The 144,179-nt window shown below is 43.4% G+C and overlaps 2 protein-coding genes across 2 annotated transcripts; both read left to right on the top strand.

The window, feature by feature from the left end:
* The first annotated feature begins 25,812 nt into the window (after positions 1 to 25,812).
* On the top strand, positions 25,813 to 32,125 carry ccn2b (cellular communication network factor 2b). Its single transcript, XM_070846376.1, has 5 exons — positions 25,813 to 25,893; positions 28,070 to 28,286; positions 29,313 to 29,564; positions 30,278 to 30,534; positions 31,650 to 32,125. Exons 1-5 carry the CDS (start codon positions 25,840 to 25,842, stop codon positions 31,953 to 31,955), a joined length of 1,086 nt encoding a protein of 361 aa, XP_070702477.1. The 5' UTR covers positions 25,813 to 25,839; the 3' UTR covers positions 31,956 to 32,125.
* A 36,559-nt stretch (positions 32,126 to 68,684) lies between these two features.
* On the top strand, positions 68,685 to 113,760 carry epb41a (erythrocyte membrane protein band 4.1a). Its single transcript, XM_070846099.1, has 19 exons — positions 68,685 to 68,996; positions 74,501 to 74,785; positions 75,843 to 75,947; positions 76,039 to 76,081; positions 76,163 to 76,238; positions 77,878 to 78,096; positions 78,601 to 78,688; positions 81,774 to 81,926; positions 82,067 to 82,164; positions 82,301 to 82,476; positions 89,425 to 89,672; positions 91,145 to 91,219; positions 91,958 to 92,005; positions 93,842 to 93,904; positions 97,316 to 97,486; positions 111,733 to 111,861; positions 112,681 to 112,782; positions 113,427 to 113,507; positions 113,662 to 113,760. Exons 1-19 carry the CDS (start codon positions 68,685 to 68,687, stop codon positions 113,758 to 113,760), a joined length of 2,571 nt encoding a protein of 856 aa, XP_070702200.1.
* The last annotated feature ends 30,419 nt before the right edge of the window (positions 113,761 to 144,179 follow it).

Below are 144,179 nucleotides of genomic sequence, written 5' to 3'. Positions count from 1 at the left end.
AATAAAGTGTTCCAGTCTCTGTAATAGAATGTGATGGTCAATGGTACCAAATGCAGCACTCAGATCTAACAAGACCAGTACAGAGAGAAGTCCTCTGTCTGATGCCATAAGGAGGTCGTTTGTAACCTTCACCAGTGTATTTGACCAATAATCAAAAGTCCACATTTAATTCTCCTATTCTGTTTGACTTTGCAAGTGGTTGTATTAATTTTGATTAGATTTTTCTGTATAACTCCTCTTCTGTTAGACTTTATAGATTTAAATCATTTGAATGGTCGGGGGACGGACACAGTCTCTATGGGATGTTGGGCGGGTGACCGTTCTAATGGAGGAGCAGAGAAGTGTGTATTCTCAACTCTGGATTGGTCAAGTTTTTGGACTAATAAACTCATATTTCCAGATAAGAGAGCAGCTCCTTCCAAAGTAGGATGGATGCCGTCTCTTCTAATCAGACCAGGTCTTCCCCAGGAAGACTGCCAATTGTCTATGAAGCTCACATTGTTTGCAGGGCACCACCTCAACAGCCAGCGGTAGAATGATGACATGCAGCTGTACATGTCATCACTGATCAGATTGGGCAGGGGACCAGAGAAAACTACAGAGTCCGACATTAATTTTAGTGACCTCCGATTGGTGTAATCGGGTGTCATTCCCGCTGACATGAATCAAAATCTCACCAAATCTACATTTAGCCTTAACTAGCAGTTTTAAACTGGATTTTATGTCGCCTGCTCTGGCCCCTGGGATGTATTTGACTGTGGTCGCTGGCTTTGCTAGCTTCACGTTTCTGACTATGGAGCTGCCGATGACCAGAGTTGGCGTGTCGCTGAAAAGGGAGAATGGATTAAAGAAGTGGGTGATGGTGCACCGTGGGCTTCTCCTTAGGGTTATGCTTCCTCCGGACAGTCATCCAGCCGCCCTGGCTTCCCGGCTGCTCGGGAACTGCCGGGGGAGTAGGAACTACGCTTGGTCAGCCTGGACTGACTAATTACAGTGGCTATTGATTTGTGTTCCATGGTGCAGAGCCATGTTTCCAATTCACTCAAATTCGCCTCAAGCACAGCAAATAAACTACATTTATTACAGCTACCACTTTCGCTAAAGGAGGCAGAGAAATAACTAAACATATGACACACTGAGTAAGATGATGAATGGAGTGAAATAAATTCAAGTACTATATAACAAAACCAAACAAAGGAAAATTAGGTGTAAGGAGGAAAGGCAGCAATAGAGTGAGAAAGAGGAAGAATGACCTTATGATAAATTAATTCTGGATGGACTGGCAACCCCTCAAACTAAGATTTGAAAAGTTGAAAATAAGTTTAGATACTGTAGGCCACAGGTTTAACACTGCAAAATAGGTGCCATACATTTGGAAATCATTTTTGAGTCTAATTTCTGAAATAATTTCTCTGATTTCATTAACCAACCGTAAAAGACTGTAAGGGAAGTAGAATCAGACATTCTCCAAAAGGGGGCAGTGCACTTCCAGGTCTTCTATCCCCAAATGTAGTCTTCACAGTGAGCCCCACTTTCTCATCACAGCATCTCACAGGTATCAGAATTTTGAATATCTTTTCATATCTTTTGAATGAGGATCTGATCATCTTGCAGATGCAGAAACATAACGGACCCTCACCTCAGCATTGTCCAAACTCAGTGGGATGTTACAGACTTGTTGATTCCAGTCTCCTACTTTTTGTCCCCATTGTTCAACTCTTGCACACACACATGCACACACACTTACTGCAGGCTTGCTTGTTGTCCTTAAATGTATTTTAGTAATTCATTCTGACAGCTGCTTTGTAGTTTAATTGAATAACATAACATTTATTGGCTGTAGTATTATTGATTGCCAATCAGTGTAGCTAAGCTTATTATACCTCTAAATAAACTCTATTATATATAAACACTGTGACAGTAAGTGATCGGATTTAAGCCTCCCTGTTCTCTCTATAAATGTAAAATAGTGTCTAAATTTCAACAATTTTAAGTGACCTCCTTTGAGACTGAATTCCTAGTTTGGGTTTTGGTCCCTGATTCCAGGGTGGTTATTATTAATTTCTATGGATTTATTAAATATTAATCATTTCATTGGTCTTGATAATCATCTTCAAATTGTTGTTAATAACCAAACCTGCTCCTACCAGAGCCTGACAGCTTACCTTGACTCTTTGTCAGACACAGAGGTTGAAACCAGAATCACAATCCTCCTTATTGGCGAACTATGTATACATACAAGGAATCTGACTCTGTTTCTTCATTGCTACATAATGTTGGGACCTCAACATGTGGGAGAATAAATAGAAGCCCACATATAAACGGGCGTCAAAACCCCATCAGGTCTTCCAAATCTCAGCCGAGTGTGAGATTTTATTTGATTTAAATCCTGGTACCTCACTGGACAAGATCCACCAGAGGTTAGGAGGAATTCTGTGATGTGACTTCAGCAGGAATTCAAAGCCTTATTTCGAGTGCTTTCATCTTTCCTCTCTCTCTTCACTAACCCACACACCTTCATCTACTACTCTGCTAGCCGTAGTTGGGGATAGGTCACATAGAATATCAGTCCATCCATCCATTGTCTATACTGCTTATCCTTAAGGGTCGCTGGGTGCGCTGGAGCCAATCCCAGCTGACTTTGGGAGAGAGGTAGGGTACACTCTGGACTGGTCACCAGTCAGTTACGGACAGACTGACACATGAGGGCAGACAACCACTCACATGCCCCATATATTAGTTCCCATTTACTGTCTTACATCACACCCTACCAACAAAGAAATGTCTTCGTTTCCAGTAACAGTTAGCTTGAACAAACTTCAAAAGCCATAAACATTATATTAAGTCAGAGAGCAAAATGCACCCATAAGGACAAGAGCTGTGTAGCTGTGGCCAAACACATCAAGTCATCAGTCAGTCAGCAAAATGTCTTATTAGACACCTCACTTGAAGCAGCTAAGTAGGTAACAGAGTTGGTCCATGGCCCCCAGGACCAAATGGAACCAACAAGAGGCTCTGGCAACTCAATGTCACCACATGGGCTATAGACTGTTGAGGCATTCTCCTGGTCCAGTGAGGAAAAGGCCAGAGGAAGAGGAGGAGACAGGAATCCTGCCAATGCAATTAATGGTGGGACCACCAGGGTAGCGGTTGCTGGGGCTTGCACTAGAAGCATGGATGGTTCCTCCCCATGTTGGGTGAATGAGGCAGGCGCACTGTACCATTTGAGATGGTTGTGGGTCTGAATGGTCCTCTACCTCAAAGGTCACAGAGGGATGCCCTCCCTAGGCACGTCATGGATGCAAAACTCTATAAGGGCCAACCCAAAGTAGGGTCTTATTGCTGTTGGCAGGGTTACTAATCCAAACTAAATTCCCATCCTTATAAAACCAGTATTTCATAAGTAAACTGTTTTTGTGACTCTTGATACAGTCACCTCCTAGAAAACCGCAGAGAGCCTCTTTTTCACTGAGCCAGCATACTATGATAGCTGTGGTGGTGTAGGGCAGCCATCAAGCAGGATATCCACTGAAAGGTTAGTCTCTTGCCCATGTACCAGGAAGAATTTTGTGACTCCAGATACAGCATGGGTTGTGGTATCATACGCCCATTCCACTTAATGAAGGTGCTCATCCTAGTCACTCCCCTTTTCAAAAAGCAGCTTTACTAGTTGGTTTTTCATAGTGAGGTTGAACCACTCCACGGCTCTGTCACACTGTGGATAGTATGTTGTTGTCAGAGAAGATGTTCTTGTGGGTCAGGCACTGTAGGGCCTCAGCAACGTGGGCATAGTCCTTAATAAACCTTCAATAATATGATGGCAGCCTGTAATAGCCAGCCAGTTGCATACTGTACACAATTGTAGTGTTAACAGGGTCAGGTTTAACACCATCCTGGGAAATGAGATGACCAAAAAATGTAACTGAGGGCTGGGCCAAGTGGAAGGCTGAGTCAGAAATCTGAGCTGTAGACAATGATGTCATCAAGATAAACCCACAATAGTGGCGATGTTATCATTCATATAATAAATATTATCATGTTTTTCAATGTTAGCATATTGCTAATTATTAGTCATATTCTTATTGAATATGACAAATAAAAGCAGGCAAGTTGTGCAGCAATTATGGCGCACACAGGGAAATGCTAATGTCTCAACCGGACAGAAATCTAGTAAAACAAACTAAAACACAAATGTTAACAGATTCTCCAGTCAGTGTTTGTTTGACTGACAGGCCTGCAGACACACAAAATAGTTGAGACTTTGAATGTGTGCATGCCAGCTCCTCTGTTCACCAAAACTTTTCTCTGCATTCCTACATTTAACCGAATCTTCACAAAAACTTGTTTAAGCTGTGACTTGCACTGTGATTCTGAATGTCTTGCCGAGTTCAATTCCTCCAAGTTCCATTCCATGAAGTGACCAGGACATGGACCTATACTGGCTTTTCACCTGAGGCTACTGAAAATAGCCTGCACCAAAAGAAAGACCAATGGGTAATGAAGAACACTAATAAAACCATAAATCAAAGCAATAAGAGGGGATGGAATCAGCATAATATAATCTATTTCCACAACATGTCATGTCACTCTCACTCCTTGGCTGCTCTGAGTTTATTGTTCTTAACACAAATACTGTTTCTTACTAAGAGATTATAACTGTATGTCAAATCATAAAGCAAATATAATATACGAGAGCCAATCTGTATATCACAGAGAGTTGCAGTTTTCCTGGTATGAGCATCATCCAGAAATGTGAGGATGTTCAAGTTTTTCTTGACCTCAAGATTCAAGACCTTCATTTGTCACACATACACACCTTAATAGGAATGTTGGTATTTTACAACTGTAATGTGTTTCCAGAACAGGAACTGCCAACTTCTCGTCCAGTTTCAACTCAAACCAATCCACCAAATCTGAATGAGAGTGAATCTGTCATATTGAGGAGCTGAGGATAGCTACAAACAAGTAAAGGGCTAAGCCATGGACAACATGCTTGAGATGAACACAAGAATGATGGTGTGATATAGAGGGAAATAAAAGAGGAGGAATGGTGTTACAGGGGGAAAGAACTAAGAGTACGCGTAGATAGCGTGGGTCTCAATTACTGAGGGAAAATTGGTCAGACCACCCCCTCCACCTTTTTTCATTCTTTGATTATTTCCATATGGGCCAAATGTTGAAGCTGGAAGGCCTTCAAGGGCCGCTCCTGTCTGGTGGTGTGTGAATGCACTCAGATGAAATAGAGAAGAGGGGTGGGCTGGAGGGCAATGTGATATGTCACCCCAGACTCTACAAAGGATGTAGATTGCTTTCAGAAAAGTCCCCTCTCTGATCCTCAAGGGTTGTAAGGGTTACAGGTACTTGCTGTCGACCACCACCTCCTCCCCACTCTGTGTTCTCAGCCTGCAGTGGTGCTGAAGTGTTTTATCCAGACTGTTAGAGGTGAGGCATGCCTGCCATCACTCTACGCCAGTGGTATTTCCTCTCAGACCTACTCCAGTTGAAATCCAAGGGGACATGCCTACCTCTGCCAGCTCCTAGCAGTCAAAACAGCCATCAGCTCCTGCCAGTGGTTCCTTTCTGCTGTCAGCTCCATGCAGATGTATACATATATACTTCAATGTACATACAACAAATTGGCAAGAAGAGCAGTAACTGTGTATGTCCACACAATAGCTGGAGATGCAGCAAAGAAGTACTAGGAAGATGAATTAACTGTTTTAGGACACCACCTCTAGGACTGGAGCAAAATAAAGAATATCAAATTAATCAATCTCACAATCAGAAGTAGTAAAGTCTTTGTACAGGCAGCTCTTCTGACTTCTGCCTTAAAGACAACACACAGAGACTGATCTTTTAAATAAATGCTACGCTATACTTATTGACAGCTAAAAGCTTATTAAAAATGGATGAAATGACAATTAATAGATTACACAGACGGAGACAGAAAATTGCTACTAAATGAAGGAAAAGGAAAACCATTTAATATGAAAGGAAATGAACGAAAAAAGATCTGAAATAGTACATTCTGAAGTGTGAAATTTAAAACTATCAGAACCAACCCAGTCTCACAGAAGTTGCTGAAATAGTCTCAAAAGTTGATCTACTACTTTGTGTCTGCGGACTCAAACTTTTCTTTTTTTCTGTGTCTCTCAGCATGACCTTCAAACTTATGTATTTCAAAAGGATTGCCTACAATAAAGTTTTTTCTTCTGTCAGTCTTCTGGCCAGCAGCAACCGGTGCCCTCTATAACTGGTCACGAATCAATGTTTAAAGTTACACAATTTTAACTTGTACTCCTTTTTATTTTTGTTCCCCAGCCACTCCAGTCATAATCCATGTCTCCTCTCACCTCTCCACCCGGCTGTGTCAGCTGTGCCTGTGGATAAGATCATGGAGCTAGAAGGAAGAATTTCAACACTCTACCAAATCCAGGAGGCTGAAAAGTTCATGGATACTATCAACTTCAGACCAGCACATGCCAATTTATCCAATTTATATTTATTTATACTGCCAATGATCTCTGTCCTGTGGCTGAGTCTCCTCCTGATGTCTCCTCAATGTCCCTGACAAATTGTGGATCCGGCTTGGGGCTAGACCCAAAGTCCTGGTCAACTCCACTCCATCTCACAACGAGCCCTGGTCCCTGGCCAGCACTCGAAGTAGGAAATGGGTGGAGTTCCCCTCCTACACCTCAAACCCATAACATCGAGCTGGAGAACAGATTTGACCTCCTCAACCAGCATGACTTTCCCTTGCTGCTGGGGGAATCCCAGCCTCCTCCTCCATCTCCCCTGCTGTTGCGCAGGTCCCACGGCTCACTAGCGATGCCACCTCCTGCCATATCTGGGTGCTCCTCCCGCCGCAGTTCCCGCCGCTCTATTCCGCACTTCACACCGGCGCCACGGAGGGCCCCTGCCTCCCCCTCTGACTATCCTTTCCCATCCATTCAGTCTTCACAGGCACAACTACCAACCACTTCCCCACCAACCACAGTCATTATTGGAGACTCAATCAGGAATGTAAAGAAAAAGTCTGTGGCGATTTTCTGCTTTCCTGGCACTAAAGTTGCTAATATCATGGGAAAGATTCCCACCATCCTGGATTGGCACCATGAAGCCCAAAACTTTGTCCTTTACAGAGGATGTAATGACATTCCAAGTCAGACCTCTGAACTTCTAAAAAGAGACTTCATCAAACTCCTGGACTCTAACGGTTAAAAGGATTTTTATTTTCCGGTCCCATTCCTCCTCTCAAACGGCATGGGTCATTTTAGCCACACTCTCAGCGTCCACACATTATGGTAAATGGTCAATGGCCTGTATTTGTATCGTGCCTTTCTAGTTATTTCAACTGCTCAAAGCGCTTTCGCACCATTCACACATCATTCATACCTGAGGAATGTAATTTGGAGGAGACTGTTCTTTCACACACACATTCACACACTGAAGCTGCTTCAGGAGCAGGTTGGGGTTCAGTGTCCAAGGACACTTCAACATGCTGACCCATAGGATCGAACCCCCGACCTTCTGATTGAGGGACGACCCACTCAACCACTGAGCCACAGCCGCCCACATGGCTGCAGTCCACCTGTATGATACAAAACGTGGCGTTTATTGACTCCACTCCAGCTGAGATTCTCCTGTCACATAATACTGATGACCATTTACAGACCCTCAAGATATAGTGCACACTTCTTTGAGGATTTTACAAAACTGTTGTTGGCAGTTTGTGTTGATTTTAACTGGATTGTTTAAGTAGGTGATTTTGATAATCACACTGATAATCTCAAAGATGGCAGTGCAAAAGAACTTCTGTACATCCTTCACAACTTTGGACTTTCTCCGCATGTATCGACTACCCAATAAGGGACATACATTAGACCTAATTATGTCCTAATTATGGCCTGCTCATCTCCAAGGTTGTAGTGACTGATGTTTCCCTCTCTGATCACTTTCTTTGAAATGATCATTCCTGACAACATCAGCAGAAGCAGAAGCACTTTATCGACAAAAAAAAAACTGTATGTTATTCACCCAGGCCTTTACACCAACACCAGCTCTACCTTCATTTTCCGTCAGTGACTGTTCGAAGGTTTTTCTCATGTAACATGATGCTGTAGGAACTTGTGTCATACATGGTATATATGTTACTCTCAAGTCAGCATTCTACTCTCCCGACTCCGCTTTGTCTGGACAACTGGTTGTTCTAAGGAAAGATCAAGTCCATCTTGGGACATGCTCTCATGTACCTGAAACCAGATATAGCTTGTAGAATCCTATATATGTGGTTGCTTTACCCTGTATTCCTTAGTCTCATCTATGCCTGTGATGTTGGACTCCGAGCTCGTGAACTTACACAAACTTCTTGAATTAATCTTGGTATCCTCTCTTCATTACTACAAACCACAGAAAAAGCATCTCTACAGTGACTTTATTGACTGGGCTGTGACACTGAAAGCTCTTCCCCGAAGGCGCTAAGATGGGTGTTAGGGATGGAGAGCAGGCCAGGGTCTGAGGACGGGAGGTTCCAGGACAGCGTGAATGATTGAAGGAGGTCAGAGGGGCACTGAGGAATGAGGAGTTATGCCCAGCTACCAGGAACAAAATGGTATGGTGGAAGTGTGAAGTGTGGAACAGGTAAGGAGAGGAAACTGGGAGTATTTGGATGGTTGAGCATATCCTTGTGCAGCACAGCTGGATACTGATAAGACATCTTTTTGATCGTCGGGAAATGATTGATGCAGCTCCAGCAATCACATCACTGTTGGGCAAAGGGTCCTAAAACAACATGTTCATGTCATTAGTACTGTGTTATACAAAGTAGACTGCACACAGTTACTACTATAGGCTTCAGGCTTTCGCACTAAAAGCTCATCCACTGGTTCTGGAGAGATGTGCTGGCAAACATACATTTTGCACTAGATTGTAATCTCTGCAACTGTCATGGACTTGAATATGAATTTCATTGGAAAATTATCTAAATTAAAACTGTAAAAAGAATACCTTTTTGTGCAGGGCCTGTACCAGACCTGCTATTTGATTGGGCAAGGCAAGAGCAGGTGGAACATTTTTGGTACCCGGTGTACTAAAATGAGCACAAACTTCTTCCAGCAGCACATGAACATGTATATGCTATAATCTCCAGACTCCTACATTTTGAATTGTTGTATTGTTGGGTCTTAGAGAGTTTGCTTTTCAGCTGCTCTATATCAAAAGTGTCTTGAGATAACATTTTGATTGTTTGTGCTTGATTGATCTCCAGTGGTGTATTCGTAGTTTCAAAAGATCTGAAGAAAATGATGAAAAAGTAAAAAAAGATTTAAGATTTTAATGAAGTTGTGATATATGTGAATCATTTATATAGAAGAACATTAAACTCAGATGTCAGTTTAGTGATAGGCACAATAACGATGCATTTGGAAGCATAATAGTGTGGGTGTGTAGTAAGCCTCACATTAAAATGGCAACTATAGATCTATGAAGCCTAGTATTAAATGAGTTGTTTTTAATACACATTATAATATGTGCTACGACGACTGTATAGCTACTGTTGTGGTGGACACTGAGGAAATACCTTTTGAACTGTAGGTAGGAAATGAGAATCATCTTTTTAACAGCAACTGTGTAACATTTCATGATTTCTATTTACATGTATTTACCTCAAGCTGATGTGGTTCCTCTCTCTTTCTTGGTGATCTAGAAGCATCTGTCCATAATAACACATTTCCCTGCAATAATATTTGTGACTGAACACATGGACAAAGACACACAAAGGCACATTTGACAAGAAAAGAATGACCATCAGTGCTGAATGGTAGCTGAGACATTTCAGCCTTGCCTGCTAGCTGCTTAACATAGAAGACAACTGAGCCAAGTTAGCTCATGTTGGAATGACCTACATTTAATTAGCGATCATTACGCCAATGTTTTAAGAGGTGACAGTCCATGTGGCTGGTTAATATGACATGTTGGTTGCCATTTGTATAGTCTTACAAATATATTTGATATAAGTATACTTACATTTGGATGCAATACCTGTTCTACCACTTGCTCCTGTCTTAAACGGACCTCCATGTTTTTTTTTTTCTGTTCTGACCCAGAGGCTGTTACTCAAAATTTGGAAATCCCTATGTGGTCATATAAAGCGCCGTTATCCAACCTGCCAGTGTTTTGAAATGCTTGGCCAAACTCAGTGAGATCATTTTGACCTTTGACTGAGATAAAGTAGATTTGATTATGTGACTCGTTCATTCACTCAATACTGTGAAACTGTTGTACATTTATTAAAGCTATGATTTTTTTTTAGAACCTTTGATATAATAAACTACAGATTTACCTTCATATTCTCTGCTCCTGGAGTTTGGCAAGATGCCATTCTCATGCTAATTTCTTGAAAAGCCCATTAACTACACAGTCTTGTTTATCACATTATTCTTATATTGTTATATTGACATTTATCATTATGGTCACACTAGCAAGCACTCCACAAGTGCAAAAGGTTTTCTCTGGTTTCTGAACTCTTCACTGGAGAAATTTGATTATGAAGTTTGTGGTGGTCAGCGCCTTTAAGAATGCACCCCCTGCATCACGCACACACACCCAACACACTGACGAATGACGGAGAATACACCAGAATGGTGCCTATATTAAATGCTCTCATTAGCACCAGGAAGGGGGACGGTTCAAACGAGGGTTAGTCTGCCTACCTCTGGCATTGCAAACTGGCACTGAACCCACAATGCAGACAAGGACACAGGTTGGGTAGGTTGGGAGACAGGTAGGTTTATTTACAACAATGAACCAAAGCAGGGCTGGGGAAGAGACCAGGGGAAGCAGGCTGGTGGAGTGGGGAGCAGGACCTGGACGGAGACCAGGCTGGTGGAGAGGGAGACCAGACTAGGGCGGAGACGAGGAACAAATACGAGCAAACTCGACAAGAAGTCTAGTAACAGGGAGCCTGAAGTATACCATGTGGAAACAGACAATCTGGCAACGAGTGAGGAACTGAGCTGGGCTTATAAAGGCTGGGGAGGAGTAGGTGGCTTGATTGGTGATCAGGAACAGGTGTGTGGAGATAGCAGGTGTGTGGGTTGATGACCGGGAGTAACCTCCCTGACTCCGCTCCAGCGACAGACAGGGGGAGACAAACACACATGAGGGAGAGAGACAGGGGGAACAGGGAAAAGACACCAGGATCCTAACACTTTTCAGTGAAATCTGTCAGGCTCACAGGGAAATGGTTTCAATCCCGTCACTCCATTATAACCCACTTTTATTGGGAAACCAAAAATCACAAATCAAAAACTCGATAAGTAAATCTCACAAAGGATAGGTAGCATTTCATTTTCTTTATTACTTTATTAAATTGATCCACCTAACAAACCAAAACACTTCACTGACAGAACTGGAGCAGACAGATTATAAAAACATCTTGAGCTATTGTCCCAATTAAACAACATAACTATTTTCAAAAAGAAAATATTAAAATATTATTATCTGGTGGCTCGATGAGATACTGCAAGACACTATCAAACAGTCCACATCACACCCTCTACATGTTTTATGTGCAGCACTACTGGAATAGTGTACCTTGTGTGAAGGGGGCAGTTTTTGTAGGTGGGATAGACTCATTGGTTGCCCTGGAGGTACTTACCAGTCAGCAAAATGTTCGTATATTTAATCTTGACTTGTCAGGTCCTCTTTAGTCCAGTCATGTTTGCTCTGTATGAACACTCACTGAGAACAGAAATAACACAGCTGCCAGCCTAACACAACATGTTACATTGTAATACCACTTATTCTGAATGTATGGACAGACTAGAGAGAGAGAGAGAGAGAGAGTTGTACATAATACAGTCTAGTCATATTGTGGATTAGTGGTTGTTAGTGGTTGATTTCCTGCTCACTTTCAGTGTACAACAGCAATGTGCAACTGTTGTTGATGTTGTGCAAAGGACAACTAAATTTAATTGAATTTATATATACAATTTATAGTATAGTATATTTATAGGCTACTCATGCATTCAGTCAGCCCACTATCATACACCACACTTTCTCCCCATTATGTTTTCAATAATATCATACTGCTAATCTGTTACTCACACTCCTATTGTTAGTGCTATAGTCACTGCTAGTACGTTGGTTGCTGTTTGTGTTGTCTCTCTCTCTCTCTCTCTCTCTCTGTCTCTCTCTCTCTCTCTGTCCAACCTCCACCCAACATGGACCCCTACAGAAGCCGCCCACATTGAGCCTGGGTCTGTTCGAGGTTTCTTCCCGTTAAAGGGGAGTTCTTCCTCCACTGTTTCCTAATATAATATCTGATGCTGCTCATGTGGGAATTCTTGAATCCTTAATGTTGAATTCCTGTGTCATGATCCTGTATTTTGTCTAGTTCCGTTTTTGTCTCGTCTCATGTTGTCTTGTCATTTCCTGTTTTATTTTGTAGTATCATGTGTTTCCTCGTTTCAGTTACAGTTACTTCCTTTCGTCTGATTGTCTGGCTCCTCCCTGATTGTTTCCACCTGTTCCCCATTACCCTGTGTATTTATTGTCTGCGTCTCCCTCTGTCCTGTGCCAGTTCGTCATGTCCATTGTCTTGCCATTCTGCGCTATCTTATCTGTGAAATCCCATTGTTGGAGAACTATTCTTGAGGTTTGGTCGTTTTCAGTTGTATACTTTGTGTCAAGCTCTGCCTTGCTCCTTTTGTTGTTCACTTTAAGATTAGTCTAGCTTAGTTTGTTTTCAGTTGTTACTTTGTATCGTGTTTCTAGTTTTGAGTGCCATTTGCCTGAGTATTTCTGTTCTTAGTGTTTTGATTTTGTTTTGTTTGATCGCTCCTGTTTTTTCACGGAGTCGCCTTTAGTTAGTTTTAGGGTTTTTGTCTTGGTTCCTGTTTTTGCCTTTGATTAAAGTTTCTTTGTATCTTTAATTGAGTCGAGCATGTGGGTTCCTCAATCTTGTCTGTCCGGTCCATGTCATCCTGAATCGTTGGGTCTCTCTCTAATTAAAGAGTTTGGTCTAGACCTTCTCTTTATGGAAAGCGTCTTGAGATAACGCTGTTGTGAATTGGCGCTATATAAATAAAGATTGATTGAAATATGGCCGCTGTACTGTATTATGCTTTACTTCCTTATAAGATCCCATCAGTAGCTCTTGCTCAGTGGGTGTACAGTACAAGTCCAATTCAGAATTAATAAGTCTGTTGTCAACCTTATGGGCTTTTGAGGACAGCCGTTACAGTGCATTTATCAAAGTTAATTACACCAAGTTGCATCTCTTCAGCCATGACACATACAAACCAGGATGCACTGACTAGAACAGGACAAGCCTCACTTTTTCATAGCCATAGCAGCAGGTGCCTCTGCTGCTCACACCCACACCCACACCTACGGGCAATTTAGAGTTACCAATTAACCTAGCTTGCATGACTTTTGGATTGTGGGAGGAAGCCGGAGTGCCCATGCTAGCATGGGGAGAACATGCAAACTCCACACAGAAAGACCCCAGGTTCAAACCAGGATTCGAACCTGGAACCTTCTTGCTGCTTGGGAAGGGTGCTCAGGACAGCATTGCGGCCAATAGATGGTGTCGTAGGCCACCTCCTCTGTTTAGCGAAGGACACTCCAGTTTGACAAAGATGGCTTCTTTGACTCCTCTTTCAAACCACTTGTCTTCTCTGGCCAAAACCTGTACATTGCTGTCCTCAAAGGAGTGCCCTTTGCCAAATGCAGATGGACTGCTGAGTCCTGACCTGAGGACTTGGCTCTCCTGTGTTGGGCCATGCGCTTGTGGAGCGGTTGTTTTGTTTCTCCAATGTACAGGTCTGGGCATTCCTCACTGCACTGCATACACCACATTGTTCAGTTTCTGTCGGGGGGTTTTGTCTTTGGGGTGGACCAGCTTCTGTCTCAGGGTGTTAACCGGCTTGAAATGTACAGGAATGTTTTTCTGATATGCCTGAAACGTAGGGGGTGACAATGTTGTTGTGTTTATTGTCCTTCTTTTCTCCGTCCATTGTGTTTTTCTTTGCTGTTTTAACAAAGGCCCGGTTTGGGTAGCCACAGGTTTTAAATGCATCCCTGACATGTTTTTGCCCATTCTCCTTTCCCTCTGCCCTTGTGGGCACTCATTGAGCCCGATGGTGCAGGGATCTGATCACCCCCAGCTTGTGTTGTATCTAAAATCTATTGTGCATTAACATAGATCAAACCTGCCAAACGAAAGCATAAGCGGTAAGTGTGGGTGTAAACTATCTGAGCCCTGTCCTCTCATAGATACACATCTACAGGGTTTGTTTCAGGGTTTAACCAGTGCGAAAGCTACAAATACAAATGGTAAGCTGTTAACAAAGGAGCACACACACACACCTGCAGCAACTGCCAGCTCCAGCTCTTTTAAAAGGGCCTGTGTTGATTGGAGCTCCCCGATTGGTTCCTTTGTGAGAGATGCAACCCAGTGGCAGCAGGTGAAGGAGACAACCAATCCGCAGCGGTAGACAAGGAGGAGGGCAGACAAAGAACACACCCCCGATCCCCAGGCGATGCTCGCACACACCATCATAACTATCACAGGGGAAGAGCCAAAAACAAAAGAAACAGCAAGGCCAAGGGCCGTAACACTACCCTGCATGAATTGCTCAGCAAGTTGACACACTTGTAGTCGTACCACTTCACTGCAATGACTCCCTCGGATGAATAGAAATCGATGGCACCTCTCTCTTGGCTCACCAACTCCTTGTCACTCAGCAGTATTGTACCACCTGAAAGATACAGTGTAAGCCTCATTTGTTTGTGTATGTCTCCAGATAGCACTACATACAGTACAATAAAACTGTTTTAAAAAAACACGACAATGTGGAATATATATACAAGAGAAAATTTACAGTATTTGCAAGGTGTGTATGTGTGTGAGCACACCTGCATGGTGCGTGCCTGTGTGCATGCATATTGAGTGTGTGTGTGTGTGTGTGTGTGTGTGTGTGTGTGTGTGTGTATGTATGTGGTGCATGGTGTGTGTATGGAGTGTGCATGTGAAAGTGCATTATCTCTGCGGTTTGCTCTGACGGTACAGACACTTCTGACTCCCAGGTTGGTGTGCAGCGTCTTCACCAAGTTGAAGCTGGTAAAGAAGCTATCTTAGGACACCACAGTTGCCTCTTTGTTGGTGATGGTGTTGCAGAGTATCGAGATGATCTTGCCGCCTAGGAGGAGGTATTCCAAGCCTTGATGTGCAACTTCTTCCTCTTGAATGTTGCAGAAGGTTGCATACTATACGCTGAAGGCCTCCAAGCTCGAACTCCAAGACGCACACCAGTACTGACCCAAAACCACAATATGCTCAAACCCATGTAAATATGCTAGTTTGGGGATTCTGTTCTGTGGAGTGATGAAACAAAACTTTTCGGGTCTATGGATCAGAGTTATGTCTGGAGGAGGAAGAATGAGGCATACACTGAAAAGAACGCCTTGCCTACATTGAAGCATGGCAGTGGCTCGGTGAGGCTCTGGGGCTGCTCTAAAGGTATGGGAAACCTGCAGCGTTCGGAGGACAAGATGGTCAGGCTCCATCATATCTTAAAGAACTCATAGTACCGTACTACCCCACTAGAGCACTGTGCTCCCAGAATGCAGGCCTACTGGTGGTTCCTAAAGTCCTCTAAAGTAGTGATGGAGCCAGAGCTTTCAGCTATCAGGCTCCTCTCCTGTGGAATCTCCTTCCAGTTTGGGTTGGGGGGGGCAGACACCCTCTCTACATTTAAGAGTAGACTAAAAACCTTCCTTTGTGATAAAGCCTATAGTTTAGGGCTGGCTCAGGCCTTGGACCAGCCCCTAGTTATGCTGCTATAGTCTTAGACTGCCGGGGGACTCCCATGATGCACTGGGCTCCTCTATCCTCCTCTTCCTCTCCATCATTATGACTCATGTCCGCTTAATGTCTGCTACTAACTTGGTATCTTCCCCGGAGCCTTTCTGTGCTTCTCTTGCAACACCGGACTGTTCCGAATAAGACCTGGGACCACTTTTATAGTATTAAAATCAATCTGAGGAGTTCATCCCACAAGAAGAGTTCATTTTTTCTTGAAATGTCTTAGTTTAGTTACCTATTACATCTAATTGTTAGTCTCACAATTGTAGTCGTAGTATCTGACAATTAAATGACTGCTACATGAATATTATTTCTTACAGTTTCAGTGTGTCAGTGTTACTCTCATCCTGCTATACCACAATAATGTTTTTGTATTGTCTTAATCTCATGACCATCTTTCTTTAAAATGTAATCTAAACATGTAAATGTGAAGTTCTTTGTTACAGTAGGTCAAGAAAAATGTTATTATAGCTTGATACCTTGAAGTTCACAGGGATATTGAATGTCGGCACGCATATGCAAGGCAATCTACGTAACAGTTGTCAGGAAATTTCACTGCCAAACACAAATGTCAAACTCATGGAGGTGTGATGAAAAGTCAGGGGATATGACTCATCCAGTGGAGACCATGTATATACTTGGTTAAGCTTAGGGATAGATGATTCATCATCAAAAGAAACGAACATTGACTGCTGTTAGGCCAGGCTAGATTGAAGTCAAAGCTTGTATCTTGTATTTTCTTCCACCCCAACCTTCTAGCTCCAAAGGTCTCAGACTCTATGTTGCAGATGTTACAGATCAAACAGTCACCAGAGGCCCTTCAGGTAAATGGAAATGCAGGTTGTTTTTAGGCATTTGAACAAACAGCTGACACTAATGATGCTCTTTCATTGCACAACACTGATTGGTGTTTCCTAATACTTTGTCCACCTCACACAAATTATTAGGGAAAGAGGCAGAGAGAGTCATCCATCAGTTGGAAGATCGGAAGATCTGTGATTCGATTCCCAGCTCTTGCAAGTCTGCATGTCTAAGCAAGACACTGAACCCCAACTTGCTTCTGCTTCGGTGTGTGAATGTGTGTGAAAGAATAGCTTCCTCCAACTTAGATTCCTCCTGTATGAATGATGTGTGGATGGGTGAATGAGGATGTGATGTAAAAGCGCTTTAAGTGGCTGAAATGACTAGAAAGGCAAATACAAATACAGACCATTTACCAACATGACTTGGGGCACAATAATAGTAATATATCAGAAACACCTCTCACTATTACACAATACAGTTTAATTGAATCACAAACTATAGTACATAGTATTCATGAGGGGAGGAGGTTTTGCAGGACGTGATTAACTATATTAGTTGTAGTTCGAGGTGTACCCAGTAAACTGGTAACTGAGCGAAGATACTTGTCTGTGACAAAACTGTGTTTCTTAACATTGTCAGACGATGTTTCACAGCACCGTCTGACCACAGCCGGTACAAAGTGTTCCAGGGCCATGAGGAGGTAGATGGAAGAAAACAGAGAGAGGGGAAAGAGGCAAATATGCAGGCTGGCCAAGCGTGTAAGGAATGTACCAGACTTAAACAACATCCTGAGTGAACGGAGGAGGAAGGTAGCATGGTGCTTCAGTCCAGGAGTGCAGGCTATTTTTAGCCCCCCACCTCACCTCATTAAAGACAAGTTGTTTTTGTAACCCCAGCAGGTGTCCCAGAGGCCAGACTATTGCGCAAAATAACCCAAGCTGTATCATACTAAGAGGACTGAAACTCATCTTCATTTCTCGACAGCCTAAATCTTTGCTGACATAAATTATGCAATACAGGCATAGGTATTAATCTCTCAGGAAAAGATGGACTTTTTCCATTAACCCTTTATTGGTAGCTTAATTTCCATTTTTTAGGTGCTGCACAATATGTGGAGTCAAATAATGGCATCACCTTTCATCATAATTCTTAATATCTTATCGAAGTCTACAGGGTACATACTGTGTCCAGAGAATCCCAGTAAACCCAATCTAATTCTATCAAAACCAGGCCTCATTCCCTGTTATCTCACCCAAACACAAAAAATACAACATTTCTCATTTAATCTTTACTTGTGATCCACACATCTTCCCAAAACTGTGCATTTGAGCAGGTACTTTATGAGATAGCTTATCAGATTTAGAGGTATATAACACAACTTCACTAAAAAGAGTTTCTGGTGACATTAGCTTCAACCCCCTCACACCCCCGTGAGTATACACGGTATAGGTAATGGATGAATGAACTTATATGGCACACAGACCCTAACCTTAACCCTTGGTTTTACATTGAAATTACAAATTTCCATGCCAACTATGTAAACCTGTAAACCTGCTAGCTAAAATGGTCTGTAAATGGTCTGTATCTGTACAGCTCCTTTCTAGTCATTTTGACTACTCAAAGCTCTTTTCCATCCTCTTTTCCTTAGTCAAGACACTGAACCCCATCTTGCTCCTGAAGCAGCTTCAGTGTGTGAATGTGTGTGAAAGAACAGTCTCCTACAACTTATGTTCCTCCTGTATGAATGTGTGATGAATGTGTAAAAGCACTTTGAGTGGTCTAAATTACTAGAAAGGCGCTATACAAATACAGACCACTGATCATTTACCATGATATAATGGTCTTCATCTTCACATTAAAAGTTGGACATCTGGGAAACACTGTCCATCAACTTAGACTGCATTTGTGCACCAAGCATCCCTGATGTTGTGACACTTCAGGGCGGATAAGATACTCAAATGCAGAGATCACAGGACACAAGGTAAAATTCAAAATGCAAAGCGTTTACTGAGCATCCAGACAGTCATACACAGATGGTCAGTCAGAGAGTTGGCAATCCCAAACCCAGAGCATTAGGCAAAGTGGAATCCGATCAGAATGAGGGCTGGGTCTCAAATGTAGCAGTGCACAGAATGATGTCACACAGGCTCAATCTGATGCTGCACATTTAAAGAAAATGTCCTGCAAAATGCAACAATACCGGTTAATGATCACTATCCAGCGTTTACATCACATCCACATTCACCCATTCACGCATCATTCAAGCAGGATGAATCTAAACTGGAGGTTTTTTCACACACATTCACACACTGAAGCTGCTTCAGGAACCACCAACCTTCCAATTGATGGATGACCCGCTCTACCTCTGAGCCACAGCTGCCCCAGAGTAAAATATGTTTGTCTGCTGCCTCTGTCCACAGCAGGACTCCTGCCTACGCCTGTAAACTGGGAGAGTCTGGCATCTACTACTACATCACTGCTACTGTCTTGCAAGCCCACCTCAAATAAGACAAGCTATCTCTTTATTATTTCATATGCTAATTTTAAAAATAAAAAAAAGTTCATTCATTCACTGAAGGAGCACACAGAAGCAGAATAAAACATGTGTCTCGTGTACAATGAATAGATTAGATTAGCATAGCTGTGGAAGAAATGCTGTCACAAGAACACAAAGCAAAAGAATATGTTTGTGTTTGTATACATTTTCTTCTGTTTCGTGTTCTTCTTCTTCTGCTCATGTCACACTCTTCAATCAAGCTCCAGTCCTCCACCAGGGGATGAATTACAGTATTGCAGCATAATAAATAGATTAAAATGGTGAATTTAGACATTTTCCATTTTTTTCCTCTGCCAATTCAGTTACAGTTCAGAACAATTCACGTCATGCGCTCTACCTCATGTGCAGCAGTGGCTCAGAAAAAGATGTGCATGTATGTACATATTGGAATTGTGTGTCCGATAAAGACAAAGTCCCACGTGCCCCATAAGTGTGATATGGGAACGGGCGCTTACATCAGCACCATCATCAGAGGCATTCCCAGCAGAGGATCAGCTCTCTGGGGACACACCTCTGGAAGTGCTATTTTCATTATTTCCTTATGTTATACAAAAACAGGAGCAAAGCCTCTTGCCAGGACTCAGACTTTGATGTATAATGATACAAAATGAAAACAGAGCTGTGGGGGATCTGGGAGCACAGGGGGTTAACAGCCCAACGGTCCTGTGTTACAGGCTGGAAAATAACAAATATTAGGATATAATGAAAGACTAAAGTGTTGAAACCATGTCTCCTCAGCACAAACTAAATCCCTGTGCGCCAATTTTTGCACTTTCTTTACACATTTTTCCCCATGTCCAGTTTTGCAGTCTTTTTGATTCATGATCAAGTGAATAATATTGACATAAATTTGCACTGGAGGTTCAAAGAGCTGGTCCTAGTCTTGAGTGAGGCCTGATCCACGGTAAATGAGATGTTTTCTTCTGCTGAGTGGTAGAGGGTGGGACTGAGACATGCCGAGGGTCAGGGCCAAACACGGCCCACCCCACAACCGTTCCAACGGGTCCACATTTAAATGTGCGAGCATGAATCAATACTGCTGGTAAATGAAACGCCATTGGAGGAGAGAGAGAAAGCTGTGTGCTGCATTATAAAACATAAGAAAGGCAGACAGCTTTGTAGTAAAAGACCCATCCCGAGTAATGAAGAACACGTGCTGGATTCATTAACGGATCCTATCAGTAATCCTGACTGGAAACAGCCACAACCAACACATTTCTTCCATTCATCAGTAAAATTAGTCAAAGTGTGAGGCTGACCAGCTGCTCTTCAGTTCAGGGCACGGCAGAAAAATAGAGGTTTCTTTTCAAGGCAACGGGCGTTAAGGTCCAGCCTTCATTTTGTGATATTTCAGCAGGAAAGTTACCCAATGTAATCACTTCGTCCGATCCAATCACAACCAGCCCAGCACTCCACCCTCCTCTGCCACGGGCTAATCTAGCTCTAATAACACCAGTCAGTGCATTAACAGGTGAGGTAATTGCACAGCAAATACAAGTCAGCTGAGATAAAAGAGTGATGTAAGGTTGTGACCTGGACTCTGTCTCATTGCTCAGCAGGAGGTTCAGGAAGTAGATGATAAGCCTGGCGGCCCTCACACATAGTCTGGGACATGAGAGCAGGGAGGGAGTTGACGGTATGTTGACTTCTGCCAGAAAAACAAGACGAGTCTGAGAACAGTGCGGCTCTGGGCCCGGCTCTTCCTACATGGATAATCGAGGTATTCAGAGTAGAATGTTGGCAAATTGATACATCTGGATTTTTTTTGTTTCTTCTAAGACGGTTTAAATCCATCTGGAACTGATGTCAAAACAAGATGTTTCCCAGTGAACCACGAACATGAACTCATTTATAGATACAAATGGCTCGATTTCTTAGATTAGATTAGATTAAAACACGCATGTCACTGAGACGTCGATGTGATCCTTTGATGGAATTACAAAAAAATAGAGTAGACATAAAACCAACTAACCAGACAGTTAAACAGTTAAAGAACCAATAGAGCCTGAAACATGTGGCACACTCATTTGACATTTAAATGGCATTTAATTTGACATTTGAACACAAAAATGTCGTAAACAATTGACTGCAGAACTCACTTTGCTGAAAATAGTTTTTTAGCAATTTTAGAAAGGTAGGATTTTCACAGCAGGCTTTATGACATCACTTAAATTGCAACCATGTTCACTGGCAATGCCTGGCTGTTAAACAGAAATCCAAAGGTGGAAACAATAGAAACATTGTGGAGCACAATGCAAAACAAGATGGAACCTGTAACGCTGCAGGAACACACACTGAAGGACTCTTGGGTCCATGAATCTATTGCCTTAGTGCTGCGGTCTGATGATCACAGCCAATGATAGAAACACCCATCATGGCTTCAACTCTATGTGCCTTCCACCTTTCTTTCAAAATAAGAGCATACAAGATAACGTGAATTCTTCAAACTGTCTTCAAAGAATCAGTTTAGCTCAATGTGAATGAACAGGATGATTGAGCCTGATGACAACATGTTAGCCTGGACTCTGGCTATGGTTGGTTCAAAACTTCAAACCTACGTCATTCATAAGAAAGTCTACCTCAACAACAACACACGTAACATTTTGCAACATGAATGAGTCACTTCACTATGACCAGACTCACCAGTGTGAGTGTCGGTAATTCGGCTGGACTGAGTCATCTGGCTCCGGCTGCAGCCAAAAGCACCAAGCTGAGAACTCATTCCAGTCAAACACCTCCACTCACTTCAGCTGTTGTACCGTAACACAGGATGTAATTAACTCTGCATATCCTGCTGTGGCTAATAAGCTGTGGAGTCAGGTGGCGTATTTTCACTCCGAGTGCTTATGAACATTAAGGGGACTGAGGTCAAGGAATGACTGATCACCAAGACAAGTTATACAACAAAGTTCTCCAGGACCCGACAATGGAAGGAGAGTGTTCTTGGGTGCAGCCTGAAGATGGAAAAGGATTAATGTTCCACTGCAGTGGTGAGGGGGATAAACAACCCAACAAACTCCACATCAGGGGGATCCTGTCTTCAGGGAGTACCAGCAGAGATGTTGTAGAGCGGTTTGTGGTAAATGCTGACTCCTTGTGACCTGAGGATTCTGGCCAGGTGTTACAGCTACATGAGGAAGGGAGGCCTGTGGTGGTCCCACTGAGTTTGTTTTGGTCTGAAGTCAAGGTAGGGTTCTCTTCAACCCCTCCATGTGCACGTGTACTCAGAGTGCCCCCGACCTGAGGCACCTGTCTCTGTCCGTCCTCTTCCTCACTCTTCAGCTCTTTAAAGAGGTTATTGAGAATTTTTTATTGAGTTATTGAGTATATTTCTATATTTTTTTCTTGTTAATAAGACCAACCAATAATGAATGTATCCCGCTAACAGCCGTTATGTGTCTATCCAGCACCCGGTGCTGTATATCTTCTTCCTCTGTACCACAGAGCTTGATTCTTGTCCAAAAACATAACCCAAAGCTCATCGATTAGCGCCACTGGTGCACTGGATGGTTCCTCCATTAGTTTTCAGTTTCTTATATAAAGAAGTTATTATCTTGGCCTCAACGTGGTGTCAGAGTCCATCCTTTAAGGAGCATGAATATGCTCCGTACATTTTAAAACAGCAGTAGGTGACTTTTATGAAAATATCTTTTTGGCATATTTGCTGAAGCTGTCACTGCATCCTCACAGCAGAACACGAGACAGGTCCGTCTTCTTCTGACTCATCCCGGTGCTCCTAACGTAAGAATCCACAGAGCCTGAATGAAAACAACCAATCAGAGTGGAGTCTAATGTAGTGTCACTCACATGCTGCACAGCCCCCGGCTGTGTGTGTGTGTGTTTGTGTGTGTGTGTGTGTGTGTGTGTGTGTGTGTGTGTGTGTGTGTGTGTGTGTTCTCCACTGTCTGTTTAGAGACAACAATATGTGGATATATGTGGATATAAGTTTGTACTTTCCAAACCACAGTCACAAACAGCAGTGATCCTGGTCTGTCTCTGGCCTTTGAAGCTTAGCACGTGTGGGGAAAAACCTCAGGAGACCAGCAGGCATCATACCACCTGTCTGGCCATGGAGACTCAGAGGCTACAGTCAGTGCAGAACTGTGACCTTACATTTGTGACAACACAATAGAGGCCAATAAGTTTGAATGATGTGCTTGCTGCTGAAGGGCAGCACAGAGCCAATGCACATAACAAGGACTCGCTGTTTCCTTCCGTATTTTTCTGAAAATATTTGCAGCCTTTTCAGTGGTGGAAGTGTTCAGATTGTTTCCTGGGTGCGTTTAGTGCAGGTGAGGAAACAGGACTTCACTGCTCCATCCGTTAGGATGTCATCTCAGACAGGAGGAGGAGGAGATTATCTTCCTGGAGATATGATGTTCCCTCAGCAGCTCCCTGATACTTGTGCCTCACTTTCTGTTGTGGATGAGGATCAACACTCCTGGCCGCTAACCGATGCTAACATTATTATATCCTGACATGATAGCAAACTTTACAGTGTAGTGATGTGAACACAGCGTTAGCTGTAGCCCACAGATATATACCTGTAGTGTTATAGATCAGTGTACTGATCTATAAGCTGATGCTGATCACTCACCCTGCTCAGTTCAACCCTCGTCTGTTCCTGATCTCTCGGATGCCAAAGACGCTCATGATTATATGGCTGTGGTCCATCATAGTTGTTTGAATAAACATTTACAACCTCATCAGTATCAAAATTAGCTTCAGATCCATTTCTAAGGTTTAAATCTGCCGCCCTCCCTTATGTTACGTCACTTCTGGTTTGGCTTTTCCACATGCAGAAGTCACATTCTCTCACAAAAATGACTGCAAGAGTCCCTGTAGAGCAGGGGTGCTCCAATTTTCATTGGCCCGCAGGAAATTCTAAAAATGTATTGGAATACGGCCCACACATGGAACTTGCGCTGGACTGTATTGTATTACTTAGTCTCACCGCTAGGTGGAGTAACGGTCTTGAATGAGGCAGCTTCTCTATAAAATGAGTAATCGAAGAAGAAATTTGCTACGGGTGACCCATAATGGCTGAATTAAGAAAACATAAGAGAACAAGTGAGTGTAGAAAGTTTCGCCGAGGGGCAAGAAAGTGGAGGTAAGGCTGTTAATTCGAGCACCAGGGCTCTAGCCCAGACTATTTCAAGCTTCCCTCTCTGATGCTGATGCTGGTGCTGGGGGGGCTGCTCTACCATTCTCTTATGCGCTGGCTATGTCATGGCAGCTGTTTTATTCCCTGAGATCAGAAATGGACCAGGTTTGAAGAGAGAAGGACCTCTTCATGAGCTCAGTGACCCTCTCTGGTTGGCATGTTTAGTGTATCTCACTGATCACCTGAACACACTGAACAAGAGCCTACAAGGCAAAGACCAGCTTGTACCACAACTAATAAATGAAAGCCCACTAATGGGAAGGCTGTTTTTTTTTTCTTGAATCATATTCAGTTATCAAGCAGAATTTACCTACATTTGATTGATTTTGCCAACTTTAATCCACTAGAGGTGAGGCTATATACATCACCTCTAGTGGATTAAAGTTAGCAGCATAGCTCACTTCTAGTGAGTGGCCCAGCCCTTTGGATGTTTTTCTGTATGTGGCCCTCTGTGAAAAAAGTTTGGACACCCCTGCTGTAGAGGATATATGAGTCCATTTGAATGAAATTCTAGTTCCTAGTTCATTTTCCTTCAGATTGAGTGGATGGTGTCTCTAACCTGCAAACTGCTCCTTAAAGCACCTTATTTTCAATTATCTAAAGTCCTCTGGCTATTATTTCTACAGTCTACAGACTGTTTCTACAGTCAGTCAGCCAGTCAATCAGTCAGTCAGCCAGTCTGAGTCGGTTAGTCAGTCAGACAGCTAGTCAGCCAGCCAGTGTCAGCCAGTCAGTCAGTCAGTCAGTCATCAGTCAGTTAGTCAGTGTCATTCAGTCAGTCAGCCAGCCAGTCAGTCAGTCAGTGTCGGTCAGTCAGTCAGTGTCAATCAGTCAGCCAGAGTCAGTCAGCCACTGTCAGCCAGTCAGTCAGTCAGTCAATCAGTCAGTCAGCCAGTCTGAGTCGGTCAGTCAGACAGCTAGTCAATCAGCCAGTCAGTCAGGCAGCCAGTCAGTCAGTCAGTTAGTCAGTCAGCCAGACAGCTAGTCAATCAGCCAGTCAGTCAGTGTCAATCAGCCAGCCAGAGTCAGTCAGTCAGTCAGCCAGTCATTCAGTCAGCCAGTGTCAGCCAGTCAGTCAGACAGCTAGTCAATCAGCAAGTCAGTCAGTGTCAATCAGTCAGCCAGAGTCAGCCAGTCAGTCAGCCAGTCAGTCAGTCAGTCAGTCAATCAGTCAGCCAGTATCAACCAGTCAGCCAGCCAGTCAGTCGTGGGTGTGTGGACTGATGCTGTGTCTGAGGAGGCTGTCCTGAGGCTGTCTGCTCTCTGCTGTTTTCTTTGGACTGGTTCCACCTCTCGGGGCAGAGCAGCGTGGCTCTGGTTTCTGCAGCTACACCCACTGGGCCGCTATTTAAGTGCCGCTCTCCTCACAGGCTTCATCAGTCTGCTGCAGGACAATAACAAGCCTCAGGACCCAGGACTACTAGAGGACTGCAGCGTGACAGAAGCATGTCTGTGGACACGGCAACCACATTTCCTCTTCTCCTGCTTATTATCTCATCGGTAAGCTTTCTTTGAACAAATCTTCTGTGTCCAAATGAAAAGGAATGGTGGGTATTAAGATAGAGGGACTGTGCTGCTTTGGAGATTAGCAAGGAAATGTGCATGTGAGTCAGCTGATCAGGGTGCAGTGAGACATCGTGGAGACCTGAACTTGTGATGATAAAGTTCGTGCTGCTGCACTCAGGGAGAAATGGATGGAGGTGCTGCTTGTTTCAGCACCAGCACATTTAGATTGTTCTCCACCATTGGACATGTGTTGCAGTCATGTTTTCCTCCTGTAACGCTGCTCCCTCTCTGCTGGGCTCATGCTGTGGGAAGGAAAGGAAACTAAACATGGAAAATATTTTCTGGCCCACGTCATCACAGTCTGGTGTCTCCATCTTGTGGCACTGTGTGCCGTCATTAAACCAGACCAAAACAATAAGAGCCTTTTAGCTCAACACCTTCTTCTGTTTGCTGTAACAGAGGTGACTCTATGTGAGGAGGATTCTCATTTTACCTCTCACACTATATGTGGCAAAGATATTCTTATATTTTTACTATGAATGTGTCAGTAAGCTTTGCATCAGCTCTTAAGGCTGGACAGTGTGGAGCTGTGCAGGTCTGACAAAGCCACTGCCCACCTGATGAGTGGCAGCGTCTGATGGGTGGTGGGGGGTAGTCACTGTCCTTTAGCTTTGGTTTGGTCTCCACCAGCTCCTGAGGGAGATACCGTGCTCATCAGGTTGTCTCCACCCTCGTCTGTTGGTGGTTTGTTGGGGCACAGGAGGGTGGGGTGGCTTTATCAGAGCTTTCTCACAGAACAGCTGCCTGCTGCTGCTGCTGGATGAGAGGGAACTAGACAGGCTGTGAAACTACAACAGTGAGCGAGGAGAGGAACAGCTTTGTGGAGCTGGGGTGAAGTGAAGAGCTGGCGATGATCCTCAGGGGCTTCATCACCATCAGTGATACCTTTCACATTCCATAAAGCCATCTGATCTATTGCTTATCAATACAAACTGATAAGTGCAGCCTTATGGTTAAGACAGAGCTGGCCCTGACCTCTGATACGCTCCAGAGCTCAGCCTCGTCCTCTTTGGTTTTGTCCACTGAACCAGGAAGTTGCTTCAGGTGAGTCCTCGTTGCTGCTCAGTCTTCCGAGCTCCCTTACCAGCCTGTCTAATGTGTGTAACCATGGGCTACATGCTCAGGTCCTCGCTGTACATGTCTCGGTTTTGACTTGAAGGGAAGGGAATGTGAACTGTGCTGTCTGGGTCACAGTCTCTATCCACTTGGAAGAGATCTGAAGCAGCAGAGCATCATTTAATCAATCAATCGATCTTTATTTATATAGTGCCAATTCATCTCAAGAAGCTTTCCATAAAGAGCAGGCCTAGACCAAGCGGGGGGGCTTTATCACAAAAGAAGGTTTTTAGTCTACTCTTAAATGTAGAGAGGGTGTCTGCCCCCCCGAACCCAAACTGGAAGGAGGTTCCACAGGAGAGGAGCCTGATAGCTGAAAGCTCTGGCTCCATCACTACTTTAGAGGACTTTAGGAACCACCAGTAGGCCTGCATTCTGGGAGCACAGTGCTCTAGTGGGGTAGTACGGTACTATGAGCTCTTTAAGATATGATGGAGCCTGACCATTAAGAACCTTGTAGGTGAGGAGAAGGATTTTAAAGTCTATTCTAGATTTTACTGGAAGCCAATGAAGAGAAGCCAGTACAGGAGAAATATGATCTCTTCTCTTAGTTCTCGTCAGAACACGAGCAGCAGGGTTCTGGACCAGCTGGAGAGTCTTTAAGGACTTATTGGGGCAGCCTGATAGTAAGGAGTTACAATAGTCCAACCTAGAAGTGACAAATGTGTGGACTAATTTTTCTGCATTACAGTACTTTTGTCTTTGCTTGTCAGACACAACAGTCACTGCACAGCGACAACAGGCCACTTGTGTTTTTTTCTCGTGAGTACAGTCTGGAATATTGTGGTCATAAAAGGGTGTGGAAAATCTGTGGTCTCCCGAGGTGTATTAGACCTCAACAGCTACTTAGGTTCATTCTGGCTGATTCATTTTGTGCTCAGAGGAATGTGGCATTTTCAAATGTTGCTGTGTGCCCATGCGTGCTTCCTTCCAGTGACATCCTGTTGCTGCTTGTTTCATGTGATCTAAGCTGTGGTTTGTGTGCTTGTTGCAGACGGTGGCCCAGCACTGCACCCTGCCCTGTGCCTGCCCAGCAGGGCCCCCGCCCTGCCCGCTGGGGACCAGCCTGGTCCTGGACGGCTGTGGCTGCTGTAAGGTGTGTGCCAGGCAGCTGGGGGAGCCCTGCTCCTTGCTGGAGCCCTGCGACCATCACAAGGAGCTGTACTGTGACTACACTCTGCTGAGTGACACTGAGACAGGCATCTGCATGGGTAATATGTTCCCCCCAGTGCACACCCCCACATGCTGTCTTTATGCCCCCACGCTGGTGAAACATAGAACGCTCAAAAAGTTCTTCCTCGTGGTATTAACAGTGCCTAAGCATCTAAATAGCCTGCAGCTATTTAGATGCTTGAATGCCAAGCAACAAGAACCAAGAGTCTCAAAGAGTTCAGCCCCTTTCTCTCACCAAGGCTACACACTGTCATCACCTATCTACCTCTCATGTCATCTGATGCTGCCCATACAGTCACCGGGCCATGCTGTCAGCTGATCAGGGAGCACACAAGTAAAAACTGGGGGCTGAACACTGGGTTTCAAAACCTTTTTCTATAAGCCAATGCGATGGTATGTCTCCCTCAGACCTATCCATTATTCATGTATTTTATCATATTTACATGTCTTCTTTTTTCTAATACATAATCACATTATGTCCATTTTCCCACTCATTAAAATGTGTATTGTGAAAATGGTTATTCCATAGATCCATATGTTCCAAAGCCGTTTTGTGGCAGTTTGGATGATGTATCGTGTTCCCTCCTAATCAGAAGCACAGCTCTCTCACAGGCCATTTTTTCTTCAGATGGATGTTTGCCTAATGGTGAAATGTTCTATAATTCCTTTTCCTTTGTATGCTCCTTCTGTCCTGGGCCTGAACCTAACTGGGCTGGATGTGTTCAACACTCACCATTTGTTCTTCTATCTGATCTTTTGGCTTCTTCCTTTTTTTGGACAAAGTTTAGTCTGTCCTTGCACATTCTCAATCTTTCATTTATTCTTAATTTTCCTTTCAGTATTTTGAATATTCATTTTGTCTTCTATGCTAATAAGGCAGGTTTTTAAACATGAGCATTGTGTCTGTAAGAAATTTCTGCCAATCAAACAAGTTTTGTTTGGTTAGTTAGTTAGTACCATATGTACTATCTATCTTTGACTCCTTTGGTATTCCATTCATAACAGCTGTATGTGTTACTCTTTGCCGTGAGTGACTGTGCTGCATGCTCTCTGCCTGTGTACAGCTCAGGAGGGTCAGACGTGTGACCTCGGGGGGGTGATCTACCGCAGCGGAGAGTACTTCCAGCCCAGCTGTAAGCACCACTGTGTATGCATGAATGGAGAGATCGGCTGCGTGCCTATGTGTGCCCCTGACGTCCGACTGCCCTCCCCTGACTGCCCGTACCCCCGGCGCATCCACATCCCTGGGAAGTGCTGTGAGGAGTGGGTGTGTGACCAGACACCTCAGGAGGAGCACTACGAGTCGGTGATGGCCGGTCAGTGTGGTCTCAGCAGCTGTTTCAGTCCGTGTGTTCCCCACAGTCACAATTCAGCCCGTGTTTTTCACTGATTGACTGCATGTATGTAACATAACTAAAAGCCTCACACCCAGACAAGTGCCATTGTTCACTACAGCCACAAAACAACTAAATGGTAAATGGTCTGTATTTGTATTTGCCTTTCTAGTCATTTCGACTACTCAAAGCGCGTTTACATCACATCCTCATTCACCTGTTCACACATCACACATGCCTTACACACTACAGAAACCAAACTGTAAGAAGATGTGATTTAAAGTACATTTAAGCTAAACCACTGGTGCAGTTTAAACCGTCTGAGGACATAGCAATGAGCTCTAAGCTCTCATGCGACTCTGACCCAGACAACGCAGGCTTAAACTCGTCTTAAACCTTAAACTACAGCTCAGCTAGTGACAGAGCATCATCCCCATGCAGTTTCTTCGAAGCTGTCATAGGTTTAGTTTGGTTCGGTTGACCTCTTTTATGGACACCACAGCTTGTGTTCCATATGTTGTACATTGCATCTTTCTCTTTGGGGTAAATGAATGCTCTTTTTTGAAATCACACATTCACACTTTTCACTCAGCTTTTTGAAAACAACATAAAGTAAAATCTCAAACCACTTTTCACTTTTTTGTTTTATCGCTTGTCACACGTCTCTTTCTCCACCCTCCTTCCTCTTCTTGCAGGAGCCTCTCAGATTCACCCCTTGCCCTCTTCAAATCCTGCCTCAGTCTTCAGACAAGCGCCTCCTCACGTACCACTGGCTGAGAGTCCCAGGGAGAACTGTATAGTCCAGACTACAGAGTGGAGTGAGTGTTCGGCCACTTGCGACATGGCCGTTTCATCTCGCATAACCAATGACAACCAGCGCTGTCAGCTGGAGAGGCAGACCAGGATGTGCATGGTCCGACCCTGCAACAGCCAGCAGGAGAAAGAAATCAGGGTAAGACTGGGCTTAGAAAAGGAAAAAAAACTGTTTAAACATTAAAACGCTGTTTTCGTATATGTCCTGATTTCTTTTGGGGGATTATAGTTGTGAAAGAAGCAAAAAATCCTGCACATGGCCCGTCACTTTAACTTATTTCCACTGCTTCACTGTTTTCTGTCCTCTGGCCTTCATAGAGAAAAATGTATGAACTCAGTTTAACTGACTCTGCCTGAGTCTTCCACAGGCAGAGCTTGTGATCTGACCTGCCTGTTTGGACTACTGTTGTTCAAAAGCTTTAAATAAGCAAATGTTTCCTGCTGTTCATTAAAAGTTAAAGGGCAGACTATCAGAACATAATAGGGGTGGACTGCGGCACAGTTACTTTGGGGTCAATAAGTTCTCCTCAAAGAAAAGACAAATGCATATTTTTTTTCCATAGTTTTAATGGAGAGAAATGATCGATCTTCTAAATCTGTCAATCTGTCTTAACTAAGATTTACTGCAGTGGTGGGTTATATGGAGAGAACAGTGAGCAAAGTATTCGAAATCTGGGTTTTCACTCCATCAGGAACAATAATTAGGATCTGTTTTGTTTTTATTTAACAGTGGGATTTTTTTTACCATTGAATGTCTGAAAAATAATTCAAGGATGTGTTCATTTCCTTGACACTATTAACATGGTCAAAGCTAAGATATATCAGAGTATAGTCTGTAAAGAAATAGAAATATCATGTCTCCGTGTGGGGATGTCCCAGTGGCAGCATATAAATATAAAAAGAAATCGGCCCAAGCACTGAACCTTGAGGAGCTCCACCACACAGACTAGAAATGGCTCATCTTGAGTTACCAATACCTAAATAGAGGGTCCTATCTTTTAAGTAGGACTTAAACCACTGTAGAGTTACGCCATTAATACCCACCCAGAAATTAAGATGGCCAATTAAGATGCCATGGTCAGTCATGTCAAATGTTGCCCTGTGATATATGAACACAGGTTTTGATTAATCATTGGTATCTTTGGGATTCCAGCATTATATTGTACCATACATCACTACAGCCACAGCTAATATGACTGCATGGAGTCCATGATGATGACATACCATTCTTTGATTATCATCTCTGTCCTGCAGAAGGGGAAGAAATGTGTCCGGACACCAAAGGCCCAGCAAGGGATGCGCTTCGAGCTGTCGGGCTGCTACAGCACGAGGCTGTACAAACCGAAGTTCTGTGGCGTCTGCACAGATAGTCGCTGCTGCACGCCGCACACCACTGTCACAGTACAGGTGGAGTTCCGCTGTCCAGAGGGAGACGTCTTCATGAAAAAGATGATGTTCATCAAGACCTGCTCCTGCCATCACGACTGTCCACAAGATAATGACATCTTCCTGGCATCCAATACACGGAGGATGATTGGGGACTATGACAGCAACATGTGACGGGAGGGTTGTGCCTCACATATTCACACATACAAATCAGGACGGCACCATTCTATCACCCAGCTCTACCCTGAACCCTGATAACTACAACCCAAACCTTCAGTGTGGTACAGCCATGGAGCAATGACTCACTAATTCATTCATTCACCTTTTCTGAGAGAGACAATATTTTCGAGAAAGTTAAAAAGATGAGTAGTCATCAAGCTAATGTTGCCATGAGATTTTGGTTTGGAAAACATCCACCAATTCAACTGGAAGATGGGTATTTAGAATGAACCCTAATTTAACCTAGCTAACAGTCAAGTCAAGTGAAGCCAGTCAAGCCAAGCTTTACACACATTGGAGTCTGGAGTACATACATTCTTGGCAAAAACAGTGGTCTCACAAACACAGCCACAAAACTAGAAAACCAAGAGAAATGTATTGGCAGCTGGGCTCTTTGGCCCCAGGTAGCAATTATGGGATAACGATGAATGCTGAAGAGTAGTAGTGGATCAGTAGTGCCTTCTTTGAGTTTGCTACCATTGGCTATTATTAGCCACCCTCCCAGCCTCAGCTACTGATGTCACGAGAAAAAATAGCCTGGAACAGCTAAAGTATTGAGTGCATTGAAATAATGTTTTTATTACTTACTTACTATACATTTTTTCATTTGTGAGGTGAACATTAGATTATTAATTCTTTCAAATGTTATGTAGCTGCCCTATAAGTCAGGATAAGCAAACAAGGCCACTCCTTGCCTGCCAGCAGACATCTTGTTTGGGTGGCTATATTAACACATGTCAATGACAAGAGAGGTTGGGACAAAAAACACCTCCTGTAATGTGCAGAAGACAACAGACTAGTTCCCTGACAGCCACAGGAATGCCAGCGAACAAAGTGGCCACACTGAGGTACACAGGGGAAGCAACACATTTGTAACTACATATATATTTATTACATATTCCTGAAAGTACAATAAAATACTTGGGATGAGTATTTTAAAGCCTAACTGAAAACACATTTAGTCATTCCTTTTCGTAGTTTAAAATTATTTGTTTTTTAAATGTATTGTTAATCCTTTTTTATTTTCAAGAGGAAGAAGGGTCTTTGGTAAATATCAGAGATACTTTGTTTTGTCTAAGCTCGATGGGGGGGCTGTATTATTGTCTGTCTTTGATCGACAGCAGCTAGCAGGCTGCAGAATGTTAACGTTACACTGTAGACAAGAGGGTACTGTGGTTACCGTCTGGAATCAGACAGTGTCAGTGTTACACCACATGGAGTGAGAGCGTGCTGGTGTTTCACTGTACAGCATCAAAGTGTGCCGGTGTTACACCGCAGGGAATCAGAGTGTGCTGGGGTTGAACCTTCAGGATCAGAGCATGCTGATGTTGAACCTTCAGGATCAGAGCATGCTGAGGTTGAACCTTCAGGATCAGAGCATGCTGGGGTTGAACCTTCAGGATCAGAGCATGCTGGGGTTGAACCTGCAGGATCAGAGCACACTGGGGTTGAACCTTCAGGATCAGAGCATGCTGGGGTTGAACCTTCAGGATCAGAGCATGCTGGGGTTGAACCTTCAGGATCAGAGCATGCTGGGGTTGAACCTTCAGAATCAAAGCATGCTGGGGTTGAACCTTCAGGATAAGAGCATGCTGGGGTTGAACCTTCAAAATCAAAGCATGCTGGGGTTGAACCTTCAGAATGAAAGCATGCTGGGGTTGAACCTTCAGAATGAAAGCATGCTGGGGTTGAACCTTCAGGATAAGAGCATGCTGGGGTTGAACCTTCAGGATAAGAGCATGCTGGGGTTGAACCTTCAGAATGAAAGCATGCTGGGGTTGAACCTTCAGAATCAGAGCATGCTGGTGTTACGCCGTATGGAATGTGAGAGTGCTGGTTTTATATGGTTTGTTTGGTGGTCCGTTCAACAAGCTGAGGTGCAGGACAGAATGTTTGGTCAAGTCTAATATGAGGAGACTTAAGCTGGAAAACTCATGTGTTTTTGCACAGAGTGATCGTCTGCTTTACCCATGATAGAACACTGACATTACTACTTTATAGAAGAGTTGATTGGCTGTATCAAAATAAAGTAGTGCAAATGATTACCTAATGGAATTCTGTCAAAACTCATGGATTCGAAAATAGAAATCTGTTTCAGATCTTTTTTCCCACAGGCCAAGTACTGCTCCTACTGAGCAGAAATATGTGCTGAGCAGACAAAAGAATGCAGCTGGACCTTAATATGATATCATGTATTTAGTCTTTTATTCTGACGTTGATTTGCTTCCTCGGAGGCAGGAGGTGGGTTGCTGACTGCTGCTCAGTCTATTTTTAAGTATCCTTCATCATTTTTGACATTTAAGACTCCACTTAGTTCTTTGATAGAGGCAAGAAAAATGACTAAAGAATTATTGTTGCTTCTATCACCTTTTATTTAAAAAGAAAAGAAAGATGGACAAAGTAGGTACATATATCTTGTGTAAATACTGTAAGACTGTGTACAGTTTTGTACTATAATTTATGCAACTTGTTTAAGACAGTACAGTTCTGACACTGTATCATATTGTTTTCTGTTTGTCTGTTCTTTACTGTAGCCACCCTGACTAATACACAAGTGACTTATTGTTCGTTGCACTTTTGCTGCTTTTCCAATAAACAAATTATATTTTTTATAAATATGCTGCATTTTCATCTTGTTCCTGTATAGACAGCACAGAGTCAGCTGTGAAACAGCACAGAGGCACTGATATGTTATGTAGGACCAACGGTAAATTAGAGGTGCAGACGTGGACACAGAGACCAGGCTCCAGTCTGGCTGCTCTGACACACAGAGGGAAAAGATTCTATTGGTATGGGTGGATTTCAGAAGACAAAATTACCAACCAGTTAGCTACCCAGCTGGGCCCTGCATCTCAAACATCCTGGGTGCACTGCAGATACAATATCCACTTATTACACCCAAAAAAGTTTATTTTAAAGTCACACATTTCTATTATTTAAGAACACCACATTTGAACCAGAACCTCATCCACTGATACCTTTGTCAGGTCTACTATTAACAAAAAGACACATACACCAATGGAAAGCTGAAGATCTTGCTGTTCTATACATGTTATTGTTGTCTCATCTTGCTTGTCATTCTAGCTCCATCCTGTCCATGACTGATGCAGAAAAATGAGTGTGTGACTGAAGGAGAGTCTGTGACTGAGTAAGATTTAGTTACAGAGCGAGGTCCAGATTGAGGTTTAGGACTCTACTGCCTTCATATGCACCCTGTCCACTGTGTGAGAGAACACTCTTTTGTTCTACTTCTATGTGAGGAGGTGTGGTCATCCACATACATTGTAGGTGGTCATGGCCAATCACATCCGCTTCTTTAACCCCCGTTAAACACAGAGCTCTACCTTTTGTGTTGCTCCTATTACCTGGTACTTTAGGAGGAGACATCAGGTGAGGATTAGTAGAAAAGGGCAGTCCTGATCTTTCCCTGATCTTCCTCCTTCTCTCATCAAGCAATGCTCCATGCTGTAGCCTCCATTGGAAAGTAGTCTCAGTGTTTTATTTTACTATCATGTTTTCAGCCAGACTAAGCTTGAAAAGGAGACATCCATGTTAGAGCTTCTTTTGCCTTTTCATTCATTATTTTGACATTAAGTGCTCACAGTTGATTCCTTTGCTCTAATGTGTTTGGCAGCCTCTCAGCTCTTCTTAGTCTTCAGTAGTCTAAAACAAACAAACCTGCTGGATACATCCAGGATGGTGAGGATGTGTGGCTTTGGAATCTAGCTTTATTCTGTTGGGAGTGCTTTGCTTCCAGGATGACATCGTACCTGTGCTTTCATACAGCATACACAGTGAAGACTGAGAGCATACATACATACGAGGAACTAATCCCACTCATGGTTTTTGTCATAGACATGGACACACAGGACATTGGTGGGGGTTTAGTGGTGCAGCAGAGGCTGCTGTGGCTGTGTTTGTTGGGAAGGGTGGATGCTGTTGAAGTATGCCAGCTCTGCTGCAGTACTGCTCCCCTCAGCTGCACTGGGTTATAGACTGGCAGGCAGCCAGATCATCTACAGAATAGGTATGTGTCTGAGTGCTCCTCACTAGCCTGCCCAGTGAGTGTGTCCGGCCATTCCAGGCAGCACATGGTCATTATATTTATATATTATATATTATATTTCTCCTAAGGCTTCTTGTGTGTATCATACACACTGTGGTGTGTAGGTGTGTCAAGTTAAAATGTCAAGTAATATATTGTGAATATAGGTTCAATACAATTAAACTTCAAATATTACAGACCAATAATGAAATTATATATGTGTGTGTGTGTGTGTGTGTGTATCAATCAACCAATCAACCAATCAATCAATCAATCAGTCTTTATTTATAGAGCGCCAATTCATAACAGCATTATCTCAAGACTCTTTCCATAAAGAGCAGCTCAGACCAAGCTCTTTAATGAGAGAGAGACCCAACGATTCAGGAATTCAACATTAAGGATTCAAGAATTCCCACATGAGCAGCATCAGATATTAGATTAGGAAACAGTGGAGGAAGAACTCCTCTTTAACGGGAAGAAACCTCGAACAGAACCAGGCTCAGGGGGGGGGGGGGCTTTCTGTCAGTCTAAGCCTATAGCAGCATAACTAGGGGCTGGTCCAAGGCCTGATCCAGCCCTAAATTATAAGCTTTATCAAAAAGGAAGGTTTTTAGTCTACTCTTAAATGTAGAGAGGGTGTCTGCCCCCCGAACCCAAACTGGAAGGAGGTTCCACAGGAGAGGAGCCTGATAGCTGAAAGCTCTGGCTCCATCACTACTTTAGAGGACTTTAGGAACCACCAGTAGGCCTGCATTCTGGGAGCGCAGTGCTCTAGTGGGGTAGTACGGTACTATGAGTTCTTTAAGATATGATGGAGCCTGAACATTAAGAACCTTGTAGGTGAGGAGAAGGATTTTAAACTCTATTCTAGATTTTACTGGAAGCCAATGAAAAGAAGCCAGTACAGGAGAAATATGATCTCTTCTCTTAGTTCTCATCAGAACACGAGCAGCAGCGTTCTGGACCAGCTGGAGAGTCTTTAAGGACTTATTGGGGCAGCCTGATAATAAGGAGTTACAATAGTCCAACCTAGAAGTGACAAATGTGTGGACTAATTTTTGTGCATCATCTATAGATATGATGGGCCTGATTTTAGCAATATTACGTAGATGGAAAAAGGCAGTCCTGGAAATATGTTTAATGTGGGAGTTAAAGGACAAATCCTGATCAAAGATAACTCCCAGATTCCTCACAGTGGAGCTGGAGGCCAGAGTAATGTCATCCAGAGCAGTTATGTTGTTAGAAAATGTGTCCTTAAGGTGTTTAGGGCCGAGCAGAATAACTTGAGTTTATCTGAGTTTAGCAGCAGAAAGTTGCTGCTCATCCAGGACTTTATGTCCTTAAGGCAGACTTGGAGTTTAGTCAACTGATTGGATTCATCAGGCGTTATTGACAAATATAATCATCTGCATAACAGTGGAAATTAATGGAGTGCTTCCTGATAATGTACCTTGTGGAACTCCATGTCTAACTTTAGTGTGGACGGAGGAACATGTACAAACTGAAATCGATCTGATAAATAGGACTTAAACCAGCTTAATTCCTTTTATGCCAATGAACTGTTCCAGTCTCTGTAATAAGATGTGATGGTCAATGGTATCAAATCCACATACATACATATATATATATATACATACATACGTGTGTATATACGTGTGTGTGTGTGTGTGTGTGTGTGTATATATACATACACATATAGGCCTATAGGTATACTGGCTCTTATTATTCGCAGGCTTTTGAAGGCTGCGTTCATGTTCCGTTCTCACTGTGGCAGCTTGACGCAGCATTTCCGAGCCCGAGGCGGCCACTCCTCCGCGGCTCCGCGGTGCGTGGCGGACCGGGGGCGGACCGGGGGAGGACCGGGGGAGGACAGATGAGCCGCTGGTGGTATTAGAACAAATCCAACGAGCTTAGGCGAATGGAACAGCCGGACGTCTGTGAGCGGAGCAGAGGAGCAGAACCGCTGTCCAGCTGTCAGGTGCTGTAACTGTGTGCCGGAGTGTTGGTGATGTGCTGCTGCGTCTGTCTGCAAATGTGCAACTGTTTAAAGGGAGCCACTCTGTTCGGACGGTCTGGATGTGGATGCAGTGGGAATGTTCTAGATTTTACAGGAGTAAATTCTAGGTCTTTGTCGCCATAGTGTGTTTACAGTCTCTGACAGAGCATACACATGTAGTGAATGCATATTTCATTAATCTAACTGATGTGCAGGATTTGGTCCTAAAACCTTCGCTAAACTCCGTTAAAAAAATCTGCCCAAATCCTTATTTCTACCAATCAGCAAAGAGCACTTCATGACACAGTTTGAAATCCTCATGACTGTGAATCATTCGGTTGGTCTGCTAAATTCGGCATATAGTTATTCTGAAAAAAAACATTGTGTTATTGAAGCAGATACAGTCATGTGAAAGACATGTAGGAATTGCAATATGTTTTGCTGGTTTCATGTTTCTCAACAACAAGTAAGAAGAGATTGCGTTGTGTAGATAGGAGGTGTGTGTGGAGCTGGACAGCACACGAGGAACGCCTTAAGTTCTTCTCTGTGGACAGAATGTATGGGAGCTTCTGCAGCCAGTCGCCCACACAGCTCTGACAGGACCAGCAGGCAGACGCTCCCACAGCACATCCCTGACAAATATCTGCACAGAGACAGAGCCGAGGCTTCCCTCTGTTTGTGTAGACGTAAGCACCACACGCAGCAGAATGGGAGTCCTGTGACTCACGCTGAGCGCAAATATGATTTATTGCTGGTGATTGTGCCGAAAGCCCAGGGCCGATGATGATCCAGTGCTGTGTGTGTGTTTTCTGCAGCCAGAGGCTAGAGCTCAGGTAACTTTACCACCATACCGATGTGTGAATAAGCCGTGTCCCCTGACCGCCTGTCTTAAATGTTGGTCCTCAGATGACCCGATGGCCACGCTCAACCTGCTCCTCCTCCCAGAATGAGAAGCTGTAGCCTCCCACAGACCAAGTGAAGGCTGCATTGTGGTTCTCCCCTCAACTTATTATGTAGAATAACATTTCAGGGAAATTTCACTTGAACTCGAACTGTAGTTCCAAATATAGTCAGTACATAAAACAGACAGCAAAAAGTTACACGCACTGACTGCACAGACTCCTACGGGCCAGTGTTTATATCCATATATATATATATATACACATATATCCAAAGGGTAGAAGTCAAAGAAAAGTGCTCTTACACTGCAGACAAAGTGAAGGAACCCGAGGAACGTTCCATGACACTGACTTTACAGAAGAGGTGTTCAGCATATGAACAAACTGATGGAGACAACAATCACGTGTGCTGACCCACAGCAGCAGTGTGTTAGTCTCTCTTCCTTCTTTGTCCGTGATCTGATCCCAGAGTCCATGCATCTGTTAAAATAACTCGCCTTCCTCTCCTTTTACCAAAAGGCTCAGGAGTTTCCTAAAACAGCTAGCCACTGTAATTAAATGTTAAATGTTAATCAAACAGAAAGAGATGCATTTGTAAGGGGCTTAAATGTGGATTAATCCACATTTGGTGCTCTGCCGAGTTTGAGTCAAAATAAACTACAGAAGGTGTGTTCATGGTAATGATGTTAGCGAGCTCGTCAGTGTAGCTCATTCATGTGATTTTGGACAACAGTGGAGCTCTATGGCACAGAGCAATAAGATATATTGCTGGTCCACAAGCAGTGCTTGCTGATAGGATCAACCTATTGTTGGTTTGGCTCTGCACACTGGATTCCATGACACTGAGAAAGCTATTGATTATGACCAGACTCATCTTTTAGATGGCAGACAGAGTGCACCATTAGGAAGCTGGAACACTTTCTGGGACATTGACTACCAACACACAAGCATCAGCGTCAGCTCGGCTGCCTTTTACTGGATGTTCTCTCCTATCAATCAATCAATCAATCAACAAATCAATCAATTGAAAATAACAGTCCTTTTTTGTGGGAGCAGTGCTGTCAGTGTTGCTGATGTGAGGCGTGGAGAGAGGGTCCTGTTATATAGCTATAGCTATGTAACTTAACGTTACAGCATACTCACTGAGGATCGTTGTACAAATAGGAGGAGAGCGTGCTATGGGTTGTTGACAGTGGTCACGTCACTGGCGTTCACTATTTGCACGAGCCAAGACTGAAAACCTACGATAACATTAAACATGATTTGATTGGAAGTCAAGACGGGACAAAGACCAGTGTGCCAGTCTGAGTTTTCCTACCACCTTACACCAAATGATTGACATGATGGGAGAGAACCCAAACTCTACCAACACTCGTGATTTTATTCTGACATTAGAATATTGTCTGCAACAACATGCAAAATCGTTTGGTGTAAAGCCAGCGTAAGCTGCCGACACAGCTGCAGCCATCCTTTTTCCCCACACATGAAGTAGTATTTATAAAGGAAGACTATACTGTATGTTAAGTCCACACCTCAGGCAGACTCAGTGTATCAAATATCTGACATGGAAGCGTGATTAGATGGATGGTAGTCAGGTGTTGAAGCGGTGAAGGGAGTGTAAGTTTTTATAATATTTTGTTTGCGGTGAAAATGGGCTGTCATAGACCTGAGAAAATAATTATAAGTAGCAGTGCCAGAATCCAGTAGTGAGCTCAATGCAACTGTTAGCTGATAACACACAAGGCACAACTTAGCTCTTGTCCCACAGTGTGTGATGACTTGCATGTGATCAAGTTAGTTTCAATATCACCAGTATTTGTATTCACATGCTCCTAATTGATGCCTACCATGTGAGTGGGATGGCCGACAAGTTACTGTTAACACTATCCATCACACGAGTTGCCTGTGAGAGAAGCTTCTCAACAGTGAAACTCATAAAAAACAGACTCAGGATGGAAGATTGTAACGTGTAAATCTTCATTTATTTATGTATTTTTTCTCTCTTTGTGTTCGAAGTGTCTGGCCTGGCAGTGGGTGGGGGGTGGGGGGAAGAGGGATGACAGTCAGATGTGCCAATCCACGTTTATTCTGTATTTTTGTTTCTTGTGCTGTGCATCACACTGTCTGTCTAAGATGTTCAAAATGTTCTATAAATAAAGTTGGGAAAAAAAAAAAAAAAACAGACTCAGGAGCACTTTAACGCAGAAGCATCATGTGCACTGAGAAAGAGATTCTCATGTCTTTGGACAATGATAGCCTAATAAACAAAGTTGCAGAGACTAGTGCATTTCTCAGATTTACATGAATGTTCTAGGGTTGGCTGGGGTTTTTGGAAGTTACACTTATGCATAAGGAAAAACAGATTGTGGCATCAACATAAATCTGTACTTTGGATAACAGAGTCGCAGATAAAAGGGCAATACTTTTATTTATTCATATTTTTATGAATGTTTGAAGGTTGGATCTCTGAGGGTTGGACAAATGCACCTTAACTCTTTATGTTCTCATGTTTGCTAAAAATAAATGTCAGTTGGCAACTTAAGAGTGTCAATTTGAAAATTAGAACAGCATGAATGATTATGTTGTAGAGAAAAGAGCACTATTTCCTACTTATATACTCCTGAGGCTAAAGTTATATATCACCAGTAAAGCGTTTTGAATTAAAATGGGCTGGTTTGAGCCATGAAACTCAAGGGCTGAAAATGAGTCCAGCTCCGCCCCTGTTCGGCTGGACTCGATAGTTATATCTTAAAGAATAAGTGACGATTGTTTTAGGTCCACCATAAAATGAATCCAAACACCCCTGTATCTTTTTAAAAAAAAGCTTTTTATAGCCTGTGGCTGTGCAATGTGAAGTAGCTCCTTTAATTTTATGAGGGCTTTTAAGATGAAATTAATTTCCTTAAAACAATAAAGCACTGTGTGCGTGTGTGTGTGTGTGTGCATCAAATTTTGTACAATGGCCATATAAACGGGATGAAGATGGTGTTATCAAAATGGATTTTACACTTCACATCCCTCATTTAATCCCTGCACTTGTCACTTTATTAGTTTTCATCAAACTGGACTTTAGACTGTAAAATGCATCCAACCTGCACTGTTACACAATTTAATTATTTATCCACATGTCACATATTTAATTTTTGCTTTTTCCACCTTCGTATACTTCAGAGACCTATTTGTTTATCCATAGGACAGTCCATATTTCCTCTGTACACTCAATATTTCATTTCAAGTTTTTAATCTCATAACTATTAGCCTATTATCTACTCTGCAAATGAATTTGACATTTTCTATTTAATTTTAATAATGGGCTTATTTATTTATTTCATACATATTCATATTCTATAAAGTGGGTCTTCAAAGTGAGTGTTTGAAACTAGACCTGGGATACCTCCATGAAATTGAAAAATTAAAACTTTGTCATAGAGCTAAACCCAAATACATTGTTGGAAAGGTCTCGACCGGGTGAGTAACACAGATCAGCAAGATTCTACATGGCTCCTGCTGTGTAATTCTAACCAGTGAACCTTGTTAATAATAAACCAAATTAGTAATAACACTGCATCAGGATGATCTATGATTTAATTCAGTAATGTAAACGATATAATAGTATAATAATAATAATAGTAATAATAAAAATTTTGTTGCGTAATGCAAGGACATGGGTCATGGATAATGACTATTCAAAACAGACAAAAAAAACTTGATTGCTTTCAGAATCAAGGAGGAAATAAATCTTTCTGATGACCTTATCAATAGTCCACTGTATTGAGCTATCAAGGATACTGTCATGTTTTTATGTTGAGAAATGTTTAACAGGAAGTGACGGCAGTGAGGAAAAGCGGAGCGTCTTCAGCTTCATAGAAACAGTAGAGCCACTTTTGCATAATACATATTATAATGGATGGTCATAGCATAAACCATTCGTATTGGTCTACTGATCAAACACATGTTTTTGACCAGCAGCGGGCGCTCTTGGCCACCGCGGACTGATGTGGACTGATGAAATAAGGAGAGGAAAACAAGGATGAAATGTTGCTCCCAAGTCCTTCAGAAGTCCTACTGACAGAAAAAAGACAAGATATAGACACGAAAAGATAACCCCATAGAAATACATTGGTTTGAAATTGGTGCTCAGGGACATGAATTCATAGATTACATTTTGTGATTATTTCCCAAACTTCTGTGAGACTAGGCTTGGTGAGCGATAGGACTCATGAACATGCATGGAAAGCTTTGAAGCAGTTCCATCCAGTCAGGTAGGATGAGAGTATACAGGTAGTGATGCTGTTGATGATGGCATCTTGCGAAACAGTATCCAATCGATCCAGCTGTGCTGTCAGTTGAAGATCTGGTGGCTGAAAATGGTTGGAATGGAGTCAGAGGAAGGTTTGCAACTGGTCCCAATTGTTTGAATTTCTGGAATGAGAACCTAAATAATGAATCAGCGAGTTTTTGTAACCTGGGATGTGGAAGGCTCGGATAATGAACTGGTGCTAGGCGGAAAACAAGGTGAGCCTCTGCACCATCCACTCTGTCAGAGTGCTCTTTTTTACCCATTCATGTCCCTAAAGAATGGGTGCTATGCCAACTGGGTACATTTTGTAGATGGCAGAGGAGGGAGTAAGAGCAGAGTACTCAGCAGACCACTGGGATGAGAGAACCACCTGCCGCAGTAGTAGCTGCCAAAACCTAGCGTCAGAGAGGGCTACGTCTGTGAACAGCTGGATGTGTTCTGGTTTAGTGATAAGGTCCTTATATGATTTATCTAGCAAAACATGGCCATGGAGAGATGGAACTGAGGTGGCTATAGAGAAGAGGTGTGACAAGAAGGCTGAACCTTGGGGTATTATGGGAATGGCACAATTCAGGTGGCCTAGCTGCGAGAGTAATTGGCACTTAGTGAATCTTTGAGCCAGGGGGAAATTTGAAATGAGTAGAGTAGTGTAGGTGATTTTAATATTCACAATGATAATCCCAAAGATGGCAGTGCAAAATAACTTCTGTACATCCTTGACAACTGTCAACACACAATGAGGGACATACAGTTGAAACCAGAAGAACAAAAATAACAGCAATGCGCAATTATTTAATGTTGACAGACTAAGAAACCCCTCAGCGTCAGTCCTCCCTGAACTGCTATCCACCAAATCATGCAACGAAACCACTCCTGTTAAATTGACACTTCTTCCAACTGTAGATTAAGCAGCCTTGACAGACATTGAGTGTAATCTTAAACCCACTACCTGCTGCCTTGATACCTTGTCTACAACCCTTTGTAGAGATGTTTTTAATTGTCAACAGTTCTCTTCAGTCAGGCCTTTTTCCTCAGGCCCTGAAGACAGCAGTTATTAAACCTCTCTTGAAAAAGCCTAATCTAAATGCCTCAGTGATAAATAACTACACACTCATATCAAACTTGCCTTTTCTGCACCTCAACTTCCTGGTGCAAAATAATTCCCTCAATCTCTTTCAGTCTGGTTTTAGACCACAGCACAGCACTGAGACTGCACTTGTTAAAGTTTTAAAAGACATCCATCTGGGTAGAACCGCATCGAAAATCTCAGTTCTGATTTTTAATCTGTATTACTTGCTTACTTATAAGAATCAGAACTAAGCAGGGTGAAGCAGCTTTTAGTTTCTATGCTCCCCACCTATGGAACAAGCTTCCTGAACACCTAAGGTCTGCTAAAGCTGTCAGCACATTTAAATCAGGCCTTAAAACATCACTGTGTACTGTGGCTTTCCAATAATAGAGCTACATAACTTCTTTTTATTTGTAACTATTTATCCACATGTTATTATTGTATTTCAATGCATCTTCACTTAAGCTTTAACTAATCGTTTTCTTGTGCTTTTATTGTATTTTACAAGCAGTTTAATGTTTCTGTGTCTTCTTCTTGTGTTTTATGCCCCAGTAAAGCACTTTGAATTGCCTTGTGTCTGAAAGGTGCTATACAAATAAATGTGCCTTGCTTTGCCTTGCCTTGCATTGCCTAGTATGACTGATTTTCTCACAGGAATGCTTGGAGTGAGAGTCGGGGATGATGCCAAGGAACTCCAGGGATGTGCCACGACCCTCAGTTTCTTCTGAGGAGGGGGGAACTCCCAGTTCACAGAATCCCAAAGTGTTGACACCATATGCTGGGGAAGAAGATGGACGTGAGACGGCAAGGAAGTCATCAAGGAGATGGATGACACATGGGAGCTTGTAGTTGTTTGTCAGAATCAAGCAGAGTGCTTCAGATAAAGAGTTGAATATTTTGGGGCTGCTCTTACACCCAAAGGTGAGGCACCCTGCAAAAAATAATTGCCCCTCCTAAGGACGCTGAAAAGATGCCAGTAAGCGGGGTGCATTGGAAGGACTTTGAGGGCACTGGTGTCTACCATGGACAAGGTGAGGGAGGTGATGTGGGCGATAGTAGTATAGTAGTATACTGAATAAAGATTAATTGATTGACCGGAAAAAGGTGTTTTGCCATCCCCGGGTCGGTGGAGAGTCCTTGCCTCAAGTGGAGGAGTTTAAGTATCTCGGGGTCTTGTTCACGAGTGGGGGAAGGATGGAGCGTGAGATCGACAGGCGGATCGGAGCAGCGTCTGCAGTAATGCGGTCGCTGTATCGGTCTGTCGTGGTGAAGAGGGAGCTGAGCCAAAAGGCAAAGCTCTCGATTTACCGGTCGATCTACGTTCCTACCCTCACCTATGGTCATGAACTTTGGGTCATGACTGAAAGAACGAGATCTTGGATACAAGCGGACGAAATGAGTTTCCTCCGCAGGGTGGCCGGACTCACCCTTAGAGATAGGGTGAGGAGTCCGGGAGGGGCTCGGAGTAGAGCCGCTGCTCCTCCACATCGAGAGGAGCCAGCTGAGGTGGCTCGGGCATCTGTTTCGGATGCCTCCTGGACGCCTCCCTGGGAAGGTTTTCCGGGCATGTCCCACCGGAAGGAGGCCCTGGGGAAGACCCAGGACACGCTGGAGAGACTACGTCTCTCGGCTGGCTTGGGAACGCCTCGGGGTCCCACCGGATGAGCTGGAGGAGGTGTCTGGGGCCCGGGAAGTTTGGGCATCTCTGCTAAAACTGCTGCCCCCGCGACCTGACCCTGGATAATCGGTTGAAAATCGATGGATGGATGGATGATTGATTTAGTCAAGAGTTTGTCAATGGTGTTGGGCTCAGAGGTGGCTAATTGCTAATTGTGGTAAATTGGGCACAAGCTGCAAACCTGAATGTACCTGAAACCTGTGTGAAACTTTGTATAAAGATGTTAATGAACTGGTGATCTTTTATGGCTGAAGCTAGAGGACAAGCATGTCTGGAATGGGCCCCGCCATATAAGGAACAGGTGTGGAGAAACTGCATCCTAAGTCACAACAGACCATCCTCCTCCCTTGGTACAGAACTGGTCATCCTCTCTTATCCATGCCTTTGGGGAGAGGACTAAGGGCGGTTGGCTGGGTGTTGGCAGCTTTAGGAGTGATGGATATTGGGGATGCAGCAGGGGGCAGGCTGCAGAAAATAGCAGGGCTTTGCTTATAGGGAGCTGAGGTGTGTGAGGGATGGAGGTGGTGAGGATACATGCTGTGACTGGATGTGAGGGTGCACCGATAGATCACAGTTCAGAGAAAATCTAGCTAATACAGCTCGGAGTCTACAGTTCCCCAGTATGTGCCTTGGTTGAATTGCTGCAAGTGTCTGGCAGCTTGGGATGCGAAGAGAATGTGATACATGTGGAAGCTGTTACCATCGAAACACAATGAGGATCAAGAACCAGGAACATAAAGTCGTCCAGCTCTGACCAGCAGTTGGGAAAGGTAGAACAAATTATGTCATGGTAGAGGGAGAAAGAGAAAGCAACTGCTTTGAGTTCTTTTGAGCGGGTAGGGATACTACCCTACTTGTATGGTGTCTTTTTGACCACCACATTACATGCACAGTCACACATCCAAATTTAAGAGGAGACTGTTCTTTCACACACATTAACACGTTGTGCTTTGGGAGTAATTTAGGGTTCACTGTCTTGCCAAAGGACACTATGACATGCAGGGCTGGAACTTGCTCTACCTCTGAGCCACAGCTGCCCAGAGATATGACAATATATGAATTTAGGAAGATTCATACAGCGTTAATGTGTATAGCATTTGGACACACCCTTACTGTCTCCATTTTAAATTCTACATGTAGAGGTATAATTAGGAAATGAACCCTGAGGCACTGTGCTGAGCTAGAGGGCATGTTTCTACTTCTGTGCCAGAGCTCCATGGCCAGCTGTATAGCCCCCCAGTGTAAAGCTGCTAGGTCAGGAAAAGAATGGTTAACTACATGCTAGACCTTTGTCTGTGTGAGCAAACTAACATCAACTTAACTTTATGACTACTTAGTAAACTACAACACATCACAATAATCAAACTCAGTGAACATTAAAGCAAAACCAAAGTGGACAAGGTTAAACCATTGCTTAGCCATGTATACAGTGATGCTATACTATATATGTCCAGTTAGAGTTTGTTACCAGTCCTCAAAAGGGAAGAAGAAGGTCCTTCAGTGTGCTGCTTTCTCAGCCTGTTGATGAACCAGGCTGGAAGAAGGTTGTGGGTCTTTGTCCTTGCTGTCCTGGTTGCAGGTTTGAGGAATCTGGTCGCTCCTTTGTTCCTTACTAGTTAGCAGCTCTGTGCTAACTTGCTGGCGTGCTCCTGTTGCTCTGAAGTTCAACTGGCAGACTTCGGTTCATACCTGCTGGCGCTGATAAACTTGGTTCAGGCAGGGCTTCGTGTCGCTGCCATGAAAAGGTGGTCTGCTTGGTACAGAACACACTGAGGCTGGAGCTGAAGGAGAAAGCTGCAGGCCTGGAACTGGATCCTCAGGGGCCCAGGCAAGACGAGGTTCAAGGCTTGAGTTGGGCTCCAGCAGAGCCCTTGGGGATGAGAGCAGAGTTGGGGCTGAACCCTGCAGGGTCCAGACAAGGAGGGAGCCAGCAGAACTGGATCCTCAGGGGTGCAGACGAGACGTGAGAGAGCAGTAGGAGAGCTCTGGTTTTGTTGACCTGAAGTTGTAGGGTCATGCGTCACACATTGACCAATGGTAACTGGAAAGCTGGGCCCAGGGGTTTTTTTTAGCACTGTATAAAGAAGTGGACATAGCTTGTGAAAGTGAAGCCAGTGCGGAAGAGCCTTAAACGTGCATTCTTTAAATTGGACATCTCTGCTCATTGTAAAAATACTTCCAGTTGTATGAAAGTCTATGAGAAAATGAACCAACTTCTCATTTGATTTACTAGCTTTTAGCATTTACCTTTTAGTTTATGGTCTCAGTCGATAGTTTACTGTCTTCTTCAACACAACAGGACGTTCACTTGGTAAATGATGGTCCCATTTAGAGGAAAATAGATGATAAAGCAGGGTATACTGGTTCTGGTTCCAAAAAACCAAGATGGCGATGCCCTTGAAACCAAGATGGCCCATAAAGCTGAACTCGAGGCTTCAAGACAGAGGTCCACAAACCAATGGGTGGCATCATGTTTGCTGCGTTCACTTCTTTTAGACAGTCTATGGTCGCATTTAGTGACAGGTCACATGACCATTCATCTGATTGTGATAGGTCATATGACCATCACATGGTATAAAGTTGTCATGGTAACAGTGGGTTAATGCCCTTTGAGGTGTCTATAGTCAGGAAGTGTCATATGTTGTAGAACTGCCCGTTAACATATACACACAGTGTGTCGTGTACTATAGTATTATTGTACTATTATATTATATTATATTATATTACATTATATATATCATAATGTGAATGGCTTATTTCTGCTCTGCTATACGATGCATACATCTAAATTAGTTGTTGCACTGTATATGTGTTTTTTTATTCATCAATGTATTTTTTTTTATCCTTATTGTTTTTTTCAGTCCTGTACTGTGTTACCTACCTTGACTGCGCTGCTCTTCATGCCTTTTAATTGCCTGTCAAGAACAAATAAAGTGAATTGAATGGAATTGAATAAGCAATGCTTGTTTTTCATGAGATGAAGTTTCCAAACATCCATGATGTCCCAGCAGATGTTTTCTGTTTTCCATCAGGTTTTGAAGGCAAAACATCTGCTATGCAACTACTGTATATAATCCATTGCTGATTTACTGTTATCATCTGAATTCACCTGCCGAATTATCTATCAATAATGTGACGCATTTGTGTTTATAGATATTCAGATGCTGTTCCAGTCCACTTAAAAGGGCATTTCATATTGCAATTCCATAAAGCAGTGTGGAGAGAGACAGAGAAAAACAATGGATCCATTCCTCATAATGCAGCTTAATAGCATCTATCATCGTTCCCCACCTGGTAAATGGCCATGTAGTTCTGCACTCAGTCTTTTTGTTCTACATTTCAGCTGATGCCTATGATATGTCAATGACATCATCAGGGTTATTTTCAGATTTAACAAAGCTCCTTCACATCCAGGAGACATGATACGAGTGTTTTCACAGGCTCAGTAGAACTAACTATGAGTAGTGAATAACTGACCTCAGTTTCCCAAATAGGTGGAGTGTCCCTTTAAGAGCAGTGTCAGTTATTAAAAAGAGAAATGGAGAAAATGTTCAAAGTAAAATCGTGACATTGAAGGAGCTCAGACGTCAGAGTGGAGATAAGCTGTTGGTCTGTCCCTGTTCATGCTGTGCTGATCTGTGGCTCTGTTTTTTTTTTCACACTGCTGGACCGCGACTGCTGCTGTCTTCTGAACCTCTGCCTCTCTCATGATGGTGAGTAACATTACAACCGAATTATTCTAACCAGGGGGTGGGGGTGGGGGGGGCACTCTGTACACAGCCACTGTACTTTCCTATTTGCCTAAAAATAGACTTGTGAAGGTGGAGGTATGAGAGGTCAAGGAGCTTTTAACAGAGATGCAGGAGGAACTGGGGGAATATTTGGAGCGTTGTGTGATTGTGAAGGCAGCAGAACAGCCAGGGACAAATACCAGCCCTATACTACCAATGTGACGTTTTGTTGATTCAGCTCTGTGCTCAGTGTTCTGCTTTCCTGTACCTGTGCTGTTTTGTTGGTTTGAGCCACAGTGAGGGCCCCTGGTGAGCCCAGGCTGGGGGGCCTCCCTCGTGTCTTTTCTCTGCCGTTAGTTGCATTCAGGGAGTGATTGTTTGGAACATCTGACGTTAGCTGTTACTCTGTGGCATGAGCTGCTCACTGGAGCAGCAAGTGATGGAAATAAGTTAAAAGACTTCAGCTTTGGACTTCCATACAGTGCTGAGGTCATTGTACTTCGTATTTTTCATTTTATTTTGTTGGTCTCTTACTTCTCTATATTTGAAAGAGCAAGATTGTACATTTTACTGCACAACCTTATTTGACAGTTGTAGTTAGCTGGTTAGTTTGCAGACGAAAAATGTTTTCATGCAAAATGTTATTTTTATTTTTAATTAACATTATTAGTTAATAACATATCAATCAACCTTTTTTTTTTTTTTTGCTCCAATTTATAATAAACATCTCAAGACACTTTCCATAAAGAGCAGGTCAAGAGAAAAATGCACAGCAAATAACAACCATGATAGTAGCTAGTTACTGATTATAAGAATTTGACTAATAATGAGCAATATGACAACAGCGAATAACATGACAACAATGAATATATGAACAATAATAAAGTGACATGTCATGTTATTATTGTTCATTATTATTATTATTATTATTATTATATTATTATTGTATATATTCGTAAAAAGTGTCAGCGGCCGACAGCAGTGATCCATGAAGCCGGAGAACCACAGCAGGAGAACCAGGACCCACAGGAACCTGAGGGATGAGAAAAACACATACATTGTTCTTGAGTAAACAACCCAGCTGTATCTAAAGTAGCTCAAACCGGTACCATCTGGACCATCCTCCTCTGTGCTTCAGCTCTAGTGACTGAAGCCCTTAGCTATCAGTGTCTCAGCTCTGGGTTCAGGCACAGAGCAGCCTCTCAGTGTGTCCAGCAGACTGCAGCAGAGAGCAGAGCAGCACAAATGGATGAACAGGTGGTCTCTGACTCCGGATGGATTATCAGCATCACATGTGTGCCTGCTGATCCAGTGCTAGAAGGAGAGAGGAGAGCAGGGTGTTTAGTGAACTCCAGCCTTCAGTCAGGTGGACGCCGAGGGCCACGCATGATGGAGGTGGTGCACATCGGCCCTGTGGATAGGACGGAGTCTTCATCAGTTAACTGTGTTGCAGTCTACATCAGAAAACAATGGATATCATTGTTTTTAAATAGCAGCAGACAGCACTGTAGGGCGTCCAGTGTTTGCTTCCAGTACTGCAGATTTGTGCTCACTGAGGCATCCAGATAAAAGGTCTTTAATACACTGAGCTGTGACCTAATTCTACACTTCTCCTGAAACATGTTGAGTAAATACCACGCACTGTTTACAGGCTGATGCCAATATAATATTTATAAATCATATTCATTTATGAACATAATAACATTATAAGTGACACATTTTTCACAAAGGAAAGAACATTTTACAGTGGAAAAATAATTGTTTGTGTTCAAACCGTCAGATTTGGGCAGCATTGATAATGATGCACTGGGAACATTTTGTTGAGATAATAATATGTAACGAGGGACATTTCAGTCTATTAAAATGACAAAGGTGTTTGACAGCACATTGCCACGGCTGCACAGTGTTGAATGCTGATAAAAAGAGAGTCGAAGCCTTCACCTGTCCTGTGAGTGCTGCAGTGTCTGACACCGGACCAGTGCTAACATCAGAAGCTAATGTCTGGTCTGGGGTCAGCTGCTCTACTGACCAGAATACAAGAAGCTAATGTTGGGGCTGAGTGTATAAAAGCAACGTCACGAGTCATGTACAAATGTTTTTGACATTTTAAAGGCGTCGTGTCTGTCGGTTGCTTCTTGTCCTGGTGAACTGGGCCGTCGCAGAACACTACCAAGTGGGACAGAGCCACGCTGACACACTGAGGACACACACTTGTACATTTATTTGGGGAATGTTTCATCCTAATCAAAGAAGCAGAATAACAAGAGGCAACAGCTGGAGGCTTTTATCTAAGAAAGGACTTAATGGTGGTATTCAGTGGCTCTCTGCTCACGGTGGCTGTGGCACAAACAGCAGATGGACCTGTTGTTTGGTGGTCTCAGTGCTGCCTGATGTAATGACTGTAAGAGTCTCCTGGCTTGTGCCATGAGGTCATAGAGACATCAGCGTTACATTTTCCTTTTGTTCTACTTAACACTCGTGCATGCCACAAAGACTCTGGTGCGTTTGTCTGATCAGAGTAAAGTAGTAAGTCAGCTGCATCCATGAGCACACCAAACACAACACTGAGACTCGATGCTTCATTTTGAACACTGGGGTCCGTGTCCGTGAGCAGAAGCAGCTCGCCCAGCCGCTTGTTAGTGCCGTGCTTTTGTGACCGGGCTGCCGGCTATTGTTGTGCCGCTGCAGAGCTAATTGAGTGGAAGTGCAGGGAGGTAATTAAAGAGCACACACTCACACAGAGCACAGATGTCAGGAGGACTGAGTGAGAGCAGAAGCTTCTCCAACGCTGCTTTGTTCATGCACAGGAGAAATGTGATTCACACCCCAGCCGGGGTGTGAGGTCCCACCAGCAGCAGCTGGAATCTGATCTCTGGAGTGGACAAAAGAATCAGACACAGAGGCGGTGATAAGCACGGGTCCAAACGACTGGACCCCTGTGGTCCATGATGTCACAGCAGTAGCGATGAGGTCCAGTCCAGTCACTGTTTCTGTAGTTTGGAGACAGATTTAGTAACACTTCTTTTTGTGTTCAACAATTTTGTTGCTGTCATCATACAAGAGACAATGTGAAGAATAATTGTTGGTGTCTGTTGGAGAAGAGCTGCCTCCTCAGAGGTACATAATGAATAAGTGATTCAACTTAAATGCAACCTCGTAGACAGCAGAGCCAATCATGAGAGAGAATCTGGTGTGTGGCCAGCAGTCCTCAGCCTGTCAGAGCCTGTCAGAGCCTGTCCTCTGTGGCCCTGGACAAGCCCCCACAGGCTGCCCTACCTCCCCGGTCTGCTGGTAGTCACGTCAAACTTTGCCACATTTTTGTTTTAATGTGTTATTTTTTCAGCGTCACACTGACCTACAACAGAAATATACACCGCAGCCTTGGACAAGGTGTTCTCACCTCCCAGCCGGACCGGCCCAACCAAACCCCCGCCCCAGCCGGAGAGGGAAGAGCCAAGCTAGCCCAGCGTGGCTCTAACTGTGTGTTCACACCAAAAGTGAAATTAATTTTCACCTCACCTTACTCAAAGTAGAACATATGCACTCGAGAAGTCATGTGACTAACACAAATTTGTCGCTCTTCACGCCAATAATTTTGTTTCACTTGCGTTGCAACGTCTCACCCACTCATGTCTTTGCAGTGACTTTGTGGGCAATCAAACAGCATGGAAAAGTCACCTGGCACAGTAAGGCTGCTCCTGGCTCATGTCCAGTCACAGCAATGGGATGAACCACGTGGGCCCAGCAACGGGTAATTAGAGGATTTTGTTGCCCACAGCTCTGCAGAGATCAGCCCTCATAAACATATAGATAATTATAGACATACTGTATATGCATTTGATTGCTTGATTGAAATTTCATCATTCCATACCTGTTCTTTATGAGACAAAAGGTTAGCAGGTTTTTTGTGTATACCAGGGCAGCATGGTGGTCATGGTGTGCAATGGTTAGCACTGCTGCCTTACAGCAAGGCCCGCAGAAATGATGGGTTTGTCCAGGTACTCCTGCTTCCTCCCACAGTCCACAGACATGCAGGGGAGGTTCACTGGTGGCTCTAACTTGTCTGTGGGTGTGAGTGTGAATGGTTGTCTGCCTCTGTGTCTCACCCAGTGTCACCTGGGATTGGCTTCAGAGCCCCACAACCCTTAAGGTACAATGTACACAATGGATGTTTATACCATACATCCATAGACCATTTTCCTCTATACACAAGGAGCATTTTTTCTGTAATTTCTTGAAAAAAAGTTTTCTGTTCTGTAAAATGAACAACAAAATGTTTACGTACATTCTTTATGAGCCTCTAACATTTATTGTCTAATGTTCGGAGGTTTCCGTCCCATATTTCCACTAAAGGCCAAAGCTGAAGTAAATTTGTGGACTTCCAGTAAGGATCGAATAGCTCTATATTGCACAGTGTTACAACTACACAGTGTTATATTTGCAGAGACCCCAAACACCAGAGGCATATTCAGACACAGGGCACTCACAGGAGTTAAAGAGCTGAGTGTAAGTGTCTAGTCTTACATTACTACATTGTTTAACCTGAATGTGTGTTTTGATTTATCACTAATCTCCATTTTCAGCACCATTCAGCATAATCGGTGTCATCTACATATAAAAATATGCCTAAAATCTGAGCTTCAACTCCCAGGTTAGAACCTTTAATTTGAAAAGCTGAATCATTAACATAAATGCAAAACAATGTTGGAAAACTATCTTGTTGTGTGTTCATTAACCTGAATACAGGCAATTGTTGCCTTAAAGAGACTTAATAAAACTTCCCATTAACACATTAACACTAGAATTTAAGAGTCTTCTCCTCTAAGTCTATCAATTAACTCATTTGGGGTGAAAACAGAGAGCCCAACACAATTATTTAAGCCGTCATGCGGAACAATATCATCTATTACTGCTTTTCCTTCAACTGAGACTGAAGAAAAATGATCTTTGCCCAAAGGTATTTCACCACAACATCTTTCAAACACTCAATAATGCCCCATAGTTAACACTTACAGTTGTAGTTATAGTTAATAGTACTGTCTGTCTATTATGTCTGTTAAGAATATTAGCCAAATCACTCATGCCATTGTCGAGATTACCAATCCTACCATTGAAATCTCCACACAAATAAACAGCATCCACATCAGGCAAACTAAACATCTGAGCTGTTAAAGGATCAAAGAAGGAATGAGAACCAGTTGACCCTGTGGATCCTTCTGGTGGTAAATAGCAGGTGAAAATATCAAAATAATACCCAGAGAATCTCTTCTGTTCTTAAATTATAGGGCTGGCTGATCCTTAAGTTGCCTTTCTGTGCATTTTTCAATTGTGTCCAGACCAGGTGTAAGCCTGCAAGTTAATAGTGTCATTACATTTTAAATAAGTGAGATATTATCAAGGTTATGGTAATATTCAAATATCCAAACAGTCCAGTCATTTCCATTCCAGGGCACTAATGTGAAACCGCCATCATGCGATGCAGTAAAGTTGTCAGCAGTTGTGGGTTGGGCAGTCACCAATCAGCTCCTCGGCCCGTGAGCGGCTGTGTGGCTCCAGCTGATGACGTGTCATCAGTGTACCAGTCAGGAAATACTCCTGATGACATCACTTTTATTATTATATTATTATTATTTTTATTTCATAATGTTACTCACTGTTGTCATATTGCTCATTATTAGTCATGTTCTTATTATCACTAATGTAGTTACTATTGTTAATATGGTTGCTGCTTGTTGTGAACCACCCCCGTCTTCCCTCTCCGTCCCACCCACAACCTGACAGAAAGCCGCCCCCCCTCTGAGACAGGTTCTGTCTGAGGCTTCTTCCCGTTAAAGGGGAGTTTTTCTTGCTCATGTGGGGGTTCTTGAATCGTTGGGTCTCTCTTAATGAAAGAGTTTGTCCCATAGGAAAAGTTTCTTGGGATAACTTTTGTTGACTTGGCTCTATATAAATACAAACTGGTTGATTGATTGATAGATACAGTAAAGGATGTTACCAACACTTGAGAGTGGGAATGGGAATATCTGAGATATGTGGTGTATCATTTGGTACAGATGTGCCTGACACCTTCAGGGTGTGCTCTGGACAGAGTTATGGTGCTGAAAAGGCGAAGTGAGCATGTTGCCTTAGTCCTGCTTTGCTAATGTTCACCTGCTCCCACCCGGCTCCCACCCTGGCTCCCACCCTGCTCCCACCCTGCTCCCACCCTTCACAGATCATACCTCCCTGTAAACGTCTGTATGCTGGAGGGATGGGGGAGGAGGGGCAGTGCCGTGCTACCCTCTGGAGAGCCGCTGTGCTCCATGCCGCCCCCTCACCTCAGCAGACGCTCTGGCTCAGCACCTGCTCCTCACGCCGCGGGTGGGGGGGGGGCTGCTAGTGATAGTGAAGGGAGGAGGGGGTCCCCGAGGGTAAAGGGTGGCCTTTTGTGTAGTGATGGGGGAAGGAGTGTATGTGTGTGTCTGTGAATGAGTGTACAGACTGCTGATGCATTGTGCTAACCCCTCACCCTCGGACAAAAGGTTTAGATATGCCAATTAGGACCCTGCTGCTGTCTTCGTGGAGACCCACTCCGTCCCTCTGGGGACTCATGTGCTTCTTGGCTGTTACTTTCCTTTGTGCTGGCTGATCTGAATTCTTCTTACTTTCAATAATGAAGGTTGATGTTATTCTGCTGCTCCTCTTATTTACTGTGTCTGTTTGGTCAGATGGAAACATGGCGGAATAAGTAATCAGTCAGTGGACAGAAACTGCAATAATGTTTGAAAGTAAAATTTACATTGAAAGATTTGGTAGTTGTAGCCCTCACTTTCCCCTTCCTCTTATACCATGGTCCGGTGCCAAAGAGTGTTATATGAGCAAAGCTGATTTCACTTTCATTCACTTACTTCCATCTTTTTTCTCTCACTTTACTTCATGAGGAATGAATCACTCCTTGGCTTAGTTGAATCACCGCGTCACTCACTGTGTCTGGTGTGACCATGATGTGACAGCGAGCCACATCAAACTGCTTTGACCCAGCGGCTGAAGCTCTTTGTCCTGCAGCCACTGCGTTTGCTGTGAGGAAGTGTGTTGCTGTGCTCACTCGGCTCGGTTAGCCGAGGGCAGAAGGGTCCGCCATCGTGTCCAAATAACCCTCATCAACTTAGTGATGGTATGACTGGATGACTCACATGATTAAACATGACTTCTGTGTCAGTCCTCTGTAGAGGACTCCAGGCAGTGATAACACCTCCCTGACAACAGCACGGACGAATCTGTTAGCGGGCTGATGGAGGTCTTTTACGATCCTCCACCCTGTGAAGGACCCTGAGCTCCCTCTTGGTGCTGTTCTCAAACAGATGGTGCTGGTGTAGACCCTGCCTAACCATGTCCTGACTGACCTGACCTGTACCTAACACACGGACATAACACTCGTATCCATCCTCTCATCTCACTCTCAGATAGAAAGTGAAAAGCATATTTCACAAAATGTCAAACTATTCCTTTAACCCTCCTGTTGTCCTCGGGTCAAAATGACCCGCCACTGTGTTAAAAACCAAAAAAAATTCCCCTAAACGATATTTTTTCAACTTGAAATTTGATGACTTTTCCTAGATTGACCCCAACATTAGAAAAAGTGAATTGTTGCCTTTGTTCACATTTCCATGTAAGCTGTACAAAAAAAGGTACAAAGATCGTCTTCGGGTCAAAATGACCCGACAGTCAAATTGAGTTGAAATCACAGTCACAGAGTTAGTTACACACCACAGAATGTGAGAAGGATTTAGTTCTGTCTCAGATCAATCAGTAGCAGACCTAAACAAGACAAGACAGGTGGTCTTCTTGCAGACTGCACTGCCTTTGATCTGACCCAAATGGAACAATATTGCCCCTTTGTCTGTGGATTCCCAGAGGCTATAAAGGTGCTGCAGATGACAGTACCCCAAATTATCTCTGTGCTGAAGCCATGAGTGCGTGTCATAACGTCGAACAGGCTCTAGAGCTGATTTTTTCAGATGTCCAGCAAGACAATTCAGAAGAGGAAGTGGAGGATGTATCAGAAGAAGAAGATGGGGAGGAATACCCTATAATACCCATAATCTTAGCAGGTGTATACAGTCATGACACTGCAGCTAGTCTATGGGATGCAGAGAGTGGAAGGCCAATTTTCTGAGCCACAATGCCACTCAAACTCTTTCACACCTACTCAAGACTGCTACGATTTGATAACCGGGAGTCAAGACAACAAGAAACAATAATACAATTGACAGTGTCATAGCAACGAGTGGTGTCTTGAATAAATGCAATCTTTCTGCCAGGTGAAGAGGGAAAACTCAGCTATTCACACAATTTGTGGTGAATGACAAGTTGTTTCTTCAAGCAAAATAAGATTTGGTGTTTCAAATTCAATTAAGTTGCTTATATTGGGGGTTTAATGAAGATGGGTCATTTTGACCCGGAGGACACGGGGTGTATACAGAATATGAGGACAACAGGAGGGTTAAGGACTACATTGCTGTCCTCCCCCTGCAGTGTGCTGTGAGTGGTGTTGGAACTGGAGGCAGCCATCTCACTTCGTGGTTCTTCATTCTGCAGAAGCTCTGAATGATGCTTCCTGATGCTTCCTGCCTCACGCTGAAGGCTTACCACTCTCTTATGTAACAGATAGTGTTCCAGCACATGTGGGATTGACTCCGTGTCCACAGGCTGCCATCTAACACGTGGCCTGGGTGTGCATCTGTATGATTTCACTCTGATGACCTGAGCCCGCACACCGTCCAGGTCCGCCTGTCCCACTCTGTCCGGTGGCTCGGTGGGCCTTGCTGCCTGATTCTGGAGGCCCAGGCATCCCTGGTGACTGATGCTGATGCTCGGCCACGAACAGCAGATCCCAGAGCTGGGATTGGAGCAGACTGCTCCCTGCACTGCTCCCATTGGCTGCTTCCACAAATAGGCTTGCCTTATTGCATACAAAGCTCCACCCTCCTGCACAAAGAAGGGTAAAGAAGGAGGGTGTGTGTGCCCTGAGCTCTGCCTCACAGGCGGAATGTGGAGTCAGACACACACTAATGCATCCATGTAGCTACAGCGGAAACCCTTTCCATGTTCCAGTGGTACCAAACTGACCGTGTTCGTGGAGGTCACGTTATGTGTGTGGAGGTCATCTGACTTCATTTGTAGTAAATAGATTTTTTTGGATCTATCGATATTATTTGATTAGGATGAAATGACATTATAGTACTTTGGCTCACTCCATACAGAAGTCATGTGCAGCTCCATCTACTGCTCTGTGGGCTCATTTCTTTTCTTCTCTTTTATATAATGTAGTGAATCACTTTCCAATGAGACCCCACGGTGGACGCAGAGGTAGTAACCAAACTAAACACGCTTTTTTCCATCTGAAACTGATCTGAAACATTCAGGGGTAGAGCATCATAAAACAGCTGAATGTACTGATTCAGTCTTTATGAATGTGCACTTGTGCGAAGGTGTAAAGTCCATTTTTCAATTCAGTTCAACTGATTGATTCCAGTTACAGAGCATAAAGGTCACGTCCCTCTTTGCCTTGGAAACAGTAGTTTAACAACACAAACACACACACACAGGCTGGGTGGTCGTGTGTGTAGGGAGAGGGGAGGCGGCCTGTCAGACAAGGCTGAGGGAGCAGCGGCTCCACGCTGAGCTCTGCTCCTGGTACCCAGCACATTGTTGGAGGATCGGAGGCTGCTGTGTTGATCTGATGCTGTGAGGAGGAGAACCCGGAGAACCCGGAGAACCTGGAGACAGCATCAGCTTCCTTCACTCATCTCGCGTTCTGCTGGCAGGTCTGACAGGGAGGTGAGTGATCTGACACACACACACTGCTGCTGCTGCTGCTGCTGCTGCTCACACACTGTTTGTTGACATGTTTTCACATTGAGCGCCATTTGCAGACAGGTACACCCCCCCTCCTCCTCCTCCTCCTCCTCCTCCTTCTCTCTCTCCCCCTCCATCCTCTCGTCATTGTTCCACCGTGACAGAGAGTGAGACTCGAGCCCGGATCCCGCTCCCTGATCCACGGGGCCGGGGTGCTGTTTTTCCTCCACGGGGGCTGGGAGCTGTGCGGGATCAGTCCGCAGCACGGCGCTCTCACTGTGCCGCGTTACCCGTTCTCCGTTCACCATGATGGAGCGGAGCGGGGGCAGGCTGGAGCAGGATGGAGGCTGCTGGTGTGGATCCAGGATGACTGGACAGCCTCCAGTCGGGCTGCTGCCAAGCTTAGATCCAGACATGCTGCAGCCCAGATAGGTGCTGGGTGAATCAGCTGTTGTTGCTGTTAGTCAGGAAACATAGATGCACCTATATTTGAACCACTGTACAGAAAACTACCTTGTTGTCTGTCTCATTAGAGGTTTTAATTCACTTCAGTGGAACCTATTAGGTGGACTTTATGGAGCAATAATTCAACATCCAATAAAGATCAGCTTGAGTTAAGAAGCCATCCAGGCCCCATTAGAGAGCGTCTAGTGAATAACATACAGGAGTCATCTCAGCATATGCCAACTTTTGAGGAGCATGCTCCAGCAGTTTTCAACAAATATTCCAACCTCTGCATATTTGAAATCAGAATGAATAAATGAACAGTTCTGAGTGAACGAAGTGGCAAATGCAGTGGTGGACTGAGAGAGGCAGCGGCCCTTTGTGGTGTCACTGCCAAACCCTGGTGTTTGGTCACGTGACATCATGCGATTATATAAGTAAGAACAATTAGCCACTTAACACTATATAAGACTGTACGCAGAAGCCAGCCAATATTCTGGCATGCACAGCAGCCGTGAGGGGGGATTTATTGGTGAATTTCTCTGGTGTTGGATAAATAAAGTCTCCGTAGAGATCGTGCCACCATGTTTTGGGGCATCCAAGAGAGCACTTTTGTGGCGTTTTTTTCCCCGATCAGAATCCACCAGTGTTGCAACCTTAACCCTAACCTGCAGGGCTCCGTCATCTAACAGCCCCTGCTACTTGGTAATTTGGGGGATGGGGGTCAGACTGGTCCACTCGGTAGCATTGCATTATCAACATCAGCGAGCGTTAGACCAACTGAGGTTTGAGTTAGTGTTAACAAAGCCCCATTTTGAACGGGACTGATTTCTGTCTGAGAGGTGATTTTAACATCAGTTTCCAGCCCTGGCCACTTTATTCTGGTACTGAGTGCATATGTTGGTCAGTTTTCACCCCACAGAAAAACTCAGCATTGTGGCATAGAAACCCCGCCGACATCGGGCTCTCGAGCAGGCTACAGTGTGAGCTCGGAGTGGAGTCAGTGCAGAGGGATAAGTCAGGCTTAAGCCCAGACTTGTGGACACATTTTTGTAAGATCAGCCCTGTAAACCCACGCCTTTAAGCACAGCCTTGTAAAACCCAGCTCGGCATGTCGAAGTGTCTTTGGGAAAGACACTGAAACCCAACTTGCTCCTGAAGCAGCTTTGGTGTGTGAATGTGTGTGAAAGAACAGTCTCCTCCAGCTTAGATTCCTCCTGGATGAATGATGTGTGAATGGGTGAATGAGGATGAGGATGGAAACACAGCATCAGAGTGCGAAGCTGACCGACCAGACAGTGGAAACCTTCTCACCTTTAAATGGAAATGATGATGTTAGGGACACTCCTATTGCTTTCGGTCGTCCTGTGGAGAACAGGCAGTACAGCTGTGTGACTCCTCAGTGCTCTCAGTGCCTCATTACATCAGCACCTTTGAGTTAGAGGACTTTACTTGTGTAGCATCGTTCTGGTCTTTTCGACCACTCAAAGCGCTATAACACTACAAATGTGCCCCCCCCACCATCCCCTGCTTCCACTGCTGTGACTCTCTTGTTGGTTCTCATTTGTTCTGCTCTAGTGCTGCTGTGTTAACTCCGTAATGTAGCTGAATCTGTGGTTTCAGCTCAGTTTGAGTGGGACTTGACTGTCCGCTCGAGTTGCCAGTACTCCGCTGTATCTGTACGGAGACGGCAGCTGTTTAACGCTGTGTCAATGTTCTGACTGAGAACATTTAAGCTTGATAGTGTAATCTTAATAACGCAGCATCTCCACTCAAGGTCCACTTACTTATGAGTGTTGAGGGCAATGTGATATGGGCCAGAGCTCCACAGCCTGTGAATTAAAAAGGACTGGTCGTTGGAAAGCATCTGTTGTCGTAGTAGTTGTGTTGGGTTTGTCCCTGAGTTAGAACACAGCTGAGTTGGTTTGAGAGTGGTTCCATTTAGATCTATGTGCTCTTTGATGCCTGTGGGACCAGTCAGACACTGCAGTGTTTGTGGATTCTGGGTGCTTGCTTTCTTTATAATTCTCTTAACTCATCTGCTCTCTATATTATCTCTCTCTTACCGTTTTATTTCGAACTTGCTCTGTTCATCATGTACAGCTGCTGTCTGTTTTCCATCTATAAAGGCAGAGTGCTTGTGAACAAAGTGCATCATACAGACATACATCTCCTCTCCGGTGTTGGACTTACGTATAGACATACAGCACAAACTTTGACACGATTCGGAAAAGAAATTGCCAGAGCGAAGGAAGAAAGAGCGTGAAATAGAGAAAAAGAGGAAAATTAAGACACCACCTTTGAATCATGTTGTTTAAAAAATTGATTTTCCTTCATTTTTACCGCGCCTGGTTGTACACGCAGTAGATTGATCTGGGGCGTCGGGGTGAAGCCTGTGAAGACATGGATCAGGACTCTGTAAAGATGTTGATCAGGACTCTGTACAGATGTTGATCAGGTCAATCAATCAATCTCAATCTTTATTTATATAGCGCCAATTCATAACAGCGTTATCTCAAGACTCTTTCCATAAAGAGCAGGTCAAGACCAAACTCTTTAATTAGAGTGAGGGCTCTCTGTCGGGGTCTGTGTTGGAGGTTAGACAGAGAGAGAGACAGAGAGAGAGAAACACAAACAGCCACCAACATACTAACAGCAGCTATAGCACTGACAATAGGAATGTGATGAATAATTAGCAATATGGTAACAGTGAAAAACATGACTGTAGTTAATATCTGAATAATAATAATACCACACTAAAGTGTCAGTGGCTGACGATCCGAGAGAACCTCAGCAGGAGAACCAGGACCAGGATCCATAAGAACCTGAGAGATGAGAAAAGCACAGAAAGGCTAGTAACAGACATTAAAGAGACATGAAGCATCAGGATGGAGAGGAAGAGGAGGAGGGAGGAGCCCAGTGCATCATGGGAGTCCCCCGGCAGTCTGAGCCTATAGCAGCAGAAATAAGGGCTGGTCCAATGCCTGAGCCAGCCCTAAATCAGGTTTCTAAAGACGTGGATCAGGTCTCTAAAGATGTGGATCAGGTCTTTGTATATTTGTGGATCACGTCTCTATAGAGATGTGGGCACAAACAGTCTCTGATTTTTTGTTGCCATGGCAGCCTGAGTCCCATTTCATCCAGTCGATCTTCCCGTTGATCAGACATTAGCAAAGAGCAGCCTGAGGTACCAGGTGAGTCAGCTGAGCTCTGATCCGGCTCTCTCTCCTCTCCTCCTGGGGCAATCACCCCTCCCACTGTGGCCCTTGGTGTAGGTGGGGGGAATGTTTGCAGTGATAAAGCTTTTCTGTTCATCAGATATCTGTAACATCACACAGTGCAGAGAAGTTCCATTTGTAGCAGTTTATTTGTTTAATAATGATTAGTCAAGTGTGAAAGTCCATTCTGTTCCTCTGAAACAATAATCCTTTCTGGAGCATTCAACCATATCTCATGGTCATCTTCTTCAGTGATCTCACTTGCTGGAGTGTCGGTGTAATGCAGTCGTCAAATGCCAAGTCATGTGCTACCACATTTGGACACCTCAGAAGGAAAGCTGATGACAGTCAGTCTGCCAGTAAACATGCTGCAGCACAGGGTGCTGGTAAGGTTGAACATTTGTTCTGAGTCACCTTTGTAGTGTGACATAAGGGATGCCAAATGGTTTTTCAGTACTTTGGTCCTGACTGACTGTAGTGGATGGATTGCTATGATATTTGTTACACTGCCTCTTTCCACTGGCTTTAATGACCCTATCTATCTATCTATCTATCTATCTATCTATCTATCTATCTATCTATCTATCTATCTATCTATCTATCTATCTATCTGTCGTCTCATGGAGCTGCTGACATGGCTGCAGGCTCGTGGTTCTGTTTCTGCTTCCCTATGGATATTGTTTTAGAAGAGAAGTCCACTAGAGGAAAACTCCTCAATACATTGTACATTTGCAGCAAATGCAAATGTAAATGGCACCGAGATAGAGCCGTGGTGTTCTCCCTCTAACATGGCAGCAGTCAGTGTGGCTGTCCGTAGCATATTTTCATGCACTTTTAGATACAGATTAAAAAAATTCTAAATGTTCCGATTCTGATACGAACACATTTTGCGGACTGTGCACCCTCTCAAAGTGCTCTGTAGTTTACGGTGGCCTATATGGTTATTTTTCTGCCCAACCCTGTTTTAATGTGTTGTTTCTTTAGTTCCATACGTCTCGACTGCACGTTGTCTCAGAGTTGTGTCGCGCCTTCATTGCTGTTATTCTGACATGTATATCTCCCAGACCTGCCCAGTCAGCGCTGTGATCTGTTCTGCCCTCTCGTACCTTGTCAGGGCTCAGCTCTCAGAGGTTTCAAAGGGTTTTCTTCACGTGTGTTTCATCAGATATTCCCAGCTTCAGATTTCATCTGGGTCAGCCTGGCTCCCAGTTTCTGGGTTGTTTCCAGAGCTCATGCCAGCCGAGCAACCCTGTGTGTGTGTGAATGGGTGGGTGGGGGTGGGGGACAGTCTTTAATCCCACACAGGGCCCGATTAATTTTAAAGCCGCTTTTAGTCCTTAAGCTCACTTTCAGCACTCACACAAGCTACCGTGCAGATAGAAATACTGATATGCTTATGTATGTTTTTAACTTTTTACAAATGCATTTCAGTTTTAACCTTTGAACCAAACCTTACTCTGAGTCCAAAGTCCACATCTTTAAACTGGCTGGCCTTCACCGCATCATGTAATCACTTCATTCCATCCTTCCTTCCTTCCATCACCATGAGCCCGAATCAAGTCGAGGGTTTGGATGTTTTGGTGCTCAGCGCCGAATGTTAGATTTCTTCCATCACTGGAGCTTCAGAGAGGTCTCGAAATGTTAACCAAAGAGATGGAGAAAGAAAGAAAAGTGCTGCATGGTGTGTCTGATGCCATATGCTCTTATAGTGGCTGGTTGGATCTCTGACGTCTAACCTTTGGCTCTGGAGGAATGCTCCCCAGATGATTACTTTTCATTCTGACCTGTTTTCTGTTAGACAAGTTTGAAGCTGAACCCCAAACTTCTGATAAGCGTGTAAAAACAGTAACACTGTCAGAATGCTTTGTTGGATTGATACGTTCGGTGTGAATAATACTACTGGAGCAACAGGCCTTTACAGATTCAGGCCTGTTGTTCCAATGTGTTACAGTAGAAATGGCAGAGCTGTGTCTTGATGCTTGTACTGGTCCACACCATTATGTTGGCTGATGTGAATATTGTGCCTGAGGACTGGAAAATGTGATGAAGTCACTATTGAGTCACTCCGGCAGAATGTTTGCTAGCAAATGATACATCACAAGTAAGATAAAGTTGTAATAAGTCACAAGATATATTTAGAATACTGATGACACAAAATAACTAATCTTATCAAATATGTTCCGTCGAAAGCATATGTTGGGTTTGTCAGTGTTTGATTGTGTGTTGGTCTCTCAGCGCTGCCAAAATGCAGGTGTGCTATACTTAATACTGTGACTGAACACAACCTGTGTTGAACCATGAAGGGAGGGCTGCTTCTCTCGGCCTGTGTAGACATGGGGAAAACGTATAGATACTGGGTAAAGTACACCCATTACTGGGTTTCAGCTAAAGTGGAATAATGTTTTCAAAGCAGAAGTATTAGAACTCATAAAGCATGATGCACAAATGATGCAGAGTGATTTGCATTTTTTTTATCTCCACATTACCAGATTTACAGATACAAATCACTCTGTATTTATTTGTGCGCATCGTGTGTTATGAAGAATCGGAATAAAAATGTGGCTTTGTAGGAGAGGCTAGTGGAACAAGCATACAGCTGATTCTTTTTAATCTTCTAATCAGTCTCGTTGCCTCTGTCTCATCACACACCTCTGTCTAGCACATTGCTGTGGAATCACAAACATGCAGATGAAGCTAGCGAAAAATAGCACGAGGACATTTTAAGTCCCGTCTTCATCTTTATTTAGAATGACATGAACCTGTCAGAGGAGTTGGAATGAAAGTGCAGAGTTTTTCATTACGATGGAACAAGCGTTGTTTTCCTCCAGCGAACAGCTCAGTTCTCTGACGAATGTGCTGTCAGCGAAAAAGAAGGAGGAGCAGTGCTTATGTGGACCGAAAAGCTGCAAACTCTTGTGTTCTCTGTGACATCTGCTACAACTTGCTGCCTCTAACCAGAGGCTGACTGAACATGAGCTACTTTTTCATATGTTTAGCTCATGTCACACTCCTCAGTACACCTGGGGCTGTGGAGCCCCCACTAAAAGGAAAACCAACTGTGGTCTCCTCCATGTTGTGATGGTGTGAGCATGCACCCCACCTTCCTCTCCACATGGACTTTGTGGCTTCATGATGAGATCACATGTGTGCTGTGACTCAGAGGTTGTATTCCTATCACTATCGGAGACATTTTGAAAGCCCCCCAGCAGCTGCATCTGTGCTCGACGCTTTTACTTCACGCGTCTCTCTTTCATTTTTGTCGTGGTTGGACATGGTGGTTGTTGCCACAGCAACAGTATCTCTGACTGTTGTGGTTTGAGCTGCCAGCTGATGCAGCCGCCCACCTTCGCTGCTGTAGTGACGTGGCTGTGTGGAAATGTGAGCGGACAGCTCTCATATGGCCACATTAACCAACAGCCACGCGCTGATGCTGGTGAGATGATCGTGAGCAGCACATGATGATGATGATGATGATGATGTGTGCTTTATCAGACAGGTGAGAAGCCCAGCGCCCCCTGGAGGTCAGGCAGACAGTAGAGAGAAGCTCTGAGTGGGGTTGAATTCTGGATATTTTTAATAAACATCGACATGTGACAGAGGTCATGATAGAAATTCCCTGTCAAGTCTTTGTCAGTGTGGAAGTTATTTTTACATCAGAATCAGAATTCCTTCAATAATCCCCAGGGGGAAATTGCTTTTTGTTACACACAGCTCCAAAAAGAATAAGAATAAACTTCAAACACAAACAAAAAAAAAAAACATGCATACATGCTTCTCAGGTGATGAAAATACTGTGCTGTGCTTTGTGGATAAAAGATCTGGACGATAAAGTTACTCCAGACAACAGAGGACAGGAGAGACAGGCTGCTGATGCTGCACCTGCTACACAGAGATGATTTTGCTACTTGTGGAAATAAGTCAGAGACTGTTCAGAGACTGGTTACCTGCTCCTGCTCAGCATCAAGTAGGTCACTTTCAAAAAGCTGCACTCTGTTGAATGATGGATGCTCAGAGTTTGAAAGTAATGCGTCTGGTGAAAGAGGAAGGTTTCTTGCCTTAAATCTCACTTTCATATGTCGACGTAACAGTAGGACAGTCAGACGTAGTTACACACAGTTGTGTTCTATGTGCCCGTCTGAAGCCTCCGGTGCTCATGCTCCTGCCCAGCAGCTAAACTCTCTGGATGACAAACAATAGTAAAGTAACAAAGTAAGTTTTCTTTTTGAAAAAATGTATCAAACACAAATTACTACTCAGAGTATTCGATATGGCCTAAGCAGGTCTGGAGGGAGTGTTTTTGAGCATCATTGACCAAGTGTGTGGATACATACAGTGAACTTGAGCTAAAAGCAAGGTCAACATAGCTGAACAAAGGTGGGTCACATAGACACAGACCTGTTATATATGGACAGGAGGTGAATATATGTATATATGTGTAATTGTATATATGATAGATATGGACAACATGTGAAATATAGAGAAAAAGGCAACAATGTCCGGTGACTTTAGAAAAGAGAGCAGGCTTTGTTCCACGTTTCCACTTTTCATGATGCTGATGCTGTTGCATTATGGGAAATGAAGGATGCAGTGTTTTTTGGAGCTTGACCTATGCTTGACGTGTGGGTCAATCACTGATGCCTTCTAAACCTCGGTGTGTGGCGTTTGTGGCGGTTTGAAGTTTGAAACTGCTTTGTGCTGACTGCAGAGAGCCCGAACACCCCCACAGCACAGTGCACCTCCCCTCCAAACACCTTATCGGAATGGAAGCTGAAGAACTTGAAATGGATGGCCCCAACGTTAACCTGCTGTGTTGTTGACTTTTGATATCATTAGACGGTAAGAAAAAGCAGACTGTCTTCATCTCCATAGCAACTGAGGTTCATGGGTAATGAAGCTACCTCTGCTGTTCTAAATGGACAAAAAATGCGTGTTTTCTCAGAATCGAAGGAGAAATAATAGAAACGGAGGGCTTAAAACGAACTGGTATTGTTGACTTATCAAGGACATTTGACATTGTTAGAAATGTTGAGGATATAATTAACATGGACAGCGATGGTGCACTGATCACTTTAACACAAACAAATAATGTCAGGGATCAAATCTTGTGACCAAATGTTAAGTACTCAGACAGATGAGAAAAATCGAGCTTCTGTGCTGCTGGCTGACAAAAACAACCTGATGCAACGTCTTTCGGGTCAAATGCACCAGTCTCTGCATCGTGCTGTAGCCCCTTGCCCACTTTTTAGTGATTGTTAAAGCAATGCAGGATCATTATTGGCGAGGGGCCGACTGGGTGTTTGTGTCTCCAGCCTCCACGCCGAGCCCATACCTTGAAGTAAGAAATGCAATAACAATGCAGTCAAACACGTTCCCACGTGTGTGACGTCTTTTCCGTTACCTGATCTGGGTTAACATACACCTCTGTTAGTCAACTTGATTTTGCCCTCTTATCCCCACAGCTGTCGCCATGACAACAGACGAGGCGGAGAGTCACCAGAAGAAGCCGAGGCAGCAGGAGGACGCTGGCCAGGACGCCAGGCCTCCCTCACCGGAGGAGGAGCAGCTCCAGCCTCGTAGTCGCAACTCCGCCGGCCGCGGCCTCTCCCGTCTCTTCTCCTCGTTCCTGAAGAGGCGCTCGCAGTGCGACAGCGAGGCAGGGGAGAAGGAGGACAAGGAAGAGGAAGAAGCCAAAGCCCCGATTGCTGACCCCGAACCTGAACTGAGGACGGAGGGAGAGGTGGCCCTCGACCAGCACTCAGTGAGCAGTGCTGAGGCTCAGGTCAGCCTGCATGCTGCCTCTGTGTTTCCACACATAGTCACAACAGCTGAGCCCTTCACACACAGCAAAGACTGCTCACACACAGGTGCCTGACGGTAATGTTCCTCACAGAGAGAGTCCAGAATGTTTCTGTTCTCTCACAGGCTGCATCACTGATGCCTTTTAAAACTTGTTTTGCAAGTGAAGACTTACTGACGGCTGTGAGCGGGGGGGGGGCTGGTCCCTGCCTCATTCTGGCGTCAGTCTCATCATTTGCTGTCATTATAGCACAAGCATGGAATGAAGACGTGTTAAGTTTGAGAGAGGGGAACATATTTCTCCTCCATCTCCTGTTTGACATCGTTTCTAAAAGTTATTTTCTCCTCTTTGTGCACGAGACAGTACATTTCTAACAGTAGTCTTATAAGCTGGACTTGTCTGTCTGCATGCTCCTATTGTGCTGCTGCAGTCTGTCCGTCTCATGGCACTCAGTTCAGTTCGGATGTCTGCTGTGTTCACAGTGATGAGGAAATGTTTCAGGTCCTGAAGGGTGAGACCTGAATGACACATCGTACATGAGACCAGTGTGTTAAATTGCCATCAGATCAACGTATTGGGACACATGTCTCTAAGGGACTTTACTGTATTTGCTATAAAGTTACATCTTCCTGCCAGCCAGAAATAACCACATGAAAATTCATGTGGACAGAAATCAAAACTTAGAAAACAAGTCCAGTTGGTCCTAAACACAATATGCCAGTGATGAGCTTTCACTGTCATGCAGTGTTACTCAGCAGAAATGTGCCTGTGTCTCTGTTGCTCCATCTGCCACCACATGTTTCTGCAAGTCATCAAAGTCAGATAGATATTTACAATATGGCCAAAAGTCAGTGGATGCCCGTACAAATGACTGAGTTCATGTGATTCAGCCACACCCACTGTTTGTAGATGCATAAAATCCGGCACATAGCCATGAAATCTCCACAGACAAACATTTAGGTTTTAGACTAGATTGTACAGAGCACAGCGACTTTAAACATGGCACAGATATAGGATGGACTTTCTGCCCCACTGGATCTGCTCTGGTCAACTGTAAGTGCTATTATTGTGAAGTGCAAGCGCCAAGGAGCATCGACAGCTCAGCCACACAGCGGTAGACCACACAAACTCCCAATGGGGTCAATGAGTAGCACATAAAACCTGCCTACCATGATGAATGGACTGCCTTTCTACATGTCGACTAAGGAGCTGGGAATCAAACCACAGATTTTTCAATTAGTGGACAACCTGCTCTACCACTGAGCCACAGCCAGCCCTATCAGTTGCATCACTCACTGTGGAGTTCCAAACTCACCCTGGAAGCAACATCAGCAGAATGTGCTGAGCCTAAACTGGAACAGCTGGAATTTCTTTGGAGGGATGAATCACGCTTCACTATCTAGCAAGCTGATGAACCAATCTTTGTTTAGATTGAAAAAAATTGGTGGGGGAAAGATACTGGTCTGAAGCTGTGTTTATGGTTTGGGGTAGGCGCCTGAGTTCCACTGATCCTTTTAATGCTACAGCACAGGAAGACATTGTCGGAAGGCCCTCTTACATGAACAGGGTATAAGGAGATCACACAGGTTGTCATTCATGAGTTTTCATCAGCTCTGTTGGGCTTCACCAGAAAGAGTCCTGAAGTTTTCACACACAGGTGCTAAACACACCCCTGGACCCAGCTTTACAGCCACCATTGGCCAATGTGGGCCACCTGACCCTACAACCTCAGGTTAACAAATCCGGAGCTCCCCCACCGCTCTCTCTCTCTGATCTCTCATCTGGACTGTGGAGAGTCCAGCTCTCCTCCCAGAGCTCTCTCACACCTCTCCTCTGGACCTCTGAGGGTCCAGCTCTCTTTTACCTCGGGCTATACTGGAGACCAGTTCAGTGCTGCACCTCATCTCACCAGGACCCCTGAGAGTCCAGTTCCAGGCCTGCAGCTTACTACTCCAGCCTCAGTGTGGCCTGTACCAAGCAGACCAGCTTTTTCATGAGCTAACAGCTACAACACTTAGCTTTCCTTTGTCTACCTCTAGTAGTTATTAAGTTAATAATTAATCATAATACCAAATTGATAGTTTAGTATATAATGAGACCGAATCAGTTAAATTGGGTATCTTTTTAATCATTTATCGAGGTGGACTTTAGTCCCACTTATCAATATCAATTATCAATCACCAAACAAAGCTCATTGGACAGCCATGTGATATTTTCAGATTGACCTATTTTTGAACACTTAAAAAACATTCATTATTCATTTATTAAAAGTGTAATTCCAATTAATTTCAAAAACTTTTGACAACATTGGTGGATGAAATTCAGGCACTAATTGATCAATTAGTTTAATTTACAATACATGTTGCATCATGAACCTTATGCCAGATTCAAACATGACATAACCAAAGTTAGCTGGGATTGGCTCCACCTCCCCCATAACCCTTAAAGACCAGCAGTATAAACAATGGATGATTGGATAGATGGATAATAAGATGAACGCAGATTCAGTGTGAGGAGGAAGGTGCAATGATCTGTGCTCAGACGTGGAAACAATTTCTACAGGCTAATCTCAGAACCTGAAGCACCTTATGATCAGATCCTGCCGTCCTTATTATCTCCAGAAGGAACTAGTTCTCAGAGCAGTGTACAGGCCACCACATGGCAACACTAAACACACACTGGGCAAGCTGATCAAAGTTCTCAGCAGGACTGAGACACCATGTCCAGAGGCGGCTTTTATTGTGGCCGGAGACCAGCTGCCCTACATGTGGTGCTAATGCACTTGACCATGTTTACACTTGTGACTGGGACAGAGATAACGCTCTCCCTTGGCCCCCTGTAGCCCAGGGTTACCACAAAAGTCCACGGCAAACCGGAAGAATGAACAGATGCATACAACTTAGGTGATTTGGGTACAGAAAGTCCAAGTATGTACATCGGGGAGCTAGTAGCAGTGCCACTAAATATTAGAAACTGGAGTCTGACTAGCAGTCCTCCAACTCCAGAAAGCTGCAAGTCTGGACCAAGAAGCATCACAAACCACAAAAAGAAAAAAAGTAGCTGAGATCATGTCTGCAGCTCTCCTACATCAACTGAACACCTTGTTGGTACGCTGCTCACAAGGGGTGCCGAATAAATGTTAGCACAGCACACTGCCTCACACCGGGGGGGCGCCTAATAACTGTTGTGCTCAGTATTCTGCATTACACAGTGGCACCAAAATATGTTGGGGTTTGCACCATTTCTGGGGCAATGTGGCAATAATATAGTGATAATTTGGAAATAATACATAATAATTATATTGATTCATGGGACTTAGTTTAAAGTCCACCTCGATCGGAGCACACAGCCAACAGAGCCAATTTAACTGATTCAGTCTCATAAAAGAACTAAACTATCAGTTTGGTATTATGATTAATAATTAACTTAATAACTAAAACCAAAGTCACCACGTTGACAGCTAGTTGAAGGATGTCAGAGTTCTTGACAGAGCAGAGGTTGGCAGTATGCACTCTTGTACAAAATTAAAGAATTTATTAAAACATAACAAAATCACACATAAACAATCTAACTAAATGTGGCCAGCTAACAAACAATAAGGAGTGTGTGAGTGTGTGTGTGTGTGTGTGTTTGGGGGGGGTTGGGGGGGGGTTGTATCCATGTGAATATGCATAAGAAGGAGAACCATTGCTTGGCCATTGCTGGAAGAAGGTTGTGGTTCTTTGTCCTTGCTGTCCTGGTTGCAGGCTGGAGGAATCTGAAACCAATCCAAAAGGTGGTCTGCTTGGTACAGGCCACACTGAGGCTGGAGCTGGAGGAGAAGGCTGCAGGCCTGTCAATGGACCGTTAGGGGTCCATGCCAGATGAGGTGCAAGGCTGGAGCTGGTCTCCAGTATAGCCCAAGGTGGAACAGAGCTGGACCCTCAGGGGCCCAGAGGAGAAGTGTGAAAGAGTGCAGGGGGGGTAGCTCTGTTTTTTTTTTACCTGAGGTTGTAGGTCATGTGTCACACATTGACCAATGGTGGCTGGGAAGCTGGGTCCAGGGGTGCGTATATGTGTTAAACTAAAGGACTCTGGGAAACTGAGTTCAGAGAGGGAGCCCTCTGTTCAAAAGACAAAGAAACATGTAGTCTTCACCATTTCTGGTGGGCCCAACAACCTCCTATGCACCCTTAGAGAACAGCTTCCCCACAGAGGAGGGACAAAAGGGCCATGGCCCCTGCCTGCTACTGATATCCAGGGCTGATGTGTGCAGATCCCTCCAAAGGATGGATCCACACGAGGCACCTGGACCTGACAGCATCCCTAGCGGTGTGTGCAGATCAATTGGTAGATGTCCTCACAGGCATTTTCAACCTCTCACTGCTCCAGTCTGTAGTCTCAGCATGCCTGAAAAAGCTTATTGTGGATTACAGGAAGTGACTGAGAGAACCAAACCTCTAGTTCGCATGAGCTCAGGGTCATGAAACAGGCCTGGACCTAAAGATGACATCACTTCAGACTTAAGTGACAAATGACTCCAATGTTTCCAACCTCATGGCATGTTAATACTCTCATCACACTACACAAAGGACGGAGACACTAACACAGAATTGATTGTATGTTAATTGATGTAACCTGCTAAGTTGAAAATATGTAAAAAGTATAAAGCTGCTGGATGCTGGTATTCATTCACTGTCTGTCACTGTTTGATTCATGTATTCATTCACTGTCCATCACTGTGTTTGTTCACCAGTCATTCATCCATTACACTTACTCATTCATGTATATACTATATCAATCAATCAATCAATCAATCAGTCAATCGATCTTTATTTATATAGCGCCAATTCATAACAAATGTTATCAGAAGATGCTTTCCATAAAGATCAGGTCTAGACCAAAGTCTTTAATTATGAGAGAGACCCCCCCACATGAGCAAGCATCAGGCATTAGTGCTCAGTACTAGTAGTTTTGTGCATAATAACTAGTTCAATAAACCTTCACATGCTATAAAACCTGATGATGTGGTTGGTAGGAACTATGACACTGTATGTCACTTTAGAGTGATCTGTTTCCCCTTTTCTAAAGGTGGTGCCCCAAGTTATATCTAATGCAAGCTATTATTTAAGCTAGTAGAAGTGCTGATTCTTTATGATAGCTGGGAGTGAGTATAATCCCATTACTTCTCATTGGAAAAGTAATACTAGTACTAGTAGTAATCAGTAAAGGTCTTTGCTGCAATATTTTAATTCCCTTTAAACCATTTTATTACTACCTGTTGATGTCTGTAGACATCTGTATATATCTAGATCTGTATCTGTGCACATCTCAGTACATTTATCACTATCCGTAATATTTCACAATATATATATATATATATACCCGTCTGTCTGTGTGTATGTATAGCAGTATATACTATATGTAGAACACTGTCCTGTGTTCTAGTGGTAAAGCTGCGTAAGTCTAGAGTGGAGACTGGATTGTAATCAAAGTGTCTTTGTCAGGCTGTCCAGGTAGAGACAAAAGAAGCTGAGGAGGAAGAGGGTGGAAAAGACATTGAAAACGACAAGGACAAAGGAGAGGAGGCTGCCCTGGAGAAGGAGGACAAGGAAACGGAGAAGGAGGAGGAGGAGGAGAAGGAGTTAGGTCCTGAAGGAGGCACCGAGAGAGAGAAGGAGGAGAAGACAGCAGAGGAGGAGGCCAAAGCTCCCAGAGCTCCACGCCGGCCCAAGATGATGCAGATCAAAGTCACCCTGCTGGACGACACTCTGTATGAGTGTGAGCTGGATGTGAGGGCAGCTTTCACTTTCATTTGACATCACACGCACACACCAGCGAGAATCCATTTGTAACAGCTTATATGATTTCATATTAACCAGTACAGACACAGGCTTTTGTTTTTTGGTCATAACATGTCAGATAATAAGAACAAATGGCCATGACTATGAGACTATGCTAGTGGTAGTAGGCCTGCTGACAAGCCTGGGGCTAAAGCCATCTAAAGTGCCCATGATATCTAATGTAATGCTAAGAGAGAAACGCTGTTCTAACATGTCTCTCTAGAACAAACAACTTGTCTGCAACAGCTGAGTGGTCTGCAGGTCCTCCTCTAGTCAGAAGATCAGTGGTTCGAAGTATGCTTGGGCAAGATACTCAACTCTAAATTGCTGTGCTTCAGCGTGTGAATGATAGTTAGTCTCAGTGTGGTAATGCTCTGTATTTGTATAGCACTTTTCTGGTCAATTCGACTGCTCAAAGCGCGTCTACATCACATCCTCAGTCACTCATTCACACATGATTCATTCAGGAGGAATCTGAGTTGGAGGAGAGTATTCTTTCACACACGTTGGGCTCAGTGTCTTGCCAAACCACCGACCTTCCAATTGAGGGACGATCCACTCTACGTCTGAGCCCCAGCCGCCTCAGATGAGCGGGTTGGCACCTCGTACGGTAGCCCCTGCCATCAGCATATGAATGGGTGAATGTGGACATAGAGTTACAGCTCTATGAGTGGTCGAAAAAACCAGGAAGGTGCTAGACAAGTGCAGACCATTTACCATCTATAAGCCATTGCAGCACTAGTAGTGAAAACACTGGGAATGTTAGGGTTGGTGTCACCAGCCACTGCTTCCACTGGACTAGCTACTGTTACCAACTAGCTTTTTCTCCAGAGCGGATCAATGCATGCTCAGACAGCAGCTTTCTGGCATTCCTAACCCTCTGCGCTATCCCACCATGTGCCGAGTCATGTAGAGCACATTACTGAATGCCCTGCCCCGTACGTGAGGTCAGGGAAATGTTTCATCATCCTGTGTCTTCCTCCCTTTGTGCACGTGTGTGTGTCAGAAACATGCCAAAGGCCAGGATCTGTTTATGAAGGTGTGCGACCACCTCAACCTGCTGGAGAAAGACTACTACGGCCTGGCCATCTGGGAGACGCCCACCATGAAGGTGAGTGTCATTAGTGGTTAGGTTAGTGACCCTCTGTGTTTAAAAACGTCTGACATCAAACCTCATGCTACATCCTTCATGTCTTGATCAGACTTGGATGGACCATACCAAGGAGATTCGCAGACAGGTTCAAGGTGAGCGCAACTTTACCTGCAAATACTTATTCTGATACATGTTTACAGGTAATTCATCACACCCTCCTTTTCCTCCTCAAGGTGCCAACTATGATTTCACCTTCAATGTGAAGTTCTATCCGCCAGACCCAGCCCAGCTGTCTGAAGACATAACCAGGTAAGACATGGGTTCCAGTGAGTTTGTCCTACAGACATGATCCTACTGCAAAAGCTAAATGTGGACAGGATGTATTCCTCTGCTAGAGGTGGGGTCAATCTAAGATTTAACATGATTTTAAATGTGATTGTTGACAATCATGTTTTTCCTTCTACCCCAATATTAATATAAATGAACCTTTAAGCATTGCAATACCCGCTGTTCACACTGGATTATATATTATAGGTATATAGTAGAACTCATTCAGCAAGATGTCTTTGTTTTTAGGGAGAGAAGTTTTAGTGTCTTTTAGTTTGTTTGGCATTATGAGAACATTAAATTACATTACACACAACTTACAAATGTCAAGAATAACACAACAAAGCCCAAGGTCCCTGATGTGCAGGGAGTAAAGATGCAGAAACATAATAAGTGCCAAAATGATCATCAGTAAAAACACTCCAAGTCAAACATTAAACCACTAAATGTGCAACTTCTGCAACTTAGAACCAGGATGGTATGCAAATATGTCCATGTTTCCTTTCTTCTCTTGTTAAAATGATGCTAATTAGTCAATGTTGTAATATGTATGATAGCTTATGGCTCTTGTCTGGGCCATAGTACAGTATATCTAAAAAATATTGGATTTCCATGGACAGACTCCTCCAGGTCCTTCTGAATGAAACATACTGTAGTCAGGTATACTGTAGGGATGCGTGCACATGAGAGATGAAGCCTTTATTTTACTGACTGACACCAGATGATGCTGGTCTTCAGTGGAGCTGCTTTTTCCTCTCTGGTGTCACAAAGAACTCATGTTATGAGAATATTATGAGAATTATTAGTCTGGACTGAAACTGGACTGCTCCAGAGACTGGTCACATTCTTGGGTCCAGAGTTTGATTAAAAGCTTTTAAACCAAACCGAATGAACAGAACCTACTAGACAAACACGCCTCACTTTTCTGAACCAAACGAAATAACTGACCACACTTTCTTTGAGGTGAACCAAACAGCTTTGATGTGAACAAAACTCATATTCACGAAGGTACTATCAGAAAATCGTGGTTGGTTTGCTTTGCTTTCACACCAGCAGATGCACTGTAGCAGAGTATTCTTGGAACCGGATGGAGACTCTGGAGAATCTTTCTCACTATGGTTTTTGAACCCTAGATGATTTTCACCCACGCGACTGTGGTTCCCAGCTGCATTATTTTTTAGCATTCACACAGTTGTCAGTGATGCAGGGAGACTGTTCCTTCACTGGACAAGGCTCACATGTCTCAGTGTGAATGGTAAAAAATAATGGAGCTGGGAGCCACATCGCGGGGGTGAAAATCACCCGACGTTAGTGTTCGGCGGTTAACCAGTTTGATTGACAACTTTTGCACCAGGCTAAAGGAAATGAACCAGACAGTGTGGGTGCGAAGCACTATTAAGTGGAACACACCACCTTTAGCGACCTTTTCCAGCCTTTATATCCTGGCATCTGAATGACACATTATAGGGACGCGTGCAGATGTGAAAGCGTTTCAGCATAAAGGATGACAAAAATCTTAAGCTAAAGTCCACTTATTAGCCTTTACTGAAGCTTTGAACCAAATCTTACAGTCTTCGTTACTCCATGTGTAGTAAGTGTGGTTGCTGATTGTGCATTGCAGATATTACCTGTGTCTCCAGTTGCGGAAGGACATCCTGCAGAGCCGCCTTCCCTGCTCCTTTGTCACCCTGGCCCTCCTTGGTTCCTATGCGCTGCAGTCAGAGCTGGGGGAGTATGACCCTGAGGTGCACGGCAACGAGTATGCAAAGCTCATGAAAATTGCCCAAGGTCAGACCAAGGAGCTGGAGGACAAAATGATGGAGCTGCACCATACGTACAGGTCAGAACACTGCCTCAGTCAACTGGTGGAAGGAGTGTTCAGATTCTGTCCCCAAGTAAAAGTACTGCTAATAGTTACTGGTTACCACAGCTGTAAGATAAATGCAGTGGAGTACAAAGTAAAATACCCGTGCTACAGTAGCAGGAAGGGCATTCCATAAGTATGGAAACGTGTACTAAATTACAGTACTAATGTAAATGCATTCATTGTTACTTTGGACCACTCCTTTCAAGAGAAGTCCATCTAACTATTTAATTATCTAATTAAAGGAAGGCTTAAATAAAAGATGAACCAAGTCTGAGCTTGGTCTCCTAAAAACCCAGAAATCAATCAAAACTGTGATAACTTTGGCCTAAATGGAAATTCTCTGGTTGGTGACTGTTCACTGTTCCAGACACCTTAAATAGAAATGATAGAAATGTCAACTTCAGACCCATTATCAGTGTTTAAATCACAGCCTCTCCACAGTCACGTGAACTACTTCCATCTGTGGTGTTGTGACAGGTCAATGAGTCCAGCCCAAGCAGACCTGATGTTCCTGGAGAATGCCAAGAAACTCGCCATGTACGGAGTGGACCTCCACCAGGCCAAGGTGAGCACAGGAGAAGCTATCCTAGCAGGGGTACTAGCCTCGCTTTCCATGGTAACTTCAGGTCTTAGTATCCCAAATAAAACCTACAAGACACTGAACCCCAACTCGCTCTTGAAGCATAGCTTCAGTGTGTGATTCCTCCTGAATGAATAATGTGTGAATGGATGAATGAGGATGGAATGTAAAAGCACTTTGAGTGGTTGAAATTACTCGAAAGGAGCTATACAAATACAGACTATCATTTACAACATGTAAGCTGGGTGTGAATATGAATTAGCCATCAAGAGGTCCATGAAAACAAGCTGCATAGATGTAAAATAAATGGTCTGTATTTGTATTGTGCCTTTCTAATAATTTTGACTACTGAAAGTGCTTTCACATCACATCCTCATTCACCCATTCACACATCATTCATTCAGGAGGAATCTAAGCGGGAGGAGACTGTTCTTTCACTCATTCATACACTGAAGCTGCTTCAGCAGCAAGTTGGGGATCAACATCTTACCAAAAGACACGTCAACATGCTGACTTAGAGGAGCCGGGAATCAAACCACCGACCTTCCGATTAACAGACAACCTGCTCTACCTCCGCCCACACAGTGTCTTCACAGCTTTGTCTGTGTGTAAGTATTTTTAATAGCATGTTTGACAGAAGCGAGCAGGCCGGGACTGATCAGCAGGAAGACATGTGACCTATCAGGGTTTACAGCAGAAATCAGGTCAGTCTGTTTCAGAGCAGGGATTTAACCTATTGTGTGTGTGTGTGTGTGTGTGTGTTGGTGCTTTTAGAGCACTATACTGCCCCCTTGTGTATGACAGTAAGTAGTTCAAGGAACTTGCATCATGAAACTACTGCTGCAGATGCAAATACAGTAAAGTCTTCGTCGTTGTACTTCCATCCATCTATCTGCCCATTTCGATGTGAAGGAGCAGTGGCTCTCCTCCGAGCCCCTCCTGTATGTTCGAGCTCCTCACCCTATTTCTAAGGCTGAGCCCAGACACCCGCAAGAGGAAACTCATTTCGGCCACTTGTATCCGGTGATCACCCAGAGCTCATGAACATAGGTGAGGTTTGGAACATAGATCAAGTGGTAAATCTTTCTTCATCACAAGGGACTGATACAGTGCCTGCATTACTGCTGACGCCGTACCAAGCAGTCTTTTACCCTCATTCATGAACAAGACCCTGAGATACTTTACTGTTCACTTGGGCCAGCAACTCACTCCCAACACGGAGTGGGCAATCCACCGTTTTCCGACAGAGAACCTAGTTCTCATAGTACATCAGCAGTGAATATTTCAAACACAGGTATGTTGATCAGTACTATTAGGAAAATGGAGAGAATGTCTGAGAATAAAGTGTTCAAATATTACATTTGTGTAAATAAAAAAAGTTAAAATGTAATTTGTCCTTAATATAGTCTCTGGTACAACAACAACCTTGTTAAAAGAAGAAAAAGATGGCCAATTGAATGGATTCTTGCCAAAGTAGAGCTTGGCAGTAGTCACTTTAATGTGTGTGTGTGTGTGTGTGTGGGGGGGGGGGGGGGGGGGGGGGTACATGTACATGTGAATATGCAAAAGAAGTGAAATTGGGGCATGTGCCAGCTAAGACAAAGAAAGACTACAGACAAAATGACTCAGTCTGAGTGTGGAGGTCAGATGTGTGGCTCTTAGCTCTGTCTGTTAGAGTCTGAGGAAATACCAAAATGAGAAAATTCATAAAAACAAGCAAGAAGATGATCCATTGTTGCCTTGTGGTTCTGGTCAGGTTTGTGTTCACACTTACTTATTACAAATTAACCCAGAGAAATAAGCATGAAGTCATGCGGGCTGACAGGTAACTCATTTATTTATCCAGGATCAAGCTGCCCTCTTCAAGGTAACAAATAACCTCCTTATAGCCGCTGATCGGGAGAGTGCAGTTTTAATTCTTCTAGATCTGAGTGCCGTCTTTGACCCAGTAGATCATGCCGTTTTAATTGACCATCTTAAAACCTTGGTTAGCATCAAGGACACTGCACTGAGTTAGTTTTATTCTGACAGAGCCCACCTCACCATAGGTAATCACTCTTCCTCTAAAACTCACATTTTCTGTGGTGTACCACATGGTTCAATTTTAGGTCCAATTTTATTTTCCATCTACAGGCTCCTACTTGGTCAACTCATCCAATGTCATGATGTCTCTTCATTGCCACGCAGACGATACACATACCCTCCCCGAGACCTGGTGACTTAGCTGCTGTTTTAGACTCGCTCAGCAATGCTATCTGTTGGATGGCACAAAACTTTCTACAACTCATCAACTCAAAATCTGAAATCATATTGTTGTTTATCAGTTTACTTGAAAATTGCCTCATCCCCTTATTTACTAATGTAAAGCCTGTTGCCAGAAATGGAAGTACTATTTGATTCAGATCTAAGCTTTCCACCACAGATCAAAAAAGTTGTCCAGTCCTGTTTCTTTCAAATAAGAACCATCTCCAGGATCAAACCAATGCCCTCACACTTTTTCACTGACCTGGAAAAAATCATCCATGCACTAGTTTTCTCTAGACTTGACTCCTGTTGCCTTTATCTTTCCAAACCTTTCTTTATTTTTCTTCTCTGATGCCACAAAGAGCTCACCAAGAAATAACTGACTGTGAGAATTATCAGTCCCGACTGAAACTGGACTGCTCCAGAGACTGGTCAGATTCATGGGTCCAGAGTCCAAACAAACTCTGGAGACCCTCCATTTCAGGCTGTCTCACTATGTTTTCAATCAGTTTGATTGACAACTTTTGCACCAGGCTAAAGGAATTGAGACAGACAGAAAGTTGTGAAGCACCGTTAAGTGGAACACCTACCACTTGCATTGTGAAGTGGCTAATGTGGCTCTGAAGGGGAGGCAGACTGAAGCTGTTCTGGCTAGTGGTGGAACACCCCTCAATACACTTCATTTCATTTATCACCCATTTAAGATCTTTCTTTATCTGTGTTCCTCACCCCAGGATCTCTCAAAGAGACCCTTTGAATATACATACCCTTCCAACAGTTAATGGAAACCTTTCTATCTTTCTATCTATCTTGCTGTCTTTCTTAGGATCTGGATGGTGTTGACATCATACTCGGGGTTTGCTCCAGTGGTCTGATGGTTTACAAAGACAAACTGAGGATCAACCGTTTCCCCTGGCCCAAAGTCCTCAAGGTCTCATACAAACGCAGCAGCTTCTTCATCAAAATAAGACCATCTGAGGTACAATGTTTTCATATGATCAAAGATTCATCCACCTGTAAAATCTCTTGTTCATTGTTTAACATTCAACCAACAATGAAACCGTGAAGCTAGATTAATTCGTCATGTTTTTAGCAGGTTTGTGTTTTTTGTTTGGACAGGTGGAACAGTATGAGAGCGCGATTGGCTTCAAACTACCCAATTACAAGGCAGCCAAGAAGCTGTGGAAAGTGTGCGTAGAACATCACACCTTCTTCAGGTAGGCTATTGTATAACGAGTCGTGTTGTCAGCATGGCTCCTCTGCGTAATAGTTGAAGGAACTGTGGGCTTTTTACATGTATGCTTGCTTGCTCTGTCAGATCACAAGGTCAGTATTAGTGTTCTTTGTGTGCAGGCTGACATCCACTGAGATGGCCACCACTCCGCGGAAGTTTCTCGCCTTGGGCTCCAAGTTTCGCTACAGTGGACGAACTCAGGCTCAAACGAGACAGGCGAGCTCTCTGATCGACAGACCAGCTCCTCTGTTCCAGCGCTCCTCCAGCAAGAGGAACTCACGCAGCCTGGATGGAGGTACACTCTTCTACCTGCTGTTTGTGCTGTAGATGGGCGTGTGTGTCTCTGTGTGTGCGCATTTGTTTCACGAAAGCTTAAGTGTCGCCCAGTACAATGCTGGTTACTGAGGTTTTGGCTCACATATAATAATACACATAACATACATGCACTCATATACGTAAGTGGTATTCGTGTAGTTGAGAGGAGTAGAAAACAATGTTTCTGTTTGACAAGAGAAGCAAAGTCAGCGTGATGGATTGTCTGTAGGTCTGTGCAAAATTACACCACTGGCTGCCTTTGAGTTTGTCAGCAGGAGTCGCTGGCATGGTTTCCTTTTGTCTCCAGTTCTGAGTCTCTTTGAGTGAGTGGGTCATCACATGGAGCTTCACAGCCAGAATGAAAAGGAGGAAGGATTCCACTGATCAGTAGCTCTTTCAGTGCACCTGTGGGGTGTGTGTGTTGTGTTCAGATAGACCTGAAAACATTCAAGCCTATGCTTCAGACCTCTGAACAGTGGTGGACATATATCACAGTGCATGGTAAGGTCAACAGCCAAGTCCAAACAAACCACATCCACCATGGCATGGCATTTGTGATCTGTCAGCCACACACATAATCCAGAATGCCTCCTCACATGTCAGCATGATAACTGTATGTCTCTTCATCCATCCATCCATCCATCCATCCAGCTGCCAAGCCCATAACTTTACTTTACTTTTTTGGTTGACTCTCACTGCTCAGAGCTCTAAGAAGCCAGTGGACACTAGCTGCTTGGCACCAAAAGTGAGTCAGCAGTTAAAGAGCGAAGGATTTCTCTCAGGAGTTGGTAGAGATCAAAAATTGGCTGAATGGCCCAGGTAGACAGAAATAAAATGAAAGGATGTGTAAATAAGCAGCTGTTGGCTGTTTGGGCGGCTGTGGCTCATTGGTAGAGCGGCTCGTCCGCCGGTCAGAGGCGGTTCAACCCTCAGCTCCTCCAGTCCTCATGTCCACGTGGACATGGTCCCGATTGGTCCCGAGGCACAGCGTCATGTGTGTGAAGGAACAGCCCCCCCCCCACACAAAGAGATTCCTCCTTGTATGGAGAAATGCACTTTTACAACGCTTTGTGCGGTCGGACGGAGCTTAAAATGTCAGTTTCGCACAGGTGCACACCTTTTCCCGTCAGGTTTGCTTTTATAAATTCCATTTTCCCATGGACATTTTTATATAATTGGAAACATGACAAGACATTGATAAATAAATGCCTTGTTTTGTGTCTATGTAACAGAGGCCCCCAGAGGCCCCTGGTGACTGGGAAAGATGGGAAAGTCTGCGTGCATCTGATGAAGAGGTGAAGAGAGAATCTCAAAAGCTGAGGCAGAAACAGTGAGACAACGTTTCTGCTTGTCCATTACAGTTCACTCTGTGTGGAACATGAAAGTGTCTACCAAAATTGGTGGCAATTCATCCAGAACATGAGAGCACATTTCTGCCAGGGGGCACATGGAGAAACTAGTTTATATTTCCTGCTTTTTAATTTAAGGGAGTAAACTTGCTACTTTGCTACTTTGTGCTGTACACGTGCACAGTGATGTAATTTTAGCACTACTAGATTTCACTGACAACCGCAAAGTAACACTGGGCTGAACTGAGGAATTGCTCTAAGGTTAGTTGTTGTAGTGGAGATTCAGTGTGACTGTCCTGGACCTTAGTCTGTTCTCCTTAACTGTCAGAAGAGAAAATGTTTGCTCACATATGTATGCAAAAGTAAATGAACCGAGCATTCTGTTGTCATGGCGCCTGACCTGGTGAAATCTGGCCTTCAACCCCCCTTCAGAGCAGTTTTGAGAACAGGACCATGGCCTCCCAGCGGCAGCAAACTCTTGAAAACAGCAGCTAGTGTTACAGAAGTGTTCCATTTACACATTTCACAAGAATATTATTTGGTAAACTGGAGGTCATTTCCTGCACAGTTGAGAAGTCTGCAGCATCGAACTTCTGGGGATTCTGGAATCCTTCATTTTAGGTTCTTGAATCGTTGGGTCTCTCTCTTAATAAGAACTCACACAGCCTGAATTATGAATTGGCACTATATAAATAAAGATTGATTGATTGGTTGGTTGGTTGATTGATTGATTGGTTGGTTGATTGATTGATTGATTGATTGATTGATTGTTTCTCAGTTTCTGAAAGGAAAGCCTGGATGTGGTATTTAAGCCCATGATGTTGTCTGTCTTACTGTATTCCATGTCTCCTCTCTGACAGACTGTCTCATGAGTCTGTCTTCCTTTGCTCAGGTCGCTCTGCAGTGTAGACAGTTGGGATAGAAGTTGGAAACGCTGGAACAGAAACTTTTTCTGCAGGACTTTCCTCCATTGACGTCTGAAGGGATGTTTGTAGAGCAGCCAATAGGAACGCTCTCTCTCTGTGAGGGGACCTGTGATTGGCCAAAGTTTCCCGTCACTGGGTAGATTTACTAAAGCCTGAAAACAGCCCAGAGGAGGAGCACAAGGCCAGTTTACTGTCAGAGCACCTGAATACAACAATTAGACCAAAAACAGAGGGCCTCCCCCAGCTTTAATAGCCAATCATAATGGTATACTGTCCTGCTATATACTGTTGTTTCAAGCATTCACATGGAGCCTGTTACATCACACTGTACTGCATGATGTGTGTCAGTGTGGAGCAGAGGGGCAAAAGGACTTAATGTATTCCATGTCTGTACTCTGACAGGTACTGTGCTGTTGAATTTCAGACGGTTGGCTGCTCCACATCGACTGCCTAGTTTAGCAAGCAGTCAAAATTGGTATTCGCCAGTTTTAATGTCTCAATTGAAGCTATGTTTGGCATTGTAGCCAGGACCTCCCAAATAAGGAGTGCAGGATGTTGCTTCTCACACACTGGTAACCTGCCTCACTAACTCCAACCAAACTAAGTCTAGCTTACTGAAAACAACAACAGCTATCTACCAAACTACAGCTGCTTCTCTCCATAACATTATACCAGAGTGCAGCTAATGTTCTTAAATTATTGCACCATCGACTGCAGTCATGTCAGTGACTAAACTTCAGGAAGAAGTAATAAGTTTACATTCGATACAAGTCACCGCTATCATTGCTCTCAGCTACTGTTTCTAATTAATTTCATTTTCATCAGTCAAACACTATATATTGAATATAAACACTCTGGGGTGCAGGTGACAGCTGCACCTAGCTGTGGGCCTTGGGAGTGACAATAGATCAACTTCAGTGAAAGACCATCCACTAGCATCCCCAAATGTATTTTGTGAACAGAGTGACAAATATTTTTTTCAGTAGCAGTAAAATGTTATATGATTTATTTTCATCTGTGCTCCTTATTCTAAAACTTCATGCAGGGCCTGATACCATAGATATACTATGTAATCAGTCTCCTGGCACATACACTACTGTTCAAAAGTTTGGGGTCACCCAGACAATTTTGTGTTTTCCATGAAAAGTCACACTTTTATTTATGAAATGAGTTGCAAAATGAATAGAAAATATAGTCAAGACATTGACAAGGTTAGAAATAATTATTATTATTTGAAATAATAATTTTTTTCCTTCAAACTTTGCTTCCGTCAAAGAATGCTCTATTTGCAGCAATTACAGCATTGCAGACCTTTGGCATTCTAGCTGTTAATTTGTTGAGGTAATCTGGAGAAATTTCACCCCACGCTTCCAGAAGCCCCTCCCACAAGTTGGATTGGCTTGATGGGCACTTCTTGCGTACCGTACGGTCAAGCTGCTCCCACAACAGCTCAATGGGGTTGAGATCTGGTGACTGCGCTGGCCACTCCATTACAGATAGAATACCAGCTGCCTGCTTCTTCCCTAAATAGTTCTTGCATAATTTGGAGGTGTGCTTTGGGCCATTGTCCTGTTGTAGGATGAAATTGGCTCCAATCAAGCGCTGTCCACAGGGTATGGCATGGCGTTGCAAAATGGAGTGATAGCCTTCCTTATTCAAAATCCCTTTTACCTTGTACAAATCTCCCACTTTACCAGCACCAAAGCAACCCCAGACCATCACATTACCTCCACCATGCTTGACAGATGGCGTCAGGCAGTCTTCCAGCATCTTTTCAGTTGTTCTGCGTCTCACAAATGTTCTTCTGTGTGATCCAAACACCTCAAACTTCGATTCGTCTGTCCATAACACTTTTTTCCAATCTTCCTCTGTCCAATGTCTGTGTTCTTTTGCCCATATTAATCTTTTCCTTTTATTGGCCAGTCTCAGATATGGCTTTTTCTTTGCCACTCTGCCCTGAAGGCCAGCATCCCGGAGTCGCCTCTTCACTGTAGACGTTGACACTGGCGTTTTGCGGGTACTATTTAATGAAGCTGCCAGTTGAGGACCTGTGAGGCATCTATTTCTCAAACTAGAGACTCTAATGTACTTGTCTTCTTGCTCAGTTGTGCAGCGGGGCCTCCCACTTCTCTTTCTACTCTGGTTAGAGCCTGTTTGTGCTGTTCTCTGAAGGGAGTAGTACACACCGTTATAGGAAATCTTCAGTTTCTTGGCAATTTCTCGCATGGAATAGCCTTCATTTCTAAGAACAAGAATAGACTGTCGAGTTCACATGAAAGTTCTCTTTTTCTGGCCATTTTGAGAGTTTAATCGAACCCACAAATGTGATGCTCCAGATACTCAACTAGCTCAAAGGAAGGTCAGTTTTATAGCTTCTCTAACCAGCTAAACTGTTTTCAGCTGTGCTAACATAATTGCACAAGGGTTTTCTAATCATCCATTAGCCTTCTAAGGCAATCAGCAAACACAATGTACCATTAGAACACTGGAGTGATGGTTGCTGGAAATGGGCCTCTATACACCTATGTAGATATTGCATTAAAAACCAGACATTTGCAGCTAGAATAGTCATTTACCACATTAACAATGTATAGAGTGTATTTCTGATTAGTTTAATGTTATCTTCATTGAAAAAACAGTGCTTTTCTTTCAAAAATAAGGAAATTTCTAAGTGACCCCAAACTTTTGAACGGTAGTGTAGCTGGTACTAATGTTAGCAACTTAAGTGCAAGTATCTCACCAAGTATCTCTTGGAAGGTTTTAATGTTTCCTCTGTTTAAATCAGAGGTCTCAGTAGTGATGCTTTCGTTTAAAACTAGATCAACTCATCTGTCACCGCTCAACAGCAGCACAGTGTATTTTGAAAGAATTTCTCAACAGCTCAAGTAACATTGTATGCAGAGTCTGTGTAAGGAAAAAGTGATCAGAATTCCAAAGTTGCATATTAAATATCATAACACAATCAACACAATTAAACAATCCCGACATTCTTTAGAGGTGTTAGTCAATCACAATGGCCAGAAGTGAAAAAATACATGGATATGCAACAGATTTTTGTTTTGTTTTGTTTTGGGGTTTTTTCAGTCAATACATTGCCACACATCGATCCCTGGGATCTCCTCCTATATTCTGACTAGACAGCCTCATGGAAAGTAACCTTTTGATGTTGAGCATCTTTTCTCTCTGACTCCATCTCTTGGCCAAATCTGGTGGGAACTGGCCAAGCCCCCATGAAGTGCCCCAGGCTTTGAAGCCAATTTTTTAGTAGCCAAACTGTGAAATGACAGCCATGGCGTCCGTCACGTGATGCCATTGGGCCCCAAAAGACTTTTTCCACAGACTTACACTGTGAAAGAGATGCCTGTAAATCAGCGGATACATTTTTTCACAACCCACCAAATGACTCGTTTCACCATCAGACTTTGATCCATTTGGTCCGACAACATCTGGAAAGTCTTCAAGAGCCGCTGTAGTGGCAGTAATAGTATGACATAAAGCCAGCAATGCTTGATGTGTACTTTAGTGGACAGATAATTTACATTTCTTCTCACATTAAATCAATACTTGGAAAATGTAACCATCGCATAATTCTGTACTCGATGTTGCCAAATTTTATTTAGCTGCAAAGATCTGGGATCTGTTTGTGAGGAAGTCCAAGAGCCAGTTGTGCAGTACTCAGGCCCACAGTGCTCAGTTTGCCATCAGTTTCATGGGGAGAGTGCGTTGAATGCTAAAACAGCAGACAGTGTTCTGATGTAGGTGCTATTAGATGATGTAGGAGCAGTGGAGATGACTCCTCCTGTGGATCTGTTGGTTCTGAAAACAAACCTGTTGGTGTGGATGGGATGTTGTTCCTGGTGTGCTGGAGAACCAGTTTCTCAAAGCGCTTCATCAGAATGGGGGTGATGCCACAGGGCGCCAGTCATCTCCACACTGCAGACTCTCAGGGCACAGGGACGATGGAGGCTGCCTACAGGCAGGTTGGAACACTTTGTTGTGTCAATGATGGCTGAAGATGTTGGCGATGACATCAGCTAGCTGGTTGACACATGTTCTTAGTACACGGCCGAGGATGTTATCAGACCCAGAAACTCTCTTCAGGCTTTTCGTACGTCCCCTGTGGATACTGACAGTTGCCGGTCCTCTTGACTTAACAGCTGAGCTCAACGTGAGCACAGTGTTGAGCTCGCCTGGGGACGTGGCCTCACACATGATAGGGGGCTCCTGCTTTAGTAGCCCGTAATGTTCCTGTGTTCATGAGCTTTTGGTTTTGGCTGAAAGAATGTGACTTTCAATCATGTCTGGGCTTACGGATGCTCAGATGCATTCGGTGGGGGCCAAAAGTACAAGCCCTGCTCCATCACAGGAAAGGTATCAGGTGAGGTGGTTCATATCCAACTGGGAGAAGTCCCTCAGGCAAACCGAACATCTCATGGCACCCCGAAGGGGGAGGGGGCTGCTTTACTAAATGTAATTTGTAATTTCCATCATTAGATGATTTCCTCTCACCATTTTCTCACACACGTGATGTTAGTGTTTAACGTCTAGATTTTTAGCTGTAGCTGTATGACATTAAAGTTGCTTTGGAAAAGTCTCTAATATTTCTACTGATTAGTTTTTTAAAGTGCAGCCTTTGTCTCCTCTCTGTCCCAGCTATGGCTTCTACTCCTGACAATAAATCCACTCGTCCAGTCAGTGCCCCCATTATGTCGCCAGTGTCCCCGGGGGAGACGACCCCATCACCACTGCTACCCATCCTGCGTCGCTCTGATCACAATGACGGCTCCACACCCAAAGGCCACCGCTCTGCAGACAGGAAGACAGAGGTGAAAGGACAGAGTTCACCAGCTGAATACACCAAGAGCCACAGCCCCAGACCAGAGGCCACTCCGGAAATCAAGGTAGTGGACACTGTCGTTTACCTCACCACATGTGTTTGATGTACCATTAAGATCTCACTTATCTAACTAATCCGAGATCGAGGAAGAGGCCAGAGAGAAGAGGGTATTCACAATTCTTTTTTTTTTTTTAGTAGACAGCCTCAAATAAAATTAACATCAACCAAATTAACAAATAAATGATGGAATTGTGCAATTATCCTGTGTATGCACATTGCATGAGTAACACATATTTACAGTAGAATTGAAGGAGAGAGCCTGGCCTCAATGGAGTGATTGAGTTCATAAGACCTTGAATTCAAGCAATGCTGTGGTATTAATAGATCACTACTCTGAGCCTTAACAGCCCTAAGACTTAATCAAGGAGTACTAGGATGATAAAAACTCTACTAAAGGTTTGGAATTCTTTAACAACCTTCCAAAATGTATATATCTTAACTTTTTATCCAGTTAAAGCACGTTAAAGCTGGGGCTGGCAGAAATTTGAAGCCCCTCCCACCAGGCGGCCACAGGCAGCGCTTCATGGGACGATGCTTCCATCATCCCACTGTACACTGTATAGCAGCACATCTCTGAGGATCACCATCCTGTTTTCTTTGCAGATGTGTGGACCTGTTAAGTCCTTTGAGATGATGCACTGTGATTCGAGGCTCTAATGTTAGCTAGTGTTAGCTACATAAACATGAGCTGGAATTAGTCGCAGCTGTGAGCCTTTGATGCACTGAGCTGGAGGCTAAACTATCAGCATCAACAGCTGCTCTCATGGAAAATCTACATTCATAAGCTAACAAAGCACTGCAACACATTCAGATGTTGCAGGAACGTGAAGGCAGCAGCTTCATGGTGAACTTCTCTTCATCTCTCAGACTCCTGGTGGACTCTGACTCCTGTTTTACTGCCCTTATTGTCTCCTCTCTGTCAGACTCTGTCTCATGAGTCTGTCTTCCTTTGCTCAGGTCGCTCTGCAGTGTAGACAGTTGGGATAGAAGTTGGAAACGCTGGAACAGAAACTTTTTCTGCAGGACTTTCCTCCATTGACGTCTGAAGGGACGTTTGTAGAGCAGCCAATAGGAACGCTCTCTCACTCTGAGGGGACCTGTGATTGGCCAAAGTTTCCCGTCACCGGGTAGATTTACTAAAGCCTGAAAACAGCCCAGAGGAGGAGCACAAGGCCAGTTTACTTTCAGAGCACCTGAACTACAACAATTAGACCAAAAACAGAGGGCCTCCCCCAGCTTTAATAGCCAATCATAATGGTATACTGTCCTGCTATATACTGTTGTTTCAAGCATTCACATGGAGCCTGTTACATCACACTGCACTGCATGATGTGTGTCAGTGTGGAGCAGAGGGGCAAAAGGACGATCTAACAGAACCTTAGGTTTTTTCAGTTTTAGCTCTTCAGGGAAAGAATGTTTTGACCCTGGTTGTGTTTGAAATTGATCCTGATGTGTGAGCTTTGTCTGTGCTACCAGACAGTGGCCAGAAGAGAGCGGAGGCACTGCTCCTCTGTGAACACCGCCAATGGGGAAAGAGAGAAAAAGAGCCAGGTTTGTTTGCTTAATGCATGGTCAGACTGTAATCAGTGCTGGAATCAGTGTGTTCATAAGGAAAGATGAAACAAGACGCAGAGGGGCTAAATCACACGGATGTAAAATCATCTAAACATATAATCTGTTCTGATCATAAATAAGCAATGTTACCAACTAGCCAGAAATATCAAAGGAAAGGCTATCATTACATAAACAGCATGGCTATGTCATGGTAGCCTCATGTAATCCACTTGTACCTCTGCAGTAGCCGAACACTGGCCAAAAGAAGTAGTAAAGGTCAGGGTCAATGTGGTCTTTATTAACCTGATGGGCAGTTAGCTGTAGAGCCGGCAGGAAGCACATCAACACCATCAAACCCAACATACAGCAGGTACACTCACAAACAAAGAGAGAGGAGCTTCGGTGATGCTGAATGTACCATGAACATGTTACAATACATATAATAAGTTACTATTTTGTAGAAACCTGTCTTTATTAGTGCATGCTGGCCCCCTGGCCCCAATACTGGCTGTTATTTGACCATCTATGCTACACAACTTGAAAGTTTTGCATGATTATCAGTTTTTGACAAAAATAGCATTTCTGAAAAAGAAAAGGAAAATTAGCACATCACATGAAAGTGTTCCACACATTTTTTTTTTTTTTTTACTGTATTACAAATGTTTTGTTGCTGAGTTTGACTGAAACAGGACCAGAGCACTCAGTAACTCTGTGTTTCCTCTGATGGGGAAGCAGCGCTCTCCGCAGGACAAAACAAAGACGGAGATGGTGCGAGTGAGGAAGGTTAGCACGCTCCTGAGCCAGCATTCCTGCTCACCCACCATCCTCATCCCTGCATCAGTTCCACATGAAGACGCCTTTATTTTTGCTTTCCTGTTGCCTGGCACTGCTGTTTTGCAGGGACACAGAGGGCTAGAACCTCTTGAGCGTTTTATGATTTCTGGCTGTTTGTCTTTCTCTGAATGCTTGTGCACGTCCTATCATGTACAAGAACTACTATTGTTTGGTCACTGTCGTTCCCTGGAGCTGTTTTATACAAGAAAAATACTTTTTGTCAAACGTTTTTCTAGAGGAAAGGTGCAGGTAGTAGCGGTTGACCTGATAATATACAGAGTTTTTAAACTGCCAGCCAATAGCATTTGTGTCCTTATAGCATATACTGCAGATGTGTTTATTTCATTCCAAATAAAGGAGTCACAGAGCAGAAAGAGAATGACACGGAGTAAACATACTCGATATTAATATGTGACAGTTACACATTTTTTTAACATGAACCCATAGATATGATATAGATATGTGATATGTACTGAGCGGGACGTTTTATTGTCGGGCCACTGCAATCCCAGTATTTTGAGTCGTTGCCAAAGGCACCTCCACAGCCATGTTTATGGCATCACAAACACATTTGAGCTCAGTGGACTCTCTGACTGTCTGGATGTGACACGACAGGCAGTCACAACGACCTGTCATAGTCATAACGAGACTCAATCTGATGGGCAGACTCGTGTGAGCAGACAGGCTGCAGACATGAGAAGGCAGCACACACACAGAAGGGTTCAGCAAGTCAAAGAGGCAGCTGTACAGTATGTGGACAGGAATTACTCAGCCACGCATATGTAATCTATTCTGACCAATCAAAGCACTACATGCGACATTTTACTGTCAAATTGAACTGTACTTTCTAAATCTCTCTGTAACAGAGCAGCAGTGGCCCTGGTACTCCATGCTTTCATGTAATGGAGACACTCCAGGCTGATGCAGATATCAGTGATAGGCTTCACAACAACACCGTAGTGGAGCACTCATCAGCTAAGAGCCACACATTTCCCAGAGCTCATTTTGGACCTATGTTCAGTGGCCGGAACTTACAACTCCAAATGAATGCTAATGTTGCTCTGGAAGTGCTGGATGTGTACATAATGTGTACAGACTGTCTGCCTGCGTTCTCCAAATCAAGCCAGGCTCTGTTAGAAGGTTCCAGTGAAGTGCACAGCTGTAGTTGTTGAGTGGTTGGAGGTGATGCTGTATTAGAGGACAGTCAGTGAAGCTCAAGTTTAGTCTGCAGCAATTCAGGTTTCGTGTATTTTTTAGGTTTCACTCTCGCCATTTTGTTTTTCTTTCCACCTAATCTGAGTTAAAGGGATGGATTTAGTTTGTACACTGTACGCCACTTTTTCCTAAATGAGCTCTTTTATACTGGTTTGTGATTCACTTTTAAAAAAATTTAAAATCTTTCATCAATGTGTCACGACAGCTGAAACGTCAAAATCATTGCATGTCAAAGGAATTTTTAATTCCCCAAGTGATGAGCAGACAGAGTGATGTGATTCACTGCAGCCACCTTTGCATGCACAGCATGTGACTCCCGCTGGCAGCAGTGAGTGTGTGCAGTATCTGCCTGGCTTCCCACACAGACGCTGGAAACACTGGGAATAGTGGGAACTGCAACACACACACTGTGTTCCTTGCAACCACATAGCTCTCTTATTTTTTGTATTTCATATCATCGTCATGGTCAGTGCTGCTCATTGAATTCCACTGCAAATCAAATATGAAATGTTTGAATGAATTCTGCATAATTTTTCAACCAGCTCTTCCTTTTTTCCTCGTTTTCCACAGAAAAGAGCTAAGAAACTTGAGGGTGAAACTATTTATATCAGACATAGCAATTTAATGTTGGAGGTTTGTATCTTCAGTCTTCAAATATCTGTGTTGTTTTCCAGATATCTGGCTGTTTGCTGTCACCTCTTTCTGGCTGCATGGATGTTGTGTTGATTTTCTTTTTACTGTAACGCTTCTGTTTCTCTTCATCTCTTATTTTGTTTTCAGCTTAACCCTAAGGGCTTGGCATGCACTATTTTCCTCTCTGATTCTCATGCAAGTAGCTTCACTTTACTTTGACATTGTCTTTGTCATCTCATATTTTCACACCATGAAATATATGATTGGGAAAGGCCTCCAGAGATTTAACAGAGGTTAAAGTTTAAACGGGTACTGCAGCATTGCCTTTGGTGCTGAAACACACACACAAGTGAAATTATCTGAGATACAAGCTATGATATTATGGTCTATGATATTATGGCTGTGAGGAGGGTTTCCCCATTGTTTAAGGTCCACTGCTGGAAGTGGGACATGCCTCTTAGTCTCCTTCACCACGCTCACTGTTCAGATTGAAGTTGTGGTGTGCCCCTTCAGTACGTCATAGATGCTTTTATCCACTCACACTTACTGATCTGGGAAAGTCGTGAATTTAGACATGTTGTTCACTAGTTTGCTGATAAAACCAAGATCGACCTCCGTAAGCAGGACGTCATGAGAGCTCGACGTGTGTCCCACAGTGTGGCTTCTGATTGGTTAGAGCAGCATCTGACCTCTTGTCACCGGGGGAACCTGCTTGGCTCTCTATTTAGATTTGGAGTCCTGTCCCCTCTCGTAACGTGCTGATGAAAATGAACCTTTTTGAGGTTCACCTTATTAGAATCTCCCGCCAAGATGAGGGCTGCGTCCAGATGACTCCCTCAGTCCTGTACCAGAGGAGTGAACCATGTCTCACTCTCATAGAGGAGGGAACATCTCTGATGTCCCTCTGGAACGTGATCCTGACTAGACATTGTCCAGCAGAGGTGTACGGTGTGTGCACAGGTCTGCAGCCTCTTTCTGACCCCACAGTTTCTCCCTCTATGTCTCTTTCTATTTGTGGGGTCTGTGCTTCTTTTGTTGTGAGCTCCCGTGAAAGCAGCACAGTCCCCGTAAACCACGTAATACATCACCAACAGCCATTATCTTAATCACAAATAAGGCATCTTTCAATTCAATGAGTGTTATTCTTGTTAATGAGATGAAAAGGCTAAGAGAAGCATGTCATCTAAAAGAACTACGCCACATATTCTGTCTCTTAGGGAAGCTCCATGTCCTCTTCTCCCCCTAAAGTTAGTTAGACACCTGCACAAAGTTCAGACTATCAGACAGGGAGGGAACGTGGCTTTTTAGGAACAAAACTCTTGCTTTTAACTTGTGCAGGTTGGACAAAATCAAATGACTTTAAACTTTACCTCAATGATAAACTGATAGCACACCCAAAAACAATCAAAAGGCAAAGCAGGAAAAGCACAAGCAGAAATATAGTTAAAGATTAAAGAAGTGTCCCCATAAGCCTTGTAAGTGTCTCAGCATGCCCAAGAACGGGCCGGCTGTGGCTCAAAGGTAGAGTGGGTCGTCCATCAATCGGAAGGTTGGCAGTTTACCAATACCAGGGCCCTCACCCATCCAAATGGGATGCAGCTGCACCTTCACAAATCATTCACACAGGTGGAAGGATAGTATTCTTTCACACACGTCTGTGCCTCAGCCACAGCTGCCACATGTTAATTCAACTAGTGTTTGTCCTGCTTTGACATGGCAAAATGTCTGGCAGTGAAAATTAAAGAAGAACATTCGTATTCTTTCCCAGTCATGTATGTCACTAACAGATTGTGGTCACTGGTGTTGTTTTTCATTGGTCCTCGTGGTTACAGAGGACTGCCAGTCTCTTTTCATTTACTCATTCATTTCCTACGTAGATCTGACTCCCTGGTGATGCTCATGTTGTATTTACTGTCCATGTGGGACTCTGAACTTGTATTTGAAAAAAATAGACTGTGTAAAGATGGACAACATGACAGCCCCCCCCCCCTCAAAGTAAAGCCAAAACATCAGGCAAAAGTCTGCACAGTAGAGCCCCATCATTATGGTCTATGGCCATACTACTGTCCATCATGCCAACATCCATGTGAAGAAAAAACAGGCTCTATTCGAAACCTCCTACTACATACAACCGACAAAAGCAGTATGCAACATAGAAGAGAGTGCAAAGCAAAAGGTGGCTACCATGAAGAACCTAAAATATAAAACATATTCTATTGTTTTTTTTGTTCACTAAATAATTCCATATGTGTTCCTTCATAGTTTTGATGTTGTCAATAATAATCTATGTAGAAAATAATAAGAGAAGGTGTGTCCAAACCTTTGACTGGTTCTGTATCCTGTAATTACTAATATTAAAGACACAATATTTGCTATTAAGACAATGATGATGCAGAAAAACAAAAAGAAATGTCAATAATATAATGACTTTTCACTCATTCCAAACTACAGAGTAGAAGTATGAACTCCCTCTACAGTGATGCACAGGTGACTCGCTAAACTACAGTAAACTGCAGTGGTAAGCTAGTAGGCTCGCAGCCATGAAATAAGCCTGACACAAGTCAGAACAACTTTTTAAATCAGCCTGTTGATCTGATCTGAGTGAATATTGAGCAGCTGGAGGCTGATTTCTGCCTCAGATTTCCTCAGAAACAGATTTAGTGAAAGTTAACGTAACTTTCTGAACTGTCTCTGTTCATTCTACGCTAAGTGCTCTGTACTGTGGGACACCGTAGGGACACAGTAGAGAGTGTGTCTTTTTCCAAATCAGTACAAATCTGGAGATCCTCTGCATACTGCAGATTTTGCTTTTGTCTGCAACTGCATATGACGTGCTGTGTTTTAGTACACTGGAGTATGTGGTTTCTAATACAGCCTGCAAGACTAGTTCTGCTAACTGAGTTCACATGAGACAAAGAACCACCACAATCCTGAAACAAAGACTATGCAGGTAGATCAGAGCTGTCTTGGAAAAGGAGATAGCTTTAACAGCATTGAGATAATGAAATTCATTCATGACCCTGGAAACAGCACAAAAGGAGAATACTGTTGTAACTGCGTGTGGATATGGATTATTTTACTCATGTCATGTCGGAGTCAAAGAAGCGTCTCCTTTCTCTGTAGAAGCTGCCTTTGTCCTGCAGCTGTGCCTTCCTGAGGTTGGATGTGTACACCACTCACCCTCCATGCTTTAGTTCTCTCTGCTCACCAAGTTGTTTGCAGGTTTTTCAGAGAAACACTTGTTATACATTTCCTCTTGCTTGAATCCTCTGTACATCTGCTGCTCTATTATTTTCTTTTCACCTCCTTTTCCCCTCCTCCTATTTCATTGCCTATCGTCCTCGTCTTTCTCCTACTACTGTCACATTTTCCCTCCCGTCTACCGAATCTGATGTTGTGTTCCTGTTGAAGGACGTGGATAAGACCCAGACTGAAATCATGCGTCACCACACTAGCATCAGTGAGCTGAAGAGGAGTTTCATGGAGTCTGTTCCAGAGCCTCGGCCCAGTGAGTGGGACAAGCGTCTCTCCACCAACTCGCCTTTCCGCACAGCAAGCATCAATGGCCAGCTGCAACCAGCGGTGAGTTTCAGCACACATGCAGCATGCAGCTGATTACTCTGGAGTAGGCTCAGAAGTTTCGTCCCGGCATCAGATCAGCCTCATAGAATCTCTGCAAAGCTTCCAAGTTGTTGAAAGGCGTCTTTTTCATTTGATGCACTTATACCAGCAGCCCCCTCCCCCCCTCCCCCCTGCTTCCAGTCTTGTGCTAAGCTAGGCTAAACACATCACTGTCCCATCTCTGTGCTGGAAACACAAAATGAAACTGGTGCCATTCTTCTCAGTCTGACTCGAGGTAAAGCAAAAGGTTTCCCTCAAAACGTCAGACTGTTTCTGAACAGCTTTTACTGCGTCACTCTCTGTAGCTTGTGTAAAAACAGCTCAGTAAAGCCTAAGAAGCTCTTGGTGTGAACCAACTGGCAGGATATCCATTACTAGTGGTAGTTAGATTGGAGTTAGAGTTGGATTTCCAGGATCTAATCATAATAATAATCATAATCATAATAATAATGATAATAATAATAATAATAATAATAATAATAATAATAATAATAATAATAATAATAATAATAATAATAATAATTCCCCACGTTTATTCAGAATGTCCTGAATGCATTTTCTGGAAGCCTTACTTCGAAATGTCCTCTAAACTGTGGGCTCAGCTTCGGTCTGTTTTCACTGTTTAGTCCTTTACGCACATAGATTCCTAAACTGTGCACTCTTTTTAGAATCTGGTCACTCAGTTTAGTAATGTGTGCTCATGGATGTTCTCCCTATATTCTTTTTTTTAACCAAATCAGCCCTGGTGGCTTTTCTAAAAAGATAAATGCCTGATCCCTGAGTTGCTCAGTTTGTAGAAGTGAACCATCATTTTAAAAGTTCATATATTTTCATAAACCATAACACCACATCTTAGAAATACCAAGTCAAATACAGTGCCTTCAGATTATCTTCAGGGCTCATGCTCTGTCTCTGATTTACCTTTATGAAACAATGGATCCTGAGCTCTGTGAGTCGTTACATTCTAATCATTCAGTGGGTGCTTTTGTCCAAAGCAACTTACAGTGAGACTATTAAAACACAACAGGAACAAGCTGTCCACGTCATCCAAAGCAGAATGTGAAACCCTTCATAAAAGAGGAGAAGCAGATGCAGACTAAGCCGGTACGACATTAGATGGATCTGAGATCATGTCAGTTGGAACCTGAAGTGGAAATCTACAGTATGAATTACAGTAAATATGAAATATAACAGCGGTATAATGTGCACTGTATGATTCCCCATTCTGCCCCAGAAACCAACCAATATTTGTAAGCTGGAAAGCTGCCCTGCCCCAAGTTAAATCATTTCAACAAGTAGAGGCTTTACAGACATGTGGACATGTCACAGGAGAGAGCTCAGGTGGAAATAATGGTTTGAATGATGGCTGAATTCTGTTTAGCTGCTTCACTTTCAGGGTCCTAGCAATGTGCACGCTGGACCTGGACACCACCGTGGTGTTTAGGAGGACACTTGAATAGAACTGAGCCATCGCTAAGTGGAGGCTCCACACACACACACACACACACACACACACACACACACAGAGTGCATGTGTGTATGACTGAAAGATTGAAGCTATTCACATTTAACACAGGGTGCCTCTTTAAGACCAAGCTTTAACATTTGGTAAGTACATGAGAACCTTCAGTTTTTCGCGTGTTATCGTCGTGCATATCACCAAAGAGATGAAAGTGATCACATTCACTCACAGTGATCTCTAGAAAGCAAAGCTTCGCTCTGTAGGGCCCCTGAATGTCTGGGGCCCCGGGGGCAGCTGCTTGCTTTGTATGGTTATTCATCAGGTCTTCAGGAGTCACACCGTATATTCCCACTATTTAAAGAGTTCACATGAACAGACATGGTTGGAGGAATATTTGGGGTAAGACCAATATGTGCACACAGTATAGATGTGTTATTATTTCCCACGAAGAATACTCTGCACTACATCGTCTCCAAACGTACACTGATCCTCCACTTAGTGGTGCTGTTGGCTTTCTCCATTTCATTCCACTGCTTTAGCATGACTGGAACTGCAGTCACTGAAGGACCAAACGCTTCAGAAGTGTTTTCACATTTGTGATGATAGCATGTGTGTGTGTATGTGTGAGCAGGGGAAGATGTCTACTGTTGTACCTGTGGACAGAGTAGTTGGTGGCGTGTCTCAGTTAAAGGTCATCTTGTGCTTTCCGGCACAGGCTGCAGTATGTCAACACCGTCCAGTGTTTCTTTATGAGCAATATAGAGAATGGCACCTGGAGGCTGTGGCTATGGTCTGCTGCTAACAAGCAGCTCTCCAATTCCACCAGACTGTGCTCAGCTGCTACCTCAAGGGTTCCGTATGCTTCAAACCAGCCAGTTGGTATAAGGTACGTCCGAGCATGTCTGAAGGCAAAGGTGCACACCGGAAGGGGTAAAGCGTGCTTCTGTAGCGAGGGAGAATGATTGAACAAACGGGGGACAAGAGCGCACGTGTCTTTTCAAAGGCACTCCTGGTGTTGTATTCAGCTGCTCACAGGAAAGGTGACACAAGCAGTTGTGTGAAAACATGAAAGAGAGAGTTTGTGAGAGATTTAAACGCTGCGTACCTTCTCACCTCCACACGCTTGTCCAGTCACTTTGTGGAGTGACAAGTGGGTGTGATTGTAGTTTTTGGAAAACGTACAGCAATGGGAGAGGATTTCAGTGCTGTCCAACGATCTGACAACCACTTAGTTTGAAGCATACCAGCGCCTGTCCTGGATCCCACCCCCTTCACCCCTAACCTCAGCTCCTTATCTCTGCCTCTCTGTGAATGGCTGCTACAAGCTTTGTAATCCTGCTTGATCTACCAATTGGTCGCATGGCTGGGTTAATCCTCATAATGTCTTTGCATGACGCTTGTGCCTGACATGATCAGTGAAAGACTGAGGAGCAAAAGAACGCAGGACAACAAGCTAAAGAACAATGATTATTAGCCAGAGGACTGACTGTCCCTCCTCCCCTCCCTTCATCTGTCTCACCATCCAATCCTCTTCCCGTATCTGTCCCTCCCTGGATGTCTTTACGTGTTTTTCTCTGTCTTGTATCTCTGCCATCTCAGTCTTCATCCCCTTTCCACCCCCATCTGAAGTCTGGGCTTGTTTCTCCATTCAGATCCCCACTGACTCCATCCTCTCCCCCACAGCCTCTACCATCCTGTCCTACGTGCTCAGACAAAGACACTGAAGGTCAGAGAGGATCTCAGTCCTCCAATCTGCCAGTGTTTCCCTCTGGCTCTTGCCTGTCCTCTACCCACAACTTGAAGAATCAGTTTCTGTCCCAGATGTGGGGTCCTGCGCAGTAATCGTATCTTTATAACGTAATACTCAAGAATCCAGTCACAACAGCACTTTTTTTGCTGAAACCCTAAGGCACAATTTTGGTAATTTCATATTATTGCTGAATGCTAGGAATTATGATGACAGATGAGATGAAAAATAGAAATACTCTCCATTGCATCATCACCCACCAGTTAAAAATTCCCAGATTCTCCCTGAGCTGTTAGATTGCTGCAGGCTAAACACATATCTTGCCTTGTGTGCAGGACTACATCCCCACCACCCCCCCTGAGTGCAGTGCAGAATTGTCTTAGAAAGTGTTTCATGGCGAGCTCCGTCAAGACTTCCTGTCATCTGAGATTCCAAGATAATTGACAAACTGTTGGTACATTGTAAAACAGTGCAGATGATAATATGGCTTTACCAGCCCATAATAGGAAGTCTTTCTGCTGTTTCCCCCTTCCTGTTATTTAGCCGATTTTGCACTGCCAAAATATTTTGCACTACCCAGCATTTTAGCTGCCAGAGAATGCCTTTCCTATTGCCACCATGGACCAGAGATTCATTACTCCCCCTGGACACCACTCCTCCTGTCCTGTCTTCCTTCACCTTCTGCCGCTGCTGCAGTGTCGAAAGGTTCAGCCTTATTAGACCAGACCTGTCATCTTCTTACAAACTACAGAATCTGTCAGTGGCTGTTTTCCTGTTAGAGTAACTCAGCTATCAATAATACTCTGAGGAATGTTTGGCTCTGTTTAATGAACATTTGATATCCTGTGATCTGTTAAGAGTCCTCCGCCTTCTTTGGCTGAAATGTTTTGCTCACTTACAGCAAAAACAAGTTCTTGTCAAATTGTTTCAAATAGCAGTAGTGATGCAGCTTTCCACTCTAGCCCTGCGTGTACAGTCTACAACGATTACAGTGGCATATTTTCCCAAATTGGTGGTAATTGGCCCTTTATTGCCTGCTGAAGGTTTATTTATTTGTCAGCTCTAGGTAGCAACCTCATTGCCTTTAAATGTGTGAATTTGTTGAAAACTGCTTTTTCATTTAAAAATGAATTTGAGAACCCAGAAAAGGGGTTGAAGGTTAATTAGACACGAGAAGTCCAGAAATACATGATGTCAGATCATCAGACAGGTTGGACACAAACCACCAGGTTAGGTAAACGAGCTTCATCTGTATGACTGCTCAGGCTTCTTGCCCTGACTGTGTTGTGCAGTGTTACCAGATCTTAGCAAATACTTTATATAAACTACAATTTCCTTTAAATCATGCCCCTTTGGATAGTTACATAGGTTCATTTCTATGCAATAAGTAATTATTGAGAAATCGTCTTTCCATTATAGTAATGTTGTAACTACAAAAGTAAAATAAATGCTTCAGCTCAACTGGAACAGCCACAAAAAGTAAGGTTTATGCTGTTACCAGCATCTTGACCTTGTCATAACAGGAGTATGAGCCTACTTGAGAAAGTCAAGGTCAAGTATGATGTTTCCATCAGCCTCCCTGAGCCAACAGTTGGAGTAACTGCAGTAATAAGTTAACTGTCTGCCCGTGTTAACATTCTTCTGTCAGACAATAACACAAAACTATTTAGTTTAAAAGCTGCAGGCAACCTCTTGCAAACCCATGTCCCTTCCAGGCTGAAGCATCCATTCCTCCCTGTACTTTTCCTCCAACATCCCCCTCCTTCATTTCCTCATCCATCAACCCCCCCCCCCTTCCTCCTTCACCTGCCAGTTGATCATATCCCACTTGTCTGTTCATTGTTATCTGTCTCTCTTCGTCTGCTGCTGCTGCTGCTGAGCACAGCGAGGGAGGCAGTCTCTGTTTGGACACAAGGTAAGAACATGTAGTTTGTCCCCAGCGCCAAGGGGACCACCACTGTACAGACAAGGCTGCGTGCTGGAAGAAGATGAGGAGGACAGTGAGGTTGATTGGGTTGATGATGATGATGATGAGGAGGAGGAGGAGGTGGACGAGGACAAGGAAGAAGAGGATGGACGAGCCCGTAGTCACACTTTAAAAGTGGCCATCAGTGTGCTGGATGAGGGGAGGAGCTTGAGTAACCCATGTGAGCTGAACCCAGCCAGGCTCAAGCATTCTCGGATGTCTTTCTTTCTGTCAGGGCTGCTGGTGATGGCCCTGACCATGCTGTGGCTGGCCTTCATCTAGAAAACAGAGTCCTGAACATTTACTCCTGTAAGGTGCCCTCAGCCATCTAGAGACTGCATCATTGAAGTGCTGTTTTGTCGCTCTACCTTGAGGTCATGATTTCTGTTCTACCTTTCTAACCTTCTATGTGCCTCAGTTCAGTTCAGCCTGAAATTACTGGACTCAAAAAGAAATGTCACACTTTACAGTGAGCCTATGTAACTTTTACTGAATAGTGGCCACTGTGGCTACAAGAAGCAGGTGACCCTGCTCAGCCACAGTTTAGTTACTTTTGCTACGCTTGGCATTGGCTTTATACAACGATAATGGTGGCAGATTTCTAGACAGCCGCAGGCAAAACAGTCTTTAGTTTTTGAACCAAAACACTGAAACGTCAGCGGCAGATTGTATCAGCTCTAGTTACCTACTAATAACCTTTACCTAAGGTAGAAAAGACCCTACCTGATATTATATCAGCCTATAAACCTGAGACTAACGCTACATGTTTCAGACACCTGCCCAGTTAATGACCAATGGAGAAGACAGAGACACAAAGGAGTAGCATAGCTGCTGTGTGAGCAGTTGCCCTAGCAGTGTAATACATCTTAAGCATGGGCAGATGCTTGTTACATAGAAACACACTTGGACAAGCAGCACAGAGGTTTGATTCATGCTGTACTCTTTGTATTTTCAAACAGTATATTAGGATTCAGATGTGTGCAAATACACAGGAAGTAATGTGCTTTCCCCAGTGAGGGGAGCTCCACTGCTAATACCTAATGATTCAGTCATCTTCAATGGTACTTCAGTGCAGTCACTATTTCTAACACTATTTTTAAGCTTTGGAAGGTTTACTACAGAGACTTCTCTCACACAGTGGATGTTCTCGTCATAATCCCACAAAATAATGCAGCTAATCATATGCAACTTGTCTATGGAATTAACACTAGGTTACTACTGTAGGTGCTAAGTTTTCATGAATCCTCGTTACTCTGGTGTTTCTGGTTCTGGTTTCTAAAAGAAAAAAATGACACCATTCTTCAAAATCTTTCGATATCAAGTCTGGTCCTTACTAGATCTGGTGCACTCTGGGGAGTCCAGAGGTTGACAAACCTACCATGTCTAGTCATGGTCGCTAAGCTATAATTGGACAATTGCCATTCATGGGAGGCATTGAGCAAATGGTCAATTAAAGTACAATGGTAAATTATACTAAAACCAATCAATCAATCAATCTTTATTCATATAGCACCAATACATAACAGCGTTATCTCAAGACTCTTTCCATAAAGAGCAGGTCTAGACCAAACTCTTTAATTAGAGAGAGACCCAACGATTCAGGAATTCAACATTAAGGATTCAAGAATCCCCACATGAGCAGCATCAGATATTAGATTAGGAAACAGTGGAGGAAGAACTCCCCTTTAACGGGAAGAAACCTGGAACAGACCCAGGCTCAGAGGCTTTCTGTTGGACATAAGACATAATGTCCGTCATAAAGTCGGTAAAATCATAATGTCAATTACTGCAGTATCTATCTGCTTGGCTCATACCAGACCAAGTGAGACTGCAGTTTAAGAATTCAACGTTTAATTTGTATGAGAATTAAATATCATTTCCTATTTCAAAAGTTATATTGTCTCTCCAGGAAAGAGTTGTTTCCAAGAAGTCAGATTTAGTGCTTTCATTATACGTATTTTCTTTTTAAATGATAACGGTCTCTGCTGTTGAGTCGATTTTCAGCAGCTGTGCCAGAGAATGAGTTTACTAAGATGTCACCTCAGACATTTCTGTTATACAGCCCTTGGACAATATTACATTTTTCAGTTATGTGGCAAAGGTTAACAAACATGTGCAGTCAGTTAACCGAAGCTCTCAGACAGGCAGAGTTGTGACTAACATGCATTAGCCCTGTGGTAAAGTTGGACCAAGTACCTGCAGACAATCAGGCCAAGTGTATGAATCCATCAGTGGACAAAAGGAATTACTCAGGAATGTATCGCAGCATTTTTTAAAATCTTTTTTCCAGAAACATGTAGTGGAACACGTATCGATCCTGACGTTGTTAACAGTTTAATCCTTAATCCAAGATTGGGCCAGCCATATAGGTGCAACCATTATGTGATGCTGGGATAATATTTATATAATACGGCAATGTCAGAATAGGATCAAGCTATAGATCAACTAAGATCAACTGTAATAAAACATTAGTTATTTTGACGTAATTCAGTGGCTTTTGAAAGGGTACAGAGAACCTGCTGTAAAAGCAGAACGTCCAAATTCTCATTGAATGATCTGTAAAAAGTAACAATCATCAGAACTATGTGTTTGCTGGAGATATGTAGTTTTAATTGGACAATGAGGTCTTGCATCCAGCGAGGATAAGGTAAAATGATAGCAACAGTTAATCCTTGTAAATATGTAAGCCATCACCTGTTGGAATAGTCAGGCCAGCAGCACCCTGCTGTGCTCATGCACCCTCACAAGCCTCACTCCTTCAGCCATGCTGTACTAGTTACTAGTTAGTACATGACATCACCATAAAAACCTGTTGGTTGCATCACTGGTGAAGGTATTCTTTGTTTTGCTTGCTACAATACGCAACTTTTCTCTTTGCCACAGGCCTTGTTAAAGACTTGGGTCTTATCTGGCAGCATTCGTGCCACCAAATGTTCTGACTGTCCAGTTCATTTGAATGGAATTCAAAGCAGACCACTCTCAGCAGATCCCATCACAGAAGCCAAGCAAATCTATGCAGAGCTCTGCTTGGGCATCTTTGGCGTGTAAAGATGTGCTGTTGAAGTGAATGGAGTGCTGACCTTTGGGGCAGCAGAGAATCCAGAGGGCCATGACATAAGCTGTCCTACAACATCTTGCTTTGGACAAAGACAGACAGCTCACTGCTCGTTATACTTGCGTTATACTAGCCACTGTACTAATACAGGTACACCTGATACCTGATACCTGGTACAGGTGTTAGCTGAGGCCAGGTCCAGTGCTCTCTCTGATCATCCTCCAGCCTCTCCTCTTTCCCTGTCTCTCTGTATGATAATAAAGTGGACCCAGGATAAGCCCATTGTGTCCACATAGCTCTTTGGATTTACTTGTGCTTCATGTTCTTTCTGAACACACCTTGATAATTTACATGCAGGCCCTAAGTGACCAGTGTAATCATTTTAACCTCCCAAAATGCAAATGACTATTGTAGATCACAGAGGCCTGCTCCTAGACGTTGATCTCTGTCAACTGTTTAGCACCAACATGGTTGGCTGCATGTGGTAACAAGAGGCAGTGAGATGGAGGTTGCTCTCTCCAGCGGTGGAACATGTTGGATGCACAGTAAAGATGGCAGACTGGATTTGGGAGGCTGTGTGGACACCTCCCAGCAGGAAGCCCAGTGTGACAGAACTGGCCTTATACTTTTGGTTTTGATGCTAAATAAACAAATGACTCTATTGTGGCGGTTTTTGAGTGATTTCACCCTGGTGCACTGGTAGACACTACAGTACCTCCAGGGAACAGACATATGTCAGTCGGACTCTGACAAAGGCTCTCGCCTTTTCCCGTTTTCTCATCTCTAATATTTGCCCAACAAAGTGGAATCATTACAGCCTTAAGCGGTGTCAAACTCACCCGAGTGCTGTGTGATGAACTTTAGCTTACCCTTAGCAGCGGCGCTGAACTGACTGACTGATACAGGATATCCCCTGAGGGCGTGCCACAGCTCTGTGTGCTACAGCTCTGTGTACTACAAACCCATATCCTCGGCTCGCCTCGGTCTGACTGTGCTGTGCTGCTGCTGATTCGCTGATACGGCTCTCAAACATGCCAGTCCCCTCACACTTTCCGTACATGCCAGACTGCTGAAGGATACCCAAGAGCCCACTTTGGAGCAGCTTTTATTAAGCCTGTTATCCTGTGGAAAATGTTCCTGCTGCTGCAGTTTGGCCTATAATTAGAGAACTTTTAGTGCCTGTCAATACTAAGACTATTATTTAGCACAGTGATAGAGGTGCTTTTATTGCTCTCAGATCTGCTACTGATTCAGCGTAAGAGTTGCTAGCTTTTTGTTGATTTAAAACTCCACACACGTAGGACCAACAAACTATCACAGAAAGTGAAATGAAACACTTATTGATTTCAGGCTGATTCAGTTTCATGTAGCCTACAGTTTAACTGGGAGGATAATGAAGCAGCCATAAGATTCTTTACTTCCATGCACTTAAAAACTGAAATAACACGAAAATATGAAATAATAATAAAGGAAGATAGTCCCCAGACTCCGGTACACTGAGGCAGCACAACGCTTAAACTCACTGATGCACTTTTTTTGTACAGCTGTCAGAAAGGGTTGTATGGTGGGACAGGCTGGTCTACATTTGGAAAGGTTTAGTGTTGAATGATGATCCCCCACAGAGATGATAAACAGTACATTCCAGATACTAGTAACTAACTACTAACTACTAAAGTAGTAACTACTTCTAAACCTGCAGCCATAAGATCTGATTAAAAGGTTAAAAGTGAATTTGGGCTACAGGAAAGAGTCAGTTGTTGCCTGCCGCTCCTTCCTACAGTTTTCTTTATTGTTGTTCCTGTAGCCTGTTAAAAGTACCCAGCCTGGTCAGGTGGTGCAGCACCAGTGACAGACATGTCAACCTCTACACCGCACTTGTTGTGTAAAGGACATGCTGCTCCCTGCATCGTTCTGAAAGTTGCTACTGAGCGTAAATCCTCCAGATGTTTCAATTCTTAGGGATACTGCGCTGGCTTGTCATAATCCAACACCACGCAGGGGTGTGTGGTGCAATGAATCAAGCGTTGTGCTTGGCTGAACAATACCTGTTATCAAAAGTGGCCATCCAGTTTTTTCTTCATGATCAGCATTAAAATGCTAATGCACACTAAAAGTGTCCATTAAACTGTAAATAAATGGTCTGTATAGCACTTTTCTAGTCTTTTCAACTACTCAAAGCTTTTCACCCATCATTCATTCAGGGGGAATCTAAGCTGGAGGAGACTATTGTTTCACACACATTCACAAGTCGGGGTCTTCGATTTCGACATGCTGACTCTTAGGAGCCGGGGATCGAACCACTGACCTCCGATTGATGGACGACCCACAGCCACCGCTGTGGTCTTGGTCTACAGTCAATATAGTCCATGTAGTTTCTATCTGAAATGCTCTCCATTTTTATTTGACTATTTTTTCTCAAAGCCATAAGGGAACGGGCCCAATAAGTCACTGGTCTAATAAAACCCATAAGGACAATAAAGGCTCTCTTGGCTCTGTTTGGAAAGACATTGGATAGTTGGGCAAGCAGCAATTCTGCCGTCACATGACCGCAGGGCACTGTCATTCTCATCCTGCTGATAGCAGATAGATGTCGATGGTTAGTCCCTGTGAAAAGTTGCATATTTAGCTTTAAACCTTTGTGTCCAAACAGCAGTCATAAGCAGTGGAGGTAGAAATCTTTGTCTACAGAGTTATAGACCATTTGCTGAAGTTCTCTTGGTCCACTTATTAATGCTGGACACACAGTATGTTGATGTACTCGGTCCACTAAGACGCCTAGTGCTGGTGGAATATGTCATTTGTAATTTCTTCTCTCTTTTATACATGATGTGTGACTTCTTCAATTTCAAGGCTCAGAACAACGTTCTTCTCTGGTTTCCTGAGAACTTTTTCAACTTTTGTTTTAAAAATGATATTGTTGCTGTAAATGAAGTAAATTTGAATCTGCGGACAATCTGCTGTGTGTCAATTAGATGATTTGACTCTATTGGAGAATTCATTACCATACTTCATGGAATCTTCAGGAGTTTCATGAATGTTGTATCCACGGTGTAGACGACGCTCAGAGCCAATACAACGATGACAGGAAGTGTTGAGCATGTACTCATCTTTATTCTAAGTATGACTCAACTATGACAAACTCTGGGACAGTGTAATGTTTACCCTATGAAATGTTGCTGGGGCTGACATGATACACGTTGTAATGTGTGCGGCACCGCTGTTTAACTAAATATATCCCTAAGAGACTGCATGCTCAGTAAATGTACTCAGCCTATGGGTGGGTGTGTCTGACCTGCTAATGATCCTGTGTCTGGATGTTTGGGTAATCCTGAAACTGTAAGCCTGTACTTTTCACTGTGATACTAAAGGAACGTTGTTCGGTTGTTTTCCACTGTCTACTGATGGATTTTCCCGTATCCAGCTACTGGTTTTGTCCTCTCTTTCTTGGTGTATTGTAACTTTAGTATGCATTTAAACCCATAGTAAGGAGTGTTATAGGTACTATAATAATAATAAATTCATAAAACCTGACATGTGTACATTTGAATATCTATAATACAGTTGTGGTCTTCTTGTAAGACAGTTGATTCATAAGTTCTTTTTCCTTGCATGTCTGTGGTGGTGGTTTGTCAACAGGGAATGATCACCGTGTCACCGTGGGTGGGAGTCACCGCCGTCACTCCCACATGGCTTACATCTGATCCATACGATTGTGTTTTAAAGGAACATGAGACTCAAAATCCTGAATTTGTAACTTAAATTGCGGTTATTATGAACAGTATGTTGTCTTGCAGTCAAATATAGAAATGTCACCAACTGGTTGGAGGAGAGAAAATCGGCTCCACTTCATCAGGAAAATTGCGCTAAAGTAGAAAAAGCATTTTGTGTAAAATGCAGTGTGAATGCTGAAATTACTGGAAATTCATAAGCACTGCAGAAGGGAACCTCTAATGACACACGTCGTGATCTCCGAGCACTCTGCCACCAGCCACACTTATTCATAAGTTTCATTGAGGCCTACAGTGAAAAAGGATAAGGTCCTGATTCTTAAACATCTTAAAAACAAATATTAGCAGTAGCAGCATTAGTGGTATTAGTGTGTGTGTGTGTGTGTGTGTGTGTGTGTGTAAGGCGTGTTTACCAGCGTTGAACATTTCCCTGGCGTTAAGGTTCTGAGCAGCAGTACTCTGCCACGTGTTCATTGATTATGTTCATTGAGGGACAAGAATGGCTGTAGAGCATTGTTGTGTCCCAGTCCCTGAGCTGTGTCTTCTGAAGGTGTATCCTTTGGTGGACTGAGGGCTAGACAGCTCAACCTGCTCCCCCACCCCCATACAAATTATAAAAGCAGAGGATTCCAGTTCCTACTCCTAGCCCCCCAGAGACTAAAATAATAGCGGTATTAATGTGTGAGATTCAGTTTTTCCTTAAAGTTGTCACAAAGTTAACATTTGACTTGATGGACAGTGTAACCATGAAAGTTAAGGAACCAGGTGTGGAAGCATGCAGATAAGCTTCTTTTCCATGTGACACAGCTTTGTGGACTTGCCAAGATGTGTTCAGTCTTGACATGCGTGAAGGCGCTGACAGTATCTCGTCACACACTCATCTTGAAATGAAAAGGCTTTAATGGCGTTCGGCTGAAATTGTTAAGGTGTGCTCCAGACATGTTTTAGGGTGAGTCCAATTATTTAGAGAAGAGAAGCGCTCCGTCTCTGTGACTAAAAAAATCCAGAATCTCTGAACATGCAAATATTTACAATATCTAAATGAACAGCTGGACACCCAGCTGGAGCTTCACTCAAAGTCCATTCTCAGTGTGTCTGACCTGGACGCTGCAGGGTTCCACATCACACTTGTGTCAGTTGCGTACTGGACCATGATTGGCTCTAAACTAGTAGTGATGTCACAGAACTACCTCATGCTCAGATGTAAGGTGAGTTATTTATATATATATATATATATATATATATATATATATATATATATATATATATATATATATATATATATATATATATATATATATATATATACATACATATATATATATACATACATATATATATATATAAAATGAGAAATGTTCTTTTCCAGCAGCCCTGTGGTGTCAAAATCTGCACATTCTGTGCAGTAGAGCTCAAACATACTGATAAAGCAGAAAGGGAAAAAAGGCATTTGCAACTGGAAAGGACTATAATGGTTTCTGCATGGTTTAGGGGCACATCCAGCAGGATAGTGGATCTTTGGTTTTGGGAAACTATAAACAGCTCTGATGCATTTCTTCTTTTTGAGGTCCTGCATTAGTACTGCTACCAACAATGAAAACACAATGCACCATGAACAACAATATTAAGTCATCATGTTTTTTGTGAAGGGGCTATTGAACACTCGTCTCCCCCAGACTCTGAAGAGCCTCTAATACAGGTATCAAGTAAGGGAAACACATGGATGTGATGCTTGTACTGCTCCTGCACAGTCAAAGCCATTTAGTGAGTGGCTACTCAAATGTGCACTGCTCCATATCAGCCCTGTGGGTCTCTTTTTTAGATGATGCAACTAATATAACAGCAGAGCCCTGATCTCGCCCCGATGGCTTCATTTGAACACACCACAAGTCAAAGCCACTGCTCGCTTTCAACAACTGAACTTGAACAACCCGCAAATCTGTGTGTGAAATCAACTAATTCTGCGTGGTCCATGCAATGACTAAAGTTATGACTAACTTTAGGAGGTCCGTATGTTTCCTGACTTGTACCAACGTTCCACCTTCTTTAACAAATGCAAGACTACAGTAGTTACACCAGGAGCCAGTATTAAGGCACATGCTTGCAGGGCGGGGTGGACCGTTATCAAGGCAGTTTGTTAGTGTGTTTAATGTGTTGCTTCTGAGTGGTACAATTAATATGTGACACTTGTTTTGTATTGAAAGAGCCCTCAGACAGTTTGTTGCTGACTGTTTATCTGATCCCTCCAGTCTCCTGTGCTAAAGACGCAGACAATCACCATCTCTGACGTCACAAACTCCCTGAGAGGAAGTGTGACCTACAAGGACATCCCCTTAGTTCATACTGAGACCAAGACCATCACATATGAGTCAGCACAGGTGAGGGGAATTCTTGAAATTGCACACAGTAAAGTAACATTTCACAGTCAGTGATTGCAGGCCTTGATCGAATACACTTATACATCTAAACTGTCCCACCCTGGATGCAATGCAGAGTGCTAGTACACATGATGACCCATGTTCACTGTAGAGGACTGGCCCAGCCTGAAATGACTGTCCTTGTCTGCCCTCTGCCAACCTGTTGAAATCAGGCTAAGCTCACCAGACTAGGACACTCGACTTGTTTTCATTAATGGCTCCTTTCAGTTAGTGGAAGGGATCATATATTATGTCCAGGGATTGAACCACTAGAGGGCCCCAAGGTCCTCTGTGCCACACGTTTGGCGCCTGTGGATCACAAGCTTGAGCTGGTCGGCCCCCTCAGCCCTGCAATCAGGGGCCGATCCCTCCACATGCCAAAGTGTCATTGGGCAAGCACCCAGCATGGCTAGCTGCCACCGGTGTCTGAGCGGCATCCAGCAGCATCCAGCCTCTTTTTCCAATTACCTTGTCAATAGTTTCAGTATGATACCAAAACGGTACTTTTTTGATGAACATGTTGTCCCATTAAACTGATTTTTGTGAGCAAAAACCCAAAGTTGTCAAACATTAAAGTAGTTTGAACACAGAACAGAATACTTATTTGACTGGCCAGCTTCAGACACATTCTGGTTGGTAATGAAAAAGTTGTGAAGTTCAACACGTAGCTGTTTCAAATAGGATGAAAATGCATGTAAAAGTCTCATAAGAGCAGTAAGTCTGTTTGAATGGCTTCATTTGAGATTCTTGTGTAACATTCAGAAGGTTTCTGTCCCACAGCCGGTGGACAGCCTGGCAGAGAGGGACTCAGGGATGCTGCTGAGTGCCCAGACCATCACCTCGGAGACCATCAGCACCACCACCACCACCCAGATCACCAAGGTGTGTTCATGGACAGCCCCGCAGTCAGTCATTACACATCAGCACAGCCGTTTCCCACCCCGCTGTCTCTTAGTCGCTGAGTCAGCGGTGCTGCCCCTTTAGCACACTCTAGTTAAGAAGAAACTAAACCTCCTCTCGTCAAAATCTGGAGCACTTAGTTTTTGGTCACAGTGCAGTGGATATCCTTTTGTCTCTCCTTGACACTAATAGAACGTCAGAGTCATGCCCTAGTTAGCCAGACAGCCACTAGACTCCACTACGCAACCTGTTTGTCCTGTGGTTTTTCTTTCACCCACGTTAGCCAAAAGGGGATCTGTTACTGACAGTGCAGCTTTTGTTTTGTCTGGTGTTTTGTCGTTCTTTATTTGGGGGCACATGAGACAAACACACTGTGCGAGGTGAAAGGAAAACCGTGCATGTCCGCGTTTTGAATCAATGTGCATGTCTTCCATAAGTGTTTGCTTGCATCAAAACGGGACACCACACTTGCCACACTTATCAAAGCACAAGTGTTGTCTTGGCCTCCCTGCTCATGTGGATTCTGTTTTCATCCAAAACTCTCTCGGAGGGATTATGAAGATGGATTTAGGCACAGCGAGGGCTTCGTAGCTTGCATTTTAAGTAGTGTCATGTCTGTGCTGCAGACGGTGAAAGGAGGGATCTCTGAGACTCGCATCGAGAAGAGAATCGTCATCACTGGAGACACTGAAATTGATCACGACAAGGTGAGTTATGGAAATGATTGAAGGGGACTCATTGTTCACACTAAATGATGTGTGATGATGTTTGACCGTTATGAGGTCAGGGTAATCTGCTCTGCCTGTTGATTTTAATGACATTCTACTTCCATCTGATCGTAGTCCTTTCTTCACTCTTCAGGCTTTGGCTCAGGCCATTAAAGAGGCAAAAGAGCAGCACCCAGACATGTCTGTTACCAAAGTGGTTGTGCATCAGGAAACAGAGATCACCCCAGAGTAAGACCGACTGGTGCTTTGCAAGGTGAGTGTCCACCCTGAACCCACCTTCGTCCAGCCCTCATCATCCATCCTTTGGTCTGAGTGGAGCTCTTAACATGGCCATAAATCACTTGCTGTTCAGGATGTGAAGATCAGATTCCCGTCCCATAGCAGGAGTCTGTGACAAGGCCAAGTCCAAATGGGGAGACAGGAGCATTACTCAGAAAAGAGGAACAAACAAGTTAGGACCCTGAGGTGTGCATTTGGCTGCATCTAGAGCAGTGTTAATACCCCCCCCCCCCTCCATAATCCTTCTTACTGTCTCAGTAATTGTGCTGTGATCTTTTTGGGGTAATGTTTGAAGAGTTGCTCGGGGGGGGGCTCAGTGATGATAGAGTCCCTCTGCTGGACTGCAGTGGTACCACACACAGCCGCCAGCTGACTGAAGAACGGGTTGTTGCTGTCTCAGCAAATCTCACGCTGAAAACACGCATCGGCTGCAGTAAAATCATACGAGCACCCCCATTTTCTCTGTAAATCTGGCCATGGCGGCTTTGCTGTGGAAAAAGATTTCACTGAAGAGGCTAAACACATTCCATTGTTCTAAAAGAAGCCACAATAAGCCAGTGAGGCAATGACAGAAGTCACCACTGTGATTCCACCATCACACAGTTAGTGGCGACAAGGAGACTAAACAGAAGCATGAACACGCTGATGCTAAGAATCAGGACAATATCAGGACCTCTCAGCTGATACGTGATGTCCCAGCACTGTGTGCGCTGTGTGGATGAAGGCTACACAGTCACAGTCTGTGTTTCACCATGAAACAAGGTGCCTCAGCGTGTGGGGGCTGCTAAATGGAGCCCATGTGGCTTTAATCGTGGCTCTGTTTATGTGATGTTAAAGGGTCCAAGCTGGAAATGTGGTGCTGTTTAGCTGGCTGACAGGCTGGTATGTAAACATAGTGGCCCCACCTCCCGGCCCGTTTGGGGGGGGGGGGGGGTGGACGATAGATGTTCAAGCCCTCAGTTCTATCTGACAGGAAGGCACCTAGAGGAGTGTAGCCAGTGAAAGCAGTTGAAGTGTTAGTAATAGTGATACGTGTGATCTCGTGATGCCAGAGCCGAGAGGGAGCACATTAGAGAGAGAAAAGCCCCAGAGAGGAGGGCGGTGAAAGGTCCCTCCAGTTTAACAAGACAATGGGAAATGTATTATCAAGTTTGTATAATGATACGTGACATTAGACATTGTTGATGATCCCAGGATGCATTTTCCATCAACCAGCACTGATGGCAAGGACATGAGCAGGTGTTATTGTGTCCCTAAATGTAGTTTGATATGATTTAGGCAATAAATAAACCACTTAGGTGTAGAATATGTGTGTTCCAGGAAGCAGCGTTAACTGCACATCTCTGTACTGACAAAGGCTTTTTTTAGCCTGGTAGCAAACTCAGTAGCTACTACTGCAGAGGGAGCACAGGCAGGAGGAATTCACTGAAACTGTTCGCACTGAGGGTATAACTAGCTACCTCCACCCACAGTCTGTCTCCACCAGCTCCATCATCCAGGAAGCTGGCTTTTGTGAGTCTGAAAATAGAAACATTTAGTGTATAATTAAGGTGGACGTACAAGTGCAAATTTGATATTGGGAAATCACTCCTGAAACCAGCTGTTCTCTATTTCATTCTCCTGAGATGAACTTTGTAAAGAGCAAAGGGAAAGAGAAGGACCCAGTCCTGTATGGGAGGAGGAGTGTCTGTTTGGCCTGTGAGACAGCACTGAGGGCTTCAGTGATCCCAAGCCTCTCTGTTAAACCGGCATATTCAGTCAGCTTCACGGTGTTTACATCAAACTGAAACCTGAGAATAGTCCCCCAACCCTGAAGCACCACATCTTTATCTGAGTTACAGTCCTGTGTGTGTGTGTGTGTGTGTGTGTGTGTGTGTGTGTGCACGCACTCATCTCCTCACGCTGCCAACCTGGTCACTGCAGGCTGAGACTGAAAAGCAAATCCCCTGATCCAACAGGCCCACACTCAATTAGCTGCTTATGACTCGTGCTCAGCAACAGTGAGGAGGAAAGTTTCAAACTAATGTTTTTATGATTTTTGGGGACAGTTATACTGCCGGGACTTCCAGGGTGAAACGTGTTACTCAATGTCACTTCTCAGTGAGGTCTCATATTAGAGAGAGTCTCCTGTTTTTATGAGCCTGTTGTCTCATATTTTAGAAAGACCTTCCCTGTTTTTTAAGCTGCTCCAGGTTTTATTTGCTGGCAGAGCACCCTGAGCCCTTCCTCACCTGTCGTCCCGAACCATCGGTGGAACAGCACAGTCATGTCACCCTCCCCGCTGCTCCAAACACTCCTCCTTCTGTTCACACTCGCTAACTTTTCCAGTCTGTTTGCTGTTTGTTTCTGCCTGGGAGCCTCTGCCAATCTAACCCAGCACTTCCTTCACAAACATTTAAAGCTTTTAGCAGCTCACTCCCTCCCCTTCCTGGCTTTTAATGTCAAACGTGTGCGAGGTCTCGAGTCAGGGGTTGAAAAAAAAAAGCTGCAAAGTGGAACCTATTGGAGAAGTTTAGTGAAGTGAAAGAGTCCTGGTTGGAAAAGAGAAAGTGTTGTGTTATTTGCATTAGTATTAGAAATGTCCCTTATACTGAACTGACCATGTACAGCTGTTATGTCTGCTAATGTCTTACTGTCTTACTTACTGTCATATAAACACCTGATGTCGTTTGAGATTTTACTGCAACTGCCTTTATCATTATCAACAGGATTATTATTTTAACATGAAACACCATGGAATCAGAGGCTGAACATGAATATTATTGTCTCTGATGTCTGTCAGGTGTGGCTGCTCAAATCCAATAAAGATGTCTGTCTCTTTTTTCTTTGTCAATCCCTCTTTCTCTCAGTCTCCCAGTGCCCCCCCCCCCCCCCCCCCCCCACTCTCCCCTCCTTACTTGTGTCTCTATCACACCATTTTAGCACAGCCCCCCTCCACCCCCCCAGCCATCAGACCCAACTGCACTGCCTTTGACATGAGCTACCAGACGGCATCAGAGGGAACCAGCTTCACCGTTGAGCTGTGACCTTTAACCTGCGCGAGTGAGCAGTTTGCCCTGAAGGAGTCACCAGGCAATTCCCACCAGCCCTCCCAGAGCTCCCCACAATCCCCCCCCCGCCCCCCCGGTTCCACTTACCGCCAAAAGATCACCGCTGGACTGACGAAAAACATTTTTTTAAGGAGAAAAAAAAAAAAAAAAGAAAATAAAGTACAGCATTTGTGGATTTCTCTCCAATTTGTGTGGAGATTTTAAGAAAATTTTCAAAGGCATTTGGTCTTTTAACCTTGAGATTACTGGTACTTTATTTTTCTACAGCTTTTCTTACCATCTGAATTGGTTACCAATAACTTGGAGGTCAAGTGTTTTTTAACAGTGTGTTCCAAACAGCATTAACAAAGGGATTGTGGGTGATTTTTTTGTGGGATTGTACACACCGGGACTGGAGAACCCCTCTCAAATCTCAGTGCCAGTTTGGTGTCATTTCTTGTACAGTAAATCTTTTATTTTCCCTCTCAATGTGAAAAATATTTTTTCAATTTATGCATAAAGAAAAATTGATTTTATCAAACCACGGGGGCAGTTACTCCTTTCACTTCATTTCAAGTTCTGAGTTGATCATTTGTTGAGTGATCTCTACATCTTTGGATTGCTTTAGTTGTTCTTGTTGTTGTCGTAGAGCTCGTGTCAGTAGAACAGGGCTGTCTCAGGACGAGGAGAGCGCTGTGGACTGAAATGGCCTGCTCTTTATCTACTCCCACCTCTGTCGTCTTTGTGAGTGTTTTGCGTTTTAGATCTACTCAGCTCAGTTGTGTGTATCTTGATTTTGTATTGACAACTTTCCAGTCACCGGATCCACTCTTACTAATTTGTACTAAGCATGGCACCATCTACAGTACCTCTGCATATGTTTCACTTTTCTTCTTTTCTAGCAAATGGGCAGTGTGTACTCATTCACAGAGGGAAGTCAAATGACAGTCAGCTCAAACGTGACATTGGTAAACCAGAGTTAAAGTCCACTAAGTTCTGCCTAATTGGTACTGAAGCAGTTGGAAGGTGAAGACGTGAAGCGCAGAATGAAAGTTGCCTCTCAGAAGCTTTGATTTCTATATCGCAGCCTTTACATTCATGCTTGTAAATTGATTAGAACCTGATAAAGACAATACTCCAATTTTTATCTGGTCACTCCTTAATTACACCAGTTCCTAACATATGGATATTGAGTGAACTTGATGTGTCTCCAGAGAGCTGAAATATTGGATAATTCCAATTAAACTGTCGAAAGCATTTACTCAACAAGGAATTGATGAGACCAATGAACGCAGCAACTATCACTAGAACAAGGGCTGTAGAAACACGAGCAATCTGACGGACTGAAGCCAGAGTTTCTCCTGATTCTGTAAAGCAGGAGAGACAAGAATACGAGCTGAATGCGATAGATGTGTCTCACCTGTTGATTAATGAAGATGTAAGCTACAAAATAACACGATGTACATCCTATTTAAAAATGTTAACGCAATACTATCAGTGGACCACAGTCCATCGTTACCTACAGTCAGCTGTGCTCGTTTAACCCTTAGAAAACAGTCTGGACGTTATGGTCCAACTAGACTGCCAGGAACCATCAGTGCCATGCAATCAATAGTAAACTTTATAAATGACTCAAGCCCTAATAAGGTGAAGGCATTCCTGACGTTCTAATGGTGCAACCTAATTCAGTAAATCACTTGACACTACAGTCATACACAGACTCTGAAACACCATAGAAATCAGCCCTGAGTAATACACTTTAATTACTCTTTAACAAACTGTCCTGATAAACATAATCTGTTGGGGGTTTTTGCCCCTTTGGCTCTGAAAATGATGGTCAGCTTTAATAAAATAGTCCCAAGAAAGAAACTCAGCAATTAGTTCAGTACTAAAAGTTTTGAACACAAGAGACCTGTGTAAAAGCATAGACACCATTCAAACACAGCACTGGCCTTTAAGGGAATTAGTAAGTATTCACATGGAATAAGATTTTAACTTAATGCCTGGGAATTAAAACCAGTTCATAGATTGGTGTGTGATATACGAGTAAACTCTGTTTGCAGAAATGGAACTTGCCTGCCCTTGTACACTTTTAGCTGAACTATTCAATAAGGATGCACCAAATGCACAGCTGCAATGCATTGTGGGTGACATCCATCTCTGAGTGACTCATCAAGTTCACCAAGTTTTCCAGATAAATGAAGCGACACCTCTGTTGCTGGGGGGGATTCCCCCGAAACGAGCGCGTGTTGAATGACTAACGAAATGCAGCCAAAGTCTAAGAGCACTTGATTTGGAGACATTTGAAACTGCTGCTTGAGTTCTTCCTCAGAGGATCGTTTTTCAGTGAAATATAATTAGTCAGCAGTCAAACGCTTCCAACAGATCAGTACCAAATGCAGCACAGTGCTGATGAGTGACATACATGTATTAATGTATGAAGCAGGCACACCATAACAATCTTTAAATTGTTCCCTATCCTGGCTAGTCTGAAATTGGCATAATGCTTGCTTGTAAATGTACTGTAACATCACATCATACTCTAAAAAGGTCTTCCTTAGTACACACTGCCCATTCTAATCAGACACATGTTTAGTATTGCACATTAGTTTCTATTTTGTCAAAACATGATGCTTTTTTAAAGCCCAATATTCTGTACAGTCTTCCCAACATGTTGTTTTCACCGTGCTGTACATGGTTATCGCAGCACTCCCAGCAAGTCCACGTTTCTACGTTTTTTCTTCATTGTGAACCCTCACTTGCACAGAATAAACACTAACGTAGACAGTGTACTTTATCTTGTTCTGTTCTATTATTCTAATTTTTAATCATGACTTCACTCCATCGGTGCGTCTTATGCGGGACAAAATGGTTTAGTAGTTTTAATTTGGCTAAATGAAGCTTGAACCTGCCATGTCTCCCTCATGACTGCATCACCACATGTATTTGCAAAGTGGTTGATTTTGTTATCATACAACCAAATGCAGTTGTGGCTCAATGCTACAGGAATGCACACAGGAAATGTAAAATCAATCAAACTGAATATTTAAATTGTGGGAGAACAATGAAATAGGCAATAAAATAGAACAAACCACATAAGTAGCACCACATATAAAAGCCCACATATACAACCCTATAAAACCAGTATCACAGCTCATAAGGCTCTTTTGGCTGCTCTGTATCACATCTTAACTGAATCCTTGGATGCTGTTAAAATGAATGTAAGGGTTCTTATCAACCCACAGACATAGACATTAACACACGTGCAATCGGTGTGCAGGGAAACATCCATCCTTGTCTTCACTAATCAGTACTGTTTACTGTACAGTACTGCATGCACATTTAGTTGGAGCTAAGCACATGTTCCCAAGAAACAGTCATTAAAAGAGGCACGGGGAAAGGAGAAACCATAAGCACATCCCAGAGTACTCTCGTGTGTCTTAATGTTAAAATCAAGCCTGGATAGATTTAAGTATGCATGACTGCTTGTAGAGATCATCAAGGAGATAAACTCTTCATCTTCGATCAAGTCCAATTACATGCTTGTCAGAACGTCGTGGGGAGTGGGGGAGGGGGGTGACAGTGAGCCTCCCTCCTCATTCTGCTGTATGTACAGTAGGTCCTGTGAACCCTATCTGAATGTCACAGCACAAACAGGTTTCAGTTTAACTCTTGGGATTGTTTTAGCATACAACAAGGCAGCAGAAGACAGCACGTGTCGTAGCATAGATCATAGATCATAGATCTAATAGCTATGGTGACACAATATGCATGTCACACAATGTCATGCTGAAGATAAATATATATTTAAAGTATAGCTTATGATTTGGGGAAACTGTTTCCCACTGCTTTCAGTCTTGATGCTAAGCTAGGCTAACCACATACTGACTCCAGCTGCTGTGTAACACCAACGTGAGATTTAAATTCATCTGACTTCCAAGACTTCCATTTAAAAGTAAGTTTAGAAACAAAGAAGAAAGATGAATAACATGAAGAAGAGATAATTGCCCTCCCCATGGATGGCTGGTGTAATTGCACTAGGACTGACGATAAGAAAGGTCTTTATGTGTTTTTGTTGTTCAGTATTACAGCACATACTATCTGTGATTAGAAAAGAGTTGAAGGCAGGACCAGCACATGCTGACAAAATCTTCCAACAAAATCTTCCCATCTCAGGAATGGTCAGCTTGGCTGGTCATTTAGATTTTACACAGAGTCCTTTAGTGTTCCATCCATCCATCTCTTTTCTCCTCCAGAACCAGGTTGTGGTGGCAGCAGGCTAAACAAGGTGTTCCAGACTCCCCTCTCCCTAGCCTCGCCAACATTTTCCACCTCCTCCTCAGGCCAGACGAGTCTACTAGTCGTAAAACCTTCAAGGAAATGTGTCCAGGAGGCATCCTAACTGTTTGATAGACTCTACACTCCTCAGCACCACGTGCACACAATGGTGACATACAAGCAGAATAGGGATTCAGAAGATTTGCGTGGCAAAGTTGGGAGGATTTCCTTCGCCTCCGCATTGGCAGCAGATAGGTTTTGTCTGAAAATTGGTGTGAAACTGTAAATCAGGAGACTGACTAACAAAACAAGAACCTGGTCACCAAGAGTAAACCTGCACTGTTCAACTTGACAGTCACAGTGATGTATCATTTCCTCCTGTGAAGAGGCCGACTTTTCTTTGGCCATCTCTGTGTCCATATACAGCCAACGCCAGAACGCATTCATGTTCTCCATCAGATCCCTGGGAGGTTCTGGTTGTGTCACAGCACTGTGTAATGGAGTGAGTGCCCCCTGCACTGTAGGCCAACTGTGTGAGTGTGTGTGTCTCATTATGGGGGCCAAATGGATCCTGAATACATGTGCTGCTCGCCGAGCACTGGGAAATATTCCCGGAGTTGCCTCCTCAGATGCTCTCAGATGATTCAGCATGGATTTCAGGTGATAGATCACTCATTTTTCATTCAGTTTGTCAACAAAGAAAAGCTCTTTCCTTGCTTGTGGAGGTATTTTTAAGGCCGTGGTCTGAAATTAGACCATAGCTCATTTAAGTTCTCTCTAAGTTTAGAAAACAATGATCTAATCGAAGCTTTAAAGTTCCTCTTCTCAGTGAAATATTCAAACCCAGGATGCTGTGTTTTTATGATTGCATCATCAAATGAAAAGATTCTACAGAAGATGTGTTGTATCTAATTTTATACACAGTTGCCTTAAATGTAGTCAGACATTTGTGGTAGAATTGGAAAGTTTAAGAGGTGACATTCAGATAAAAAAAAGGATTGAAGGATATTTCCTAAAGACAAGGCTTTATTTCAAACTTTATGACTAACTGTCTTGTTCTGGGCAACTTGGAGAGAAGAATATTTTTTGATTTATGATTTCTGTAATTTGAACAGGACTTTCAGTGCAGTTTCTCTACTGTAAATACATTTACAGTAATAAACCTGCAGTTTTGGTGGTTAAAGGACAGAAGAGAAGTAACACTGGATAACAGACAATAACGTCAAACACATGTGTATTATTTCTATCATTATTTTCAGGAAAACATTTTCAAATGTAGTCACTTATAGTCTTATATTAGTTCTATATTGTTGGTGGATATAACTAGCTTAACCATTAGCCGAACTAAAGTTAGCTTAAACTACACTAAGGTCTAACAGATTAGCTAACATTGTTATACATTTTCTATCTTAACTACTTTGATATACTCAAAATATCATTCAAATATGGAATATGATATGAATATTTTTGTCCATTTTTGACAATTAACTCTTTTGACGGTCTTTTGTCTCCTGGTGAGCTTTAGTGTGGAAGTGGTTAGCATAAATATATTTTAGCTAGTGCTGGGCGACGATTCAAATTTTGATTGCGATTAATTGCATTGTAATGCGCAAAATTCAGTAATGAATTAAAAAGTAGTGTATTGTGCACTTTTATTTCAAAAGTACTGCTATATGAACAAAAGTGCAATAACATTTGGTTGGCAAACACTTAAAACTAATGAGGTGCTTTTTAATAGCAGATATCCCTTTACACAGTAGCAGTTCAAATAATTCTTAACTTAAAACAAAAACGGAAGCCAAAAGCAACCGCGATGTATAGTCCTCTGACTATATATCAATAAGCGCCTGCACCTCCTCAATACTCCACGTCTGCCCACGAGACATTTACCAACTTTTTCTGTTTACCTCTGCTTCTTCGGATTCGATCTATGTCACTTCCTCTCTTTGGTTCACTGGATAGTCCGTTTGCATTTCCCACTGTAAGCGAACCGCACCAGGCTTCACTTGCAAGCGAACCGAGACCCACGTTTTCTTGAGCTTGTTTGGTCCGCACCAGAGTTTGGATGAGCTTTCACACCTGCCCAAACGAAGCGGACTATCCGAGGAAACGAACTGTGGTCCGTTTAAAGCAGACCAAACAGCTCTGGTGTGACAGTGATCTAGATTTCGGTTCCTTTCTCCATTTTTCTGTCCCCGCCAGTTTTTTTCTGTTCCGGTTCATGTAAGCGCTGCAGCAGTCTTAGGCCCACCCCAAATCCTCTCATTAGTTGAGACGTGTGATGACTCCCATCCCAAGCCAATACTGATCAACACCCCCCCCCCCGTGACCCACGGTTTGTCTAGATGTGTTTTCAGAGCCAGTGAGCAACGGACTTTCAAAATAATAATAATAAAAACAACGACTGCGTTAATGCACGCTAAAATAATTGTCAGCTTTAATTAATTAATGCGTTAACGCAATAATAACGCTAAACAGACTACAGAGAGAGAAACTGGTGATGCAGCGTTAACCTAAGCTAGTTAGCCTGAACTAACGTTAATGTTACATAAACCGTGTCTCTAGTGAGAACCAACAGGTATACAGGGACACTGAGCTACAGGCACAGTCAGCATATCACAGTGACAGTGATTAACATTAGAGAAAGTGGTAAAGTTACCATTAACATTAGGTGGCATTGAAAGTGTATAAGGATGGCTGACACCAGCGACACTGTCCTTCTGCTGACTGGTAAAGACAAAAGTTAAAATGGTTAGAAGGGTATGAGGTTATACTTTACTTTTACACTGTTATACTAGCTGAAAACATTACGTGGCCATTTAAATCAACACTAATAGTGAAAATGTAGTACAGTGTTGGCTAAGTGGCAGAGATGTGGTTTTGAGCTGATCAGGGAGGTTGATCACAGAGTTGTATCATGAGAAAAAGTGATATATCAGCATATCCCTCATTTGTTGGAGCTCATTAGGAAGTATTGTAAAGTTAGAGACAGACTCAAGCTTGTTCTCCACACTGTACATGTATTCATTTCTTCCATTTTTTGTTAATTGCTGCACTCAGGTCACTGCAGGTCCAGCAGAATTAGATGGCAGTCTGTGTCCAGCACTCTGAGGCTGATCACTGGGGAAGGCTATCAAGATGTTTGGATCAAAAATGGCTACTATGGCTGAGTATTGATCAGCTAGAGAGTTTGCTTCAATGTCAAATAGCTTCTGAGGTCTCCCCATAACTATTCTGACAATCCTTACAGCTGAAGACTGTTGGTTTATCAGCTACTAGACCACAGCTGGTCCTGCTAGTTGGAGTAGACTGTAGCAGAACAATGTGTCACAGAGAGCATGTTTCCCCAAAATACACATAAACCGTACGTCTAAGGTTGTGGTAAAATGCTGCAGAGATTTTCTACTCTGGCCCTGCTGGCTGACAAAAAATTACTCCCAACACAGCCAAGCGTTACATTCCTCAGCTGTAGTATATATGACCGATCAACTCTAAATGAAACTAGAGGTTGGCACTCGCTCAAATAGAACATCTGTTGTTGTACAGTACAGGTGATCACTGAGGCAGGAGGAGAGAGGATAGAGGTTTAACAGGCTGATACTCAGCAGAGTTAAGGTGCTCTCTGACAGTCACTCAGCAAATGTTCACAATTTTGACACGACAGCAGCAGCAGGATCCCTGATACCTCTGATCCTACCAGCCTGGATACCACAGGCTGCTGCTGTCCACTGTCCACCGAGTACAGTTCAGTTCAAAAAGTTTATTTATCCCCATGGGATAATTCCTGAGGCTGTAAACTCATCACTCAGATGAAAAAAGCAGGTTGAGGTTTAAAGTAGAGGAAAGGGTTAGCAATATGACAGTGAATCACGTTTTGATGACTAATATCATAAATGCTGGTTATTCTAATGAATATTGGTAACAAGTCTTAGTATAATGTAGCCAGTATAACACCCCCTTTAAGTTCCCTCACCTCGCTACTGTGGATGAGCCATGATTTTCTAATATTAGCTAAATTATAAAAAGTCGAATAGTTTACAACTATTGTCTCGTTTTAAAAGTGTATTTTCTTCCATTTTCACAGGCACCCGGTAGTATGCCCATCAGTAGCGGTAGATTGATACAGGGTGTTTATATGGAGCCAGCTCTGTAAACATGTGGTCACTGACTGTCTCAGATTTTTTGTTGTTTAGGTACCCTGAGTCCCATTTCATCCAGCTGATCATCCCAACATTAGCTAGAAGCAGCTGTAGGTACTGCCTGTGTTAGCTTAGCTTAATAATATGATACTGTACATTAAATTACAGTAGTGATACAACACTGTAAATGATTTACAGTAATGGTAATAATACTGTAAATTAAAATTCAAGTTATAAAATTATTAGTAGCGATACTGATATTGTAAATATCATATTGTATTGTAAATTGAATTGTATTTGCAATGAGCAGTAACTTACTTGCATCCCGCTGCCATTAAGTTACTGTAACATTTACAGTGACTGTTACTTAACTTCCTTAAAAGCAGTTGGTGCAACATACATGACTCTAACCAGCCATGAAATGACTTGCTGGAGTTTGCACCATTTCTGGGACAATGGATCAGGAACAATTAACAATCGTCAGAGAAACTCAATAATAATATTGATCAATAGTGCTTACTGTAAAGTCAAAAAAGTACAGTCGCTGCATTAAGCGAAGAAAAAGATGAACTGATTCAGTCTCATTTAATAAACTAAACTATCAATTTGGTTTCTGACTTAATGACTGCAACCAAAATGACCACATTGACAGTTAGCTGAAGGATTTCAGAGTTCTTGACAGAGCAGAGGTTGGCAGTATTCACTCTTATTAAAGAACATAGCAAAGTCAGTCATACAAAACAGTGACACTACTGCACTACACAGCTAAAGAACAACAGGGAGTGTATGTGTGCATGTTGTTGTTATTGTCAATATGTTGTGGATGTGCAAAACAAGGGAAGATGGAGGCTCAGCTGTGTGCCGGCTGAGGCAAAGGGCTACAAAGATGAGAGACCCCCTGGTGTGTGTCAGACACAGGCCATGTGCTTTAGGCCCATGTGGCCCATGTGTAGCTATGTGGCAGCTCTGTCTCTCGGTGAAGACCAATTTGTGTGTGTGTGTGTGTGTGTGTGTGTGTGTGTGTGTGTGTGTGAGAGAGAGAGAGAGAGAGAGAGAGTGTGTGTGTGTATGTGTGAGTGTGTAGATAAAGGTACCAGGTTAGGAGAGGATGGTTAGTCTGTAGACTCTGTGTCTGTGTGAGCAAACTAACCTCAACTTAACTTTATGGCTGCACAGTAAACTACAACATCACAATAACCAAACTTAGTGAACAATATTAAAGCAAATCAAAACCAACACATTAACAAAGTTAAACCATTGCTTAGCCATGTATACAGTTATTCTGTGCTATGTATACCTAGCTAGAGTTTGTTACAGGCCTTGAGGGAAAAGAGGGAGTTCAGAGAGGGAGCACTTTGTTCAAAGGACAAGAAACATAGAGGCCCAACATACCCTAAGATGACCATTTAAACATTTAACCATTTTCTGGCTTCCTCTCCTCAGTGCTGCTGCTTTTCAACTTCCTGGTCTGATTTTTGCAGTCGACCAACAGCTCTTCTTTCACTTACTGCCTTCACTAAAGGGTTATTTGCACTTCTCATTTTAATGTGTGATGTGTTTTTGTGTTTTTAAATGATCTCAGTGATTCTTTTGCAGTTCGAACGATGGAACCATGTACAGGTCTCTCAAAAGTCTGAAAATATGTCAAATTCAATCTCAAGTATGACTCCTCATTGCAGTGTATCCTTTCTTTCTTCTTTTTCAAAGCCCTCCGCACAATATGATGAAAACTCATCGATTCATAAGACCTTGAAGTACACAGTTCAGTGCAGCAGGGCATGCACAGACCTATACATGACACAACATGAGCTGAGCTAGTCCTCAGGTCAGATTCAGTGGCCCTGAGAGCTCATTGCTCATCACGAAGGAAACACATGCAAATAGACAAAACACAAACAAATTAAGAAAATTAATACAAATCAATTTCATGCGCTGCATTTGGAAAACACTCTGCAAATACACGATCACACTGCAGATTCCGAGAACAGGGAGGACACTTAAAGGGCTGTACACGGCTTGGACACACCACAGTCTGACACTCGTGAAGTTGTTGAAGTTGGTCCATGTTTTTGCACTGTGTTGTATGGTCTATTCGCAGCACGTTTTCATGTTTTCTGAATTTTCTTGTGTTTTGTCTATTCACGTGATCTGACTGCATATTTCAACCAGTCGTGCTTCTTCATCAAATAATGAGCAGCTGTTGAAAATAGACCTGTGTTAGAAGGTTTTTCTCATGTAACATGATGCTGTAGGAACTTGTGTCATACATGGTATATATGTTACTCTCAAGTCAGCATTCTACTCTCCCGACTCCGCTTTGTCTGGACAACTGGTTGTTCTAAGGAAAGATCAAGTCCATCTTGGGACATGCTCTCATGTATGTGAAACCAGATATAACTTGTAGAATCCTATATATGTGGTCGCTTTACTCTGTATTCTTTAGTCTCATCTATGCCTGTGATGTTGGACTCCGAGCTCGTACACCTACATAAACTTCTTGAATGAATCTTGGACTCCTCTCTTCATTGCTACAAACCACAGAAAAGCATCCCTACAACCTGCGTCAAGACAATGGTGCCCACTTGACCCAACTGTAACTCAGACCCTGCTCTCATCAGGTCCCAGGTCTACTCTGACTTCTCTTGGATCATTTTTAAGATTAAAACAGGTGACCCAGTTGCCTTTTTCACTTTTAATGATTTTGAATAGAAGTGTGTTTTGTTCTAAATGTTTTTTTTGAATAGGGAGTCTGCCCCCCCCCAGAGAAGAGTTGTTCTTGTTTAAGCAAATGCCCCTGACACTGAGGTGTCAAAGCCTCTAGCTGTCGTTGGAATATAGAGAGAGTAAGTCGAGGTGGATGGAAGGGTCACCTTCCCAAACCTGAACTGAATACTTATTTTAATCCAAAGTACGATCTTTCCTAAACCTAGTCAAGCTGTTTTGGAAGGCTGTGGTTCTGTTGGTGAGGGTTTCAGATTGGAAAGCACTTCCATTTACGGGCTTGAACAGGAAACTTGTTTCGTTGTTTATTCGGAAAACTTGACAGATCAGTTAAACATCTCTATCAGGAAACCTTGAATATTAGGATTTGCATAAAATGGCCATGTAATTTGCATACTTCGGGTGTAGGATTAGAGGACACAGCTGCCCATAACAGCTACTCTAAATTGTTTCCTGTGTTTGTTTCTCTCTGGTTGACTTTGCTTGCTGGAGAAGCAGCTTCCCTTGGGAGGTTTTGCTGTTCCCGTGTTCATGCCGAGTTAAACTGCAGGAAAACACCATGTAGGGTACAGTGAGTACGACTTTGTGGAATTTAATTTCATAATTCAGCGCTCCGCATTCATTTTGCTTCTGATTTTCAACCACTAAAAGGAAACATGGAGCGATGAAATTGATCATGAAATATTGATTGCACGTCTTTGTTCCTGCTCTTTAATTTCACTGTTGATTTCTTTAAGCTGCACTTGGGGAAGATTTCACTGGAAAAATCCAGCTTCTCAGTCCTAAGTACAGAGTAGAGCTGCAGCAGAAGAGTGTCCCATAAATGAATAAATAATAAAACAAGCTGTCCATGCGCTCTCAGTGGACGTGCCATAACATATTGTGTTTGTTTAAGACAGAAAAAAAACTTACACACACACACACACATATCTATGTTTTTATTGGAATAAACTACAACCCAGCGGATCTGGTAAAAATTGTCCACCACAGCAGTAGATGATTTGGGGGGTATTTGTGCAAACCTGTCTGTTTCCCATCATTTCTGAGAGGCCCCAGGCAACACATTCAGTATTCTATCTGAACATTGTTGGGCTTTGTGAGGCACAAACTTCCAAATGGGCTATTGAGGTGGTAACAGTAGAATGGAAGCAGCAAACCTCTATAGACCTCTCCTTTCTGACTGTAACAAGGCAGTGGCATCAACTGACTGAAATGCCTATATATTAGAAGATATAGTATAGCTCCTGCTGCTCATGTGCAGTAGTGAGTAACAAGTGTAATAAATACATTAGTGGTATAAGAAGTTAGACAGATTATCTTGTAATGCTGTGCTTACTAGAAGTTTCTGTCAAATGCGGTCTGGAGTGTCCACTGCTGGTCAAAAACACGTGTTTGATAAGTCAACAATGACTGATTAATGCTATGACCATCCATTTTAATTTATTTCTCCCCCCATCCTAGAGAATCAGTTTTTAATAGTGGAAGCAGCTCAATCATTTCTACGGAGGCAAAAACTCTGCACTTTTCCTCATTGTCGCCTCTTCCTGTTAAACATTTCTCACCATAAAAAATATTTTGTCCTTGATTGCTCAACAATACAGCAGACTACCGCTGAGGCCATCAGTCTGAACTATTTCCTCCTCAATTCCAAAAACAATCAAGTTTTCTTAGCGGAAGTGGTGTCATAATCCAGCACCTTATCAACCGTTGCTGTGGAGAAGAAGACATCCGCTTTGCATTACGTTACAAAACTCTTGCTATTAGTATGATACTATTGTATCATTTACATTACGGAATTAAATCATAGATTGTCTAGATGCAGTGTTTTTATTAATTCGGCTGTACAAGATATTTCATACATTCTATAGATATGCCTTTTTACAACCCTACTCTATAAGAACTGCCAATCCAAAAATGGCATTGTCTAAAATACTAGCTAAAATATCTGAAAGAAACCATCATATTTAATTTTTCTTTACAAAGGTCGTCTAGTTGCAGTGTAATTACATCTTCAGGTGTATTAGATATGATATCAAATTGCGTGGCATGGCTGTAGGGAAGTGTAGTTTTTAAAGAATTTGTGTGTTTTTTTTCTTACCCTAGAATTGGAAGAGCTGAGAGTTCACCGAGGAGTTTAAGGGGATGCTGAACACATTTGTGTGATGAAATTTTAAATAGGTTATCGGATTTTCAAATGGGAAAGTTAATTTTAACCATATTTGACAACCCACACACGCATGATGCCTGAGGTCAAGAGCTCTCTATAACAGCTGGTCCCATGTGCACGGCCCCTTATGATGCTGAATTATAACATGCTGCGTGGTCAAGGTTCAACGGTTAGTAGGGTTAGTAGGATCTGTAGAATGTAGAATCTTCATGCTGATCTATGTTACTCACCAGGTCGAGAACTTTCTAACAATGTATTTGGTTTAGTTCTATGATAAAGTTTTAATTTTCTCATTTCATGGGTATAAGCCATCCCAGGTCTAATTTCAAAGAGCACTTTGAAGACCCACTTTATAAAATAAAATAAATAAATAAGCCCAATATTGAAACAAAATTAAAAATTTCAAGTTCATTTGCAGAGTGGATTAGTAGGGTAATGAATGAATGTATGAAATGGAGAAACTTGAAATGAAATATTGACCGTACTAAGGCAATATGGACTGTACTATGGAGTGTAGGTCTATGAAATATATGAAATTGGCAAAAGCAAAAATGAAATGTGGCATATGGATAAATCATTGAATTGTGTAAGAGTGGAGGTTGGATGCATTTTACAGTCTAAAGTCCAGTTTGATGAAATCTATGAATATGACAAGTGCAGGGATTAAATGAGGAATGAGACATATGCTTTATTTTTTAAGGATAATTTCCTGTTAAAAATCCTCAGCCATATATTCTACTGAATATGAATTAAATGAGCAGCTTCACATTTTACATTCAAAGCTTTTTCTCAAAAGATACAGGAGTGTTAGGATTCATCTTATGGTTGACCAGCGGCAATTCTAAATGGAGTGAAGCCCACTGACGATGGAGAGTCCAAAACAATAGTCGAATGCACCCACAACACAGTGGACTTTTTAATACGTTATAATCTATTGAATATATGAAATATCTAGTACAGCCAAATTAGTAATAACACTGCATATAGATGATCTATGAATAAACTTAGTAGCAGTAAATTTAGTATGTAAACAATATGATGTATCATAGTAATAATAAAAGTTTTGAAACCTACATCTGTAGCTGTATCTGGTCTGTATTTGTATAGTCGTTTCGACTACTCAAAGCACTTTTACAGTACATCCTCATTCACACATCATTAATTCAGGAGGAACCTATTCTTTTACACACATTGGAGCAACTTGGGGTTCAGTGTCTTGCCCTAGGACACGCTGACTTAGAGGAAGTGAGGATTGAACAACCAACCTTCCGATTGAGGGTTGGCCCACTCTACCTCTGAGCCACAGCCGCCTTGAGCAGTTGATTAGGCTCATGGATAATGAGGCCACTTTGCCACTTTGACAAAATTGATGATTTTACAATGTAGGAGGAAATAATTCAGACTGATGGCCTGAACCCACTATATTGTTGCGCTCTCAAGGACACTTTTTTTTTATATTGAGAAATGTTTAACAGGAAATGATGACAGTGAGGAACAGCGTAGCATTTCAACATCAACTCGCTTCCGTCATTAAAAACTGACAAAAAACATGATTTTCCAAGATGGAAGGAGAAATAAATTGAACTGGATGGTCGTGTTGTTGACTTATAAAGGACACCTGTACTTGTTCAGTACACATTTACACATGAACACATTTATGCTATGCTATGCTATGCCCAATTTAGATTCATGCCTCCAGTTCTTGAAGAGAGAGAGCGGCCCTTTGACATGCTGCTTTCTTAGCTCACTGATGAGCCAGGCTAAAAGAAAGGTTGTGGTTCCACAGCCGTCTGTACCATGCAGTGTTGTGATTGCAAATCAGAGGAAACCGGCCGCTCCTTTGTTCCTTGCTAGTTTGCACTCACTTGTTTTGTGCTTGTGTTTTCTTGGAAAGTCAGCTGGCAGACTGTTATAGCAGCTGGCACTGAATTAGCAAGTGAAGTTGCTGTGTCTTGAGTGTCTTCTCCAAGCAGAGAACACTGTCAGAAGTCCATAAGAGAAGAGAGGGAGCAAAGAGCTGAGCTCTGGTTTTAGAGACCTGATGATGTGAGACCAATGGTGAAAGCAGGAGCATGAGTCCAGGGGCGATACCACTGCGAGGAAGAGGAGTCACCAGTCAGGAGGATGAGTCTAGGAGACATGCAGTCTCCACCATTTTCAAATGGTGCTCTCAGTCTAGCAGTTGATCTACATTCCAACCCTCACTTATGGTCATGAGCTCTGAAAAAAGTTGCCCTCACAGGGTTTCCAGGCTCAGTCAGTCGAGGTGATTTGGGCATCTGGTCAGGATGCCTCCTGGACGACTCCTCTTTCAGAACCAGCTGGAGAGACTATATACCTCATCTGGCCTGGAAATGCCTCAGGATCCGCCAGGAGGAGCTGGAGAGCATTGCTTGTGAGAAAGATGTCTAGATTGTTTAACCTGTTGAAACCACGACCCGATCCCTGGATAAGCAGAAGAAAACGGATGGATGGATGGATGCTGCCACTCAGACATTTTTCATTCACTGTCATTATGATGTAGACTACAATTAAATTTGTCTCCACAAACAAACAAAACCAGTTAAGTACGTATTATTAATAATTCTTTATCTTGTCTGTCAGAAATAAGGTGCTGGATTACCCAAATCGTTCTCTAGCCAAATGAAAACAAGTCTGAAATTATTCTTTTGGTCCCTCTAATCCAGTCCCTGTTTTACAAGAACACCTTTGGCTCCCTGTCCACCAGTGTTAATACTGCAGCCAGAAACCTTGGTGACAAATACTGCAGGAAGTACACTGGCCCTCTGGGTGTGTCTTTGTTCACACAGTGTGGGGCTACAGTCCTGTAGTGTAAACTTGGTGTAAGCGATCATCTCTCATCCCACCTTCAGCTGGCTGCTTCAGGCTGGGGCTGACAGTGACGTTACACATGGTCATTCATCTGTTGGTGAACATGCTGACATTGATTTGGGGACAGGGACATGGCTGGTTAGCTAGCTAGTCTTGTCATTAAACATGCTGCCAGGTTATATTTACTGTTGTCAGATATCTCTCATTGCCAAGTCCTACACAAGGTTCCTCCTATCTACTGGACTACTAGTTTGGTCCAGCAAACAGGAGAATATTTCCATTCCATAAGAACCTTATGGGATGGTAACGATTTCCAGTTTCAGGGCTATGAAGCTAACTCCAATGTCCTCACTACCATGGGGAGCTCTTCAGGACGGCAGAGGCAAACATGGTGAATAGGTTGTATCTATCTGCATTTCCTGCAGACTGGTTGAGCGTCTCGCTCTCGTCCAACAACGGCCATAATGTTTGTAGGCACACATAGTAACTAGTTAGTTAGTTCTTATGTCAGGTCATTAACATGATATCAATGTTTCATTTTGGAAATATTGCATTGTTTATCACAACAGAATTACCTGAGTCACTGCATTGGATTGTGACATTCATCAGTGAGAAATGCAGAATTGCAATGTATTTTCCACTGCTTTCAAAGTATTAGTAAGTGCACATTAATACACAAAGCGTTTTAATGAAAAATACTCAGTTGGTGTTATGAGGGTGGATGACATCCCCCTCGCTGTCTCATGAGCAATTGTTGCGCCGCAAAAAAAGGGATTCGCTGACATTGGAGACAAACAATGAAGGGAGATAAATCTAACAGAAAATTCAGCACAGTTAAATAGATGAGATGTGACGTCTTACTCAAGGCAAGAGGTGGTTGGTGCCGCAAAGTGTTCAAAATATATTTAAGCAGCTTCATTGTGGTGGAAAGGGGAGAATTTTCTCATGCCAGTAATTGATAAGCTTTGTGCTGGTTGTGCTGACTTGTGTCTGGTGTCCACTGGGGACAGTGGGGGTGAATGCAGGACAGAACAGCCAGCATGGTCACTCACACAGACAAACAGCACAGCTCCAGGGAATATGTCGGTCCTAATCACAGCACAGGACAGCAGCAGCCAGCGGGAAGGAGAGCTGGTGACCAAGAGAGGAAATGAGGGGAAAGAGTAGGCAAGGACGCTGCACATTAGAAAGAGGAGAGGAAATGATGAAGCTGCAGTTTGGAAAGCATCAGAGTGTGAGAGAGGACAGGGAGATAAAGTGTCAGTGAAAGCAATGGTTAACCTGAACTGTCACACTGCTGCTGTAGATGGCTGGTTAAAGACGCAGTGCAGAATGGTGATCAGTGAAGCACAGTGTGTTCTGTATGCATGTTCAGAGTTGGCACTTAAAACTAATGTGGGACAAAGGCATGGCTCCATAGTGGTACTAGTGGTCAAAGACACCACACAGTTAACCATCCAAATTTCTGTTAATGCCAACAAATGTGGTGAATGCATAAAACATAGCTGCATTTGTGCATTATTGCCACCAGATGTTGGTCAGTGGAATATCATGAAACCAGGACATCACATTGGCCTGCACCATCACGCATGAACACAAGCGTCCTCATGGATGTGTATGGTACTAACAAAATAGAGACCATGTAAATACATTGCTCCACAGTGAAGCTAGAAGTCAAAAACTCTACAGGGAATCTTTAAGGTTTACCTTCACCTCTACCATAAAAGCAATACAAAAATACTATGCAAGTCTGCAATAGTCACTGAGGAATGTCCCATTCCAATGCATTGATTCTTGTGGGTAGGGGTCAACCTATGCCTCTGCTTAGTCACAGAAAGGCTGCAGAGTAGCCATCTCACACGAAACTCCTAGAAGAGTTTCCATGATTCTCTTGTTTTACTTGTAAGACTCATGTTTAATGCTAATGATATAACAACAACAGATTTTCACACAGTCAAAGAAACATAGTGTTCGTAGCTATAGTTCAGTTATAGAATTCTAACACAGAGCGTCTCTCCTGTGTGGCTGCTAACATCTCTGTCAGTCCAAGACTGAGCCACACTGGACAGTAGTACAGGAGGTTGTACCTGCCAACATCCACTAATGGTGCTGAGAGCGACGGAGTAGAAACAAAGCCGAGGCTTTTTCAGTCGACTTAACAAAGTACTGCAGTGCACTGTCCCCCCATCTCCATCACGTGTCTCCGTCTCTGGATTTGTAAAATGCTTACAGCCTGCCATGCCGTTGTCCTGCATCACTGTGTACCATGAACACCATGCACAGCTGATTCAGCTGACAAAATGTGAGTGGACTGGAGGTAGTGTTGACTGATGATTTGAATCACCAACATTAATGGGGTAGAGCTGCTTTGTTCCATTCTGTTTCCATCTATGTCATGAGGTGTTTGGGAGGCATTACCATTGTTCAGTAATATATATGAGCCATGTCAATAGGATTTCAGATACAGAACATCTGCCTGCACCTGGAATGTAAAGCAGTTCAGCTGGCTTGTTCATTTTGACCACTGAATAACCATATCAGAGAATAGAGACACCACAATGTTTGGAGATTCAGGTCCAGGGAGCAGCAGGTTCTTCAGATGAGTTCAGTAGTAGTATGATATTCATATCAACCTATAAAATAGTCATATTTCCAAATCTGTCTCATAACATGGATAGGACATCTACATTTTGTGGTCATAAACCTGCATGAAACATTTTAGACTCTAACCCAAATTAAAAGGTTCTTTTCTTCACTCAGTGCTGTCACTGAGAGTGATCATGATGAGGCTCAGTTGAATTTGTACATTTCTCTTGCAAGTGTGTGGAGAAAACAATAGAATAGAATTGAAAATAGATAAAACAATAAGGTCTCACACCATTTTATGTGAGAAGTTTCAAAAAACTTGAATCATATTTATCTTATTTGCCCAAATACGTTACAGATAATTCCGCACTCTGCGCATCTAATTTTTTTTCATTTAGACCCCTGAGACTAAAAGGTGTTGTTTTGGTATCTTACTCATTGTGAGGTCCTGCACTAGAGCACACAGGCCTACTGGAAAACACAGTACGCTCTTTATGCTTTTCCTATTTCCAAGGAATTATTTCCTAATGTCACAGTCTCTCCCATGTGCTTCTCTCATGCAGATCCCGTTGTGGATTCAGTGAGAAAGTAGATGTGTTGGTGTTGCTATCCTCAGCCCCTTTGTGACTAAGTGCAGCACAGCTCTTTCAGTTGGGTGTGTGCTAGAGATGATCTGCTCTGAGCTATGACTGTCACAGTGCTGGTCTAGAACAAATGAAGCCTACTGTCCTCATGCCCCCTCATCTCATGGGTATCATTAACCAAACCCCCATGTACAGGGCTCTGTCAGCCTCTGCTGTCACAGTCAGGCTTTGTCACGGGACTCAACAACATTAAAGTAACATTGAGTTCAGGATCTGGTTGTGCACAGAGCTCTGAGAAGAGCTGATGCAGAGAGCCATTAACTCTTGTTGCTATTCAAACAATAAAGCCCATTTTGTGTTAAACATCCCCCTCTCACCCTCCTCCTTAATCCAGACTGAAGGACAGAGACGCTCCCCAGGCTTTAAGAGCTTGACAGTGGGATAGTGCTGAAAATAGCAACCACACAGCATGATAGGATACAGTAATACGTACAACTGCCAATAGTCTGTACATGTTTTAGTTTCCAATTGAACACAATTCTCTTAACGTGATTATGTTCGAAAGGATGCTGGTCATCATTAGCTTTTAAAATGTTTTTAGTTAAAGAAATTCATGAATAAAAACAAGAGCAGTGAAAATGAAAATACGTTTATCGCATATGTGTACACAAATATATATATGTATATAATGTATTTATGCTGATAATAATAATGGCAACTTGGGTTTTGCAGGTGTTGAGCAAAGGGATAATGGGGGCTAAAAGTAAGAAGTTTGTCGAGGTTGGCAACAAAGTAAATGGTCTGTATTTGTACAGCACCTTTCTAGTCATTTTGACTACTCAAAGTGCTTTTGCATCACATCCTCATTCACACTTCATTCATTCAGGAGGAGTCTAAGTTGGAGGAGACTGTTCCTTCACACACATTCACACACTGAAGCTGCTTCAGGATCAAGTTGGGGTTCAGTGTCTTGCCCAAGGACACTTCGACATGCTGACTCATACCCGGGGATCAAACCACTGACCTTTTGACTGAGGGACAATCCAACCTACCTCTGAGCCACAGCCGTCCCAAAGGAAAGGTCATGGGTCCGAAATTTTAATGGAAATCTGCCTTTCAGATTTTGAAGAAGTTGAAACTGGCCAGTGCATAGAACCAGAATGGGACATCAAGACCTCAATTCCACATGACATTAACATGCAGTCTGTATTAGATATCTTATCTGGGGGGAAAGGGAAAACAATGGTGATGTTAAATGTAACTGCACGGAAGGGAAAATGACAAGAAAGTATAGCACGTCCCACGGATCAGCATAGGATCTCTTGGTACTACCAGGTAGTAGTACCAGGTACTACTGAACTCAGGTAAAGTGCAAAAAAGGGAAAGTTGGGGAAAACACTTTATATTTCAGCACATTTATTACAACAACTAACAGACAATTACAACAAGAAGGAGCAACGAAAACACGGTTGTTTTGTATTTTAGCAAGGTTGAGTTGCAGGAGAGACAAAGTAGCAAGAGATGACTCTGAAAGTCCAGGCGTGGAGATTTCAGGTGCAGGGCTGCTTTTTAACAGTTGTGAATAGCTTCCATCTTCTTTCCCTTACTTTCCTCACACCCAAGACTTGAATGGTTCCTGACTTGGCGGCAGGTATCTTGTCTCTGATCTCTGCAGGGAGCTGGCGAAAGACCAGCCCAACCCTTTGTGTGACCTGTGAACTTGCTGCCCAGCCAATATCCTAAAGCACAAAGAATGTGTTTGGAATAGCATGATTAAATTCAAGTTAAATGTTAAATGGATTGTACTTGTATAACCCCTTTCTAGTTTTTTTGACCACTCCACTGACTTCTGAGTTCTTCCTCCATGGCCGACCGCCTGTAGGACAGCCTCTCTGAGCATCAAGCACAAGCCTCCCTGGCAGATCTGGACACACTCATCACCATGGCCAACTGCATTGACAGACGCCTCCGGGTTCTGAGGCAAGACAGGCACTGACCAGTGCTTCCCAAAGCCTCCCATGACCACCAGCATTGCCTCCTTCCATTAACACCAGGGATCTCGATCATTACCTTCTCTGCCTCATCATTCAAAACTTTTCCTCTACACCTTGGCATGTCCGGTAACCATCATTATAATCTGACATTCCATCTCCATTGTTCCATTGTTCCCAACAACCATGATCTTTATCTGGACACAGTCTGATGAGAACTAAGAGAAGAGACCATATTTCTCCTGTACTGGCTTCTCTTCATTGACTTCCAGTAAAATCTAGAATAGAGTTTAAAATCCTTCTCCTCACCTACAAGGTTCTTAATGGTCAGGCTCCATCATATCTTAAAGAACTCATAGTACCGTACTACCCCACTAGAGCACTGCGCTCCCAGAATGCAGGCCTACTGGTGGTTCCTAAAGTCCTCTAAAGTAGTGATGGAGCCAGAGCTTTCAGCTATCAGGCTCCTCTCCTGTGGAATCTCCTTCCAGTTTGGGTTCGGGGGGGCAGACAACCTCTCTACATTTCAGAGTAGACTAAAAACCTTCCTTTGTGATAAGGCATATAGTTCAGGGCTGGCTCAGGCCTTGGACCAGCCCCTAGTTATGCTGCTATAGGCTTAGACTGCTGGGGGACTCCCATGATGCACTGGGCACCTCTCTTCTCCTCTTCCTCTCCATAATTATGTCTCATGTCCGCTTAATGTCTGCTACTAACTTGGTATCATCCCCGGAGCCTTTCTGCGCTTTTTTCATCTCTCAGATTCCTGTGGATCCTGGTCCTGGTTCTCTGGCTTCATGAATCACTGATGCGGATCGTCGGCCACTCGTCATGTTTTTCAGCATTACCATATTGCTAATGCAAATTTTTTAGTCACACTCTTATTGTTAGTACTATAGTCACTGTTAGTATGTTGGTTGCCGTTTGTGTTGTCCCTCTGTGTGTGTGTCTCTCTGTCCAAACCTCCACCCAACACGGACCCTGACAGAAGCTGCTCACATTGAGCCTGCATCTGTTCCAGGTTTCTTCCCATTAAAGGGGAGTTCTTCCTGCCACTGTTGTTCAATATAATATCTGATGCTGCTCATGTGGGGATTCTTGATTTCCTCAATGTTGAATTCCTGAATCGTTGGGTCTCTCTCTCTAAAGAGTTTGGTCTAGACCTGCTCTTTATGAAAGTCTTGAGATAATGCTGTTATAATTTGGTGCTATATAAATATAGTGGAATAGCAGTGTTCACTGTATAGAATTGTGCACCAACCCTACCTCTGCACAACACAACTGATGGACTCAAACAGAAGGCAAGAAATCCCACAAATTAACTCTTGACAAGGCGCATGTGTTGTGTGTCAATGAAAACCATTCTAGGCAACGACCTCATGAAGCTGAGAATGCTAAGAGTGTACAAAACTAATGCAAAATGCAGTATTAATTGACAATGTAGAAAATGATAAGAACAAAAATATTGAAACTTCCTATGGTCCTAATGGTCTGTGCCAGAGATATTCTATTTATTCTTTAAAATTAAAGGAATTTCAAGTCGATTTTGTTTTCTTCGTTTGGCGACAAAATAAATAGACCGTGATTTAGTGTTGATTTAAAATAAAAAAAAAACAAGCAAACATCCGATTTGTTTTCAAACAGCATAATGAATTGGCTGAGTACACAGTATTAAGCACGGGGGTCAGAGACAGGGTGGAGCCAAATGCACGACACAGTTAATCAGGTGACAAACTCTAATACAATACTTACATGGACAAGATACTTACTAATTGCATGGCATGACAATCTATGGCTTGGTTTGGAAAACAAGTGATCTTTGATGCTCGGACAAGACAAGACAATCTGGCGCAAGACAAAGGGAGACGCAGACTATTTATACACAAGGTAATGGGGAACGGGTGGAAATGATCAGGGCGGGGCAGACAATCACCAAGGCGGGAAACACAAGGGCAGGAAGTCAACAGCCTGAAACGAGGAGAGTTTAGAGTTTCAACATAACAGGAAGTGGGAGACAAGACTAGACACAAGTGAACATAGACAAATTAACACACAACAAGACATGACAGTACCCCCCCCCAGGGCCGGCTCCTGATGGCCCAGGAGTGTCAGGGTGGCGTCTATAAAAGTCAATCATATCTTGGTCCATGATGAAACTGGTCAGGACCCAGGACCGTTCCTCTGGCCCGTAACCCTCCCAGTCCACCAAGAACTGGCGCCCCCGACCCCTCCTCCGAATGGCCAGTAGCTGCTTGACAGCATACACTGGATCCCCTTTGACCAGACAAGGTGGTGGAGGCACCATTGGGCTGTCTTTGACGGGTTTCAGTCTGCTTATGTGGAATGTTGGATGGATTCTGAAAGACCTGGGTAATTTCAAACGGACAGAGACAGGATTAATGACTTTTGAGATGGGAAGTGGTCCCACAAACCTGGGGGCCAACTTCTGGTAATGTACATGGAGGGGAAGGTCTCTCGTGGAGAGCCAGACCCTCTGTCCTGGCTGATAATCTGGGGCTGGTCTGCGTCGGCGATCTGCCGTGGTCTTCATCCAGTCCCGGCTCCTTAGCAGGACCTAGCGAGCCGCGGCCCAGTTGCATCGGCTCCTCTCTGACTGCTAGTGGTGCCTTCCTACCCGAAGGCTGGGGTACCATCACTACCGTTCTCGGGAACTCTGACGGCTTAGAGGAGGGCCCCGGGTAGCCAACAGGTTGGCTGGAAGCCCGGCGTTGCTCTCCCGCCCGGTCCCTTAAACGGCTGTCTACCTGGGTCGCCATGTCTATTAAGTCCTCCAGCTCTGTGGGAAGCTCAAACGGAGCCAACTGGTCCTTTATTGGTTCTGCGAGTCCATTAAAAAAGGCATCAATCAGCGCCGGTGTGTTCCAGCCGCAGTCGGCAGCCAGCGTGCAGAAACCAATGGCATAGTCTATCACTGAACCCATCCCCTGCTTGTGCTGAAGAAGGGCTTGTGATGCCTCTCTTGCCGGAGAGGTGTGGTCGAAAATCCGACTCAGTGTGTCCTGAAACAGTTTTAGGTCTTGGCAGCAAGGAGCCTGCCGGGACCACTCAGCTGTGGCCCATGCTGCAGCCCTCCCAGCCAGGTGTGACAGCATAAACGCCACCTTGGCCTGGTCTGTGGTGTACAAGACAGAGTTCAGTTTAAAGTGTAAGTCACACCGCACAATAAATGTTCTGCAGTCACCTGAGTCCCCTGAAAACTTTTCCGGTGAGGCGAGGCATAGAGCAGACAGGGGAGGTGGCTGGGTCGGCGGTGCGTCGGCCGGCGGACCTGTGGGTGATGGCGCAGCTGGGGAAGGTGGTGCAGGCTCCAGCCGTGTTAGAACAGTGGAGTTGCTCCGCCAGGTGTTGCACCTGCGCCGTCACCGACTCCTGGAAGTTCTCCTGGCGGTCGACCAGATCCTTCACCCCGCGGTGGATGGACCTAAATTGCTCCTCATGCTGGGAAAGCATGGAGCCCTGAGCTGACAGAGCTGTCTTAAACGAGCTCACTTCAGCTGGGTCCATGTCTGGCCAGATTGTACTATTAAGCACGGGGCTCAGAGACAGGGTGGACCCAAATGCACAAAGCAAGACACATTTAATCAGGTGACAAACTCTTTAATACAATATAATACTTACATGGACAAAACACTTACTAAGTACATGGTATGACAATCTATGGCTTGGTTTGGAAAACACAAGTGACCTTTGATGCTCAGACAGGACAAGACAATCTGGCACAAGACAAAGGGAGACGCAGACTATTTATACACAAGGTAATGGGGAACAGGTGGAAATGATCAGGGCGGGGCAGACAATCACCGAGGCGGGAAACACACAAGGGCATGAAACGAGAGGAGAGTTTAGAGTTTCAACATAAAACAGGAAGGGGGAGACAAGACTAGACACAAGTGAACATAGACAAATTAACACACACGATGAGACATGACACACAGAACCTCTTCATGTGTCAATCCAAAAAGGAACTATGATAAAAATTACTGCCAAAAACTAAAAAGACTTTTTGATTTTTGACTTTTGATTGATGAAAACAGATGAAAACGAATCATTCACTGCCTGTATTGTTAGCTATGATTTTTAGCAAGAGTAGCAGCAAGGGCAAGAAACTGCCTCCCCGCCCCCCCTTCCCAAATAAGACATTGATTTCTACTATTTTTACACGCATACAATTTCTGGTTGCAGGTCGGAGGAAGCCGGTTACTCCTTTGTTCTTTGCTAGTGTTCCTGTCTGCTTGTAAAGTCAGGCAGGCTTTGTGTCGTACCTGCTGGTGCTAAACAAACTTGTTTTGGGCAGCATGTTGCATCGCTGCCATGAAGAAGGTGGTTTGCGTTGTACAGGTCACACTAAGACAGACACAAGCCCAGGACAAGTTCATAGGAGAAGAGGGTTCAGCTAGTCTGTTCAAGCAGGCCACATTGTCACTGAGTGACTTTATTGGCTTTTATTGACCTGATGAGGATGGAGCATGTGCCACATATTGACCAATGGTGGCTGAAAGCTTGGTCCAGGGGTGCAGTTTGCACACAGGTCTGAAAACATAAACACTTTTGTTCAGGAGGCAAAGGCAGAGAAAGATGTCATCTCCACCAGTTTGAGATAGTAGAGGTTGTCTACTTGTGAAATTTTCCATTTAAACTTTACCAATTAGCTAACTTCCCTTTGAAAAACAGTGTTTGACTTTTTTTCTTCTTGTCCACTAAGGTTTAAAGAGATTAATTCACCATCCAGAGCAGCTCTGTCTGTCAGAAATAACTGCAGAACCAAAACCCAACCTCCACATTGCCTCTGTTCTTTCTCCCACAGCTGGCTTCTATCCAAACCCTATGACTGCCAGCTGAGGTGTTGACTGAAGGTAATGTGGTGATCATTGCATAAAATGTCTGCACACACGCTGGCAGCTTGGATTTGTTTCCATCTCTCCATCCTCTGTCTCTCAGCCTACAAACACATGGAACATAGACTTCGATTCGATTCCTGGCAACCTCAATCCCAGTCTGCACCTGTCTGCTCAGTAGGCGATGCCACATTCTCCCAATAAGGAGAGAAACAACAGAGATAGTTAAAGGATAACTCCAGTATTTTTAAACCTGGGCCCTATTTTTATATATTTTGTATTTGAAATGGCCAGTAGGTACAAAAACCTTTGGAATTGGTCCAGGTTCAGATTGTTATTCTAGGGTAACATTGTGGAAGGGATCCCTACAGAGATAGACCTGGAACATCCTTTTTGTTTAGCCACAGTCAGACCTTTCATCTATTCAAACCCACTAGACTCCAGAGAGAAAACAGAAGACATGAGTCGCTGGTCTACCTCCATCATTGCTTCCATCTGTTAGTTTGTTTGGGTAACTGTGTGTCACACAAATGTTGTGTTGGACCTGAACTAACCCTTTAAAATGCCACACAATAACACAAATAAACTAGCAAACTAGTAAATAAAATGTATGTGTTTGTCAATGGATTGTTTTATGTGTTCTAATAAAAGCTCTTCCATAAATCTGTCAATTCTTTCTATCCATACGTCCCACAAAACAAAATGCCACTAAATTCCTGTCACATTTAGCCACAGCATGCCACATATGAAGTGTTTACACTATTTTCTGCAATGTAAAGCAGTAGACAGGATACAGTGAGAGCTGTGACACACCTCGGGTCCTGTGCAGAGTTGTTTCTGGCTACACTGAATGTCTAAATGTACAGTGGCTTAATGCTGTGTATGTAATCCTCAAGTCAGTGATGTCATTTAATTACCACATGCCTTTTAGAGTATTTCGTGGATGGAATGGCTAAGAGTGTGTGTGTGTGTGTGTGTGTGTGTGTGTGCGCACGCACGTGTGTGTGCACGTGTGTGCGCGTCTGCCGCCTGGTGTTTTATTTCCTGTCAGCCCATTGGCAGTGCAGTGGAACAGATTGTCAGGTTTGCATCCCCGCTTTGATAATGCAGCATTTGCAGTATGTATTTTTATCAGTAGCAGAACAGACTCTGGCACTGCAGATCTCATGATGTAAGCAGAGCCTGACAC

The sequence above is a fragment of the Pempheris klunzingeri genome, chromosome 16, assembly GCF_042242105.1.
Source record: "Pempheris klunzingeri isolate RE-2024b chromosome 16, fPemKlu1.hap1, whole genome shotgun sequence".
NCBI classification, from domain to species: domain Eukaryota; kingdom Metazoa; phylum Chordata; class Actinopteri; order Acropomatiformes; family Pempheridae; genus Pempheris; species Pempheris klunzingeri.
This window is presented reverse-complemented; position numbering and strand designations above follow the sequence as displayed.

Coding starts and splice junctions, on each gene's coding strand:
- ccn2b (XM_070846376.1), top strand. CDS start 25,840: ATGTCTGTGGACACGGCAACCACATTTCCTCTTCTCCTGCTTATTATC. Junction 29,565..30,277: donor CTACGAGTCGGTGATGGCCG/GTCAGTGTGGTC, acceptor CTCTTCTTGCAG/GAGCCTCTCAGATTCACCCC. Junction 30,535..31,649: donor AGCAGGAGAAAGAAATCAGG/GTAAGACTGGGC, acceptor TCTGTCCTGCAG/AAGGGGAAGAAATGTGTCCG.
- epb41a (XM_070846099.1), top strand. CDS start 68,685: ATGACAACAGACGAGGCGGAGAGTCACCAGAAGAAGCCGAGGCAGCAG. Junction 97,487..111,732: donor ATGGCCAGCTGCAACCAGCG/GTGAGTTTCAGC, acceptor TGATCCCTCCAG/TCTCCTGTGCTAAAGACGCA. Junction 111,862..112,680: donor TCACATATGAGTCAGCACAG/GTGAGGGGAATT, acceptor TCTGTCCCACAG/CCGGTGGACAGCCTGGCAGA.